At 58.6% G+C, this 133,634-nt stretch overlaps 8 protein-coding genes and 1 non-coding gene across 19 annotated transcripts in view; 3 read left to right on the forward strand and 6 right to left on the reverse strand.

Annotated features, from left to right (window-relative positions):
- Positions 1–678: 678 nt before the first annotated feature.
- ZC3H18 (zinc finger CCCH-type containing 18) lies at positions 679–50,392 on the forward strand. Of its 2 annotated transcripts, XM_060085416.1 has the most exons (19): positions 679–845; positions 6,917–7,506; positions 15,591–15,675; positions 16,593–16,664; positions 24,294–24,442; positions 24,744–24,836; positions 25,604–25,761; positions 28,201–28,318; positions 29,673–29,935; positions 41,312–41,503; positions 42,237–42,362; positions 44,059–44,160; positions 45,155–45,298; positions 45,645–45,704; positions 46,557–46,717; positions 46,847–47,046; positions 47,459–47,555; positions 48,640–48,736; positions 49,556–50,392. In XM_060085416.1, the coding sequence occupies exons 2-19, from the start codon at positions 6,931–6,933 to the stop codon at positions 49,767–49,769; spliced, it is 2,907 nt and encodes a 968-aa protein (XP_059941399.1). In that variant the 5' UTR covers positions 679–845; positions 6,917–6,930; the 3' UTR covers positions 49,770–50,392. The 2 variants fall into 2 exon arrangements, with proteins under 2 accessions (XP_059941399.1, XP_059941398.1); XM_060085415.1 differs by lacking the exon at positions 16,593–16,664.
- On the forward strand, positions 49,941–56,935 carry IL17C (interleukin 17C). Its single transcript, XM_060083191.1, is given in 10 exon segments — positions 49,941–50,018; positions 51,901–51,992; positions 52,080–52,134; positions 52,544–52,686; positions 52,952–53,118; positions 54,735–54,814; positions 54,988–55,038; positions 55,587–56,227; positions 56,673–56,853; positions 56,855–56,935. Coding segments are annotated over 10 exon segments (1,569 nt in total).
- A 2,442-nt stretch (positions 56,936–59,377) lies between these two features.
- LOC132480894 (cytochrome b-245 light chain) lies at positions 59,378–67,180 on the reverse strand. Its single transcript, XM_060085426.1, has 6 exons — positions 67,042–67,180; positions 63,432–63,501; positions 62,868–62,942; positions 62,574–62,657; positions 61,971–62,052; positions 59,378–59,790 (listed from the first exon to the last, which is right to left on the reverse strand). Exons 1-6 carry the CDS (start codon positions 67,097–67,099, stop codon positions 59,581–59,583), a joined length of 579 nt encoding a protein of 192 aa, XP_059941409.1. The 5' UTR covers positions 67,100–67,180; the 3' UTR covers positions 59,378–59,580.
- A 934-nt stretch (positions 67,181–68,114) lies between these two features.
- Positions 68,115–74,896, reverse strand: MVD (mevalonate diphosphate decarboxylase). Its single transcript, XM_060085422.1, has 10 exons — positions 74,793–74,896; positions 72,699–72,769; positions 72,218–72,332; positions 71,804–71,950; positions 70,828–71,027; positions 70,665–70,739; positions 70,349–70,567; positions 70,045–70,160; positions 69,147–69,255; positions 68,115–68,783 (listed from the first exon to the last, which is right to left on the reverse strand). Exons 1-10 carry the CDS (start codon positions 74,860–74,862, stop codon positions 68,703–68,705), a joined length of 1,203 nt encoding a protein of 400 aa, XP_059941405.1. The 5' UTR covers positions 74,863–74,896; the 3' UTR covers positions 68,115–68,702.
- Positions 74,897–94,193: 19,297 nt separating this feature from the next.
- On the reverse strand, positions 94,194–99,783 carry SNAI3 (snail family transcriptional repressor 3). Its single transcript, XM_060085423.1, has 3 exons — positions 99,708–99,783; positions 96,206–96,805; positions 94,194–94,372 (listed from the first exon to the last, which is right to left on the reverse strand). The coding sequence occupies exons 1-3, from the start codon at positions 99,781–99,783 to the stop codon at positions 94,194–94,196; spliced, it is 855 nt and encodes a 284-aa protein (XP_059941406.1).
- A 7,370-nt stretch (positions 99,784–107,153) lies between these two features.
- On the reverse strand, positions 107,154–116,377 carry RNF166 (ring finger protein 166). 2 transcript variants are annotated; one of them, XM_060085425.1, is made up of 6 exons: positions 116,173–116,377; positions 111,012–111,168; positions 109,676–109,788; positions 109,160–109,274; positions 108,961–109,068; positions 107,154–108,154 (listed from the first exon to the last, which is right to left on the reverse strand). In XM_060085425.1, the coding sequence occupies exons 1-6, from the start codon at positions 116,325–116,327 to the stop codon at positions 108,089–108,091; spliced, it is 714 nt and encodes a 237-aa protein (XP_059941408.1). In that variant the 5' UTR covers positions 116,328–116,377; the 3' UTR covers positions 107,154–108,088. The 2 variants fall into 2 exon arrangements, with proteins under 2 accessions (XP_059941408.1, XP_059941407.1); XM_060085424.1 differs by having other exon boundaries at positions 109,676–109,833.
- Positions 116,378–116,557: 180 nt separating this feature from the next.
- Positions 116,558–124,847, forward strand: CTU2 (cytosolic thiouridylase subunit 2). Of its 4 annotated transcripts, none has more exons than XM_060085417.1 (15): positions 116,558–116,702; positions 117,335–117,409; positions 120,863–120,941; positions 121,096–121,155; positions 121,904–121,964; positions 122,357–122,466; positions 122,603–122,859; positions 122,992–123,127; positions 123,314–123,445; positions 123,702–123,793; positions 123,876–123,979; positions 124,081–124,213; positions 124,332–124,407; positions 124,505–124,563; positions 124,649–124,847. In XM_060085417.1, the coding sequence occupies exons 1-15, from the start codon at positions 116,638–116,640 to the stop codon at positions 124,722–124,724; spliced, it is 1,515 nt and encodes a 504-aa protein (XP_059941400.1). In that variant the 5' UTR covers positions 116,558–116,637; the 3' UTR covers positions 124,725–124,847. The 4 variants fall into 4 exon arrangements, with proteins under 4 accessions (XP_059941400.1, XP_059941401.1, XP_059941402.1 ...); XM_060085418.1 differs by having other exon boundaries at positions 122,992–123,037; XM_060085419.1 differs by lacking the exon at positions 124,649–124,847 and having other exon boundaries at positions 124,064–124,213.
- TRNAE-CUC (transfer RNA glutamic acid (anticodon CUC)) lies at positions 120,059–120,130 on the reverse strand. Its single transcript has one exon. It is a non-coding gene; the product is annotated as a tRNA-Glu (tRNA).
- The window catches only part of PIEZO1 (piezo type mechanosensitive ion channel component 1), a 54,859-nt gene continuing 46,040 nt past the window's right edge, over positions 124,816–133,634 (reverse strand). For 2 of the 6 annotated variants that reach the window (XM_060085414.1, XM_060085411.1), the window contains 25 exons: positions 133,583–133,634; positions 133,088–133,177; positions 132,918–133,012; positions 132,579–132,650; positions 131,900–132,000; positions 131,384–131,459; positions 131,258–131,314; positions 130,995–131,167; positions 130,803–130,888; positions 130,398–130,589; positions 130,061–130,319; positions 129,801–129,989; positions 129,365–129,626; positions 129,004–129,127; positions 128,771–128,918; positions 128,476–128,690; positions 128,188–128,346; positions 127,960–128,107; positions 126,431–126,619; positions 126,222–126,314; positions 125,972–126,144; positions 125,774–125,896; positions 125,610–125,689; positions 125,328–125,517; positions 124,816–125,245 (listed from right to left, as the gene is read on the reverse strand). The exon at positions 133,583–133,634 is cut by the window's right edge and continues 120 nt beyond it. In XM_060085414.1, the coding sequence (XP_059941397.1) occupies positions 124,996–125,245; positions 125,328–125,517; positions 125,610–125,689; positions 125,774–125,896; positions 125,972–126,144; positions 126,222–126,314; positions 126,431–126,619; positions 127,960–128,107; positions 128,188–128,346; positions 128,476–128,690; positions 128,771–128,918; positions 129,004–129,127; positions 129,365–129,626; positions 129,801–129,989; positions 130,061–130,319; positions 130,398–130,589; positions 130,803–130,888; positions 130,995–131,167; positions 131,258–131,314; positions 131,384–131,459; positions 131,900–132,000; positions 132,579–132,650; positions 132,918–133,012; positions 133,088–133,177; positions 133,583–133,634 (3,596 nt within the window). In that variant the 3' untranslated portion in view covers positions 124,816–124,995. Of the gene's footprint in view, positions 125,246–125,327; positions 125,518–125,609; positions 125,690–125,773; positions 125,897–125,971; positions 126,145–126,221; positions 126,315–126,430; positions 126,620–127,959; positions 128,108–128,187; positions 128,347–128,475; positions 128,691–128,770; positions 128,919–129,003; positions 129,128–129,364; positions 129,627–129,800; positions 129,990–130,060; positions 130,320–130,397; positions 130,590–130,802; positions 130,889–130,994; positions 131,195–131,257; positions 131,315–131,383; positions 131,460–131,899; positions 132,001–132,578; positions 132,651–132,917; positions 133,013–133,087; positions 133,178–133,582 lie in introns of all 6 variants that reach the window. The other 4 variants (XM_060085412.1, XM_060085409.1, XM_060085408.1 and 1 more) reach the window with 4 other exon arrangements.

Consider the following 133,634-nt stretch of genomic DNA (forward strand, 5'->3'; position numbering starts at 1 on the left):
TAAAATAATCGGTGGGAAGTTGGATGAAACAAAATGATTAATCATCAATAGCATTACATACTTATTTGTATCTCGACATCACATCAACTCTGTTAATTTTATTATGTCATCATTCCTTATAATATTTGTTATACAAATAAAAATATTTTCTTTGTAAAAAAAATGTTTAGTCTTTGACATTTAAACTCCGTTTCTCGAAAACGATTAATTTTGCGTTGCACTGATTATATTTAACAGAGAGGGAGCTATTTAGTCCCCGGGAAGAAGTTTAAAATGTTTAAGGTCTGCTACTTAAACTCATTTCCCGAAAAGGATTAACTGGCTGGGACCTCTTCAGCCGGAACTTAGCAGGTAAGTTCCGAGCCCCGAGGTCGCAGGACCCGCCTCCGCGGGTCCGACACCGCCTGCACAGCGAACTGCCAGGCGCGAACCGGCGCTCGCGGGTCACGAGACCGCGCGGCGCGGGAAGCCCTCCCTGCGTCTAGGCGGGCGGGGCGCCGGCTCGGAGACCCGCCCCAGGGGCGGTGTCCCGGCCGCGCCTGCGCCGTGCTCGCTCGGGCGGGCGCGCGCCGCGGGGGCGCGGCCGCGCGGAGGCGGCGCGCGGAGGCCGGAAGGAAGCGAATAGAGGGCGTGGCAAGCGAGGGAAGCCCGCCGGCCCGCAGACAACCGTCGCGGCCTGATGACGTCGCACAATGGCCGGCCCCCGCGGGTAGTGGATCCCGTTTGTTCCGCCCGCGTCGCGCCTCAAGCCGGAGCCTGTGAGGAGCGGAAGGGCTGAGGGACGTCTTCTCCGCGCCGCCCCGACACCTGCGAAGCCGTGGCCCCCTCTCTGCCCTTGCGCTGAGGTAAGTGGTGGCGACGGCGAGAGGCCGGGCCGGCGGGAGGAGGAGGCCGAGGCGGCCGGGCGGGGAGCGTGGCGGCGGCGCGGAGCCGAGGCCCGGGAGCCCCGCCGCCTCCGCCTCCGCCTCCGCCTCCGGGGAGCGCTCCAGGCTGACCCCGGCCGAAGCGTGGCTCTCGGGCCTCGGGAAGGGGAAGCTGAGCTAGGCACGATCCCACGTTCCGTCCGGGCGAGCCGGCCTGGGGGTCCTGGACCCCCTCAGCTCGAGCGCCCGACAGCAGCTTCCGCTCTCTGCAGTGGGGTTGATCTCCCGAAGCTGTCATTTCTCTTCCGGGATATTCGCGTGGCACTGCTTTCCGCCCACAAAGATGGGGTGGGGGGCGGAAGGAGGCACACAGGTTCGCCCTCCGGATTGGGGACAGGCTCTTCGGGAGCTTTGAGCTCCCCGGAGCCTCCTGGAACTTGCTCCCTCGGCTTCTCGGAGGCACAGGTAGGACCTATTGGCTGTGTCCCAAGACGCGCGCCACTCTTTGAAATAAAATTCCTTGTGCCCCTTTGGTTAAGAGCCCAAAGGATGCCGGCCCCATTGCTGGGAGAACCTAAGACTTAAAGACTTTCAGCCTTCCTCCTGCTAAAACTTCAGTTTTACTGACTACTTCCTGACAGCTGAGTTTGCCGGCCAGAGCGGTTGATCGTCTTAAATGAGCTGTTCAGCTCTGTATCTGTGAGAGCAGGTCAGTTCTTCAGATTAGCTTGGGCAGAATGGACGAAGGGGGCATTTAGAGACATAGCAGTGCTGTCATCTTTTCTCCTTTGATTCTCGTCTCCTTCTTGTTGCCTGTGGAGTGGTCCTGTCCCAGAGCAGAGGTTGGGATTCTCAGGGTGAGCCTGGACCCAGGCTGATTCCCGCTTCCCAGGCAGGGGAGTCTTTGCCTGATGATTTTACAATCTGAGCACATGTGTGGAGCCCAGCCAGCTCTGGAAACCAATCACGTGTGTCCCAGAGGCTGGAACTTGTCTCTGGTTCTGGGTGGGAAACGATCAAACACTGAAGAGGTTTTTTCCTTTTTCACAGATCATCTCAAGGGGAGTGCTTCCTCCCTGACGAGTCGTTTGATGTCAGGTTTAGTCAGTCTGGGGATGGTGTCTGTCACCAACCCTGACATCCTTCCTTTGGAGGTTGTAAATCCATGAAGTTATGCGTCTGAATTTTAACCAGATGTACCAGAACTTGGGCATTCAGATAGGGACTGCTCCATTAAAACTTACTATCCTGGAAGGTTAGGCTTGTATTTCATTGGTGCTCCTTTGCCGAAACCTCTTTGGAACTCCTGTTTTGGTAGTAAACATACAAGCCGTAGTAAATATACAAGCCGTAGGAGAAAAATCAGTTGCATTCAATAGTCACACCCCATGTTGGACCAAAACCCATCTTACCTGGCTTGGGAACTCACCTCACTTACCAGACCAGGCTCTGAACAGCTTCCTGCGGTTTGTCAGAGTGACCCACCGTGAGAGAGGGAAGATTTGCTGCCCCTGAGAGTGCCAGGGCAGTGTTCTGCAGGTTCTACAGGTTGCTGAGAAAGAAGAGTGCCCACACGTTGTGTACTGTACCAGTGTCCTTGCAGTCAGGGCGCAGCCTTCCAGAATGACCGCTGGGAAACGAGGTGGCACCCATTCTGTGTCTCAGTTCTAGAACAGTCTTCTAAAAAGTAGGCAGTTACTTCAAGTTTCTTTCTGGCGTGCAACAGGTAGTTTATCAAGTAATGAGACTTTGTGATTTATTCAGCGAGCGTCTCTCAGTCGCCGTCTGCCTGTGTAGTGTGCTGTGCAGACACAGTGATGGACATTGTTATTCTGTTCTCCAGGCAAGTTCACTGTCTTGTGGGTCAAAGGACTAAAGAGTTCTAAACTTTGCCAAGAACGCTCGATGACAGGGTGATTGTGTGAGAAGAACAGACTGAGGAAGAATAGTGAGCCTGGGGGTTGTGAAGACGTGCAGAGGACCCTCCATTTCATCGTGTGCATTTAACAGACCACATGGTTTTCTTGGCTCCCGACACAGAGCACGTACTCAGATATTTGCCAAATTGAACTAATCTCAAAACAGGACACTGATGCCCAGAGAGCCAGTTAACTCGCCCAGAGCAGGGCCTGGAACACACACTGTCTTCTGATCCCCAGCGACACACCCCTTCTGTGCAGTGGGGTGTGACTCAGGTTGCTTCTGATAAGCAGGAAGATTCTTTGGCATGTTTTCCTCTGCAAGCTGTTCATCTGTGTGTAGCCTCAGATTGGAAAATCCCAGGAGGTTCCACAGGGAGAGAAGAGATGGGACCCCTTTGCTCAGGAGATTGCCAGGGCCTCCTAAGGGTGACTGTGTGTCCCAGTGTGCCTAGGACAGCCAGGCTGTAATGGTTAACAGTGCCCCCTTTCAGTCTCAAACACGCCCCCAAGTTCAGACAATAAGTTATATGGTAGCTCTGCTACCAAGTGCCAGCCATTTGCTGAGCTCGGCGAAGCCAGGTGATTCTGAGCCCTTCCACTCAGGCCCTTCATGGGGCTGGGGGCGGGGGGTCTCCCAACAGGATTTGCAAACAGATAGTTGTGGTATACAGTGTGGCGAGTGTGGGTATGTAGTAGAATAACGTACAGCATACTTAGGGCAGGAGTTCTCAGCGGGTGGACCTCAGGAGGTTTTGAACTCCGAAAGTGGGGGATAAATTGTGTATGTCCAGGTTTTTGTAGGGAGAGGAGCCATCCCCTTCCTCAGATTCTCAGAGCGATCCGTGCTGCCCAGAAGACTGACAGCGCTAGTCCTCCCCCGATAGGAACAGGTGCACAGGGCCTTTCACTCTACCACCTTCTGGTCAGCACTGAAAACTGCCCGTGAGAGGAGGGAAGTTAGCTTTGTGCATGGAAGGTTGAAGTGATTTCCATAATACAAACTTTGGGGAGCATGCAGGCTCTGCTTTTTTTACACGCAGTACAGCCGTCTCAGGATTTTAATTGGAGGCAGCATTTCCTGTGGTGTCGGTGTCGAAGTGTGCACCTTTGTGAGAGCTTCTTTTATGAGATGCACCTTTAGTGTAAGTGCCTAAGGTTCAAACTTTAGACACATATAAAATAAAAGAATAAGTGACTGGTGTCACAAGTTTGATTCCCATATGGTCATCACTGTTCTTTAATAGTCTGTATGGATCATATAGTTACTTTTCCATCTCTGTGAAAATGTGTCTTTTTGGTTCTAGAAGGGCTAAGATAGCAACCTAGATGGATCAGCACAAGACTTTAGAAGGGAGAAAAGAACAACAGACACAATCTACTGCTTCGGTAGAAGTCCCCGATTTACGTGAGGGCTCTGTTCCAAAAAAGAATGTGTAAAGTCAATTAGAGCTCAGGTCCCATTTTCCTGTCGAAACAATGGCGGTAAGTGGGGATTAGTCCCTGGGCAGATAGCAGGAGCTCGTTTCCTGCATCGGGCAGGCACCGGCACTGGGCACCTGCTCCGGCAGCAACTCGGAGATGCAAGCCCCGATTGCGCCCAGTGGCCACGTGGCCTTGGTTTCCTTCTCTGTGAGCGGAGCAGCATTTGTTTGGAGGGTTGATGTGAGGAAGTGGGTCGAGTGCCTGGCGCAGTGGAAGTCCCTCAGCAGGTGGGGGACTTGGTTTTATTGCACACGTGGTCGTGCAGAGTTGATCACCCGGCATGTGTTGGATGGCTGTCTCCTGAGCACCCAGGAGACTGACCGCACTCTGGTGGGAGAGGGATGTGGGTGTAGGAAGCCATCAGGCTCATCTCATTTAGGTGTCGCAACGACTTCTGCAGTGGATGCTGTTTCCCCGTATTTCAGATGAAGAAACTGGGGTCTGGCAAGTTTACGTAATTTGCCCAAGACCCTAAAGCTGGGAAGCAGCAGTGCTGGGATTCAGGTTCTGACTCAGAAGCCCACACTGTGTGCCCTGTTCCATGTGTCCCAGAAAGACATGGCCCACTTGCTTGAGTTCGTATAGTTGAAGTTAGGCATTCTCTCTCCCATTTCTTACCCTAGGATTTAAATCGAAGTTTGCCAGAATATAAGAGCAATTTGGTTGGACCTAATCATGACAGAGACACCTTTTGGCACCTGGGCCCCAAGAAGGGGCTGCTATCAAGTAACTAGTGAGGGAGCCTCTGTGCCATGAACAGGATAATATGTTGCAAAGCTAGAGTGTCAGTTGTGTGGATTTTAAACGAGTGAAGGGGACACTTCATTTTGATCACCAGTTGATTGATTTCAGACGTGACTCGGTTCCCAGGGTTGCCATTAGACTGTATGATGTGAGAATAGAATTTGTCAGGTTTCCAGTAGGGATATGTCTGAGGCTCAGTGACCAGCTGCGCGTGACTGCCTGCCTACAGGGTCCCAGGTGCCAGCCTAAGCATCTGGGGAATGGAAGTCCCTGCCCTTCTGTGGAGAGGTTTTGTTATATACAATGTAATAAAAACTGTACAAGGGTAGGCGTAGGGCATCATACACAGAGGAAAATCTCCCGTTTTTACTGATGTCATCCTGGGCTGCAGGGGTGATGTGTGTGGTGACAGGCTCTGCCCTGCACAGGGAAGCCAGGAAGCCATGGGGCAGCAAAATACACCATTTTAGGGCTAACTTGTTAATAATTCTTTCCAGTAGTCCTACCTCTGGAGAGTGTAGTTAGAAGACTGAAAAGTGAATCATTTTCAAAGCTGTCTACTTTTAAGTGACTTTGAATGGATTGGTTGGTTTGTAAATTTCTTTTACTGCTAACCATTTAGTTTATTTATAAAGTGATGAATTTTAAGTAACTTGTCCTCATGTTTGCTGAATTTTAATAATTTCCATTAACAGCAGAAAAACAAAACAAAACTGTTTTTAACTGTGGGTTCAGATACCAGCTCTTGGTATGTGCATCTTTAAACATAGGTTCTCCTTTTGAAGGTATAAATTTAAAAGATACACTTTAAATTTTTAGTTATGTAAATGCATAAAGTAATTTTATATAACGTATATAAACATACTTGTGCGTTTCCAGATCTCACTGAGGTACCAAGTAGCATGACTGGGGCATACATTATTTTAAATAAAAAATTTTGAAGAATCACCTGAACATTAAACCCTTCGCTGTTCCTGCTATTTCACACCAGTTTAGTGGTTACTCGCACCCGTTGCGTGGTGGATGGTAAATGTTTGCTTGTAGGCTGTTTGCTGTCGATTTCATGCACACATCGTCTCAACCCACGTTCTGCAACCTGCGTTTAGAACCAATGGAACAATGTCCTATCTTTGCGCATTGGGGTGGGAAAACCAGAAAATAGTCACTTTATAATTAAATCTAGTGAGTAAAAATAGAAATGAAATCTTCTAAAATGACACTGTTGGCCTTTTTATATAAGAAACTACTTAAATATGTAAGATTCTCTGCCAGAGTTCTTTCCCGTGACCTGCCTGTCCTGGAACAGTGGTTCTTGAGAATCACAGCGCATGAAGGCCTTCCGGGCGTCCCTTGCTGCTCCAGTAGGGTCTGATGCGGCCATCACGGCTGGACCTGGAGAGACGTGCAGGAACGGGAGATGGCCCACGTCCTGGGGGCTCTCAAAGGCAGGCCGGGTTTCTGTTCCAGACCCTGCGGGGTGACTCTGGAAGAGGCCCGGCGCTGCCTTCAGCGTTGCCCCCTCCTTCCGAATGCACGTTTTCCTGAATTTCACAAGTAATTACTTTACGAACCCAAAAAGCTGTTGCTTGCAATGCCCGTCTTCTTGCCCACTGTCTGATAACCAGTCGGGGTGCCCTGTGTGGAGGTGGGCACGCCGGCTCTCTCGCTAGCTGGTGGCTCCAGACGTGAGGCTCCTGGCGCACAGCTCCGCGCGCTCGGCCCGGCCCCGCGGAGGCCTGGGATGCCGTGCCGGTGGTCTGCGGACTGGGGTCTGGGATGTGGAGGAGCCAGGCAGGGCCAAGCCCTCCTGCAGGTCGGAGGCAAGCCTGGGGCCCAGCAAAGCAGCGCGGGATTGACTGGCCCTTTTGCTGGAAGCTGTGAGTGTGTGTTCTCTTTGTTTTGCAGAACCGTGGGTACCGATGGATGTGGCCGAGAGCCCTGACCTGGACCCTCGCTCCCCAGAGGATGAAGAGGAGGAGCAGCAGGGGCTCTCGGACGATGACATCCTGAGGGAAAGTGGGTCTGAGCAGGATCTGGATGGAGCGGGGGGGCGGGCTTCTGACGTGGAGGACGAGGAGAACGTCGCCCCAGGACTGAGCCAGGAGGAAGAGGAGAGTCGCTCCGACGAGGAGGACCGGGACTCTGAGGCCCAGGAGCTGAGCGGGGGCCCGGCCAGCCCCCCGCGGGCCGAGGGGGACCGGGGGGAGGAAGACCGCACCAGCGACCTGAGGGACGAGGCCTCTTCGGTCACCAGGGACCTGGACGAGCACGAGTTAGACTACGACGAGGAGGTCCCCGAGGAGCCGGCCCCCGCCACGCAGGAGGACGATACTGAGAAGGCCGGGCCCGAGGATGACGAGGAGAGGGGAGAAGGGGCTCCCGGGGAGGACGGGAAGGCGGGCGTCCGCGGCGTGGAGGACAGGGAGCCCGTGGAGGCTGCCAAGGAGAAAAGGAAAGAGGACGACGACGGGGAGATCGACGACGGGGAGATCGATGTGAGTATTTGCCCAGCGGGGCGGCAGCGCCCCCGGAGGAGGGGGCAGGAGGCGTGTGCCGGGAGCCATCGCCGTGGCGATGAGGGAGCGCTGAGATCAGGGGATGGGGGCTACAGTCAGAAAACTGTCTTCCAGTCGGTAGCTGGCAGAAGTCCCATGGACCCTCACTCATCTGGTGCTGTTGGTTGGACTGTGTTAAAATTCTATATATATATATATTTTTTTTTTTTTTTAAAAAACAAGCAGTAATTTTCTGCATTTTTCTTTGCTGTCTTTAAGTAATATTTGAGTTAGTATTCAACTAGAACCATTGTGGATTTTAGTTCCTGTTAGGTTCTTTTTATATATATATATATATATATGTTTATTTATTTATTTATCTATCTATCTATCTATCTATCTATCTATTTATTTATTTATTTATTTTGGCTGCACTGGGTCTTCGTTACTGCATGCGGGCTTTCTCTAGTTGTGGCGAGCGGGGGCTACTCTTGTTGCGGTGCGTGGGCTTCTCATTGTGGTGGCTTCTCTTGCTGTAGAGCACGGGCTCTAGGCCTGTGGGCTTCAGTAGTTGTGGCACGCGGGCTCTAGAGCGCAGTCCTCAGTAGTTGTGCTCCATGGGCTTAGTTGCTCCGTGGCATGTGGGATCTTCCCGAACCAGGGCTCGAACCCGTGTCCCCTGCATTGGCAGGCAGATTCTGAACTGCTGCGCTACCAAGGGAGGTCCCCTGTTAGGTTCTTGAGCCTGAAAACACTTCCTTCCAGCTTTCTCTACTATTTTAGGCATTTTTATCTTTGCCCTTCTTCTCTGCTGAGGGTCACAGCTAGGCCAAGCTTCTTTGGGAGGGTCCCTAAAAAGACCCTCAGGACTGGATAAAATGGGGTTGTGTGTCAGAACGCTTTGGCTTTTGACCAAGCCATCACATTCTTATAACTTATTTAAATTAATCTGGCCTTCAGATTAAGGACAAGGTACCCAGTAATAATCATCTTAGTTGTGCGCAGGTTGGGTTCTTATGACAGATGATTCTGTTGAAAGAATTTCCGTCATGATCTTTTAAGAAGTTGAGTCTGTGGGGGGAAGAGCCTGAAGTCCTGCTGAGAAATGCTTTTACTAAAAGGGGTTGAGAGAGGGACGGAGCAGATTGACAAGATCTGGGGCTTTTAATATCCCGGAAAGGAGATTCTGCTCACTGCAGAGTTGCTGTGGCGAGAGGTGTGAGGAGCGCCTCAGAACCGCTCTGGGGCGCCGAGAGGGGAGGGGCTGGTTAAGTGCACAACCCCGGCTTGCCAGAAGCGCCAGGCTCCTGTGACCGCTCGCACGGACGCTGCGTCACGGTGGCCGTGGCTGCGGCCTGGTTTCCAAAGACCGTGCTTCTCAAACTTTGGCTCACAAGAGCAGAACTTTGTGGGGCGTTACAAGATTGCGTATGTAGTTACAAGCTTAGAATTTTAGATCTTTTATCTTCTCGCAACTAAGTGTGGGAGATGGTATCCTAAATTAGCAGCCGTTACTTATTAATACTGTACTCATTTAAAAGGGTATTGTCGGGACATTATCTATGAACACTCTTAGGTTTCGCCAGCTTTGCTTCCCTTCCCATCTGGAAAGTTCACCTTGGCCACAGGCTTACCAGAAGAAAAGGAGATGCCATGAGACTCCAGTTAGTCAGTTTGGATGACATTTTGGGCAGAAGATGAAATCATTGGTTGAGGTTGCCCGTGAGTTTGGTTTTTCAGTTTACAAAGAGAAAAGCGACGTCTGCATCCTGCCACCAAGGATTGAGGGGCTCCTGATGACTGGGGTGCTATGGCCGGAGGTTCTGGGCAGTCTGTTTCCATTAAGAAAGGACCAGTTGCAAGCTCTTCTTGCTTCAACTGTTGAATAAGCTGCACGGGAAAATTCATCTACTTTCCTGCCTTTCCATGATCATATGTGGACAGGTATGTGTCTCCCTGCAGGTCCCGGGGGGCCTTGCCGTCATCACACCCCCGGGCTTTCCTGCCGCACTTAGATGTGGTGCCGTGGGACATTGGGTTGAACTGAGCTGGCCCAGGAAAGCACCCATCGTCTGGAGGTTTGCTGGCTTCCCCCAGAAACAGCAGGTGAAATAGAAATCCAGTTTGATTTTCTTGCCCACTTGATCCTAGATGGTGGTTTGGTTTGGCTTGTGCCTGCCTGGCACCTCTCACAAGGGCCTCACAGCCCTACTGGACCCGCAGGCTGCTGGGACCAGAGCACAGCTTCGTTCAGCCACGGGGTGGCCCTGCCCTTCCCACACACAGCCCCACGGACCCTGCAGTGTGTCAGGCTCATTGTGACACGCTGGGGGTGTACCTGGGAAGGGCAGAGCCCATCACCCCCCGGGGATAGGTAGGCCTGAACGGGAGCGGGCGCTGTGAGTGGAGACCTGGGCCCTCGCAGGAGCACACCTGCCTTCCGGGAGCCCCTTGGCTCGTTTGCCCTTGCCTGTGCCCGCCTGCCTTCCGGGCTCCTCCCCATCCGTTAACCCTTGGCTTCCTTCCACGTCTCCTCCTTTCTGCAGGCTCTGCCGCCTGCCCCTGACTCTGTTACATCTGGCTCAGTGCCTTTGCTGGGCTTCCACAGTCTGAATTGACTGGGTCATTAGTGTGTTTGTTTCTGTTGTTCTTCCGTACCCACACCTCCAAGAACACAAGTTCCCTAAGTCTGGGACCTGCGTGGCTTTCCCCCTCTATTCCCAGGACCTGGCACTTTGGAGGCAGCCAGTAACTGCCCTCTAAGCAGACGGGCGCACTCCAGCTGCTTTGGGGCGTGTTGAGTGCCGTTGAGATGGGGGTGGCAGTGGGTGGAAGGTCTACACTGGAGAGCCACTCGCATAAAGAGGCGGTTCAAGCACTGCATGTGGGTGACCAGCACCAGCACCAGCCGCTGTTGGGAGAACCCAGTGTCGATACACATTAGCTCCTGTTGACAAACGACTGCTGGTTCGCTGCTCCTGCTCTCTCCATCCCAGGGCCTGTCCGTCCTTCCTTGTCAGAATCTCGGTGAGAGAGTTTGCCCCACGTTCGCGTAAGCACACACTCCTGTATCTTTCTCTCCCAAGATGGAAAGGGAGCCAGAGGTGTGCACTTGGGTCCATGAGCAGCCTGCTTCTGACAGGCCTTTGGCCTGGTCCCCTTTAGTTTAGATCCCTGCCAAGTAGCCTCTCGTCCAAGTGGAAAGTATGCATCCCGGGGGGCCTTTTCCCCATTGCTTTCAAGCACAGTTTCGGTATCAGAAGTGAACTACCTGGATGTTTTTATGCAGCAGAAAAGGGCAGTTTGGCTCACACCTCGCAACTGCGTTCACTGAGGCCCCTGAGCTTTTCCACGTCTGGCAGGGGTCTTGCAGCCCCGCTGACTCTTTGAAGAGGCTCACCGTTCCCAGGGCCCCTCCTGCATTTCGCTGCCTGTCTCCCCTCAGCATCCAGGCCTGGAATTGCTGGGAACGGCCAGATGAGTGGAAGCGTCTAAAAGGCCTTGTCATTTATCCTCCTTTTAACTGAGAAGCACTTTTCTCTCCTGTCGGGGTACACTGTCCCTCTTTTTTCCCTTGTAGATTTTGGGTCACTGGGACAGGTGAATTGACTTGGGGGGAGTCACCCCCACCCTCCCCAGCTTTTCTGCTCTCTTAGTGGTTTCCTTGATAGTGACATCAATTTGTACAATAAACCTTTGACATTCTCTTGTTTGAACCACATAGTTTATAACTCAGGCCTTGAATTACTTTTGTATGTTTTGGTGTGCTACCTTCAGATACAAATGCCCTTCTGGAAGTGCCACTCCCTGCTGCAGTGGGGATGGGATTTTGCAAACAGGACTGTGGGCCAACTATTTATAGCACCCGGCTTATTTGTGGAGGGGGGCCGAGGGTCCCCGACAGCCGACAGCTGAAGCGCGGGTGAGTTCGACTTCGTCAGCGGTCTCACCTGTGCCGGAAGCCACACTTAGGACAGGCAGACAGAGCAAGCGGCCGTGTGAGGCCTGCCTGGCTCACTCCTGCACCCCCGCTGAGTTCCGCACACAGACCCCCCCCTTCCTTCGTGGCCCTGTGATTCACCTTGACAGACTCAAGGCCTTCCATCTTTGGTCCATCCTTTGTCTCCTCCGCTTATGGACTTGGTTCTCTTTTTTTTGTCTTGCTTGTCATCTGGTCGGCAGAACTTCAGCCACCTGGAATGTGCCGTCCCCGTGGGAAAGCGTGGCGTAGTTTGTGCCCTTCCTCCTTTCATCAGTGACTGTCACACTGACAGGGTACGCGCTCAGGGACGGGGCGGGGTGGGCGCGCCCCGAGTGGACGGGCCACATGACTCCTTGGGCGAAAGTGGTAGCTCTGGGCCCAGCCACAGACAGACACACTTGGAGGCGTCTTCTTTGCAGGCAGTCTTTTGTCTTTTCTCCTGTTCACATCTACCTGCTCCTTTCGCATCTGGACACACAGTATCTTCTGCCAAAGGGCTTCCAGGCAGGTGAGCCCTCGGGCTTAGGGATCTGGGGACGTCCACAGCACTGTCCCCTGGTGGGAGCCGGGGAAGCAGCCATGGCGGCCTGGTCGCAAGGGACTAAATAAGGCCTGGCGCCTCCCTCGGGGTGGTTGGGGGGCCCGGGCCACCGTCCCTGCTCAGCTGAGCAGCCCAGAGCTCTGGGGTAGGAAAGCTCTCCTTCTGCCAGTGGCTGACCTGGCCAGAGCCCATGGAGGCCGTTTGTGGTTTTGTATTTACCCGCTGTGGGCTGGTCCCGGGTCCCCTCACAGGGGAATGACTGTCCGTCCCAGGTGCCGCTCCACCCACCCGATCACCTTTCTGAGGCCTGAGCATCACCTCTGGCCCCAAAGGGTGTGAATGCGGGATTATAGACCCGAATTGCTACCCCACTTCGCAGGTGCAGAATGGAGGGTTCGGGGAGCCCCTGGGTGGCCCGGGGGGTGCCTGGGCCTCTGCTCCAGGGCACGTGCCGCATCTTGCTTCCTTGTCTGCCGAGACTGCAGAGATGATGGATGGGAAATGACTTCTTTTTGTTATTTAGGTCATATACAGGCTTTGTGGTTTTGTTTTCGTTTTAAGGAAAATAAAAACCTATGCAAAGGAGAAAGTGAGTCACCCATGCTCCCCTCACTCACGTTTTGACGTGATACCTCTGAGGGGTTTTTCTATCACGATGATACTCGCGCCCCGGCTGGGAGCTCTGGGTGCTCGGAAGGTCGGTGGGGGAGAGCACGGCTGGGGCGGAGGGCCGTGTCCACGGTCATGGCGGCAGGTGTGATCCAGGCTGCCCTGTGCCCCATGCCCTGTGCACACTCACCCCAAGGACACGCTGCTATGGTTCTCCTAGATTTGTAAACTGTGGAGGGCCTGGCACTCACCCCCTGAGTTAGTTGTTGGTGCCATTTTAGCTGTTTATAGACCCACCAGTTTGCTTCTTGCTGGACCTCTGCTCTCTGCTGGCTCTGGGATCAGGGGCTGCCCGTCAGAATTCCCACCTGACGGTTACAGCCCTGACCTGACAGGACGGCCGTCGAGCCGCTGAACGCTGGGAGTCTGGCTTCAGAGACCTCCTTCCTGAGCCGTAATTGCGGGAAACTCTTTATAAGATTTAAGAACTCCTTTTGTTTGTCCAGCACTTGAAAGGCCATTGTACTAAATGAATAGGTTAGTTGACATTTGAGGGTGTTCGATTGCTGAGTGATGTGTTGATGTTTTCGTCTGCTTGGCGTCCGAGAAGCCGCAGCATGCCCCCTCGTGGCCCGTGGCTCAGGGGACGCTGCCCGTCGGGGCTGAGGGGCTGGCTCCTCGTTGCTCCTGTGCATGTGGAGGGTGACATCTTTGCAGAAACACTTTTTTAACCCGATCTAGTGCACTAACTGAATCTTGATTTCTGAAAAGCAGTCACTCTGTGCTCATTTCAACTCCTGTGCATTGATTTCCCAAACAAAGCAGAAGATTTGAATGAGTTCTGACCTCTCAAAAGAGTTTTGTTTTTCTAATGAGAACAAACAGAATCTGCTCTCAACTTAGATGTGAGCTCCTGTGTGATAGATAATAGCACATTGAGGTTATGCCAGGAGGGAAGTAGTCAAAGGAAAACACGGCTGGGAGACCAGAAGGGCGTTTTTTTTTTTTTTTTTTTTTTTTTTTTTTTTTGCACATTTACTAATGTTTATTGAGGGCACTTCCACTAAGAAGTCTGGCTGCTGTGGAGCACTTGGCAGTATTTCGAAGCTCTAGTGTAAATGCACAGGAGCAGATCGTCGTATTCCCACTGTTCCAGCCAAGTCTTCTGCCATACAGCATAAAATCAGCACATTTTCCTCAAACTGAAATCATTTTCGGGGTCGGGAAAATGGGGAGGTGTTGTTCACAGGGTGCAAATTTTCAGTTATAAGATGAATAAATTCTCGGGACCTTTAAAAAAAAAACCTTGAATAACTTATTTAATCTTTCTCTCTAAAAGAAATTCTGCTGACTCTCTCTTTTAAGGGATATAACTGAGGCATCTGTTCTTTTTTGTTATAAAATGCCTTTTAATAACTTGGTATTTTTAAGGCAAAAATTATACAAATATTTAAGCTTTTTTTTTTTTTTTGCACTACACAGGCCTCTCACTGTCGTGGCCTCTCCCATTGCGGAGCACAGGCTCCGGACGTGCAGGCCCAGCGGCTCCGCAGCACGTGGGATCCTCCCAGACCGGGGCACGAACCCGCGTCCCCTGCATCGTCAGGCGGACTCCCAACCACTGCACCACCAGGGAAGCCCCAAATATTTAAGCTTTAAAATAAGTCATCATAAATCTAGGGTTTGCCTTCAGTATTTCTTCATTCGATAAATATCAATACTTGCTGTTTACTGTGAGCCTGACGCTGTGCTTGGAGCGGTGACCCGTGGTGAGCAGAAGGCAGGGTCCAGTTGGGCAGCCACGACGGCTGGGACTCATGCTCCAGGGGCAGGGGGCTGTGGGACCGGTTGTGAAGGGAGATGGGGGGCCCTGAGGAAGGGGACTCGAGCTGCGATCTGGACATGAGATGAGTTACATGCTGGGGAAGAGAGGCAAGAGTATGGTCAGGCTAGACTTGCAGAGGTCACGGCACCGTGGGGAGCCTGTGGAAGGGCTCAGGAGTGTGGACACCATCAGGAAGCAGTCCCCAGGCCAGATGGGACTGGGCAGTAGTTTGGACGAGGGTGGCGCTGCAGGAGATGGGGAGAGAAAGGTCCAGGTGACTCCCAGACCTCTGCCCTGCTTGTGATCCCTTGCTTTAACCACATGAGGGCGCTCTGGAATGCGCTGGGACCCGGGGTGGGGCGGGGTGGGTGGCAGTGAGGAGCTCCATCTTGGACTTACCTCCTTAACTATGTTAGCAGGGCGCTGGATACCCGCCCAAGCTGGGGGCGATCCCGGCGCGGGGTCTCAGGGGCACAGGTGGGGACTGCGGAGGGTGCAGAGCGGGGTCCACGTCGAGGCTGCTCTTTGGAATCCCCGGGGGAGAGGCCCGCCCGGGCTGTGGTCTTTAAACCCTCCTGCGTTCTTCCAAAGCCAAGGTTAGGGTCTCTGGACCAAGCACCAGAAGAGCAGGGCCCCGGTCTAAGCTAAAGGTGGATACGCTCGCTGGCCTGAGTCGCCTAACTTCCCTCCTCCTTGCCCCCAGACTTTTAAATTAGAGAAAGTGTCTAATTTAAAGGACATAAAATATTTTGTCCTGTAAATTTTGTTTAAATGTAAAAAATTTTAAAACCCTGAAGTGTAGCCATTTCCTGCCCAGAATTGCTAATTAAGAGAAACATGATGACACCCTGCTTTTTGTCATGCATCACGTACTTCACAGAATGTTTTTTGTCTTGTGTGATGCTACACTTTGGTGGGTAAGCTTTGAGAGAGCCCCATTGCGTGGATGAGGAGCCTAAGGTTTGGAAAATGTACGTGAACTTGGCCACGTGAGTGGCCAAGACCTGAGTCTTGTGACAATACCCTTTCCGGTTTAGTGAAGGCCGTGCGTGGTGGTAGGTGCCCCTCCTGCCTCTTCCCCTCATGAAGACAAGTCTCTCTTCAAGTCACGTTGTCCTCTGTTTCAGGATGATGACCTGGAGGAGGGTGAAGTGAAGGACCCCAGTGACAGGAAGGTGAGGCCTCGCCCCACCTGCCGATTCTTCATGAAAGGTAATTGTCTGAGTGAGGGGCCTTTGCGCGGCCCGCTTGTGGGGCCTCGGCTTTTCCTGGGGCTGCGGTGGTGGTTCGGCCCTGGGCCTGTGCAGGGCAGTTCTCAGGGCCGGCAGTGACGGTGCATCGACGTCAGCGGTGGGCCTTTCCTGGTCGCTCTAATGCCGCTTTCGGAGGGCAGCCAGCCTGCTCGTGTCACCCTGGGATGCCAGGCCCACCTGCCTAGCACAGACCTGTATCTTCACTGTAGACAATATTCACTCTTTTTCTAAGTGGTCCTTCTTTTTTTTTTTTTTTTGCGGTACGCGGGCCTCTCACTGCTGTGGCCTCTCCCGTTGCGGAGCACAGGCTCTGGACGCGCAGGCCCAGCGGCCGTGGCTCACGGGCCCAGCCGCTCCGCGGCATGTGGGATCCTCCCGGACCGGGGCACGAACCCGTGTCCCCTGCATCGGCAGGCGGACTCTCAACCACTGCGCCACCAGGGAGGCCCTAAGTGGTCCTTCTTATAAGGCCAAATGCCCCAGCCACCAATTGTGACGTTTTCCCACCTCTGTAAGGGGAGTTGCCACTTTCTGCAAGATGTCTCAGAGGCATCTTTCATTTGGAATGGACTTCTGAATAGAGAGGGTCGGCCTCTGAAGGCAGCAAGGCCCCTCCCTCCTGAAAAGTGGACGGAGTGAGTCGCATAGCTGTGACAGTGCCAGTGTGACAGTGCTGACGAGCAGCGGGCACTCGAGCCCGGGAAGACGTGTCACAGCACCGTCTGCTGTGCGTCCGTGACTGACCGTTTCCCTCGCACGGCAGGAAGGTGTCCTCCCCCCGCCCCGGGTTTTGCTCTGACCCTAGACGCCTGGCACAGCGGCCGGCCCGCCCGTGCAGCCTGACATTCACAAGAGCTTCCTGCACTTCTCTTCCAGATGTTGTGACACCATTGTCCACTCCTCCTTCACCAATGTCAGATTCCATACCGCCCAGAGGCCAGGGTAAAGGTACACAACATACGCTCTGCATCTCTGGAGTACCTCACAGTCCCTCTGCTCCGGAGGCCAGACTCCTTTCTCCTGGATCCAGAATACTGCCGTGCAGCCAGGGGAAGGGGGAGACCCTGGGGGCAGAGAGCGGCCATGACAAGGCTCACGGGGGGTGGGGGCATGGGGGCGGTGGAGCCCCGTCCTATGAGTGGCCTCGAACAAGCCTGTCCCTTGTCCCGAGGTGACCCAAGGATGAGGGTGCACAGGAACACTCGGGACCCCAGTCAGCGTGCGCTGGGGGCGTGTCCTCTTGGCCGTGCTAATTCCGTGCTGCTGGTTTCTGCCGAGTGGGGGAGTCCGGCTCGTCTGAGTTAGATGGCCACGCAACGGCTCCGTGTGCGTTGTGCCCGTGGAACGGGAGCGTAGCCGCCCTCGGGATGCACATACGTGTGCAGTACCTTGTAGAAGGTAAATTGTTGCAGGTCTTCAAAGGCTTTGGTGTCTTTTTTTTTTTTTTTTTTGCGGTATGCGGGCCTCTCACTGCTGTGGCCTCCCCCGTTGCGGAGCACAGGCTCCGGACGCACAGGCTCCGGACGCACAGGCTCAGCGGCCATGGCTCACGGGCCCAGCCGCTCCGCGGCATATGGGATCCTCCCAGACCGGGGCACGAACCCGCATCCCCTGCATCGGCAGGCGGACTCTCAACCACTTGCGCCACCAGGGAGGCCCAGGCTTTGGTGTCTTAAGCGTCATTATTTCAGAAAATTTAAACTTAAGCCGAAGACTTCTTTTTCATAATGACGTCAGCCCATCTCTGGAATTTCTGCAGTAAAATGATGGAGACAGACACGCATGCATACACATATATGTACTGCAGTCATTTCCAGTTAGCACTGTCCACAAACCGTGTGGTTCAGAAACCTGGCCATCGATCTAGACCAGCCGGAGGCCCCCGTGGCAGCAAGGGCAGGAGGCAGAAGCATCCACTGTTGAGGCCACAGAGGCTCTGGTCCAGGTGCTTGGGTTCCCACTGCTGAAGCACTTCCCAGAATTTAGCCCCAGAAGCACACCACCATGAAGCGAACTTGGTGGTGGTACTGCAGGTCAGCATCACCGGGAGGCACCTGGACAGGGTGCCCTCTCCAGGGACGTCGGGGGGTCACGTCACAGTAGGAGGGGAGGTGCCTCCAGGTCACACCGAGCGCCCAGTTGGGGTTTCAGGGAGTGAGACCAGTGGGTCAGGCATTTCGCAGTGGAAAAATCTGAAGCTAGTGGTAAGTGGCCTTTTTTGCAGTTTAATTGGGCCTGTTCCGTAACTTGTTTCAGGAATGTATTTTTTTAATATTTAGTCACCTTTCCCCCATACTGTTTGTTTATTCTACAGAATAATGCGATAGAGTACAGAAGGAAATGGGTGTTCTGGAACATATCCTGCTTTTTCTTAGTTATGAGAAAGGTTTTGGATGTAAATGTTTTTGCTTACCTGCAGTTTGTAAGATTGGTGTTGAATTGAGATGAATGCATTTCAGTTCTCTCCAGTAGCAAGAGAGTCACTTTAAAAATGAAATGAGGGCTTCCCTGGTGGAGCAATGGTTGAGAGTCTGCCTGCCGATGCGGGGGACACGGGTTCGTGCCCTGGTCCGGGAAGATCCCACATGCCGCAGAGCGGCTGGGCCCATGAGCCATGGCTGCTGGGCCTGCGCGTCTGGAGCCTGTGCTCCGCAATGGGAGAGGCCGCAGCAGTGAGAGGCCTGCATACCGCAAAAAAAAAGTACTATTTACACAACATCAAAAATATGAAATACCTAGGAAAAAAAAAATGAAATGAAGTTTTTCATGTCTGGGGAGGATGTGGGGAAATGGAACCTCATATCCAGCTGGTGGGAACGTGAACCGGTGTGGCTGCCCTGGGCACAGCCTGCTCAGTGTGATGGACGGAGCTGCTCTCTGAGCTGGCCACTCCCCTCCTGGGTGTCTATCCAAGAGAAATGAAGGCATAAGCCAGGCGAAGACTTGTATTAGCAGCATAGACACAACAGCTATGTGACTATGTGGAAACACCCCCAGTGTCCATCAGCTCATGAACGGATAAACAAAATGTGGTCCATCCTGATGCTACAACACGGTTGAACCTTGAATACACAGCCAAGTAAAAGAAGCCAGTCACGAAAGGCCCCATGTTGTACAGTTGCACTTACAGGAACTGTCCAGAGTGGGCAGATCCATAGAGACTGAAAGTAGGTTAGTCCTTGTCTGGGCCAGAGAGGGATGGGCAGCCCTTGAGTCCAGGGTTTCCTTTTGGGGGATGGAATGTTCTAGAAGTAGGGGGTGGCAGCGGTTGCGCAGCTTTGTGAATGTACTAAAACCCCCTGAACTGTGCGCCTTAAATGGGGGTATTTGGTGGTGTGTAAATGATATCTTGGAAAATGCTTTTTAAAAAATGTTTCTTAGCTACATTTCTGTTGTTATTGTGATCTGCAGGTTTATTGTTAAATTGCCCAAATGGACACATTGATATTTGTGACCATTGACAACAAAATGAACTTAGGAATACAAACTGAAACGTTTTAAAACACCACTACTTTGTTTATGGTGTATTTTTACCTGTCTTATATTTAGGTTAAGTCATCAAGACAGGAAGTTCTATCCACAAAGGCATAAATAGCATTTTCTCTAAACTGTCTTCTGCTTTGGGTCTCTGGTTACCTAGCTGTCAGTAGCACCCAGCCCGTTCTGTGGGCCAGGCCTCCTGTGTCCTCTCCTTCCCGCTCTCTTTTTTCTCTCCCTCCCTCTTTCTTTCCCTTTTTAAAATTGTGGTAAAACACACAATATAAAATTTACCATCTTAGCCGTTTTAAAGTGTACATTTCATTGGCATTCAGTACATTCACGTTGTGGCCATCACCACCATCCGTCTTCAGAACCCCTTTCATCGTGTAAAACTGAAACTGTCTCCGTTAAACACTAGCTCCCCGGCCCTTGGCATCTGCCCTTCTCCTTTCTGTCTCTGTGAATTTGACAGCGCCATGTGCCTAATAGAAGTACAGTCTCACAGGATTTGTGCATTTGTGACTGGCTTATTTCACTCAGCACAGTGTCCTCAGGGTTAATCCAGGCTGTAGCAGGTGTCAGGATTTACTTCCTTTTCAAGATTGAATAATATTCTACTGTGTGGATGAACCACAGTTTGCTTACCCATCATCCATCAGTGGATATTTGGGTTGCTTCCATTTTTTAGCTATTATGAATAACGCTGCTGTGAACATGGGTGTGCAAACATCTCTTTGATGCCCTGCTTTCAAATCTTCTGAGTATATACTCGGAAGTGGGATGGCTGGGTTAGGTGGTAGTTGTGTTTTTAACATTTTGAAGAACCACCCTGCTGTTGTCCACAATGGCAGCATCGCTTTGCATCCCACCACTGAGCGCAGGGTTCCGGTTCTTCTCGTCAGCGCTTGTTTTCCGATTTTGTGATAGTATCATTGTGGGTGTGAGGTGGGGTTCTGATTTACGTTTCACCACGATTAGTGCTGTGGAGCATCTTTTCATGTGCTTTTTGTTCATTTGTGTATCTTCTAAGAAATGTTTACTGCCCTTTTTTTGTTGTTAATTTATTCTTGGCTGCGTTGGGTCTTCGTTGCTGCGCGCGGGCTTTCTCTAGTTATGGCGAGCGGGGGCTACCCTTCGTTGCAGTGTGCAGCCTTCTTATTGCGCTGGCTCCTCTTGTTGCAGGACACGGGCTCTAGGCGCACGGGCTTCAATAGTTGTGGCTCGCGGGCTCAGTAGTTGTGGCTCGTGGGCTCCAGAGTGCAGACTCAGTAGTTGTAGCGCACGGGCTTAGCTGCTCTGCGGCATGTGGGATCTTCCTAGACCAGGGCTCGAGCCCGTGTCCCCTGCATTGGCAGGTGGATTCTTAACCACTGCAGCGCCAGGGAAGTCCCTACTGCCCATTTTTTAATCCCTGCATCCTCCTGTGTTTAAAGCAGCAGGTCCCAAGGTGTGTTCTTGAGACCCAGGGGCGCCCTGAGGTCAGTGCTCTAATGACACTAACAGTGCGCCAGGCGGCAGGCGTCGCCCACTGTATGTGCACCGAGAAATGACACCGGGATAGAGCAGGAAGATTCATAGTTAGACTTTATTTTGGGGTCTAGGTCTTCCTTTTTTTTTTTTTAATAACTTTATCGAAGTATAATTTAAATGCCATAAAATTTGCCTGTTTTAAATGTCCAATGATTTTTATTAATTTACCAAGTTGTGCACCCAGCACCACAGTCCAGATGTAGAATATTTCCATCACCCCACCACAGCCCCTCCGTGTGTGTCTCTTCACTCTTCCATCTGACGAGACTACAGGTGCTCACGGAGCTCCTCTGCTGATACTGAGGCATGAGGGTCGCCTCCAGGGAGGGCGTGCCAGGTGTGGCTGTGAGCCCAGATGGCCAAATCTCCTCCAGGATACCCAGGAGACCAAGACAGTGACTGTGCTAATGATAAGGTTCAGGCTCTCAAGTGAAAATCAGAATTTAATTATTTGATTTTTATATATTCTGCCTTCCTTTTAGGAAGTAATTTTTAAAAACCATGAAGCACTTTAAACTTCTTTATTTTATTTTGACAATCCCTATATTTGTTACTTATTCTGAGTTGTTGAGACTAACAAGAAATGGGACCAAGGAATATTTAGGTAAGACCACTGTGTCTTATTTAGAAATAAGAAAGTCTTTGTTTAAAATTCTAGTGTGAAGCAAGCATTTTGTATGGAAACTAGAGAGAGATTGTAAAATTATCTCCGCTGTTGCGGTGGGACGCGTTGCAAATGCAGTGACGTGCGGCTTATAAATGCCATCTGGAGGCACCACACTGATGCCAGTCAGACCAGCAGTCAGAATTTTAAGGTCTGTAGTGTTTCTGGACCCACCGGCAGCCACACTCACACATGCTCCCCTTACACCACGAGCGAGATGGGCTCCTTGGGCTGCTGTGTGTGGTGTGTTTTCCTTTCCTGTCGTCTCTGTGTTCAGGTCCTTGGTTTCTGCTGAGACTCAGGTAGGCTTTCTCTGTATGTGTCTGTTTCACTGGTAGAGTTCGGGTTTGTTACTTTTGAGCTTGCAGGTTCCTTTTTTGTAGGTATATTTATTGTGTAGTGAAGAAAAGCAGGGCTCAACACAGAGCGTATCATACAACCAGGAAAAAAATGGGGATGGATATACTGATTGACTGATGAATCGATCCCCCACAAATGGATCACTGCCTTTGGTGCAGGGCCCTGGAGATGGGGAAACATCACTGAGTACCTTTCTGAGTACTTGGATGCCTTTGTTGACCTGCATTCCCGTGCCTCACCACGCCCCACACCACACTGCCACGCTGCATCCTTTTCTTGTTTTTTTGGTTTTTTGGCCGTGCCACAAGGCTTGCAGGATCTTAGTTCCCGGACCAGGGATTGAACCTGAGCCCCGGCATTGAGAGCGCTGAGTCCTTAACCACTGGACCACCAGGGAACTCCCAGATCCTTTCTCCTTGTTCCCTTTGGGCTCATATCCCTGTCCACGCAGAGTCCTTACAGAATAGTAAGACTATTTAGTCATCCAGTCACAATCGCGATCCACATAAATTTTGTGTTCGTGAAGTTTCATTTAGAAGCAGAAAACTATACAATTTCTAAACCAGTAGATCTATTTTTGCTTCAATTTCCTGGAGAAATTTTTTTCCAAACAAATTGCTTTTTTAAATTATGAAGGTAATATGTGCTGACAGAGTCAAAACAATAACAGTTTGGGGTGTACCCTTCCAGACTTTTTTCTACACAATTAAAAACTCACTTTCCAAAAGGCTGGTGGGATTACACTATTCTTGCTGCTCTTCCTCCCTGCAGGTGTGGGACGTCTGTCCTTGGCCGTGTGTAGACGGCCCACACTTCTTCCTGGAGTAGTCTCCTCCTTCTCTTTGGAGGCCAGGGGCCCAGACACATGCAGTGTGGACCTTAGCACTCTGGGAGCGGGGCCCCGGGGGCGGGCGTCTCGGGGGCGATGCCCCTGCCCTTGCCTCTCACCCTCCTCTCTCAGCTCTACTCATCCACCTGCGCCTCCTCCCTCCCCTGCCAGCATGAGGAACGAAAGCTTTTTTTGTCAGTGGGCTCAGGGGTGATGTTTTTGTTTTGTTTTGTTTTGTTTTGTTTTGAAAATTTTTTAAATGTAAGAAGAACAGAGAATCACAAATACTCATTTATCTGCTACCCACATATTTATTTTAGATTTTTAAAAATTATAGAAATGCTGTGGTTTATATTGTTAATACTTTTCTGTGCTTACAGTTTTCTACAATGAGCTTTTGTTACTTTTAACTACATAAGCAGTGTGGACTATGACATGAGTTTATAGGAGTCAAGCATTGAAGAAGTACATGACGTTTTGGAATTCTTTATTTAGAGATATGACTGCATAGTCTTTTTTCTTTGAAACTCTCTGAGTCTCTGGGGTTTTGAACCCCCTGTAGTATATATGTCCCAGCCTCATACTTATATGTGATCTCTCCAACACTTTTAGAAATTAAAAAGTTAATTGGTTATTTTTGCATTCTCAGAGAAGCAATTTTTTAAAGCATACTTTATTTCATATTTAATTTGGAGCATTGTATTATTAAGTTGGTTTTAATACAAGTTTAAATATTTATAATGTTTAAAAGGTAAACTTTAGTGTTTCTTTAAATATCAAATGATTATTTCTCTTTAATTTACATGGTACAAGAAAAAACGTATTTTGTTGACAGAAACATTCAAATGGAATATCATGTTTAGAAGTGAATATACATTAAAAGATGGCTTACAATTTAACTACATGCTAACCAATTGAAAATGTTTTTTAAAACCACTTAGATATTGTATGCCATATTTGTTTTTTAAGCCTATGTACGTATTACCTATTCAAAAAATTAAATTTTAAAAAAGTGATTCACTCACTAATTAATTTTAAAATGTAGACTTCTTGTCTCCTGTGCTGAAAAGTCAAGTGGTTTTCTTGAATAATCTTGGTGTTCTGTTGCTGAATAATGCTAAAAGTTGACCTTCTTAATTCTTTGTTGTAAAGTATAAACACCCAATTTATCATTGCTGTCTATGTGTTTTCTCTCTAACGCATTTTTTTAAGTACCAGAAATAGCCTGAAGTGGTTAGGTAGGAGAAACGCAAATGTACAGAGCTGGTAAAGACCACCCTGGCGTGAACGTGCAAAATTCTGATCATTTTTGTGCTTCTGGTTGATTTCTGTTTCAGTACGGGCAGTCTTTTGAGTCAGAATAACCACCCTGTCGGTGCACATGCAGGCTCCCCAGGGTGCGTGTGTCCTGAGCAGCAAACCCTAAGGCAGGGCCGTCCCGGTGATCGGGGCGCTCTCGGGCTTCTCTGTTTCAGGGGAAATGAAGTGTTCCTATGGTGACTGTGGGACAGGGGCCCTGCGGGAGCCCTTTAGAAGGTGCCGCGCGCAGGACAGTCCCAGACCTTCCAGGCCTGCCTGCTGTGGCCTCATGGGGTGGCCAGGACCGCGCTCGGCCCGCTGCCTGGCTGCCTGGCCCGGCACTGGGGGAGCAGGGGGAAGCTGACCTGTGCGCTTGGACCGGGCGCCCCTTCTGACCTGGCTTTTATTTCCATAGGGAACTGTACCTGGGGCATGAACTGCAGGTTTATACACCCTGGAGTCAATGACAAGGGCAACTACTCCCTCATCACCAAAGCCGAACCTTTCCCGCCCAACGGTGCCCCGCCTCTCGGACCTCACCCTCTGATGCCTGCCAACCCGTGGGTGCGTGAACACCTCTTTCATTGCTAGCAAATCACACCTAAGCTCTGTTTGTGACTCTCCGACTCAAAGCATGCTAATACACCTTGTATGGCAGGCGTTTCCGCCTTCTAGCTGCTCTGGTGTCTCCAGGTAGAGGCCCCCCAGGCTCAGGGCAGCTGGGTTGGGCGGCGGGAGGCCTGGGGGAGAGAGCAGGCAGTAGCCGGCTGGTGTTCTGCTTGGTGTTTTTGCCCCCCACCCCCGTTTCTGTGTAGATTTTAAGGTTCGCTTGCTCTCTTAGCTGTTCCCTCTCGTTGTGTAACAGGGTGGGCCAGGAGCGGATGAAATTCTGCCTCCACCCCCTCCAGAGCCCCCTACAGAGAGCGCTTGGGAACGAGGACTCCGGCATGCAAAGGAGGTAACGGAATCAGCAGAAAACCCGGGAAGAAAACTAGTGGCGGTCCTTGCACACAACTAGCATTTCTGTCTCTCCGAGGCCTGCTAGGGCATGACAGAGCCCAGGCAGCCAGGGAGGCCCCACCAGGAACAGGGCTGCAGCCCCTGGCCCCTTGGAGGCACTCCCCAGAGAGCTAGTGCTCCCGCTCCCCCTGCGGCCTCTGCGTCTGGAGAAGCCATCCTGTCCCTGGGGGAGTGGTGCTACGCCGGCCTCCCCTCTCCCCCCACACTCTAGGCCGCAGCCGGCCCTGGTGCCCGGGCTTGCCCTTCTTGGCTCTGGGGCTGCCTTCCCTTCAGGGAGATGGCAGACTGCAGCAAAGCTGTTCCTGCCCTCGGCACACGCTCCCCGCCCCCAGCCCTGACCCGCTCCAGGTGCCTCTCCTGTCCGGAGCACACCTACCTGCCTCCCCAGTGAGGGCACGTCTAGAGCCCCCTGGTTCAGTGCCAGCACTGGGAACAGGGAGTCACCACTCCGTCACCTCTTCCCAGACCTGGGTGAGCTCGAGTGCAGGGTTCACTGTGTCTGCAGGGACGGGGCACTCCCGTTCCCCAGAAGGGTGTGCGGGGTCCCGTGTCCACCCCCAGTGCGGAGCTTAGGCATGTCCCCAGTGAGTGCTCGGTCGCGCTCTCCTGCCACTGCAGCCCAGGCTTCTGGGGTCGGTCGGGACAGAATCCCCTTTGTTTTCCTAACAGTAACTGGTGTTGGCTTCTCTCTTCTTAAAATGGTAGGTTTTAAAAAAAGCAACCATTCGGAAAGAGCAAGAGCCTGACTTTGAAGAGAAAAGGTTTACGGTGACCATTGGTGAAGATGAACGGGAGTTTGACAAAGAAAACGAAGTTTTCCGAGATTGGAACTATCGGATCACGAGAGATGTCAGAGACACAGCGTAAGGAACGGTTCTGCCTCTTCCTTCCCCGTTGAGAGAGAATTCGGTGTCCCCAGCCGCGTGGGGCTTGGACTCTGGAGAGCAGCAGCGCCGAGGTTACCCGGGGCGCGTCGGGGCCTGTCCACCGCCAGCCTGAGGATGGCCTCCCCAGGAGCGTTTCAGGCAGTTTGCTGCTGACTTGCCTTGTTATTTTGCTTCTGGGGAGGACACATTTTAGCTCCGTGCCGGGGCCTTGTGACTTCAGGGGGCCTCATGACTTCAGGGGGCCTCATGCCCGTGTGGGTTCCTACGAGAGCTCGGAGAGGTTTTACAGTTGCTCCTAAAGCCCCTGGGGCCCCATGAGTGTCCTCCCCACTTTCCCCCAAGTTCCCAGGAACCAGGAAAAGCTGTGAAATTTGTCACTAAAATCCAGGAGTATGGCAGGTTTCTTCATTGTTTCCTCCAGACATTTTATCACTGGGCTTTTAAAACAAATGCAGAAGTACATGGGGTTGAAACACCTGTCACCTCTTGAGGAGCTGTGTAGCGTCCCAAGTACAGCCCTCGGCTCCCAGCACGTCGGCTCCGGGGCAGGTGCCGCTTCGTTGCGCTCACCTCTCAGGACCGAGCGGGCCAGGCCTCTCCTGAGCAGGCCGGCTCCAGCATCGTCTTATGTCACAGTGATACCGTGCGTGGAGATTTGCTGCTACAAAGCACAACCCCTGATTTCTGACCGAAACGACAGGCAGAGGCTGAGAAAAAGGCTGTAGGGTTGGCTCTGTGTTTCCAAGATCACCAGTGCTTGCCTGAGCAGTGTGAGGGTTGGAGCGTTAGGAAGGCCTCTGGCTGTTGGGAATGAGAAACAGCTGTGTCACTTGGTAGAGCAGCCCAGGTCACCCCGCCAGCACCCCGCAAGTGCTGGGGGAGAGATTTCCTAGAAAGCAGCCAGTGCAGGCCACACAGATGCAGCGCGGCCTGGCCGGGGCCTCAGCCCTCTGCAAGCTCTGGGCATCTGTTTCCCCCGCCAGTTTACCCAACCGGAAGGGTCAGACTGGAGCCAAGAAGTCCCTGAAACAGCCTCCAGGGCCATCTGCTGCCGGGTGTACACTTCCCTTCCCTGCACCCCACCCAGGGTTTGAGTCAGGGACCTGTGCAGGTCCTCTGGGTCTGTGTGTGTAGGAGCTGGGGCCTCCTCTTGCTTCTTCCGAGGGCTTAGTTAGCTGTCCTGTCCTTGTGATTAAAGGCCCACCTTTATCACCCGCACAGGGGTCTGCTCCCAGACCTCCTGTTTTATTCATCGGGTCTGTTTCTTCACGGGCCAGGCCGTCTGTGATGTTGTGAGGTCGCGGAGGGTGTGTTTTTTTTTTCTGTTTTTCCTTTTCTATTATTTGGCCGCGCCGTGCAGCATGCAGGATTTTAGTTCCCCGACCAGGGATCGAACCCGTGCCCCCTACAGTGGAAGCGCGGCGTCTAACAACTGTTCTGCCAGAGAAGTCCCTCGGAGGGTGTATCTTGTTTTTCCCATGGTTTCTTGGCTGGTCTCACGTGTTTTGGTGTCCATGTGAACCTGAGGATCAGTTGTCTAGCTGCATAAAGAAATCTCATCATCATTTTTACAGGGATTGCCCTAAATTTGTAAATTAACAAAGGGCTTTGTAAACTAACTGGCTTCTTGGTGATGTTCAGTTGTCCTTTCCAAAGACAAAGGACGTGGTCTCATTTATTCACAGGTGCTTTTGTGTCTTTCAAGAGTGCTAAAGTTTTCTGCAAAGAGCTTCTGCACGTTTCTGATTAAATGAATTTTGTTCCTAAATAAGTTTCCTTCTTTTTTGCTAGGGTAAGAGGGGTTTTCTGTACCCTCTGTCTCCTGACTGGTTATTACCTGTGTACACAAGGTTGTTGGTTTCTGTATGTTAAGTTCTCTGCATCTGCCTTACTGGGCTCCTCTTGCCACTTGAATTGGCTTCCCCATCGTGTCTTGGCTTTTCGTGTACAGCATCATTTGATGTGCAGATTGAGGTGGTTCTGGGGTCTCCTGTAGTCTGACCACTGCGGTGCCTGCAGCACACGGGTGGGCTGCCTGAGAGGCACTGGGCTTCCTCAGCCCGTCCGGATCTTAACGGGAATGCCTCCCGATAAGTAAGGTGCTGGCTTTAGTTCTAAAGTCTATAAAAACATGTTATCACGTTAAGAAAGGATCACTTCCTATTTTCATTGAGAAAGGGGTATTGGATTTTTGTCACAAACATTTTCATCATCTGTAGGTGTAATCCTGTGACTTTTCTCTGTAGGTTTGTGATTTTCTTTAGTATATTCATTTTCTAATATTGACTCAGCCTTGCAATAGTGGTGTGTTATATTTTTTAATGTGGTGTCTGAATCTTTGCAAATATTTTATGTGATGTTTTTGCATTAATATTCCTAAGCAATAAGCTTGACTTTTACTTGCTCGTTTTCCAGACTTGAGCCTTACGCAGACCCTTATTACGACTATGAGATAGAGCGGTTCTGGCGTGGCGGGCAGTACGAGAATTTCCGGGTGCAGTACACAGAAGCGGAGCCGTACCATAACTACCGGGTATGTGGGGCTTACGTGTGTAGGTCAGAACTTCACTGATAGACCCATTAAAATCATCCCTTTTTTATTTATAGGACTTTATATGAGCTTAATTGTGTGGGCGTGGTGTACTTATTTCAAGCCCTGGTTGGCTGTTCGTGGAGAACTAATTCGGGTCCATGGACTAACTTTGTGGTGATTTGAACAGATCCTTCCTTGGGTTAGTCTGTGCTCTTGCTCTGTTTCTCACTGGAGCTGCTGGTTGGGTGACTGATGCCAGCGGCAAAGGGTGTGTCCCACCCTCTTGAGCACATCACCCTTTCAGGCTCCTTAAGACCACCCTTTACGGGTCGTGCCGCCTCATGTGCTGGCTGCCTGGGCCACTTCCAGCCATTGCTGTTGGTGCTTCTCTGAGATGTAGTAGATTTGTGAATATATACGCTTCAGTCTCTGAGTCCCTGACTCTATGCTTTTGGCGTGAAGCTGCCACTTGGAAGAGACGTTAAAAGCAGGTTAGCAGGGCTTCCCTGGTGGCACGGTGGTTAAGAATCCGCCTGCCAATGCAGGGGACACGGGTTCGAGCCCTGGTCCGGGAAGGTCCCACATGCCACGGAGCAGCTAAGCCCGTGCGCCACAACTACTGAGCCTGCGCTCTAGAGCCTGCGCTCCGCAACAAGAGAAGCTACCGCAATGAGAAGCCCGCGCACCACAATGAAGAGTAGCCCCCATTCGCCGCAACTAGAGAAAGCCCGTGCACAGCAACAAAGACCCAGTGCAGCCAAAAATAAATAAATTAAATAAATAAATTTATTTAAAAAAAAAAAAAAAGCAGGTTAGCAGTTTTTGTGCCACGACTTAAGTCACATTCGTGAGTTTTTTGGAGCAAAGGGAGCTGACTGTCCAGGAACCCATCAGATGGCGAGCTTGTGGTGAGAAGGGACCCCTGGTTGACCACGCTGTGCCCTCTCCCCGGCAGGCAAAGCAGACTCCTCGCTGGGGCCGGCCTGCGGTTCCAGGTGCCTCTTGACAGCCGGGGCAGCCTCGAAGGGAGCAGGACCTGCTGGGGTCCCTGCCACCATGTACCCCTGTGCCCCAGGGCCAGGCTGCCTGTGCAGAGCTCAGTCATCTCCATCCCTCGACAAGAGCTAAGGCCAGAGAGGTCTGCCCAGCTCACAGCGGCCTGGGTGTTGATGTTGGAAGGGCAGGCTCTGCAGGGCACCCCCCGCCATGTGGCCTCAAGTCCGTTTCTAGCGCTGAAACAAGACCCCCACCCCGGCGGTTCTGTCTCCTCCTCCTGCTCTCGTGTGTCCTCCCCGCGCCTCCCCTTCCGAGTGGCTAATCGCGGCATGTGCGTGTGTTTGGCTTTTCCACGAAGGAAAGGGAGCGGGAACGAGAGCGAGAGAACAGACAGCGGGAGCGGGAGCGCGAACGGGAGCGGGATCGGGAGCGGGAGCGGCGGCAGCGGGAGCGCGAGCGGGAGCGGGAGCGCGAGCGGGACAAGGAGCGGCAGCGGCGGAAGGAGGAGTGGGAGCGCGAGCGCGCCAAGCGGGACGAGAAGGACAGACAGCACCGCGAGCGCGACAAGGAGCGCGAGAAGGAGAAGGAGAAGCCCAAGGCCCGCTCCCCGCAGCCACCAAGGTGAGGCGCGCCCCTTCGCTGTCCCCGGGCCTGGAGGCAGGGGCGGGGGCTGCGGGGCGGGGGGCGGCCACTGTGTGGCGCTCCAGGAGCTGGGATGCCGGAGCTGGAGGCCCAGGTGGAGGGGCTGGTCCTCCCCATTGGCTCCGCCGGCAGGAGGCCCTGGGCCCAGGGCCTGAGAAGGGGGCCCGGCTCTGGGGCTTCGGGCAGCCTTTTGGCAACAAAAGCGCAAACACGTATTTGAGTACCAGACCAGGACACGTGGTCCTCACCAGAAGATCAGAGCACTGGCTGAAGTGTGTACGTCCTGTGTGTCTTACAACTTTGTTGAGATGTAAGTCACATATCATGCAGTGCACCCATTCAAAGTGTCTAGTTTCAGTGGGTTATACCAGAGTCACAGAGTCGTGGTGCCGTCACCACAGTCTTAGGACACTTTTTTTTTTTTTTTTTTTTTTGTGGTACGCAGGCCTCTCACTGCCGTGGCCTCTCCCGTTGCGGAGCACAGGCTCCGGACGCACAGGCTCAGCGGCCATGGCTCACGGGCCCAGCCGCTCCGCGGTATGTGGGATCTTCCTGGACCGGGGCACGAACCTGTGTCCCCTGCATCGGCAGGCGGACTCTCAACCACTGCACCACCAGGGAAGCCCCTTAGGACACTTTTGTCCCCCAGAAGGAAATTAGCTGTCATTCCTCATTTTCCAGCCCCTGGCAGCCGCTCATCCACTTCTGTCTCTGTGGGTTGTTTCATATAAATGGGGACATACAATGTGTGGCGTTTTGTGATTGGCTCCTTTCACTTAGCATGATGTTTTCCAGGGTCGGCCGCTTTGGGGCGTTTATCAGTACCTTGTTCCTCGTCATAGCCGAATACAGTCCCGTTATGTGGATGGACCACATTTTGTCTATCCATTCGTCCGTCGATGGACACTTGGACTGTCCCGACGTTTTGGCGACGGGGAATGTGGACATTTATGTACAGGTCTTTGTGTGGACATAGTTTTCATTCCTCTTAGATATCTATATATCTAGGAGTAGAATTCCTGGGTCACGTGCTAAATATGCCTAACCTTTTGAGGAGCTGTTAAATTTCCACAGCAGCTGCACTATTTCACATTCCCACCAGATATATGTGAGGGTTTGGATTTCTTCCTCACCCTTGTCAACACTTACTATTACCCATTTTTTAGGTCCTAGCCATCCTGGAGGTTGTGGAACAGTATCTCATTGTGGTTTGATTTGCATTTCCCTAATGACTAACAACGTGGAGTATCTTTTCATGTGCTTGTTGCCTGTTTGTGTATCTTCTTTGGAGAAATGTCTATTTAGGTACTTTGCCTGGTTTTTAATTTGAGTTGTAAGAGTTCTTTATATTTTCTAGGGACAAGTCCTTTATCAGATATCTACTTTACAGCTATATTCTCCCATTCTGTAGGTTGTCATTTCACTTTCTTGATGATGTCCCTTTTCTTCTTCTTCTTTTTTTTCTTTTTTAAAGGAAGGCCTCTTATTTTTTCCAGCTTTATTGAGATACAGCTGACATATAACATTGTGTGAGTTACAGGTGTGTGATGTGGTGATTTGATATACTTACACATTGCAGGACAATTCCCACAATATGGCTTGTTATCACCAGCCTCACATAATTGCCTTTTCTTTGTCAAATATTAATTGACCAGGTATGCAGGGGTTTGTTTCTGGGCTCTGTATTCCAGTCATTGGTCTATGTATCTGTTTTTATGCCAATACCATACTGGTTTGATTACTATGGCTTTATAGTACAGCTTAAAATCAGGAAGTGCGGTGCCTCCAGCTTTGTTCTTCTTTCTCAGGATTGCTTTGGCTATTTGGGGTCTTTTGTGGTTCCATACAAATTTTTTTTTTTTTTAATGGACTGACACCAAGCATTGTAAACGGATGACCACAACAAAAGCAACAATGATTGCAATTATCAAACATGAAAGACACTCACACTATGTCATAATATTGACATTCAGTCCAGTAATCCTCCACTGTAACAGCTCCTTTACTTTGCAGTGAAAATTGATTTGTATATGTTTTGCCTCTGAGTCCCTGTGGGATTTTTTTTTTTATTATTCAAACAGAAAGTCACAAAAATTATAATCATCATCATCAGTTCACTCAGTCCCATGTAATTAATTTTTTTTCATCTTGATCTTTTGTTAGCACTTTTATGAGTTCATCAGTTTTCCATTAGAGTTCTGAAAATGCTTATTCATTCAGTTCAGCAGTATAGTCAGTTACCAGAAACCTGTACTTGTCAGAGTCTTTTCCATGAATTCCTCGAAGATGAAACCCTTTTATAGGAACATATTTGCAAAAGCATCAGAGTACACCCAGAACTGTCTGTAAATGACAAAAGACTTAAAAATGACCACGGTTAAAGATTTGATGAAAGTTCATAATAATGCAATTGACAAGGAAATTTAGTTATTTCTGAGATATACATTTTAAAGTAATAACTAGAATAACTAAATCCTAAATTTTAGGATTGTTTTTTCTATTTCTATGAAAAATGCCATTGGAATTTTGGTAACGTTTGCATTGAATCTGTAGATTGGTTTGGGTGTTACAAACATTTTAACAGTATTAATTCTTCCAATCCATGAGTGTGGAACATCTTTCAGTATTTTGTGTCTTCTTCAGTTTCTTTCATCAGTGTTACAATTTTCAGTGTACAGATCTTTCACCACATTCATTAGATTTATTCCTAGGTATTTTATTATTTTCGATTATCAATAGGATTATTTCTCTTTCAGATAGTTTGTTGTTTAGTGTATAAAAACACAACCGATTTTTGTATGTTGATTTTGTATCCTGCAGTTGTACTGAATACGTTTATTAGTTCTAACAGTTTTTTGGTGGATGAAACAAGGCTCTCATCCCTCATTCTTGTCCTTTCGTTTGGACAAACTTCCGTCCTGTGTGCAGTTCTGTTTCTGAAAGAAAATGTCAGGACTGTAATCTTTCATTTTCGTTTGTGGTCAGTGTCAGATCTGACTGTTTCCATCCTCTAGATTACAATGAGCTGACCTCCTTGAATTTCCTGTATTTTTTCCTAGAGTGAGGTTTTACAGAACACTCAGAGTGGATCATAGTTTAGACACATTGAGAGAGTTCTTTCTTTCTTTTCATTAATTAATTTAGTTTTGGCTGCGTTGGGTCTTCGTTGCTGCACACGAGCTTTCTCTAGTTGCGGTGTGCGGGAGCTACTCTTTGTTGCCGTGCACGGGCTTCTCATTGCGGTGGCTTCTCTTGTTGCAGAGCACAGGATCTAGGCACGCGGGCTTCAGTAGTTGTGGCACGTAGGCTTCAGTAGTTGTGGCTCGCGGGCCCTAGAGCGCAGGCTCAGTAGTTGTGGCACACGGGCTTAGTTGCTCCGTGGCATGTGGGATCTTCCCGGACCAGGGCTCGAACCCATGTCCCTGGCATTGGCAGGCGGATTCTTAACCACTGCACCACCAGGGAAACCCAGAGAGAGTTCTTTCTTTAAAAGGCTACTTTGATGAATCTTTTTACGTTACAGTAATCGCTCTTTAAGTTATCTGAAATTTATATATCCATTTGAGTGTTTGAAGAGCTTCATTTTGATCTTTCTGTTGTTGGTCCCTTTGAAGCCCCTCTTTGGTAGAAGCCCTTTGCCCTTCAGTTCGCACCCGCCAGCTGTTCCACCTCCGCCCCGGTCTTTGCTCTGCCATCGCCCCCGACTCCAGGGCTTCACCCCCTGCTCAGAGGGGTTGCCCCACTCATTCCTGTCTTCTCACCCTGCTTTATTGTCCTCACAGCTCTTATCACCCCCTGACCTCATATTACTCGCTTATTTATCTGTTGTCATCTGTGGCCCTCGTAGAATGGAACCCCCAGAGGGCACTGCAGTCTCCGGGCCCGGCACAGAGGGGGCGCTCATGAGCACTTGACAGATGCCGTCGTGAGTTTTGGGTTAATGTGACACAAGAGAGCGTTCTGCTTTCTAGATTCAAAAGGTGGCTCTGTTTTCACGCGTACCCAGATGCCTGGTCTTGGAAGCAGGGACCCAAGGAAGAAGGGCAGGTGATAGCTTGGGCGTCACTGCATGTAACTCTGTGGACTCCTGAATCACGGTAGCAAGTCCACTCTTGTGGTTTCACGGTTTCTGAGCATATTTCCTCCGGCTACAGGCCGCCTTCCCCAGCCCTACTAGGATGTCCTGCTTGTTTCCAAGGAGCCAGCTGACTCTTCCCGGGTAGATGTCTGTATTTCCAGCTCAGGGGCGTCTCTACGCGGGTGTAGCGTTGGGGACCCTGGGGAAGGGCAGGCCAGCTGTGTCTGTGTGTGACCACAGATCCACCCAACTTACGAGGGGTCACGTCTCGATGGACCCGTTGTACATTGAAAATGCATCTAACCTGCCAGACGTTGTAAAGTGTGGAATAGCTCATGTAATTTATTGAGCACTGTATTGAAGGTGAAGCAGAATGGCTGTCTAGGTCCAGAAGGGTTGTTTGGTGTAGTGGTTGTCTGCCCTTGTGGTCACGTGGCTGATGGAGACTCTGTGGCTGGTTGCCCGGGAAGAGATCCAAATGCAAAATTCAAAGGACAACTCCTACCGAAGGCATGACGCTGTCGCACCATTGAAAGTCAAAAAATTGTAGTCAAGCCATCGGAAGTCAGGGACCATCTGTAGCTCATGGGACAGATGCCTGTGTTCACATTCCAGGGCTGCCTGGCCTCTCCACAGGGAAGTACAAGCAGATCCAAAAGGAGGGTTTTTTTTTAAAGGCAGTAGCATGTCTTGGCCTGGCCCCCAAGCAGCAGAACACGGTGAGAACAGCCTCCAGATCTGACATTTACACAACCACAGGGTCTCCCATGAGGAAGGGCTCAGTGAGAAAGTGGCTGAACTATCGGGTCAGGGTTCAGGAAACTTCATGAATTCTTCCTAAAATCAGATGCAGCTTTTCTCATGGGCCGATCTGCTCTGCTGCCGGCCTCTGACCTGGTTTGCTTCCTTCTGTTGGGCTCAGTTCTGCTCCCGTGGGTCTCCACCCCCAGCACCTACTACCCTCGCGGTGGGTGCGGGGGGGCGCTCCATCACTCGGGTTAGGCTGGCTCACTGGTCTCTGGAGTCTTAAATTCCATCTTTGATCACCCTGGCTGGGGCCCCGCCAGCCCTGCAACCAGTCTGGAGGGTGGGGTTTCACCAGAGCAGAATTTCCAACATGGCCTCCTGTTTCCTTTCCCTTGATCAGCCAGAGCTGGAGTGACCACTTCTTTAGGAGGTGGCCAAATTCCCTGCCGTGATTCCTTTATATGACTTCCCTTTTATAGAAGAGCTTGTTTATTTAGCCTTCGACAGGTTGGGAATTTTTCTTTTTCATAATAGATTTATTTATTTATTTTTGGCTGCATTGGGTCTTCGTTGCTGCACACGGGCTTTCTCTAGTTGCGGCGAGCAGGGGCTACTCTTCGTTGCGGTGCGCGGGCTTCTCATTGCAGTGTCTTCTCTCGTTGTGGAGCATGGGCTCTAGGAGCGTGGGCTTCGGTAGTTGTGGCACGTGGGCTCAGTAGTTGTGGCTCGCAGGCTCTAGAGCACAGGCTCAGTAGTTGTGGCGCACGGGCTTAGTTGCTCTGCAGCACGTGGGATCTTCCCGGACCAGGGATCGAACCCGGTCCCCTGCATTGGCAGGTGGATTCTCAGCCACTGCACCATCAGGGAAGCCCCGGGAATTTTTCATCAACAGCTGAATAGAAAGAACTTTTCTCACCTGAGACAAGAGACTGACAAAGCTTCATCCAGAAAGACCACTTGGGAAGCTCTTGTCTCCAGCCTCTGTGTGAGGGGCTCTGGACAGTGGGGCATAGTCTGTGCCGGGATCTCACTTGTGGTTCCTGCGGATGTACGTGGGGGGAGATGATGACAGAGTGAGCGTGGTGCTGGGTCTTCCATTTCATCTGCAACAGCACGAGCTCCCGAAACCCACCTTGCGGCCAGGAGGGGGAGGGAGGCGGGTGCACAGCGGGGTGGGCACTGCCTCTGCCCGGCGCCGGCAGGACCCGGGGCTCCCTTCTTACACCACCTCTGACCCCTGCGCCTCACCTGCCCGAGCTGTCGCCCTGAGACAGGTGGTTGGAGAGCTGCCTACTTCCTTTTGGCTCTTCTCCAGACCCCCGGGCCGGACGCCGTGTCGCTGTGTTTGGAGATGGCACCACTCTTTTTGTCCAGGTTTGCCGTTGTAATGGAGACATTTTGCCCACTCTGTAGCTGGGCTATTTCTAGACCAGAGCAGAGCCTTTCAGCCAGCTCTGTGGAGCTCATCTCTGTGATGGGGAAGTCCCTTCTGTGCAGTGCCCTCCTGATCTTTACAGCCAGGCCAGGGGGTGTGCTCTGCCGGGTGGGGCGCCGGCGGTAATTAGGATGTTCTCGGCACAGGCAGAGGAGTTTCATTCCAGACAGAAACAGTAACCAGGACCTTCCTGCGGGGATTGCCCAGACTGCCTGTTAGCTTTAAAGCTGTTTACTGAATGTTTGGGTGTAGTGTGAGGTTTGGTGCCTCTTGGTTGCAATGGCCCGCTTCTCATTTCCTAGGAGACCAGTAGTCCTCGTGAGGGAGCGCTGTCCCCGCTTCCTCACACTCTCTGGAGCCTGTCAGTCTGTCACTTCAAAAGCAGGGAGGTGCCCTGCCCAAGCGTGCCCACCTGGGGGTCTGGGGTCAGGCGAGGAGCCACTGTTCTCGAAGGTCCTGGGGGCGGGGAGGTTACTGTGCGTGTGCGGTTGACCAAGCAGCGGCTGGACCCCTGCCCGTGCGTCTCTGTTCGGCTCACGCTGGCCCCTGGGCTGAGGCTGCCTGGCCTTTTGCTGCCCTGGAGACAAGGGTTATGGTCGCTGAGGTCTGCTGTGACTGGTCCATGGGACTCTGTTGTCTTTGCCAAAAAGTGCATGTTCGGTTTCCCTCTGCTCTGGGTGCTTTTTCCCTCCCTGTGTCCCTGAGTGCTGCGCCTCCTCCGGCCTCAGCTCCTGCCACCGTGGCTCCACCTTCAGCACCATCCGTCTTATATGTGGAATTCATGGGTTTCATGAATTTGAACACCACAAGTTGTGATCTGTGTAGACCCCCATGGTGGTGTCGCCTACCTTTGCTAACCTTGAGGGTGTCAGACGCTCGCACTGCACACCTGCCGCGCTGTCCCTGGGCCACGGGCACCTCCCACTCCACTCTGTCTCGGTCCTCGCGCTTAAGGAGTTAGATCCCCAGCACTGACCTTTCTGTTAGCAAGAAAGACGCTCCCTGAGAGCTCTGGAAACCTTTCTTTATCTTTCTCATCTCATCCCAATCTATCCTGGTCATGGCTTACCTGCTGACTTGCTCTGAGAAAGTCACTGTGCCCGGGGTGTTTTCGAGGAAAGGTGTACCTGTGTTTCAACTTCTTGCCCAACGCACTGAGTTACAGAGGCTGCCCGACTGAGAAGATGGAAAGCCTCGTGGTCTCTCACGTGTTCTGACCTAACTACACACGTGCGGGTTGCTGGGAACTGGGTAATGCAGGTGAATATGAAAGCAGTCAGGCCGTGGCTGCGCTTCACAGTGGGAACGGCGTGGGGCCTGGGGTCAGCACAGAACGGAAGGCACTTTGGGAGTGGGCTTGGGAGTGACAGGGCCTCACCTTGGAAACAAAGTTTTCACGACCCCGCCCAGAAATTGAAGTCCAACCTCGCGTTGGAGTTGAAATATGTTTTCAGAATCTGAGGATTAAAGCAACAGGTCTGTGGTCCCAGGTGCCACTCACTGGGCACTGCCCTCACCTTCCCAGGCCCCCTGGGGAAAGTGAGTAGGAGTGAGGGGGTGGGACCTGTTCCACCCCTGCTCATCTGCGTGCGGGACCCTGGGTGCCGCCAGCCTGGCGGAGGCTGGAGGAGGGCTGCTCATAGCCGGGCAGGTCGTGCAGGCTGATGGCCATCCTGGCCGGGGCCCTGGGAGCCGGCTCCACGTCCACCGGGCCCCGGGGTGACCTCGTCCAGTGCTTGGGAGGCCAGCAGTTTCGAGGGGAAGGGCTGAGAGAAGGCCCTTGGGAGGCGTGAGCGAGTCCAGTCGGGAAAAAGCCACCTGGCTGCTGCCCGTTCCTTCTCCCTGTGTCTCTCCTGCTCTTTAACCCTTCCATCTTAGAAGAGAACCTTCCTCCTTTTTATCTTTTCTTATCTTTGACCCAAAACTGGGCTTGCTGCTCAGGCTGGAGTCTGCAGACACCCTCGCTGTGGCCTGCCGTGCCTCTCACCTCCGCCCTGGTATCGCAAGGGGCCTCGGGGGCCCTTTCTCCTCAGAGTCCCTCTCTTGTGGCCTTGAACAAAGGATCAGGTGCCTGGAAGATAAGATTGTTGTGTGGCCATGCTGTCTAGAGGGTGTTTCCCCCTCTCTGTTCAGAAGGGTTTGTGCAAATTCCAGATCCGTTCGATGCCAGCATGGCTGGCAGTCGTCCCCCTCCCAGCTGTCCCCACTCCCTCGGGTTTCCTCCCGTGCATCCCCAGCTTCCCGTCGTGGAGCCGCCCGTGTGCCGGCCTTCGGTGGCTGGCCCGTGGGGAGAGCCTGGCACACCTGCTCTTACTGCAGTCCAGTATAGTTGCTTGTCTGGCTGCCAGGCTTTCCAGGTCTCTTTCGGCTCTCCTCTGGGGTGTTGTCAGAAAGCAGAGGGACAGGCTGCGTGTCAGGGGTACCGACCTAGGCCCCATCCTCCGTCACGGCTGCCCCGAAGCCTGAGTTGGGAGCAGACCCGCTCTGCCCCTTCCCCGCCGTTCCGCAGTCGTACAGGAACAGTTTCCCAAAACGGTATTGTGAATGAACTCTGTTGACACCCCGTACTGACACGGCTGCATCGTGAATCACGCCCTTGGGATCCGTCTGTGTTTCCCTGAGTTAGAAGAGCCACGGGTTGACAGAGCTGGGACATTCTGATGACTTATGAAAAACCTAGTGACCAAGGTGTTCCATTTCCTGTCGCATTTTTAGAATGAGAACAACACAGGAAGTGTAAAGGTGAAAGCAGCTTGGGATGGCCCGGGCCAGGCCAGGGTCATCAGGCGGGTTTCACTCCCTTCCTGGACACTTCCAGGAGGACTCACTGAGGAGCTGATGGGGCAGTGGCCCTCAGCATTTGCGGCTGAGATTACGGGGATTTTACGCCTCAGTTTAGTGTGCCCTTGGGGCGACTTTAAATGTTGGGTGGTGTTCCTGGTGTGGGACTCTTAGCAAATAGTAGGCATGGAACTTGCTCGTTGGTGGATTGATTGAAAAGTCCTGAAAATATCAACAGGTGTTGGTTGTTGTACGTTATGATGTAATGTAAGTAGACGCTGGTGATAGAAAACGTATGTAATTCCAAAAATCTAGTCCCAAAAGGCAGGACCATTTTTGAATAAAACTGTGATGTTTTGCTGGCACCCATGGAAGGTGGGAATCAAAGGCAAGACACAGTTCTTAAGTCTGACAGTGCTCTAACCCGAAGCCCAGCAGGTTGGGGGCAGGGCTACCACTGTTCTCTAGGTCAACGGACAGGACACGCCCAGAACCCTCTGAAAATTCAGAGTATCTGGAATTGTGACAACACTGTGGTTCTGTGTGCAGACAAGATTCTAGAATAGGGGAAGACAGATTAATGGGAGAGCACAGCCCCTCGGAGTAAGAATTTATATGCCCCAGAGACGGTATCGCCCACAAGCCATTCTGGAATGGAAGTGGGTCCACTGGCCTGCGGGTTAGTGGGCAGGAACGTGCACCAGAGAGGGGGAGGGGGTTAAAAGAGCAGGTCTAGAGCATCTAGAAGCGAGTGTGGCTTAGAGTGGAGAAGGCTCTGTGAGCCTGGAAGAAGCTGTTACACTTGAAACAAGGGTTAGCACCACCCGTGCAAGTGAAAGCCAATGGCCTGGGAGAAATACAGGACGCAAAAGCGTTCCCAGGAAACGGGCCAAGACCAAGGCACAGCCAGAGCTCAGGCGGCCTCCCCGCCGCCAGGTGCTGCTGCACAGATGGGAGCCCATTGCTGTGCGTGGAGCTGCCAGGACTCAGGTTTACTTTGGCGTGGGCTGTGCTGTGGCGCCCCCCGCCGGTTACACGGGGGCCCAGAATTGATGAGAGGGAGGGAAAACAGGCACCCCCGCCGTGCTGAGTGCAAGCTGCTTCAACTGCAGGGAACACGTGACGGTTTACCAAGCACCTGTTAAACGCTCACCTCCTTTGGGCCACTGATTCCCCATCTTGGGAATTTGCCCTTGGAAAAGCATGGTGTCCATAAAGATTTATGTAAAGGGTGATTTTATTGTTCTTTGTGTTTTTTAAACACAGAGACAGCTAACCGTAGAGAAATGTCTAAATTATGTAACACCTGACAGTGAACTCCTGCACCGTCAGAGAGGCCATCTCCGGGTGGAGCAGTCCCCAGGCGGTCTCAGCTGTGCCTCCAGGGTTCATCGTGGGGAATGAAATAAAGGCAGAGAGGAAATTCAGAGCTGCTAAATGGTGGCTGACCCCAGAGAGTGAGATACGGGGATTTTTATTTCTCTGTTTTTACTTTCTGTGTGATTTTTTAATTAATAAATATCACAAGGCCAGCAGATACCTTCATACTGAACTGCTGCCAATTGTTGTGGGACCCTGTGCTCTGGCCACTGTAAAGCAGGGGTGCTTTGGTGTGGGGTGCGGGGCGCCCTGGCGTGGTGCTGCGCTGCCGAGCTGCTGCCGGCCCCCTGCCCCCACTCTCCTGCACGGTTTGGCCTTGTTGCATTCGCAGTTGGTGGTGACCACGTGGGGAGCCCGCCGTGGCGGTGGCTTGCTCACGGGGCCCAGCAGGCCCTGCTCTCGCTGACCCGCTGGCCCTCAGTCTTGATGCTTCGTCACGGCGTTGACTTGTCCCGCTCTCGTCCCTCTCGCTGGGAGATGATGTTCTTTCAGTGAATTAAACCTAAGAGAACAAAGGAAATGTGTAAGGCTTGGGTTTAGCTCATTTGCAGACAAGGAGTTCCTCAACCCCTTGAGCTTCCTAAGTGCTGGTGTGCGGCCACTGTGCGCCAGCTCTAGAGAGAACATGCCAGGCCCCTTCCTCCCTGTGCTCCCGGAGCCCATGCAGCGGGGAAGGCGGGGGTTCTGGGGGAGGATGGCGCCGGATGGCCAGCTGCCCTGCTGCCCTGGAAGGCACCGCGCGTGGAGAGAGCCCCACGTGTCTGGCTCCAGGTGAGGTCTCCCGTAGACAGAGCGCCTGCTGCCCTGTGTGTCCGGCGTTCCTGGAGTGAGCCGTCAGGTCACAGTCTCTCCTCTGACTCAGTTTCTTTCACCAAACGGCATTGCTGTCTGCTGGGAGGTGGCCCTAGACCTGCTAACCCCTCTGTGATTTCAGCCGTCAAGCTGAGCCACCAAAGAAGGAGACGGCCTCTGCCGGGCCCCAGGTTAAGAGAGCTGACGAGTGGAAGGACCCCTGGCGCCGGTCCAAGTCTCCCAAGAAGAAACTTGGGGTGTCGGTCTCCCCTAGCCGGGCACGACGGCGTCGAAAAACATCAGCCTCATCGGCCTCTGCCTCTAATTCCTCCAGGTAAGGAGGCAGGGAGGTCAGCGGGACTGAGCGGCATCTGTGTGCTCAGTGGGGCTGTGGCGTGGCTGGGTTCCAGAGCATTGCTGGGTAACAGAACTGACACTTCACACCTGGTGAGGCTTCACATACCCCCGGAACAAGGTCAGCCGGGGTGCAGGCCACCCAGAGTGGAGCACAGACCTGGGCAGGGGTCAGTGTGGGGAGAGACACTGCTTGGCGGAAGACCAGAAGAGCAGCCTGGCCCCAGTGTCTAGTCGGTCCACCTGTCACCTGTGAGTTTGGGTCGACAGCTGTGAAATCTGTGTGTGTACTAGATCTGCACAAACAAGTGAGGATGCTGTGGGCGGTGAGAGCGGGGGCTCTCCCTGAAGAGGGCCAGGAGGGGCCTGCGGAGGTGGACGGGGACTGGACGTGTCTATGGACTCAGGGTTTCCACTGCCTGCACTGGTGGACACATAGATGCACACACGTGTGTCTGCCCGGGTCAGACACACTCACCTACACACACGGGCACACGTATTCTGGCTCTGTCCCCCGAGGGCCTGGGAGCTGTGTCACCAGCGACAGTGAGCACACCCAGCACCCAGGCCTGGGTTTCTAAGCACCATTCCCACGAGAAGGGGGACTGGAGTGCAGCGTGTCCGCAAGGCAGCCAGAGAGCGGGCGTGTGTGTGTGAGCCGGGGGCGGGCGGGCAGAAGGAGACTCCGCCTTCTCTTCTCTCCTGGGCTCCAGGTCGTCATCGAGGTCATCCTCCTACTCTGGCTCCGGCTCCTCCCGGTCCCGGTCCCGGTCCTCGTCCTACAGCTCCTACTCCAGCCGCTCTTCCAGACACAGCTCGTTCTCAGGCAGCCGGTCCAGGTACGTCCCTGAGGCCCAGCAGGTGTGGAGAACGCCAGCTCCGCCGGGTTCCTGCGTGACGGCGGCTTTCTGTGTTGCCGGGCGCCTTCCAGGTCCTCACTGGTTGAGGAGGAGTCTCGCTAAGTTAGGTGTCTGGTGAATTCTGAAGAATACACAGCGAGGGGCCAAGGAACCAACACAGGGGTGCACGTCAGGGCTCACAAGCCACACCGATGTTTGTCTGATTGGGGGCCGTGCTCATATCATGAACGAGGCAGCCACAGGGTCAGCGCCAGCTCGGGTGACCTCCTGGGGACCTGCACTGGCCACACGTGGTGGGTCAGGTCACGTTCCAGCACACTAGAATTTTGGAGTGGGTGCAACCCCTGTTTGGGGCGCTCAGATACAGAATGTTTCCATCTTCACAGAAGGTGCTACTGCCCTATTCCAGAAAGATCGGGAGTATTTCCCCACTGCAAATAGGCAAACTGCTTGGAATGTTAGAGAATTTCTGGTCATCGTCTGGGTGGGAGGAGTCACCGGTTCTCATGAGGAATAGGAAGCGGCTCACACCGTTTTTGCCTCTTCAGCCTTTTCAACCAGTGCGGGCTGCTGCGTGCGCCTCTGCCCCCGGTGCTACCTGCACACAGACCCAGAGTCACTCCCCGGCCCTCTCTGCCTCCTGCCAGCCTGAGACGCGCAGGTGGGGCCCCACCCAGGACAGGTCTGGGACCAGAGGGAGGCTGCGAGTGGAGGGGGCCGCCCGTGTGGCTCTGTCCCCGCAGTCGCAGACAGGCGCAGCTCTCCCAGAGGGCCGCAGCGGGGCGTGGACTCACCCCTATGCGCTCACACTCACACCACACACACCCCCACACAGACACACGTGCCCACCGCTTCCCTGGAGAGCACGTCACAAAGTGTTCTTGGGGTAAACTGATGGGTCCTCCTGCGGGGTCTGTGGCCCCCAGTGGTGCCCCTTCCTGGCAGGCTGTCTCACCCTAGGACAGCGTAGAGCGGGTGGGAGCGGCACAAAGAGATCATTGAAGCTGTTGTATCTGAAGGCCACGTTCCTGTGTTTGTGGACTTAGATGACAGCTGGACCTGCTTTTCCTGAATGTCATCTTGTGCTGAGTGACAGCTGTGAGAAAGGAAAGCCAGCCTTTTGCTAAGGGTATCCAGAGGGCCAGCTGTGGGCACTGTGGCCTCACGGCCTTCCTGCCAGAAGTGTAGGCAGTGCCTGGGTGTCCAGGGGAAGGCTGCTGTCATGGGACAGTCGGGGAAGGCTGCTTGTAGGAGGCTGAGAGGAAGACAGCAAAGGTACCGATCATCAACGGCAGGAGAAGCCTGGGGTTTCACGTGAAAAATAAGGCTGGTGAGCTGTGGGGAAGAAGCCTGGAACCAGCTGATAAATTTGGGGGTTCTGGAAACCCCAGGGTGTGGGGGCTTACCTGCAGTCTCCCCTCTGTGAGCACTGGATGACACGGGGACAGACGGAAGAAGGCCCTGTCTGTGAGCTGTTCTCACAAAGTCGGGGACGCTTACTTCGCTACTTAACCTTCCCCTTGGGTTGTGTTTGAGAGCCCCACTGACTGTTCCAGGGCCTCCCCTCTGGCGTGCATTTCAGGAGACGACCAAGACCCGTCCGAGGCCGATCGGTAGCCCCTGCGGGGGTGCGGGCTGGGTGGAGCGCCTCCTCTCACCTCTGTTCACTCCCTAGGTCCCGGTCCTTCTCCTCGTCCCCGTCCCCATCCCCGACGCCCTCGCCGCACAGACCTGTCAGAACCAAGGGGGAGCCGGCTCCGCCTCCCGCAAAAGCAGGGTGAGTCCTGCGACGGCCGCGGCAAGTGGGCAGGGGCGCGGGGCACAGGCCTGGCCTCGCGCTTCCTGGGTGTGGGCCTCGGGGCCACTGGCCACATCCATGCATTGATCCTTCTCAACAGATGTGATGATGGGAGGGGTTAGAAGCATCTAGGACTTAGCACACAAACCTCACAATACCTGGTGTGCAGGGTTGGGGTGCACGGTCCACCGGGTGAGAGTGGGCTCCGCTCCTGCAGCTCTGCCGAGTGCGAGGCCCGTCCTGACGTTGGCCGTCCCCACGTGCGTCTGGCCCCAGCCCCCATGGCAGGTTTTCCTCCTGAACGGGGTCGGCTCCCGGGCCTCAGGCTTAGGGAGTCCTGGGCGGCTCACTGTTAGAAAGAGAGCGGTGTGTTGGCGTATAACTTAGGTCCCAGGCACCGCATCCACCTAAACTGTACTGTTGGGTGGGGACCCCGACCACAGTGCAGGCGCTTCGGGCCCCCAGGCTTCACGCAGACGGCGTCGGGCGGGGGTAAGTGCGGGTCTGCCTCCTGGTCGGCACAGGCTTGGACTCAGCCCTGCTGCTGTGCTGAGCAGCTTCCTTTAACCCAGACTCTGCTTCCTGCTGGTGTCAGCGTTCCTGGCAGGGTCTGCTCTGTGGCCCATCTGCGCCGTGCGTGTTCAGGGCGCTTAACAAACTGGCAGGGTATCTTCCCCACGCAACAGTGAAGAACAGCTTGGGGGCCGTTTTCCCGACTGCAGTGGGGTCCCCAATTACTGAGGGAGCACAGCCCAGCTCTGGGCACTGCTCCGGAGCTCTTCAGACGGCCCCGTCTTCCTCCCTCTCCTTTCTTGGAGGGGGAGGCTGAGGGATGCTCACTGTGGGGTGGGGTCTGCGGGAGACAGCTCCTCACGGGAGTGTGTGCGTGCACTGCACGCGCCCCGAGGTCGGCCGGCAGGGCCGCCTCCGCCTGCCCAGCCAGGTCTGACCCTCCCTCTGTCCCACGTCACAGAGAGAAGCTGCTGAAGAAGCCAGCCCCACCTCCAGCCCCACCGCAGGCCCCCAAAACCACCGCTCCTGCCCCCGAGCCCGCCAAGCCTGGAGACCTTCGGGAAGCCAGGAGGAGGGAGCGGCAGGCCAGGAGCCCGCCCAGGAGGTGAGCGCACCGGCCTCCAGGGCTGGCGGAGGGGTGCTCCCAGGCAGCGGGGGCCGGGGACCGCAGCACGTCACCGAGCCTCGGTGTCACCAGGAGCTCGATGGTTGCGAGGGGCCCAGGTGCTCCCTCGGTGCCAAGTTCCCCCCCGCTGGAGGCACAGTGTCAGGGGAGCTGGCCAGGGCTATGGTTGGTTCACTTTGAGGGAATCAGAGCCCCGCCCGCTGCCCGGTCGGTGGCGAATCACTGGGGGCGCGTTGGTCTCAGGCCAGCGAGCCCCGGCTTAGAGGAGCACCCGCACGTCAAGGCCACAGAAACGTGAGCAGCCGGACTCTTGGTTGTGTTGTAGGCGGACTGTCAGCGGCAGCGGCAGCGGCAGCAGCTACAGCGGCTCTAGTTCCAGATCCAGGTCATTATCACGTCTCTCTGGCCCCAGTCCCATCAGCACCTGCCTCTGTCCCCCAGTCAGGGTCCAGGGAACCCCGGGAGAGGCCACCTCAGGTGTGAGCACCCTCCTCCCTCGGGTAGCGACACCGTGGGTCCGAGGAGCTGTTCCCGAGCCGCTCCGGCGAGGAGGTGGTAACGGGCTGAGGCAGCTGGGGGCGGCCGATCGAAAAGGTCTGAGGAAAGGGCAGGCAGAAGAGAATGCTGCTGTTTAGTTTAGAAGGCAGACAGTATCGGATCAGTCCTTAGATTCCTCGAATCCGGTTTTCTCTTTCATTTGCGGGCAGCAGGTGGTGTATACATTTGCCCAAAGCTGTCTGAGTGGGTCTGGGCTGTGTTAAAGACCTAACCTTTCAAAAAGGCTGGGCTCTTCCCTTCCCTGTTGCAGCATCCACACACCTTAGGACGCAGTGCTGCCGGTTTTCTCAGAGGGCGGGAGTCCCTGTGGAGCCTGGGCTGTGAGGGGACCAGGGCCTAGGATATCGGCCATGTTCAGCGCCTCCTGAGTGGGCCCGTTGGGTTGTCTGGCACAGCGTCTGCTCACGCTGCGGCCCATGTCCACCCTCTGTTGTGCACCGTTGCCAGGGTGGGTGTCCAGCTCTTGGTCACACTCAGCCGTATGTCCCTGCCCAGCTAACAGCACAGTCACCTGGGAGCACGAGGGCCTGGCCACAGCCACGTGGGCATCCCCTCCCTGGGTGGCACCTATAGAGTGCCCAGAGCCCCCCAGATCTCGGGCTGGGTGGGTTCCCCTTCCCTGGGAACAGGTATCGGGTCTCAGGCTGGGGCCGCGGTGCAGACGTGCTTGTGCGTGCAGGTCCCTGAGCGTGAGCAGCGTCTCCTCCGTGTCCAGCGCCACGTCGAGCAGCAGCTCAGCGCACAGCGTGGACTCGGACGACATGTATGCGGACCTGGCAAGCCCCGTGTCCTCGGCTAGCTCGCGGTCCCCCACCCCAGCCCAGACCAAGAAGGAGAAAGGTAGAGCCTGTGTGCAGGGGAGGGGGCGTGCAGCGGCCCCACGCTGCCAGTGATGACGCCTCCCCCAGACGGCACGCGGGCGGCCGCCTCAGCGGAACAGAGGCTCTGATGGGCGTTTCTCACGGGCAGGAAAGTCTAAGAAAGAAGACGGTGTGAAAGCAGATAAGCGGAAGCGGGATCCGTCCACGCAGCCGCCCAAACCCTCGAGAACCCCCGCGGGCGGCAGGTCCTCCCAGCAGCCCACGACCCCCCAGCAGGCGCCACCCGGCCAGCCCCCACCGGCCGCGTTCATCGCCCACAAGGAGATCAAGTTGACTCTGCTGAATAAGGTGAGGCCGTGTGCAGTGCTGCTGGGGCTCCAGGGCCCAGGGCCGGGCCGGCGGGCAGCTCTCCACGTCACCCGGCTCGTCCTGCCCTCGTGGCCAGCCCTGTGGGCAGTGCCTGTGGGCATAGGGTAGATGGGAGACGGGCCGGTTCCCACACGGCAGCCCTGGGACCTGGGGCAGGGAGCAAAGCAGACTTGGCCTCTGAGTGACATCCGCGATGCCCTGAGAGACCGGAAGGCCTGAGTCCCTCCCCTGGCGTGGAGGCCTCGAGACTGTGGGCCCTGCCCCCCTTGGTGCCACGTGGCGCAGGAGCCCCAGAGGAGTGCCTGCAGCGGCGGAGAGCAGGTGGCCGCCTGCTCCAGGGCCTGTGTTCGTTCAGGCCCTGGTCCTCCTCACACACACCCTGTTGTTCCAGGCTGCTGATAAAGGGGGCAGGAAGCGCTACGAGCCCTCAGACAAGGACAGGCAGAGCCCACCTCCAGCCAAGCGGGCCAACCTCTCCCCGGACCGAGGTGAGCCTCCCATGTCTGGAGCCGGCACCCCATTCACCCTTAAAAAGTCTTGAGGGCCTCAGGTACTTCTGATTGGGTGGGTCGTGTCTATCGACATTTACAGTTTTAGAAGTTAAAACTATATTTAATACTTACCTTTAAATAACACAGGTAAGATTTTTTATAGAAAATAACTGTATCTTCCAAAACAGACGTTAGTAGGAGTGGCATTGGTCTTTGGTTTTTTACAACCCTCTTACGGCTGGGATCCCATCTCTTCTGGTCACACAAATCACTCGGCCTCTGGAAAACCCCACCCGGGCTTGTGAGGCCGTGAGCGCGAGCGTGCGGAGGGCGGGCAGCACCTCAGTGTCGCAGGACGCACCTGACTGCGGCCCCGGCGGTGCTCGACCGCACCTAGAGAACCACTGGCCCAGGCAGAGCCTCTTCCTGACTGGCTCTAACTAGTAAAGCAAAAGCCTGAGTGTTTCCAAGCCGTCTTTCCCCCTTAAAATGGAGAGGTCCCGCGAACCCCACCAGGAGCAGGAGGTGGACACCGCCCGCCCCTGAAGCACACCCCCCGGGGCTGCCTGCATGCCTCTGCGGGGCGGGACCCCCTCCGTCTGCCCTCGGCTCGGGGCCCCCACACTCGCACGACAGCAAGCACTCCTTCCCGTTCTTGGTTTTGCTTATAGTTTTTAAGCCGCCGTGCCTTTTTGTTCCCCATTTGAAGACCCTCACCGTGAGTTTCTTCAAGGCACGGAAGGAGGGTTTTGTCTGCTTGGAGTTGGACGCTCAGAGCTCGGTGGCCTGTTTGGATGCCGGCTCAGGAAACCAGAACCGGAATTAGACCTCGGCTTCCGTGTTTCTCTGGGGCTTCATTTTCCGGTGTCATCCATCCTCCCCTTTCCCTTTTTCTCACTGGCCCTGCTCCTCACGTCTTTCTGTGAAAATGAGGAAGCCGAACTGAGCGGCCACCGCTTTGTGGCATGGGGTCACCAGTGGTCAGAGGGGCCACCCCATCCCTGTCTGAGCACACCAGCCCCTGCGCAGCTGGCCCCGTGTGGAACTGGGACCCTTGTCTTACCTGTCCTCTGTCACCCAGGTTCTCGGGACCGAAAGTCAGGTGGGAGACTCAGCTCCCCGAAGCCAGAGCGGCAGAGGGGCCAGAATTCCAAGGCACCCGCGGCCCCGGCAGACAGGTGAGTGTCTCCCCCGGCCCCCGTGCCCTGGGCACAGCACGCTGGCTCCTTTCCCACATAGAGGGCTGGCGCAGCTTCCCTCGCCAGGTGGAGGCCAGCAGGACTAGCCAGGGGCAGGCTCAGAGGCAGCAGGGGTGTGGCGCTTGGCTCAGATCCAGAGGCAAGAGGGCGGTCCGGCCCGTGTCTTAACTCTGCCCCACCAGTGGGTCCTAGAATGAGGAACGGCCCAGAGCGCGCAGCTCCCGGCCAGGGGACCAGGACCCAGATGGTGGCACCCCTTCCCCTCCCTCCCACGTCAGGCACAGGAAGTAGGGGCATGGATCCGCTTTTCCCAGGAAGTGGGCTGAGTCTCTGCACACCTGCACCCCTGGCTTTGGGTCGAGGGCCAGGTGGGAGGGGCTGCGGGGAGGGTGGGCACAGCCCCCGGCCCTCGGCCCACAGCACGGCTTGAAGCCGGGGTCAGCAGCGTGGGGTTTCACGTCAGCACAGAGCGGGGCACGTACGAGGACCAGAGTAGGAGGGCGGGATAGCGTGGCTCCAGGCAAGCCCTGACGCTGTGCCCCTTCGCCCGCGCAGTCTCTGCTCCACGATTGGGGGGCGTGGGAGCGGCGTGGGGAGGCCACCTCGACTGTGGCCAGAACCCGGGCTGGGGGCAGGAGGCTGGGCTGGGCCCCGCACGCTTACCCATCGTGGGGGGCCTCGTCCAGTGGGGAGGGGTGCCTTCCACCTGGCAGGTACAGCTCCTGGGGTCTAGGCCCCCGGCAGGAGGCTCAGAGAGAGAGGCTCTCCGCCCCTCTGACTGCCTCCCCACCCCCACAGGAAGCGCCCGTTGTCCCCCCAGTCCAAGAGCTCCAGCAAGGTCACCAGTGTGCCCGGCAAAGCCTCGGACACCAGTGCTGCCGCCGGCGCGTCCGCGGGCACCAAGTCAGGGAAGGCCAGCACGCTGTCCCGGCGGGAGGAGCTGCTGAAGCAGCTGAAGGCCGTGGAGGACGCCATTGCCCGCAAGCGGGCCAAGATCCCCGGGAAGGTGTAGCCCGGGCTCTGCTCTGCGAGGCAGAGACTCACTTGTTTTTATAAATAGGGTAAGCGCAGCCATTTTGGATTTTGCAGTTAATGTCTTATTTTGGCTGTGATTCTTTTTAAAAATTAAAAAAAAAAAAAAAAAAGTTTCTCAGCTGGAAAAGAAGCCACACACATAACGAAGATGACGCTGAATCCCAGACTGAAGCAGCCCCTTCCCAGAGCAGAAGTCCGGCGAGCCGGCTGGGCGGGCGGCAGCGCGGTGAGGACCGGCTCGATTTTATGTAAATGATGAGTCCTCCCTCTGCTCGTCAGTCAGGCGCCCTCACCACCCGGTCGGTCGCGCCCTCGGCACCCGCCCTCCTACTGTCGCCAGGAACACCAAGAGTGCCGAGCGTCCTCCCCGCCCCTGCCGTCCCCAGGATCAAAAAGTATATATATATTCTTGACTAAAGTCTGATTGGGAAATACTCCTGTCTTTTATTTTAAGCATCAAATTGTTTTAGTTGATTTAAAAAGAAAAAAAAAATACAGAAAAGACCAAAAAAAAAAAGGCCGAGGGTATTGTTGGGCATCTGTCAGATGTGGAGGGTCTTTTTTTGAGGGGTCTCCTAAAATAAAATATTTTGATAAACAGCTGTCTTGCCCTGGTGGTGATGTTTGCCTGTGCCTGGGCCCCCGCCTCGGCCCTCCGCTTGGCAATGCCCACTGGGCTGCTGGCTGAAGGAGGCCCCACCCTGTGGAGCGCTCACCTTGGTTTCCTCGCGGGGGCTGGGCTGGCAGGTCTTCCTGAACACCGAGATCTCCGCCTGAGCGAGAGCCCAGCTTCCCCAGCAGCGGGCCCTGAGCCAGAGAGGTGACCCCGGCCCGAAAGCCAGCTCTCCATTCAGTGCCTCAACGCGCAGTTGGACCCCACCCGGACACGCAGGAGTCTGAGCATGAGACGCCCCGGCCAGGATCATGGTGCCGTCTCACTCACTGCAGGCTGGGAAAGGCTGTCGTCGAGTCTGAGAGCCACCGCCCGCAGTGCCCTCCTCAGCCCCTGCTCTCCTCCCAGCGGGACCAAGACCACTGCGGGGGGGGACCCTTTCTTGTGGGTTGAACTTGCAGAGTGGTGCCAGGGCCTGGGAGTGCCCCCGCCCAGTCCCCCCATCGGCACCTCTGCTCTCGGGTGACTTACTTTAAAGCAAGTTCCATGAGCCCTTGCAGACGATATGCCTCCCAGAGCCCTGTTCTGGGCCGTCAGGAGGCCACAGCGTGGGGCTCTGGCCTGGGGTCATGACCCTGAGGCCTGTGTTCAGTTACCTCAGTTACCACGTGCTCTGTCCCCAGGCGGCATAGCCACTGACCTGTGGGACAGGAAAGCCGGCTGGGAGCCAGTGCCACGCCGCGGGGCCTCCTGCGTGGACTGTTTGCAGTGCAGTCCACGCCCGCCCCACAGCACAGCACACACGCGATGCTTCTTGAGTCACCGGCCTCAGTACTGTGTCCGGGCAATTTCTCAAGACTTACCTGATTTGCCCTCGGGTCAAAGCCAGGTGCAGAGGGAACTCCCAGTCTCCGAAGGGCGGCCTTCAAGGACACAGAGCCAGAATCCAGGACACCTTGGGTGACAGCCTGTCCCTGCATTCTGCACCCCAGCCGCTGGGCCCCACGAGCCAGGCAAGCAGTGATGGCCTCTGAAGCCAGGAGCCGGCAGGTGAGCAAGTCCCCCACGCAGGTGTCAGCACGCTGCCCCCCTGGCCCAGCTGACCAGCCAGCTCCTGTGCCAAAGGGCTGGGCTGACCTGGCTTCCCACGCCTGGGTTGGACCTATGGCCCTGGGTCCCCTGGACCGGAGCTGGGTTTAAACTAGCAGCTTGCCATTTGCCATCTGGGGGCAGGGGTGTGTCCTGGGAGGAGTGAGAGTCACACCCTGAACTCTCCCCCAGGTCTAGTGGAAAGAACATTCCAGGCCAGGCATGTGGGAAAAGGGAGGCTCTGTGGTATAATGGGTTCTCAGCATCTTTGCCCCCCAGGGGACGTGAGGGCTAAGGCCCTGCCAGGCAGTTAACATGCAAAGGTGGGAGTGATTCCCTGTTCCTCAAGCTTCTTTTCTGCCTACTGACCCCTGCCCCTCCCTCCAGCCCTCCTCCTCCTCCACAGCTGCAGACCCCGCCGGAGCCCCTCCCCTGCCTGTTTGCATTCCTCCTTCCCACCCCCGGCCTCGGCACACACTGCTTCCTGTTCCTGGAACTGTGACCCAGCTGCATCTCACCCTTCTTCTCCCAGCTCAGGCCAGGCCTGCCCCGGCCCCTCAGGCCTTCCCCTGTCTGCTGCTCCAGTGCTGTCCTGGAGCTGGCCTCCTCCGGGGGAAACTTTGGTGTGCTTTCCCCGAGTGTAAAGCAGAGGCAGAAAGCCCAGCCTCGGCCCTTCTGAGTTTTCTCATACTGACCCTCCTCGTCTCGAGGGAAGGGGCCGGGGCTTAGCTCCACGGAAGGGGAGCCGCACCCCTGGGGCCGCCCTCCCCAGGCCAAGGCACTCTCCAGGTTCTAGTGTGCCCGTCTCTCCTCCTCTCGCTCTGGAACGGGTGAAAAGAAAAGAAAGATTTCATTTTTTCAGTTTATAACTTTCCTAACTCAAATGTGAAGTAGCATCTCCAACGTCATGGGTGAATACATCGAGCTAGTGGGGCAACTCAGCCCAGTGAAAATTAAGTTCCTGCGGGTTTCTTACGCCTGCTGGTGATTTATAGCCGCTGCCAGTCCCCTTCCCACAGCGCCAGCCCTGTGCCCCCTGTTCCCTCAAGGCCTGGGCCTCCACCGTCCTCTCACTCTCTGCCAACCGTCCAGCTCCCCCCGTGACGGTTCAGCCAGCGCCTCAGCCCCTGCGGGCCCGTCCGCCCCTGAGGACAGCAGTCAGCCTCCACTGGGAAGAGGAGCTGGGCAGGAGGTGGCTCAGGCCTTGGGTCAATGGGCAGGGACCCCTGCCCCGGGCAGCCGCCCTTGAGGGGCTGTGGACAAGCATGCGGCGAAGGGGTCGTTCCTGATGGTGCAAAGTTTTGGGAGCACGAGAAAACTGGGCTGTGTCCTAGGTTGACTGTGGGCTGCCTGGGGCCCCATGGTCGGAGAGGCCATGCCACAGGAGGGAAGGGGGAGACGGTACTGCCACCCCCACTTCAGGCGGGACTGAAGCCTGCCACTGGGCTTCCCTCTAGGAGCGGGGAGAACTCCGAGCCTGGAGCTGGCAGGGCCTGGAGCAAACCCCTCCTGCAGGCCACGTCCCCAGCCCAGGCCCACTGGGCTGCTCCTGTCCAGCCAAGGCTGCAAGGGCTCCGAGCCACAGGCAGGGCCACCCCAGAGGCGCCCCGAGGGACTGGCCCTGGTGCGTGTCCCTGCGGGTCCTGTGTTTCTGCCTTCCTGCCCTGGCTCTGCCCTTTCCTCTCTGCCCCGCCTTCCATCTGTGGTCTCTGCATTTATCTGAGTCTCCCTGGATCTCTGTGCCTGTCTCCGTCCATCCCTCCTCCCCTACCTCCATCCCCCCCTCTCTGTGCCCCTCCATCCCCTCTCTGCATCTCTCCAGGCAGGGGGGACGTGGGAGCTTGGTCGAATGGGTGTGGTCCGGGGGCAGAGATGTGGTGGGTGTGGTTTGAGGGGCGGAGCCATCCAGGGCACCTCCTCCAGGACGCCCTCCAGCCTTCCTCCTGCAGCTGCCTTTCCAGTATTGCCTAACCCTGTAAGGTGTGCTTGCCTCAGCTACCCGCAGGAATGAGGCACTGCTGGGCTCCGCCCTGTCCTTCCGTGGGTGCCTGGGACCCTGACCCCAGGCAGGCCACCGGTGCACACAAAACAGCTCGGGGTGGTAGTGAGGGAGGAGGCGCGTGGCCCAGCCCCGAGGTTCGTCCCCGACTTGCCCACCCAGAGACACAGAAAATGCTGAAGCTCAGCCCCTTGGCGTAGGGACCCCGAGCCTTGCACTTCCGAAGATCCTTTGCGGGGGACCCCAGCCCCACGAAGGCAAGGCCATTTCCCCTTGGATTCCCCCCCCAGGGGCCAGTGCCAGGCACGGGTGCCCCCTCCCCTCACTCTGCGAGGGCAGCTCCACGCCTGGGGACAGGGCAGGTCCACTGTACGGTGTCCCTGCCCTGGAGGGGCTCGCACTACCTTTGGGGCCGAGGCAGGGGCACTGGGGTTTCTGAGGTCCTGGGTGCCCTGCACTAAGGCGGGCCTCACCTCAGCCTCAGAAGGGTCTTTCTCTGGACCTGAGCATCTGTCCCAGTGGAAGGTGGAAGGGGCTCAATTGTGTCCCCCAAAACTATGTTGAGGGCCTAGCCCCAGTGCCTGGGAAGAAGGTGCCTCTATCTGGGAAAAGGGTCTCTGCAGCTGTGCTTAAGGTCAGGCTCTTGATGAGATCACCCTGGGTAGGTGAATGTCTGTAGAAGGTACAGAGATGAGAGACACACATGGGGAGAGGCCACGTGGGGGTGAGGCAGAGGCCGCGCCGGTGCGTTTACAGCCCGGGGCCCCAAGGGTTGCCAGGAGCCGCCAGAGGCTGGGAGAGGCAGCAGGGATTCCCTCTCAGAGGCCCCAGAAGGAACCAGCCCTGCTGACACTTTGACTTGGGGCTTCCAGCCTCCAGACCGTGAGAGAATAAACTTCTGTTGTTTTAAGCCTCCCGTTGTTTGGGCACTTGGTTATGGCCACGCCAGGAGATGAATACAGGTGGTGAGCTCCCTGCAGCAGGAGGTGTGCAAGCAGAGGGTGGATGGCCACGGGCAGGGGTGTGGTAGGCAGGAGCAGCCCTGGGGCCTCAACGTGTCTGTCCATCCATCGGTCAGAAAGAAGCTGGGAGAACAGCCATGACGCGATACCCGCTGTGGGAACATTTCCTCCAGACCGAGGCTGGGAGGGCGGGCGGACTCGGGGCCCAGAGTCACACACTGCCCACTGGAGGTCCTGGAGGGCCCCGGCGTCCCACTGCCTTCTCCATCCTCCTCTCAGGGGTCTTCCTGTCCACCGAGTCTGCGCCTCCAGAGTCAGACTGGCCCCTTCGTGGTGTACATTCTGGCTCCAGCCAGCAGGTGAGGAAACCCAGAAGGCAGGTTGACTCCATCCTCCATGCCCAGGCCCTCCTCAGCGGGACATTTTATACTGATTCGAGAGGACCAGGGCACATGGGCCCTCGCCAGCATGGCATCCGAACCTCAGCATTCAAAACTTGGCAGGATCTGGCCCTAAACCGTCTCCCTTTTAGGGTAATGAAGGCACCCCCAGCACCCTCACCAGCAGCACGGAGTTGGTGCAGGTAGGCTCCGGGGGCCTCCTTAGAAAGCTTCTTAGGGCACCCTGCCCTTTAAAGGTTCCAGGGCATTGTCACCCCCTCCACCTCAGAGTTGCACTTTTCTTGACTGAAACCACAGAAGCCCAGCAGAGAATCCTGAAGAGGCTCACTGGCCCCCAGCCGCCCCGGTCCCTCCTGGAACCTCCCCCCGTGACAGTAGGAGGGGATGGGAGAATCGGCCCTGGTGGAGGACTGGGCAGTGGCGCAAAATGAGCAAAGCTCTCGCCTCAGGTCACCAGGTCCAAACGGCAAAAACGTACAAGGGGTTAGGACTTGGCACTTGGAGAAGGTTCGACAGTTCCTGTCACACAGGGAAGACCGTTCTGAGCCCCATTTGTAAATGCTTGGCCTGGGGTAGGGTCCCTGGAGGTGGGGGAGAGGAGGGAGGAGTGGGTCCAGCTGTCCTGGATGGGAGGAGACAGCTGCAGGGAGGGGAGGAGGAAGCATGGCCAGGCCCTTCCCGAGGAGGGAGGGTGCTGGATTTTCCGCAGGCGTGGCCCGAGGTATAAAAGGCGCCGCAAGCCGGCTGCAGCCAGGGCAGCCACGGGTACGCCAGGACCGCCAGGTCCGCCGCCTCGGAGCCCGGAACCCAGCCGCCCAACACCCAGGCTGAGGACGTTGCGGCAGAGTCCAGGAAGCCGCCCAAATCTGGGGGCAAAAGGGAGCCAGGAGCCCAGATAACCCTGGGCCTCCGTTTCCGCACCTGTAGAGGGAGGCTACGTCCCCCCGCCCGCTTCCCACAGGGAACAGAGCCAGCGGCGGGCAGGGTGGGGCCACTCCCCGGGGCGCCGCTGACCCCCCACCGCCTGGTCCACCAGCCCTTCCCTGTCCTCCTGCTCCTGCTCTGGCCACCCACCAGCCTGGCTCTCCACAGCCCCCCACTCCGGCCGGGGGCCCGCACCCACGCAGCCGGGACCCCGCGCTGCTACTCGGCGGCGGAGCTACCCCTGGGCCACGACCCTCCCCACCTGCTGGCTCGAGCGGCCAAGTGGGAGCAGGCGTTGCCGGTGGCGCTGGTGTCCAGCCTGGAGGCGGCGGGCCGCAGGGGCCGGCACGCGGGGCTGCCGGCCGGGAACCAGTGCCCTGTGCTGCAGCCCGAGGAGGTGCTGGAAGCTGACGTCCACCAGCGCTCCATCTCGCCCTGGAGATACCGGTGAGAGCGGGCCTCCCCGGGCACGGGCCGCTGGGCCCCCCGAGCCTCAGCGCTCTCACCTGCTGACCTCCGGTGGGCCCGCCCCACCACTGGGAGGTCAAGGCTCCCCCGCGAGCTGGTCCTCGCCCAGTGTCTCATCAGACCACAGCCCAGACCTCAGACACCAGGGTCCCCTTGGGAAAATTTGGGGGGCCCCCATTTGAGTCCTTGCAGGGGTGGGGCTGGGACTGGCAGGGAGAGAGGGGGGCTTCTGGGCTCTGGGAGGGCCTTGGGGCACATACACAGTCTCACTTCCTGGGCACCAGCTGCGTGCCAAGCCCTCCCAGCGCCCCACACCTCCCGCCCTGCGGCCCGGAGCCGCCCTGAGCGCGTGGGGCAGCCGTGGGGCCGCGGGCAGGGAAGGGGGCGCCCGCCCGGGCTCTCTGACACCCCGCCTGTCCTGCAGCGTGGACACGGACGAGAGCCGCTACCCCCAGAAGCTGGCCTTCGCCGAGTGCCTGTGCAGGGGCTGCATCAGCACCAGGACAGGCCGCGAGACGGCTGCGCTCAACTCCGTGCCGCTGGTCCGGAGCCTCCTGGTGCTGCGCCGTCGGCCCTGCTCCCGGGATGCGGCGGGGGCGCCCACGCCCGGGGGCCTTCACCTTCCACACCGAGTTCATCCGAGTGCCCGTGGGCTGCACCTGTGTGCTGCCCAGGTCGTCCCGGTGATCGCCGGCTCGGCTCCTGGACTGGCCTCCAGGGACGCCCCTCCTATTTATGTGTATTTATCGGGTATTTATGTGCCCCCCCTGGGGCCCTGGGCAGGTACTGAGGCTCCAGGCCTCTGCTTTGAGACCTGGCCTGGGAAGGGCCCAGTCCCCGGTGCCTGGGGGATGATCCTGTGCTGGGCAGCCCCCAGCTCGAGATGCAGTTTATCCTTTGACAAAAACAGCTGGGCTAGAAGGAACATTCTCACTCTTCCAGAACTTGCTAAAACACCTACAGAAAAGGGAAAAGGTGTTCTGATGGCCACCTCCACTTCCTGGCCACCTGGGCTCCCCTCACCCCAGCCCCCTGGGAGGAACAAGCACCCCTGTGTTTCTAAAACAGCTATTTATTTTACACGTGAATACGCGTTGTCTCACTGGTAAACAGTATCTCAGAGCACAGCACTGGCTGGCCCAGAGGACAGCGGGTGAAGCCACTCTCTCACCCTCTACCCTGCCTGGTCGTTAACACTCAGCTGGTCCCCCAGGGGCAGCCACTGGCCCAGATCATGGGGTGTCCTTCTAGGAAGGTCTATGCATGGACCCAGGTGCACCCAGTGCGGGCTTATGTTTTAACGCAGAGTGGAGCCCAGGTGTGCCCTGCTGGCCATGCAGTAGCTCCTGGGTCTGGCGATGGGACTCGTTCCCAAAGCCCAGCCCTCTACCCACGGACGTGGGTGTGGCCCCTGGGGACTACCTCCCTACCCCATGGACAGGTGTCCTGGGGTGACTTCCCAGGGGGTCCACTCAGGGGGACATGTCTTTGTAGCCTGGCTGAGTCATGCTCCCCCAACCCCAGCAGAGGCCCAGGCAGCTCTGGACACCTCCTTGGGCTTCTGTCCACCACGGGTGACCTGCCAGACGAGGGGCAGCCAAGCTAACGGGCACCCCCCAGCTCAGGCACCCAGCCAGCCACCTGAGAACCACCTGACCTATCACGACAGAAGGTCCTGGCTCAGAGCACGTTTTGGGGCAATGAGTTTAGGGGCCCAGGAGTGCGTGGCCTCAGCAGTTCTGGATCAGCTACGATGCCCGCTTTGGAGCCTCGGTCCCCACGCCTGTGACGCACGTCAGCTCTAAGGGCTGTAGGGCTGCAGGGCAGTTGTCTGCACCCCCCGCCACTTCCACGTGCTGATGGACACCTACTGTGTGTAAGGCCCAGGAAGAGGGGGGGTCTCAGAAGGCTACCTGGAGGAGGTACCCTTTATCTTGAGCTTGGAAGGAGTCTTCAATCAGCACTTACTGAGTTTCTGTGAGCTGAAGCCCAGGACTGGGATCAGAGCAGTGAACAAAACGGAGAGCTCCCCACCTGCCCCGTGGGTGACCAACAACCACGGCACCAGCAGCGAAGCCCTGGGCCGGTTGGTGGTGAAGGGATCAGGGAAGGGAGAGGGGCTGCAGTGGAGGCCACCTGAGAACCACCTGAGTGGCCATCCAGGGCCCGGTGCTCCAGGCAGAGGGGATGGCCTGTGCAGAGGCTGAGAAGGTGGCCTGCCTGTGCCCAGGGGTCAGTGTGGCTGGAGCCCAGTGGGCGGGGTGACAAGGGTCAGAGCAGATGGGGCCGGGGGCCGGAGACAGTGTCCGTCCTGGGCTATGGGAGCCTGTGGGCTCTCAGCTGGGCACCGGGCGGGACAGGGCAGCGCTGGGAGTGGCCTGGGAGTGGGGGCAGAGGAATGGTGGGCCAACTGGATTTATGCTGAAGACGAAGAGTGTAGGCTGACAGGCAGTGTGCCCTCCAGGCCAGAGGTCCCTAGAGACCCCCAGCTCTGAAAGTGTGGGAGCAGGAGGCGAGCAATTTAAGGGCTTTTCCAGACTTCGGGGGAGTGGGTGCCAGGGAAGGAAGGGGCTTCCCAGGCTGGGGTGTGAGCTGAAGCCAGGCAAAGCTTTGGGGGCCACAGGAGCTCCTGGCCCCACCATGGCTACTGTGGTGTGTATGGGGTGTGTGCAAAGGGGGCATGTATGGTGTGTGGGTGTGTATGTGTTACCGAACCCACTTTGGGTTCACTCACCCACTGAGTACTCCCCCACCCTCCCTCCCTCCCTCTGTCTTTAAAAACCTTTCCCTGAAAGCCACCAGGGAGTTGGGGGTCTTTTGAGCACGAGCTGCCTGGACTCCTTGCTTGGTGCCTGCAATAAACCCTGCACCTGCCTTCACCACAACGCGTGTCAGCAGACTGGCTTAGCTGTGCGTGGGTGAGCAGACCCGAGTTTGGTTTGGTAACAATTTTGGCGACCTGGCTAGAGCGGAAGTCCCAAGTGGGCACCTTGCCCACGGCACATTGGCCCCAGGGTGGTCCGAGGGGTGCTCCAGCAGGTGAGTCCTAGCAGGTCAGGGAGCTGGGGGGACACATACGCCCTCCCCCCAGACCTGAGACGTTCTTTTCCAGAGTAGAAACACAAACACTTGGAATTCCAGATACGTGTTTCATGGAATAGGCGATGCATTGAGATCCCAGTGCCAGTGAGGAAGATGATCGCCCTGTTGCTGGTGAACCTGAAGGAGTCTGCAGAAAAGGGGGGGCCCCAGGCTGGGGGCTGCCCACCCCCACCCGTCTGCAGGAGAAGCCCTCGAAGCTTTGGCGGGACGGGAGTGGCTCAAGGCCCTGGTCACACGACCTCATCAGTCACTGGCATGGGGTTTTCCTGGGGGCCACCCACAGGGACCCCTGCCACCTCCTCCTCACTCGGCTTCTTGCGGGCCTCGGCCGGGGGCCGGGGCGGGGGGTTGCTGGGTGGCTGCTTGATGGTGCCCCCCACCTGCGGCCGCTCCTTGGGCTTGGTCTCGATGGGGGTCCAGTGCTCCCCGTGGATAGCCGCCTGCGGGACATGGAGGGGCTGGGCTGGGGGTCCTTCCAGGCCGCCCCTGCCCCGCCATACCACCTCCCTGCGCCTGTGCTCCCCCACCCCCGCCAGAAGCCAGGACACAACCGAATTCAGTGAGACCTGAGGGGATTGGAGCTCAGAGAGGTTATTTGATGGGCCTGAGGCCACACAATCAGAACCCAGCTATTTCACCACAATACAAGGGGCCCCGCAAGGGCGAGGGGTGCTGAAGCCCGGGGCTCCTGAAAGATCCCCTGGAGGCAGCTTCCAGGCGCATAGCCCAAGACCAGCCTTCCTCCCAGGGACTAAGGGCCAGGAGCAGGACAGAAGCCCAGGCCCGAGTGGCCATGATGCTGAACTGAGGCTGGCAGCTCTGGGTGAGGGGGCTGGGGAGAGGCCCAGGAGGGTGGCCAGGGAGGCCAGGGGCCCAGGTGTGTTGAGGAGGAAGAGTGCACAGCCCAGGGAATTTGCTGAAATGCAGACTCCAGGGCCAGAGGCCAGTGGACCTAAGAACGTGTATCTTTCATTTTGTATCCCCTAATACATTAGTTGATAAAAAGAATATGTGACAGCATATACTTTATGGAGCATAAGAAGAAAGTGAATTTCTATAATCATACTCCTAAAGTAAAAACTAGAGCACTGGGGGTTCCCTGGTGGCACAGTGGTTAAGAATCTGCCTGCCAGTGCAGGGGACACGGATTGGAGCCCTGGTCCGGGAAGATCCCACATGCCGCGGAGCAACTAAGCCCGTGGGCCACAACTACTGAGCCCACACGCCTAGAGCCTGTGCTCCACAACAAGACAAGCCACCGCAATGAGAAGCCCGCGCACCGCAATGAGGAGTAGCCTCAGCTCACTGCAACTACAGAAAGCCCGTGTGCAGCAACGAAGACCCAACGCAGCCAAAAAATAAATTAATAAATTAATTAAGAGAAAAAAAAAAATCAAACAAACTAGAACAGTCTATCCCAGAAGGTAAAACTAGAAAGTTGAAGGAAGAGAATGCAGGAAAATATGGCATACGGGCAGGGAAATCCTTTTTCTTTCTTTCTTTTTTTTTTTTGCTGTACGCGGGCCTCTCACTGTTGGGGCCCCTCCCGTTGCAGAGCACAGGCTCCGGACGCGCAGGCTCAGCGGCCATGGCTCACGGGCCCAGCCGCTCCGCGGCATGTGGGATCCTCCTGGACCGGGGCACGAACCCATGTCCCCTGCATCAGCAGGCGGACTCTCAACCACTGCGCCACCAGGGAAGCCCCGGGAAAGCCATTTTTAAAAAGCACAATCTATAAAGCAAATAAATATATTAGACAGACAGACTTCTGCTCAGTGAAGAATTCATGGACAAAGTTAGATCTTAATAGAGAAGGAGGAAGTATCCACAATGGCTAAAACTTACAAAAGATTCACAATTAAAATACACGTGACATTCCTGCAAACTAACAGGAAAAAGACAAAACCCCAATAGAAAAATGGGCAAAAGATCTGAAGAGGCAGCGTAGAAGCACTCAGACAGCTGAAGCGAATGAGGAGGCAGCCAGCTCGTAATCAGTGGAGCAATCAAGTCAAAATCATCAGGCCCTGTTGGCCTGACTGAAGCTGGTGGCCGTGGCGGGGCTGGAACCACGGCTCAGCAGGTCAGGGGCACCACGCGTAGGAGAACAGCGAGCGTCCAGCAGCCTGTGCCCCGTGGGGCCCCCGCGCCATCCCTACCGCCCCGCCCTGCTGTAAAGGTGGCTTCGTGCAGCCTCACTGACAAGGGGCCCTTGGCGTAACCTGGACTCCAGGCAAACGCAGCCCCAAGGGTTTTGCACGTGGCATCTGCCCTGCTCACGAGCTCCTGACAGCATCCCGAACTGGATGAGAAACGCTTGAGCAGTGGGTCCCAACCCAGGCCGGGCCTGCCGGCCGTGTGACCTGGGCCAGCCACGTCCCCTCTCTGAGCTTCCACCGCTTGTCTGTGAAGTGGAGGCCCCACCTCCCACCTCGCAGGGCTGCAGCGCAGGTTACAGAGGACGTAGGGGAACGGCTAGCACGTTAGATGAGCCAAAATGGAGGCTACGTTGTAACTGTCCCCACGGTGTGAGCAAGGACACGGGCTTGGCCTGCAGGGCCAGCCATGGGGCCAAGGCTGTCAAGGACCAGCGGGGCTGACCACGGAGGACACTACTCACCATCAAGTAGATGCTGCTTGCGATGGCCAGGCAGGCTGTGCCCAGGATGGTGGCGAGCAGGAAGCCGGCAGGTACCGACAGCCTGGGGCGGGGGTGGAGGACGGAAGACAGTCAGAAGCGGGGTCTGCAGCCCCAGGCCTTGGTCAGAGACCACAGGATCTCAGGACAAAGCCTCCAGGACCTTGAGCAGAGGGGATGCCCAGTGCTGCCCAGGCTGGGCTTCTAACTTTGGCCCCGGAGCTGTTCTCTGTCTGGTTTGCACAGGGCAAACCGGGCAGACATAGGGGCAGGGCGCTGGGCCCCCAGCCACCACCCAGGGAGGAGGCCCAAGCAGCTGCAGAGGCGCTGTGTGTGGCGGTCTCCCCGGCAGCGACCACCAGACTCATTGTGGGACGGCTGAGCAGAACCGCCCAGCTGAGCCCAGTCAACCCCAGAACACTGATTATTCCTGACTTAAGCTACCAGGTTGAGGTGAATCGTTACCCAGTAAGTAATGACGGATACAGGTTTAGGGAACCTCTGGCAGAGCCCGGGAGGGGCCTGACTGGACCCCAGCAGTCCTCTGCCGGCGGCGCTGGTGGTCCCAAGGGGGCAGAGACTCACCCCAGGTGCAGGAAGGCCCGGATGTAGTAATTGCTGGTGAGAGGCCCGAACACCTTCACCACTCTGGTCAGGTACTTCTGTCCGCTAGGCAGAGGGAGGGAGGGGAGACAGACCACAACCAGCTCAGCCCACCCCACCGCCCACCCCGGCCCAGAGCGCCCGGCTCTTCCTCCCAGGGGCCCGGGGACTCAGCGGCTGAGCAGACACCGAGTGGGCTGGTGCTGGGGACAGGACCAGGTTCCTCCGGGTTACAGCTCCTGGGGAGGCCCCCAGAGCAGGGGAGGGGAGACTCACCACCTCTCCATGGTGGAGCCCTTGCTCCTCTCCCCCCGGGGGTACTCTAGCAGGCAGATCAACACACCTGCCGCACTGAAGCTGCGGTTAAGGAACAGCCCAGCTCAGCCTGAGGGGCCGCAGTGAGCCCCCTCTGCTGATGAGAAAAGAGAGAGGTGCGGCCGCTGCCCGAGGTCACACAGCTGGGAAACAGCTGGGCGGAATTCCCGTAGCTCTGGCCACTTTGCTGCCTTCTTTGCTGTCCTGTGCCCTCCCTCCCCCGACGTCTGCCTTGGCCTCCAGAGAGCCTGTAACAGCCGGGCTGGCGGGGGGAAGGGGGGACCCGGTCCACTCGTGGATAGGCCCAGCCGGCTAGGGAGGGTGGCTGATAGACGGGGTTGTGGAGGGGGTCCCGAGCATTCCCGAGGCCTCAGTGCCACCCTCAGGGGGCACTGACACCTCCCACCCCGCCAGGGCCCGGCCTGGTGGTCTGTCACCTCCCTGCTCTGAGCCCCTCCTGCCTTCCAGGGGCAGCGGCATCTCTACCACCCCCGCCCCGACCTGGGGTGTGCAGCGGGAGGATACATGGAGTATGCGCCCAGGTACCACTGGGCAAACTGGCCGGCCGTGGCCACAACGCCCCCGGTGATGAGGACTGTGGACAGAGGAGAAGCAGGTTAGTAGGTGCTCCACCCCGTGCCTGCAGGGGCTCTGGCCACCTCCCTGTGCTCCCACCCCACAAAGGGGCCACCAGTCCACCACAGAGCTGCCCTCTGTCCGCCACCGTGTTAGCCCAGGAAGGGGACCCAGGGGGGTGCAGCCCCTGGCCGGTGATGGGGAATGGCCGTAGGCATGGGGGTCGGGACGCCTTCCCCTGGGAAGCAGCATTCGAGCCAGGGAGGGGCCTGAGGGGCTGCTGAGGGATGTGTGGGAGAGGAAAGGCCTGGGCTCCAGCCTGGACACACTCCCCAGGCCCCTGACCCTCAACACGTTGAGCGTTTGCTCGATGCATTTAAAGACTGCACTGTTGGTTGCTGATTTTGTACCGGCTGCGTGGACGTTCTCTCCTGGCTGGGGGTGTCCTGGATGACCCCATTCGTGTGTTTTGTGTGATGCTGCTCCTCCCACCAGTTCTGAGTGGACTTGGTCTCTCCAGCCCTTTACCTGCAGCTCTGTGTGCGCCTGCCGTGAGCAAGCGTATTTGTCTTTCCTCCCCAGTAGTTTTTTTCTTTTCTATTGCGGTAAAATCAGTGAACAGCTCAGTGGCGTCGCGAAGCACATTCACATTGTTGTGGCACCGTCACCACCAACCATCCCCCGGATTTCCAGTCATTTATTGAGGTATAATTATTACATAAAGTGCACAGAGTTTTTACATGTGTGACCCCCTACGTGATCTCCACCCGAATCAAGATTCCCGCCACCCGGAAAGTTCTCTGAGGCCCTTTTTTGCTGAACCGAACGTTTGTCCAGGCCCTCCCTGCGGTGGTTTGCGTGGAGCTCCAGCTCACCCTTTGTCGTGCTGGGTAGTTTCCTACTGTGTGAATCCACCACGATTTATTTATCCATTCTCCTGTCTTTGGGACATGTCAGTTGCTTCTGGTCTTGGGCTATAATGAATAAGCTGATAGAGCTAAATTCTGTATAGTTTAAGCAATCTGATAGTGAATTTAACACCTTTTATTGACTGTGATTGCAGATAACTTACTTTGCTATTTTATTTGTGTTCTCTTGAACTAGCTTTTTTTTGTTGCTTCTCCTGCCTTCTGCTGACTTGATCAAACTTTAATTTTAAAATTCCTCTTTCTGGGACTTCCCCTGGCAGTCCAGTGGTCAAGATTCTGCATTTCCAATGCAGGGGGCACGGGTTCAATCCCTGGTTGGGGAACTAAGATCCCAATGCCACATGGCGCAGCCCCAAAAAAAAAAATTCCTCTTCCTGAACCACATGTGGACTTTAGAAGGTTTAACTTCAGTCTCACCCCAAATTACCCACGATTATTAATTATTTACGGTCAGTGTCTTCACGCTGCTGTGGCCGTCCTTCTCTCTGGATCCAGCTTCACTCTCGCTGTAGCACATCCTTCAGTAGTTCTTTCCGGTGACCTGAACTTCCTGGTCAGTGGGCCCTGTGGCACAGGGTGTGGGAGGGCAGCCCGCCCCCATGCGCAGTACAGGCCTGAGTTTCCAGCGGTTTTGTCTTGTTCGAGTCTTTCTTCATCCGGGCTCCAGTGGCAAATGGCACAATTCCTTGGCGGGGATGATCTTTTGGTCTGTTGCTTCCCGGCTCTGGCCTCAGGATCTCAGCGGGTAAAAGCCCTGACTCCTGGCGCCCCTCCCTTCGGCCCCTGGACCCTCGTCATTTCCGCTGGTGTCAGGCTCAGCGACGTTCAGGTTCACGCTTGCTGTGCTGTCAGCACCTCCCTGAGCTGGAGGAGGGAAGGGACGTTTCCCCTGCATTCAGGCAGCACCATGTCCACTCGACCTGGGGGTGTAATTTCCTTGGCCTGAGCCTCCATCATTAGCAAGAGCCTCAGCTCCCATGGGGCTGTGGTCTCACGATGGGGATGGAAACTTCAGCTCGTGGTGAACCAGGTGAACGTGGGCAGAGGTGCTGGCTACGCCAGGCTGTGTGCTCTGGAAAGACTTCTCTGAGCAGGTGGATGTGAGCTGAGAGGTCGGCTTCAGGAGGAAGCCGCTTCCTCAAAGGCCAGGGTGGGTGGGCCCCAGAGGACTAGAGGGCCAGGGGTGGAGCGGTCGGAATCGGAAGGGACACGGTCTGATTAGATGGGACTTTCTACAATAAAAAGGGCCCAGGGGCTGCGATGCTCGTGGGGCCTGGCCTGGTCAGCCCGGAGGGCTGTAGTTAGTACTGAATCAGGAGGAAAAGTCAGCAAAAGGAGGAATTTGGAGCCAGAAGGGGGACCTTCTGACAAACCGCCCCCTTTGATGGTGGAGGAAGCTGAGCCGTAGTCATTGCGGGGCGGGGTGGGGGGATGGTGGGGGGAGAGGACAGCTCTGGGCAGAAGCGAGGAGAACCAGGTACTGACCCACTGGGTTCTCAGCCATTTAGATGCCAGAAGGGGGCCTGTCTGCCTGGACCCAGATCTTGGGGCTGGTGCCCCAAAGCTGCCCACCTCCCAAAACGCAACCTTACAGTGCTCCCCTCTCCACCCAGCTTCGCTGGCTCCTCCAGTCCCCAGGATGGGGGTGGGGGCCTCAGGGTGGGTCCCAGGTAAGCGGTGGTGGGCTGAGACCCTCCTCATCACCATATCCCCCAGTCCTCCCACCCGCCCACTCGGACTGGGTGTGGGGCCTTCCTGGCAGGGGCAGGGCCGTGAGCGGCTTCTTCTTGCTTCAGGCCCCGCCGCCTCCTGAGAGGTTCCGGAGTCTGTACAGCACGGGCTTCCGCCCGCCCCCGTGAGCGCAGGGGCCCGCCCCCGTGAGCATAGGGCGGCAGGGTGACGGCGCCTTCCCTCCCCAGAAGCAGCCCCAGGGGGCTGGGTGGGAGGAGGTCACATGGGCTGTTTCTAGCCGCCTTGTGCAATGGCCTTCGGAGCCAGCCGACTCAGGGCTGGGCCCCAGAGACAGAGCGGTCGCCCCCCATGGGCCAAGTCCAAGGCCGGGAGGCAGGAGGCGCCCACCTCCACACCCCAGGACCCCCGGGGCAGGAGGGGCCAGTCCAGGCAGGGGTGGGTCAGGCCAGGTTTTCCCAACCCTGCTGGCTGGTGACTCTCCGGAAACCCCCGGGGGCAAACGCTTCTTCCCCCGACTGTAACTTCCTCTTTTGACGGGGGGGGGGGCGGGTGGAGGAGTGAAAGGACAGAGCATGGGGTGTGGGTGTGCAGGGTCTGCAGGGGCAGGAGGGCCCCGGATCCCCCTCCCCAGCCCCAAGGCTCCGCTCGGAGGCTGCTGCCTGCTCCCAACACAGGCCCCCAGACTCCTTCCCGCTGGAGTCTCCAGTCTCGGGGCCCCCACCCCCAGGCTTCAGTTCCCACTTCCTGGCCTGCAGCCCAGGGCCTCTGGCTCCTCAGGACCCTCTCCCGCCCCCCACCCCTTTCCTCGGCCATAGCCTGGGGCCTCCAGGCCCCCACTTCCCCAGCCCGGGCTCCAGCCTGGACTGCCGCGGCACCCCTCACCCCAGGCGCAGCCGCCCTCTGCAGCCCCGCCCCCAGTGCGGCAGCCCCCCACTCACTCAGGCCGGACGCCAGCGCCTGCTCGTTGGCCCACATGGCCCACTCGATCTTCCCCATGGTGGCGACCCGGCTCGGACACAGCTTAGGCCCTTCGGATCCCGCGTCCCCAGAGCTCCGCCTGCCTCCCGCCCCGAGTCCCCCCGAGTTCCGGCGCCGCCCGGCCCGCCCCGCCGCTGGCCCCGCCCCAACCCCGGTTCCCCAGGTGGCAGGCAGGCCTGGCGGCAGGTGGGGTCGCAGTGCTCCCAGGAGCCTCATCCCCCACCCCCGCCCCGAGAGCCTGGGACCTGGAGCTCAGGAAGGGGCCCTGCTCAGCCGGCCCAGGCCTTCCTCCATGCAGACCCAGCCAGCTCGGCCGCGGTGGACTCGAGTGGGGGCGGGGCTTCAAGCCAGGACCCCTGAGCCTCGTGGGGATCCCTCCCCGGAGGTCAGCGCAGGCCCAGCCTCCACCTCATCTGGCCCTGGGCTAGTGCAGGTGTGGACAGGTGTGGCCTCTACAGGCAACCCTTTGCTCAGAGACTAATTTGGGAGGGGTGGTGCTGAGAGTGTGGGAAGCTTCTGGGAAAATCCAGAATGCAGGGGTGCTGGGCCCTGTCCTCTGTCACCTCCCTCCTCTGACCCCCCCCCTTCAGGGTCAAGGTCAGAGTGCTCAGATGCCCTCCCCCTCCTCCCCCCAGCTGGGTTAGGACAATGGGGAGGGATGCGAAAGGTGAGGTCGCTCAGGTCAGAGGAACGGAGAAACTCACTTGGAGGGAGGGCTCTGGTTGCAGACCCACAGCTTCGGGCTGAGTAGGGGCTCCTGCCCGCAAAGCCACTTCCCACCTCCCTTCCTGGACGGAGCTTAGAGCCAGGCCCAAACCGCGTCCGCAGCCTGTCAGCCTGAGCGACCACGTCCACCACGGTGGTGGCCATGGCCATGGGGCAGGGTCAGCTGAGCACCCCATATGTGGCTGGGCAACAGAGGGCGAGCTGGGGGCAGAAGTCCGAGTCCCCGGCCCCATCTCCCGCCGTGCCCTCCCAGCCCCGTCGGTGAGCTCTGCCTGGAGAGAAAGGAGAAAGCACGCCAGGCAGAGTCCTTGAACTGCCTTTACTGCGGCCTTGGTGCTGCTCCCCCGTCCCCACAGACACAACACTGGTCTTTTTGTGAAGACACCCTGTGCCCACTCGGGGGCCTGGGCTCAGGGTCAGGCGGGGCACTTCACGGGGGTGTCCTGAGGTCGCACCCTGTGCTGTGGTCCGTGCTCCAGCTCCGAGGGGGGACCCCGACACGCCGTCGTCTCCAGTGGTAAAGCTGCTGTTGGGGGCAGTGGGAGTGACCCCCGAGTTCAGGGCCAGAGCCCTTTATTGGCAATGCACCGGCAGCTCCCCACTGGCTGGTTCGGTCCCCCAGTGCTTGGATCCGGAACCAGGCTCCCACCTCAGCAAGGTGCTGGGCGCAGGTCGAGGAAAGGTGAGGCACCTGGGGGCCCCGCTCCTGACCACCTGGGCACCTGCAGGCGTCATCCCACTGTCCAACTCGGCCACAGCACACTGCCCAGTCTGGAGCCAGGCGGCCACCCACAAATCCCAACAAGCGCGGCCAGGCAGCCGCCACACCCGGTTCCCAGTCCCAGCAAAGCGGGCCCTTCTCCCAGCGGTGGCCAGGGCTCCGTCGAGGAGGCGGTCAGGCAGCTGCCTTCGGCAAACCATCGGGACCCAGGAGGTGAGCGCCAGGGTCATCCAGGACTTGAGGCCCGGGTCCCACCTAGGGGGTTGAGGAATCAATGTCAGGGCAGGTGACAGGGAGCGACTTCCTTCCAGGAAGTGCCAGTCAGATGACACCCTCTTGGTGACACCGGGCCCAGGGCCCAGTTCTCCAGCACAGCCTCAGTCCCTCCGGGCAGACCTGGGGTGGACAGCAAGTCCTGGGGTGGACGGTAGAGGCCAAGGCCTGGGTGCACAGGTCACGGGTCTGGGAATTGGATGGATGTGGCGGAAATCCTGGCCCTGCCACTCGAGCGGGGACCCTGATCTGTTCAGGGGGTCTCCACGCTCCAGCCCCACCCTCCCCTCCCCTCAGCCTGGGGCTGAGCCCGCAGGGCACGTGCGGTGTGCAGCCAGGACTCACCTGAGTGGCAATGATGTATTTGATGCCGCCGGGGGTGGTGTCCGCACCCAGCGCAGCCTTAAGCTTATCGGAGAGCGGGACAGGCTCCACGGGCAGCCCCTTCAGAAACCTAGGAGACAAGGCAGGACTGGACGGGGAGTGCAGGGACGGGGCATGTGCAGAACAGGCAGACCCAGGACGGAACACGAAGCAGCGGCCGGGGGCTCGTGACTGCCAACGGGGTCGGGGCCTTGGGGGCTGACGGACAAGGGTGCCCAGCATGTTCTTAATGCTCCGGGCTGTACACCTCAAAGCGGGTCAATGGGGGGTTTACGTTACGAGCATTCACCAGGAGCACAGACGCTGAGCGGGAAGGCCGAGGGCCTGGCGCCGTCACCGAGGGGCGGGTTTCGGTAAACCTCCACGAGGCTTGGGTGCCGCCTCTCACCCTGGCCCACGGCTGCTGCTGCGCCCGTTGGGGGACACAGCTTAAGAAGAAAAGGCCTCAGCTGACGCTTGGGTTGGTGCTTAAACCTACAAACTACCCCCAGGGTGACCAGGGCGATGAGTCCTCGGTCGTGGGGCCGGTCCCACGTGGTGTGGAAGGGAGCATCCGGCTCTTCCCACCAGAAGGGGCACCGCCCCCCCTGGGTGACAGATCAAAGGGCCCCACCCACGCTTCCCGCGCCCCTAGCGGGCAGCCATCCCCTCACTGAGTACTGGGTCCCTTAACCAGCGGCGAGGGAGAAATCCAGACGCCGTGCCATCACAGGAGCTGCAGGCGGCACGTGCGTGCCCCCGGGGCTGGGCCGAGCGGAGTAGCATCCGCGGTCACACAGAGGCACACGTGGGACACACCGCCTGCGGCCCCACGGGTCCCCGCCTGCCGTGGCCTCCCGGGAGGGGGCCCACAACTCACTTGTCTCCGTTCAACTCGGGGGGGAAGCTGTGCCTCACGGCAGCCACGAACTCAGCCACAGTGTCGTCCAGGGTGAAGATCACGGCGTTGGCACCCGCGTCAAATGTGTACGCCACCTGGGACCGCGAGGTCAGACCGGCTCAGACCGGCTCCCAGTGCCTGCAGGCCACCCGCTCACAACGAGGGTGGGGGGCCGCGCAACCAAAACGAGAGCGAGAGGGAGATGCAGCCCCCAGAGAAGGGGGCTCCCTGAAGCCCTGGCACGACCGGCTCACGGCCCGGGGCGCCCCAGCCCCGCACCTGCCTTGGTCCGCCCGTGGTGCGCGTTGAAGCAGTGCACCAGGTGGATGATACGCCGGGACGTGTCGTTGAGGTAGGAGATGGGCGGGAAGGTGTCCAGGCAGGTGGCGTGGAACTGGTTGCTGTCCTTCATGGTCAACTGGCCGAAGGCCTGGAAGTCGCGCTCCCTGATGCAGCGGGTCATCTCGGCCACGCGTGCCGGCACCAGCGCCTCGGCCCGGAACTGCAAGGCAGGCGGCCACTCCGTGAGCCGAGCAGAGCCATGGGGCCCGGCTTCCGAGCGCCCCGGGAGCCACCCGCCCAGCCGGCCGCGGCCTCACCCTGAGCAGGGCGCTGGTCTCCACGCTGGTCTGCATGCCCACCGTGCTGCCCATCGGCTTCCTCTCGGTGCTCACCTGCGGCGAGAGAGGGAGGTCTGCGCCACGCCCGCAGCCCCGGGAGCTGGGGAGGCCCTCCCGCCCCCAGCTCGGCCCTCCTGCTCACCACGAGGATGAGGACACGGAGTTCCGGCCAGTGTGACTCGGGGGCCACCTGACGGGCGATGCTGTCCTTCCCGTCGGCCCGCTCTCCCATCTGCCACTCCACGAAGCCGCCGTACAGGCTGCGGCAAGCGCTGCCCGAGCCCCTGCGGGCCACTTCCGACAGGTCGCTCTCCACGCCATAGACCCGGGCCAGGGTGTAGGCTGCAGGCAGTGATGGGGGCGGGGAGGCTCAGACAGACTGGAGGGTCCCTGGCCTGTGCTCAGTGCCACGGGAGGGGGGCACCCGGGGGACGGAGGCTCAGCCCCCAGCTCCACGGCTGGCATCCAGCACCCACGTGCTCATGCACTCAGCCTCCGCAGAGGGCTCTGGCGGGACGGGAAGCCTCCTGGGGACTGGGAGGCCTGTGTGCCGAGGGGCCGGAGAAAGCTTCTCTGAGAAGCTCTGAGGGGTGCTGTTTGGGGCACGGCCCAAGGCACAGAGGGCAAAAAGTGTGCACGCCTGGGGCTGCTGGCAGCGCTGGGCACAGGGCCAGAACTGGTCAAGGGTCTGATGCCAGGATGCGGACCTGCGGGTCCACGAGGCAGGCCGTCTGCCCCCGATGCAGCCTGGCTCAATGGTCTCAGGCTACATGGAGGACGTGACTCAGCTGCCCACCCCTGTGGTAAGTGCCTTTGCCCCCAGCTCGGGGGTGGGGGTCCCCGCTGGAGGGTGAGCCAGCAAAGGGGAGGGCAGAGCAGAGATTCAGAGGGAGGGATGGGCTCCCAGCAGGCCGTCCGAGAGCCTGGGGCTGGCCACAGCCCTTGGGATTCTGCTACATAAGCCAAGAAATCGTCCCCGCTTAGTTTAAGCCAGTTTGAGGGGCGTTCTGTCACGCACAGGGTCCTATACACGGAGCTCAGCGTTCAGACATGTGACACAGCCGAGGCCACGGTCCTATGCCCGGGGCACAGCACTGGGGCCCATCCCGGGCACCCACCTAGGCAGGCGTAGCCCGCCGCTGAGGAGGCCAGGCCCGCAGCCGTGGGGAAGTTGTTCACCGAGGCCACGTGCACCTTGTAGCTGAGGCTGAGGGGCAGCGGGTCCTCGTGGCCGTCGCTCCTCCGCTTGCGAGCCAGGCGACGGACTGCAAGGATAGGAGACAGCGCCATGGGTAAGCACGGCGGGGACCGGCCTCTGTCCAAGCTCCGCATGCAGACTTCCTTCTCGGGAGGCCCCAGGCCCCAGGCCCAGCTGTGCTGATGGGCGTCTGTGGCCCCTGGGGCGTGGGAGGTACGGGGGGGGTGGCGGCGGCAGCGCCTTCTGTGCACTCGGACCCGCCCAGCGCGAGGAAGGGGCACAGGGGAAGGAGCGGGCCTGGCCTGACCCCAGCATCCCCGGGGCCCCCACTCACTCTCCCTCAGGCAGGCCTGGAGGCGCGGCTGCCCCACGTCCTCCTCCCGGCCGTTTAGCCAAATCCGGTCCTCTGTGAAGTCCCTGCTGATGGCGGCCGTTGTGGTGGTTTTTAACTGGGAAAGAAAGTGCAGGGCCTCCTGAGTGGCGGGCATCGGCCAAGCACCCCTCTCTGCGGGGGCCTTTCCGGCCCTGGTCCCTCCTGGGCGCCCACTCAGGGCAGGTGGGCCGGGCTCAGGCGGTGAGAACACCCCATGGGCGTCCACTACCCAAGGCGCGGCCCATGCTCCCATCTCCTGGCAGAGAATGCAGGGCAGGGACCGCCAAGGAGGGGGCCAGGCGTGTGCATGCGTGTGCGCTGAGCACTCCTCACAGCGGGTGATGGCACGCACAGCATTCATTGGCTGGGGATTCGCTGCCACCATCTGTAAACAAAGGTTTTGTAAATATCTTTTCGGGGTGTATCACCAGCCCAGGCTCACCTGATCCTGGTGCAACGTGACACTCAGAGAGGAGTTGATGGGCAGGATCAGCTCCTCGTCTCGCTTTCCCCCTGGAACACATGGCCCACGGCAAAGCCGGTCAGTGTCCCAGCCCAGCAGACTGGCGCACTGTTGCTCCCGCCCACCAACACCCCACCCCTCCCCACCCCCACTGCCACCCCACAGCTCCCCAGTTGCCTGGACCCTGCTCTCTCACTGCACAATCTAAGTCCTCTTCCTGCTGTGCCCCCGCCTTCAGGAAGCCCTCCTGGATTGCTCCCCCACTTCACTTAGCTCCCGAGAGCAGGGCTGGACCCCTTGCTTCACTGCTTCTGTTTTGTCTTTCACTCACTCAACAAATAGCCTCGGAGCGCCTACCAGGTGCTGAGTGCTCTGATTATAAGGCCCTTGCCTTTTCCTCCCAAACAGAAGGAGCCCCAGTTACTGAAAACTCTTCAAATCTCCCTGTTCGTATCCCTTGGAGACAGCATTCCCCCCACTTCCGCTGAGCACTTCCCCTCCTGTCATATCACAGCAAACACAGGAGACCTTCCAGAAAGTCCAAAATTTCAAATCCATTGTTAGGCACAGGTGCTGCACTTTTGTGCAGGGTCTTTGGGGTGGCAGACAGTTACGGGACACAAGAAAGACGAATCCTGGTAGGTAATACAGGAAAGTCCAGAAGGATCCCCCATAAACACGCCCAACTGGTTTCTGACAAAAGTGCAAAAGCAGTTCCTCGGAGGAGGCGCAGCCTCTTCTGAAAAGACTGCTGGGTCACTGGACATCCACCACTGAGCAGAGCTGAGCCCCACATCTCAGACCTTGGACAAAAAAAATCACTCAGAATGAATCACAGACTTAGATTTAAAACGTAAAACCCTAAAACTTTTAGGAAAAAACATAAACACTCTTCAGGACGTAGGACTAGGAAAGACGGCTCTGACTTGGTAGGAAGGATGGAGAAGGTGACCCACTGGAGCCCTTTTAACAACCTCAGCCCTTTGAAAGACCCTGTTAGGGGGATGGAGAGAGAAGCTACACGGTGGGAGAAAATATCTGCAAACCACACATCCAGCAAGAATTAGTATCTAAAATACAAAGCGAACTTTCAAAACTCAACGGTAAAAAGCAGACAATTCAGTTAGAATGTGGACGAAAGTCCTAAAGAGACATTTTACATAAGACTCTCAGAGGGCAAGCAAATGAGCACTGGGAAAGCTGTTCAACAACACTGAGCGGCAGGAGAACACAAACTAAAGCCACAGTGAGATGTCACCACCCACCCATCAGAATGGCTAAAATAACAGCTGGTGACAACACCGCATGCGGAAAAGCTGGATCACACCTACACTATATGTTGTTGGTAGGGATGAAAAATGGTACAGCCACGCGGGAAAAGTGTGTTTCTTTAAAAAACCAAACATGCAACCACCCTATGGCCTAGCAACTGTACTCCGGGCCATTTATCCAGAAGAATGAAAACTTATGTTCACACAAAAACCTGTACAGGAAAGTTTACGGCAGCTTTATTCATAATTGACCCAAACTGGAAACAGCCCAGCTGCCTTGAAAGGGCATATGGCCAAGCAAACTGTGGCCCCTCTACGCTGGGAACGGAACAGAAGAGAATAACTGACTCCAAGATTCACCCGGGCGACTCTCCAGAAACTAGTGAGCAAGAAGAGCGAATCCCAGGGGCATTCCTGAGACCAGAACAAGACAGACACGGAGAGCAGGTGGAGGTGGCAGAGTGGGCGTGACCATGGGAGCCAAGCCCCCGCGGGGACGGGCGACCTGTATGGACTGTGTCTCCCGGTGTCTAGCCCCGCGGGGACGGACGTCCCTTAAGGACAGTGCCCCCAGGTGTCCCGGCTGCAGGTGGTGCCAGCTCCGCGATCGCACTGCCCTGCCGGGTGGAGGGCGCGGCGGGTCCTCACACGTGCACGCGGACACACAATCTCATCCAGACGAGGGCCCAGCCCACCTGCCGCGGCCGGAGGACCCGGTCCACCGCCCAAACCGGCCCCTCCGAGCCTCAGTTTCCCCGTCCGCAGGGCCCCCACATCCCGCGCCCCGAGGCCCGCCACTCACAGTACTTGATGACCGCGATGTTGACCGGCGCGGTGCAGGTCACCACCTCGAGCCGCTTCTCCGAGGCCATGGCCGAAAAACAGCGCGACCCCAGCTCCCGGCAAAAGGCCTTTCCTACCCGCGCCGCAGCCAGCCCCGCGATTGGTCCGCGTCGCCCCACCTGCTCGCGTGCTGCCCAATCAGCGGCGGGCCCTGTCCACGCTCCACCTCTCAGCCAATGAGCGGGATCGGACGATGGACTGCAGACGCTGAGCCCGCCCCCGCTGGCCAGCGGACGCGCTCCGGCTCTGCGCAGGCGTGGGGGTCTGTCCCAACGCGGTGTCCGCGCAGGCGCCGGCTCTGCGCAGGCGCGTGGCGGCGGCCTTACCGGTAGCGCGGGGGTCCCTGAGGTCGAAGACTCGGGGTGAAAGCTGCTCTCAGCTCGGCAGGATGCGGGCCCCGCCGCCCGGGGTTCCCATAGACTCCCCGCCCCTTGGGCGACCTGTTCCTGGTTGGCGGGCTGCTCAGGGAGGAGCTCCTTCGGAGATAGGTGCTTTCAAACCCCGCTCCCCTTTTTTTAAGCTCCATATAAGCAAGGATTCTTTTTTCCTGGTTGAAGTGGGTTGCCACATTTATATTGACTCTTTTATTGCTGTAAAATGTACCATTTTAACCACTTTTAAGCGTGCAGTTCTGTGGCATTAAGTATCTTTATATCGCTGGGCAGCAATCCCCACCCTCCATCTCCGGAGCGTTTTTTCTTAAACTGGAACTCTATTCCTTACACAGTAACTCCCAATTTCCCCCTTCCCTTTGTAAAAATTTATTTTTAGCTTTAAAATGATTCAGGTGTCAGTGAAGATAGGAGTATGTGATATAAATTCTCTCACTCTGGGGGCTGCCGCCCCAAGTTCTGTTCCTGAAAGTATCAACAAATAGCTTTCTTCCCCTTCGGTGTTTCTTAGAGATCATCCCCGATGATCTAGACTTGCCATAACTTGTCCACCGTGTCCCCTGTTGGTTGACAGTCGGGTTGTTAACCAATTTTTGGACACAAGCTGCTTTTTTGAGCAAGTGTGAGTTCTGTAGGAGAAATCCCTGGAATTGGCGTTGCTGGGCCCAGCAGGATGTGCCTAAAGTAATGTGGATAGCTTTTGGCAGGTTCCTTCTGGAAGTCCATTGATCATTGAAGCCCAGCCACCAAGTAAGGGAGCCCGAACCTTCCCCAGCACGGCGGCTCCCCCTCTGCCTGACACATGAAAAATGGTATCTCACTGCCGTTCACAGCTGTGTTTCTGATGGTTGTTATTTTAAGTTTTTCTTGGAATCACTTTTCGGTTTCATGCAAAGCCACTGAAACTTCTTTGAAGAGTTGCTGGTGGATTGCTCTGGACAGCGGTCGCGGTGTGTTCTCTGAGCCACAGAAGAAAGGTCACCCGTGAACCTCAGTGATTTATGCTCTGCCATGGTAGTGACGTAAGGGACGGCACAGACGTTCGTGGCACATCTGTTTTGTGCCAGGTACTGCGCTAGGCGCTCCATCCCACATCACCTGGGTAACTTCAGTTTTATGGTTTATAATTTTAAGTATTTACTCTAGAGTGAACGTGTCACCCCAGATTTGTTATGTTGAGACCTAACCCCCCAGTGTGATGGCGGTAGGAGGGGGGCCTCTGGGGGTGATGAGGTCATGGGGAGGGGGCCCTCATAAAAGAGACCCCACAGAGTTCCTCACCCCTTCTTCCAGGTGAGGAAACAGCAGGAAGACACCACGCGTGAACCTGGAAGGGGCTCTCACCAGACACTGAATCTGCCAGCACTTTGATCTTGGACTTCCAGCCTCCAGAACTGTGAGAGCTCAGTGGTAGTTGTTTAAGCTGCCGGCCTGTGGTGGTGTTTGGCATAGCATCCGGAACAGACGAAGACAGCACTACATGTACGTGATTTAGAGAGTGAGTTACCAGATCCCCTTGTGTACCCGCCGCCCAGGTTCCAGCTCACCAAAGGCAGCCACTTGTAACTCTCTTATATTTCTCTGTGTTTCTAAATAATCTGCTTATTTCCCCTCTTTCTTTCTCTCTTTCCTTTATTTCCGTTTTCGATGGTGTCTGTTGATTACCACCAAGCAGGAATGAGGAATTCTCTTCCAACCCCACCACAGTCCTTCCTCCCCGACACAGTTAAATGTTCTCAGTGTTACGATCGTGTAAACCGTCTTCACGGTTGAACATGTAGGCATAAATGCCTGACTGTGTGCATGTGGGCAAAGGCTCCCTTATGTAATGGGGAACCCTGAACAAACAAGCCCCCTGAAAGAGGGCTGGACGTAGACCCCCAGGCTGACACAGTGAGCCCCAGGTCTCCTGAATGGTCAGTCTACATGCACGTATAAGATAAACTCATCATAGGGCCTCTATTTTCTGTTTGTTTGTTTTTTTTTTTGTCAAAGAGGCGTGGGTTAATGCCTGTTGGGTCATGGTGAGGGTGATAAACCAGACGGAGAAACTTTAAGACACGTCCACACGTTCTGATTTGCTCCACTAACACGTGTTTCACAGGCATGGTGGTAGGTGCAGGGAAGACGGAGTCAGCTAGAATTGTCAAGGTCGAGGGGCAACAGCGAAGCCTGGAGCATCTCCCCCAGTCCTCAGATTTCCTGTCTTGTTTCTGAGCATGTTTTTTAATGTGGTAAAATATACGTAACGTAAACGTCACCATCTTAACCATTTTCCAGTGTGCAGTTCGGTGGCAGTGAGGGCCCTCACGCTGTTGTGCAGCCATCACCACGGTCACCTCCAGAGCTCTCTGATCTTCCCCAACTGAGGCTCTGTCCCCACTAAATACTGACTGCCCAGCCCTCCGCCAGCCCCTGGCAGCCACCCTTCTACTCTCTGTGTCTGCATTTGTCCGCTCCAGGGGCCTCCTGTAAGTGGACTCCTATAGGATTGGTCCCTGTGTGTCTGGCTCATTTCCCTGAGCATAATGTCCTCAGGGTCCGTCCATGTGGGAGCAGGCGCCAGCATTTCCCTCCTTTCTCAGGCTGAGTGATCGTGTCCCGCTGTGTGGACGGACCGCGTCTTGCTTGTGTCCATTTGCCCGTCAGTGGATGTTGGTGGTGCTGCCGCCCCTTGGCTGTTGTGAGCGATGCTGCTGTGAACGCGGGCGTCACACATCCCTTAAAGTTCCTGCTTTCAGTTCTTTGGGGCAGAATGGCCCAGTGGGAGGATCGCTGGCTCATGTGGTAGTTCTGTGTTTAAGTGTTTGAGGAACCTACAGACCGTTGGCCACGCGCCGGCACCATTTTACATCTCCAGCAACGGTCACAAGCTTTCCGTTTCTCTGTGTCCCCACTGACTCTCGTGCTGTTCTGTCCTTTTGTGCGGTGGCCGTCCTAAGGGCCGTGAAGTGTGAACTGGTGTCTCGTTGTGGTTTGATGTGCGTTCCCAGGTTTCCTTTTATGTGTGGTGATTTCTCATCGTTGGTGGGAGAGCACGTGGGATGGCGTTTCTCAAACGTTGGCACGTGGACCCGTCACCCAGGGAGTGCGTTGCGACGCGGGTTCTGAGCCCGGAGGCCTGGGCGTCTGCCTGTGCAGCCAGCGCCCAAGGTGTCGACGGCAGAAGCTGCTGGGTGAGGGCCACACCGTGAGTAGCAAAGATAGATAACACAGTGCACAGGGGCCCTGCAGGCAGGCCAGCCCAGCGTGTGGGTAGCTTTCGTAGCCGCAGAGAGCACATTTCCTACAGCAGAGCAGGGCTCCCTGAAGGGACTTAATGGATGGGAGGTGGCTTGAAGAGATGATATATGTTTGTACGTAGATGTTTCTTTATTGCCCTTTCGTTTCAATTTAGTCCACTCTGGAGATCCTCAGCGGCGAGGTTATTCTGGAACCTGGGACGTGTGAAACACCAGGGGGTGAGGCAGTGGGAGATGGAAAGGGAGCGAGTCTCCTCTCCCGGGGGAGATGACCTTGGTGGGGAAGGACTCGCTACTTACAGAAAACGTGACGTTGCAGAGGTGATGAGGTGCAGGTAGACTCCACCGCGAGGTGGTACACGTGGGTGATGCGGACCGTGTGGTCCAGGGCAAGTGTACGGAAGAGGAGTTGGGGGGCGGAGCTGGGGGGGCGGGGGCACCGAGGAGTGATGCTGGTGGGGGGGACATTCTGGCAGTGGAGGCAGTGGGAGCGACTGAGCGGGAGCACGTTGTCCCTCCAGGAGGAAGTTCCTCTCTCCTCCAGGCCAACCCAGCAGCCAGGCGGCAGCCAGACCCCCGTGTGTGCTGGCGGGAGCACCCATTCAGAGCGAGAAGGGCCCAGGGCCTCAGATTTCACTCCCCACCTCGTTTCTCACTGTCCTCTTCGTCATCTTCTGAAGTCCCGTGGGACTTCTCATCTTGGCCCTGGAAATGAAGGGCTTGAACTCGGCGACCTCTAAAGGCCCAGGACTCTGACCCTGTGCCCGCACAGCGAGCCCGTCTCCGTGGGTCCCGGCGCTGGCTCGAGGCTTTTCTGCAAAGGACTGGGTGGCAAACACCATTGGCTTCCTGCATCTTCCAGCTCGGCTGCCACGACCTGCCTTTGCCGTGGCAGATCCAGAGCAGCCCTAGAAAACGAGCAAGTGACACGGACACGGACACGGAGGTGTGAATCTCATAGAATTTTCAGGCCACAAAATCTTCTCTTGATTTTTTTCATATTTTTTTTACAGTGGTAAAATATACATAACACAAAATTTCCGTTTTAACCGTGTTTAAGTATTTAGTTTTAAGAGCATTCACGTTGTGGTGCAGCCGTCACCACCACCCGCCTCCAGAACTTTCTCACCGTCTTAAACTGAGACTCTGTCCCCATTAAACACTGGCTCCCCGGCCCTCACAGCCAGCATCTACTTTCTGTCAGTCTGACTCTGACTCCTTTAGGTCCCCACGTCAGTGGAATCACACAGGACATGCCTCTTTGTGTCTAGTTTATTTCACTGTGCATCGTGTCCTCAGGGTCACCTGTGTGGCGAGCATCACAGTTTCTTTCCTTTTTATTGCTGAGCAAAGTTCCGTTGTACAGATGGACCACACTCTATTCATCCATCAGTGGACACTGGGCTGCTTCCACCTCTTGACCATTGTGAATAATGCTGCTATGCCTTTTTAAAAAAAATATTGATTGATTGATTTGGCTGCGCCGGGTCTTAGTTGCGGCATGTGGGCTCCTTAGTTGCAGCACACGGGCTCCTTAGTTGTGGCATGCGGACTCTTCGTTGCGGCACGCATGCGGGATCTAGTTCCCTGACCAGGGTTCGAACCTGGGCCCCCTGCATTGGGAGCACGGAGTCTTAGCCACTGGACCACCAGGGAAGTCCCTGCTATGTCTTTTGCTTTTCTTTGAAATAAGCATCCTCAGCTCTTGGGCTGTCCAAAACAGGTCAGGAGGGCTTGGTTTGGCCCCTGGCCGTGGCTCACTGACCCTGCTCTCAAACAAAACGGTCCCAAATCACATTCTGTGCTCCGCTTTGCATTGCCCTGTAAGTATCCAGGAACTGCCCAGGCTCACCAGCCATCCCCATCTAGAGAAAACGGATCTCGGTGGAGTGGCCCAGGCTGAGGGCTGTCTGGGTCTGCAGGGAGGACAGTCCAGCCCCTGCATCGGCTGTCCCGGTAACCACTGCAGGGGACACCCGCCCTCCCCTTTTCTTCTTGATAACTTTTCCCCCCCAGGGCCATTGTTTCTGGGTAAAAGTTTTCCTGTTTATTAAGGAATGTTTGATGCACATGAAAGAATACAGGTCATGTGGTCATTTAAAGCATCAAAAAATGAAGCCCTAGCCTCTACCACTTACTTGGAGAACTCCGACCAGTTTTCCCAAGTACCTGGTGCATCTCCCATCCTGGTCCACTCGCAGATGCAAGGAGGTGGGTGGCCCTGCTTTCTGTGAGGTCTTGTCTCTACACAAGACTTCCCGTGTCTGAGCCTAGCTCTTCTCATAGTTACGTCTCTAAGGACCCCTGACTCTTCCTTATAGGATGAATTGAGTGTCAAGAGGACCCAGCTGCAGAGGACCTGCTGGCATCCTGGGAAGGTGAGGATGACAGAGTAGTGGGGTTGGTAGCAGAAGTGGAGAAACAGAGCTCAGTTCACGCTCCACGCGAAGACTCGGGGGAGGTCACCCCGGCCTTCAGGCTTTCAAGATTACCTTCCATTGTCTCCCTCTTGAGGGAAAAGCTGTGTAACTTTCTAATAATCACAGAACGGAAGGTTCTAAAGGCTTCAGAGTCCTTCTAAACTTTGCTAAGTTGTGCGTGCTCCTCTGATCATTCACAAACTTTCGTTGGCGTCCTCCTCCAGCAGGTGCTGTATCGGGTGAGGGGGGAGGTCAGCAGCCTCCTTGTGGAGGTGAGACAGCTTCTAAAAATTGAACAAAGGGGACTTCCCTGGTGGTCCAGCGGTTAAGACTCCGCACTCCCAACGCAGGGGGCCCAGGTTCGATCCCTAGTCAGGGAGCTAGATCCCACATGCCGCAACTAAAGATCCCGCGTGCCACAGCTAAGGCTTGGTGCAGTCAAATAAATAAATAAATAAGTATTAAAAAAAAAAAAAAAGACTGAACAAAAACACAGCAGAGAGAGTGGCACGGGAGGCCACAGGTGACAGCGGTGGGTCGCTGGGAGATGCAAATATAAGCTGTGGTCCCGCGGGCGTGGCGACAGCCTGGAGAATGAGTGATTGTAACTGAGTCTTGAGAGCAAAGCCAGTTGGTGACGTGGATGCACTGGAGCGAGGACTGTCTGTGGCCAGGGAGACCTCTAGAAGGTCACCGCGGAGGTCTCTGACACTGTCCTCTTCTGTGACGTAGGCTAAGGAGATAAACTGTCACAGACAGTGACAGTCTGGAATGGAAGGTCTGGACCAGCAGGGGAGCGGCAGCGAACAGAGTCTGAGGCCTGGAGGAGTGAGATGGGAAGAAAGCACAGGGTGCGTCGAGGGCCCAGGGCTGGAGACGGAGGGCAATCATGGCAAATTCCACCCATGAAAATTCTAGAAAGTGCCATCGAATCTGTAGTGACAGCAAGCAGATCAGTGGTTCCCGAGGGGGTGGGGTGGATGGCTTAGGAAGGGGCAGGAGACAGCTTCCTGGGGGTGGATGTGTCTCTTCCGTCAATGGGGGCGAGGGGGTCACGGGTGCTCATCACACGTGGATGCCAGCGTACGTGCAAGTGACCGTATGCCAGCTCCATCTCAGTGAAGCAGGTTTGATTGTGCAGGCTTTTCTGTGAGGCCCAGTGGATGATTTTGAACTGAAGGGCTCAGAGAGGGTAGGAGAGGGTTCCCGCTGTCGTCTGAGGATAACACACTCATGGTGTCAGAGGCGTTGTCTTTGCCCAGCTGCTCATCTAAAAGTACCTGCCTTCAGTATTGGAACCGAGAGGGCAGCGCGGGAAGAAGTTCCACAAGTGGGGAATGAAGCTGAATCTGGAGGAGGGCGGGGTGTGGGTGATGAGCCCCCTCCGCTCCGCCTGCTCGCGTCTCTTTTTTCTTTTAATGTATGGATTTTAAATTAATTGATTTATTTGGGTGCGTCCGGTCTTAGTGGCAGCACGCAGGATCTTTGTTGCGGCACGCGGGACCTTTCATTGCAGTGCGTGGGCCCATCTTTGCAACGTGCGGGCTTCTCTCTAGTTTTGGTGTGCAGGCTCCAGAGCACGCAGCCTCAGTAGTTGTGGCGTGCGGACCCTCTAGGCTCTCTAGTTGTGGCGCGTGAGCTCTAGAGCGCGCCGGTTTAGTTACTCTGTGGCATGTGGGATCTTAGTTCTCCGACCAGGGATCGAACCCACGTCCCCTGCGTTGGAAGGCAGATTCTTAACCACTGGACCGCCAGCTAAGTTCCTCGCGTCTGACATTTGTGTCCCCGTCCTCGAGTATAGACCCAGCACACGCGTGCACATGTTCAAGAAGCATGAGTTTCAGGAGCGTCTCCTGAGTGCAGGGCCTCCTGCACGGCCTGATGCCATCGTGAAGAGACTCAGAGGCACTGTATCCGCCAGCACCATGGCCTGAGCCCTAACCTCGTCCGTCTGTGTGGCCCCTGGTCCCCCCGTATTGAAATGACTGACGTTTTCCCAGGAGCAGCTCACTCTACCCTGGATCCCATTCCCAGCTGCCGTGTCTGACCCGAGTTTGGGTCTCTGCTCTGCCATTGGCCAGTGGGCCTCTCACAGTCCCAGCCTGTGTGCGCTCCCACTCCCTACAGAATCCTTTCTCTTTTGTTTGGACGTGGGATCTTTACAGAGGGCATGAAACGGAAACGAAGCCAGTAGGTAGCCCTGATGACTCGGGAGATAAGAAAATAGGACCCAGGGCTTCCCTGGTGGCGCAGTGGTTGAGAGTCCGCCTGCCGATGCAGGGGACACGGGTTCGTGCCCCGGTCCGGGAAGATCCCACATGCCGCGGAGCGGCTGGGCCCGTGAGCCATGGCCGCTGAGCCTGCGCGTCCGGAGCCTGTGCCCCGCAACGGGAGAGGCCACAACGGTGAGAGGCCCCCGCGTACTGCAAAAAAAAAAAAGGAAAGAAAATAGGACCCAGACACATAGGGGAACGACCACGTGAGGAACTGGGGAGAAGCCGGCCTTGGGAGGAGCCACCCTGCCAACCCCTGGATCTGGGACGTCCGGTCTCCAGGATGCTGAGACAGGAAAGGTGTGTGTTAAGCCGCCGGGCTTGTGGTACTTTGTCATGGGTTATAACACACCAGTTCCCCAGATCTTAGGAACAAAGGCACAGAGCAGGCTGCTGTGCATATGTAACTGTAGCCGTTAACAGGGACCTTCTGTGGGCTCTTCATTGGCCCCAGGGTTATCCCCGCTCTTGCAGGTATTTGGCGATCTTGAGAGGTGCCTTCCGGCCGCATCTGCCAGTGTCTTGTTGCTGAGCTTCCTGTGAGAGGTTTACGGTTCCAACAGAAACGCTTAAGGTCTCACTGAGACCCAGGGCGCTGGGCTCCCGGAGGCAGAGTGCGGAGGGCTGTTCACCAGGGGCTGCGGGCTGCCTACCTGCCTTCAGCCCCCAAGCCCGGCTCGCAGCAGCCCGTGTCAGCCCTCCTGTGGACCACTCGCTCCAACCTCCCTTTCCTCTTTCTCCTCAGCTCTTCTGTCTTGTTGCCCAAAGCCCGGTCAGCTCTGAGAAGGTGAGTGTCTCCTGTTCTCCTTCCTTCCAGCCCATCTCCCTCTGCCTGCCCTCCTCCTCCCCCCACCAGGCGTGGGAGGGGACCCGCTTCCCGTGTGGATTCCAGAGCTCCTCTTCCTGCACGTCTGGCCGCCCTCTGACCATCTCACCCCACGCCCTGGCCCTGGGTCAGAAACGTATCTGCTCTCCTGATCTGGCGCCTTATTTCTGGTTTCCAAGTGAAAGGAAAGCCCAGAATTGCTTACTCAGCAGCAATGTGGTGGTTTAGGAGCCAAGACTACAGACTCCGGAGCCAGAAACCCCAGCCCTGCCATGGACCCGCCGTGTGGCTTTGGACGAGCTGCTTGGGCCTCTGTGCCAGTGTCCTCCCTCACGGGATAAAGCCACGAGAGGGGTCGTGTCAGCGCCACACCATGTCCATCCGCAGTAACGGTTGATTATTGTTGGTCCCCAAAGAAGCTCTCAGGTGAGTGCAGTCGCCCTTCAGAAGAAACTGTTCATTAAATCAGGAGTAAATAACGCAGCCCCTATAGCTTCCAGCTTTCTGAAACGAGGGCTCCAGGCATGGCGTCGTTTACTGTGTGCACGAGGCTGGGGTGGACAGCTGGCGTCCCGCCCGCACTACTTGGCCTCCCTGTTCGAGCCAACCACTGTGGAAAGTATTTCCCTCATCAGGGGACACGTGCACCCAGCTTACCTGCTTTCAGACACCCGCACATGTGGTACTGCAGCCCAGCTGCCCCTGTAAATAGATCTGGGGCTTGATTCATGCAGCCTGGATGAGCCCAGGAGGCTGCTTGTCAGACCTCCTGGGGCTGATGATGGTTATTACGTTTGTGCTAAGCAGAGCAGACCCCTATCCAAGGGCGGGAAAAAGCTGTGATCGTGAGATAAGCCCCAGAGCTGGATCGAAGCGGGAAGAAGGTCTGGTTTAGACCAAGGCTTGCCCCGTTCCCTCTTTATTTGCCCATTCCCTTGGTGTTTGTCCAGGGTCCGTCCCGGGTCAGATAGAGGTTAGGCACGTGGGATACAGAGGCTGCCACCATATCGGGGGTTTGTGGGAGAAAGTGGCCTCGTGTGCGATGCTAAGGATGACAGGCTTGAACTTGAGACTGTGGGGCAGACAGCCTGTCTTGAGGCCGGAATGGCGCTAGCTGAGCAGGTAGTGGAGCCGCCCTTGGGGTGCAGGATGGAGGCTGAATGGGAGATGGCAGTGGGGGCCGGGAGGATCCTTCCACTGTCGGCCTGGGAGATGGCCATGAAGGTCGAGGTGAAGATGCTGGTCTGAGAAGGCCTGAGAGGTGGAACTGGCTGACTGTGGGGAAGGTGAGTACAGGGCCCGTCTCTCGTGATGCCCGTGTGAGGAAACCACGTGGCCTCGGAGAGTCATTTCCGGAGTCAGTGGATCAAGCAGGAAACACGTCAGGGCAGAGCTCCCCCGAGTGACCGGTGGATGGCTCCCTGGAGCGGCGGACCCACCTCCCAGCTCCTCCCCGGGCGGCCCACCTGCCACTCGGGCCCTGAGGGCTCACGTTCACACTCGAGAGTCCCGTGTAGGGTCGGGGGTTCCCACACCCACCCAGACGATTAAGGGCCCCAAAGAGCTAGTTCGTGTGGAGGCTTCCATCTGTTTTTACCCATTTCGGGAGTTAAATTTGCTGAATTCGTTTACTAAGTTCATTTAAAATTATCAATGATAAACCCATCATGTGGTAACGTTTTGTGAACAATAGCTATTTTCTTTTTTTTTTTTTTACATCTTTTTTGGAGTGTAATTGCTTTACAATGGTGTGTTAGTTTCTGTTTCATAACAAAGTGAATCAGTTATGCATATACATATGTTCCCATATCTCCTCCCTCTTGCGTCTCCCTCCCTCCCACCGTCCCTATCCCACCCCTCTAGGTGGTCACAAAGCACCGAGCTGACCTCCCTGTGCTCTGCGGCTGCTTCCCGCTAGCTATCTATTTTACGTTTGGTAGTGTATCTATGTCCATGCCTCTCTCTCGCTTTGTCACAGCTTATCCTTCCCCCTCCCCATATCCTCAAGTCCATTCTCAAGCAGGTCTGTGTCTTTATTCCTGTTTTACCCCTAGGTTCTTCATGACATTTTTTTTCTTACATTCCATATATATGTGTCAGCATACGGTATTTGTTTTTCTCTTTCTGACTTACTTCACTCTGTATGACAGACTCTAGGTCCATCCACCTCACTACAACTAACTCAATTTCATTTCTTTTTATGGCTGAGTAATAGTCCATTGTATATATGTACCACATATTCTTTATCCATTCATCTGTCGATGGACACTTAGGTTGCTTCCATGTCCTGGCTATTGTAAATAGAGCTGCAGTGAACACTGTGGTACATGACTCTTTTTGAATTATGGTTTTCTCAGGGTATATGCCCAGTAGTGGGATTGCTGGGTCGTATGGTAGTTCGGTTTTTAGTTTTTTCAGGAACCTCCATACCGTTCTCCATAGTGGCTGTACCAGTTCACATTCCCACCAGCAGTGCAAGAGTGTTCATTTTTCTCCACACCCTCTCCAGCATTTATTCTTTCTAGATTTTTTGATGATGGCCATTCTGACTGGTGTGAGATGATATCTCATTGTAGTTTTGATTTGCATTTCTCTAATGATTAATGATGTTTAGCATTCTTTCATGTGTTTGTTGACAGTCTGTATATCTTCTTTGGAGAAATGTCTATTTAGGTCTTCTGCCCATTTTTGGATTGGGTTGTTTGTTTTTTTGTTACTGAGCTGCATGATCTGCTTATAAATTTTGGAGATTAATCCTTTGTCAGTTGCTTCATTTGCAAATATTTTCTCCCATTCTAAGGGTTGTCTTTTGGTCTTGTTTATGGTTTCCTTTGCTGTGCAAAAGCTTTTAAGTTTCATTAGGTCCCATGTGTTTATTTTTGTCTTTATTTCCATTTCTCTAGGAGGTGGGTCAAAAAGGATCTTGCTGTGACTTAGGTCATAGAGTGTTCTGCCTATGTTTTTCTCTAAGAGTTTGATAGTTTCTGGCCTTACATTTAGGTCTTTAATCCATTTTGAGCTTATTTTTGTGTATGGTGTTAGGGAGTGATCTAATCTCATACTTTTACATGTCCCTGTCCAGTTTTCCCAGCACCACTTATTGAAGAGGCTGTCCTTTCTCCACTGTACTTTCCTGCCTCCTTTATCAAAGATAAGGTGACCATATGTGCGTGGGTTTATCTCTGGGCTTTCTATCCTGTTCCATTGATCTATCTTTCTGTTTTTGTGCCAGTACCATACTGTCTTGATTACTGTAGCTTTGTAGTGTAGTCTGAAGTCAGGGAGCCTGATTCCTCCAGCTCCGTTTTTTGTTCTCAAGATTGCTTTGGCTATTCAGGGTCTTTTGTGTTTCCATATAAATTGTGATAATTTTTGTTCTAGTTCTGTGAAAAATGCCAGTGGTAGTTTGATAGGGATTGCATTGAATCTGTAGATTGCTTTGGGTAGTAGAGTCATTTTCACAGTGTTGATTCTTCCAATCCAAGAATGTGGTTTATCTCTCCATCTATTTGTATCATCTTTAATTTTTTTCATCAGTGTCTTATAATTTTCTGCATACAGGTCTTTTGTCTCCTTAGGTAGGTTTATTCCTAGATATTTTATTCTTTTTGTTGTAATAGTAAATGGGAGTGTTTTCTTGATTTCACTTTCAGATTTTTCATCTTTAGTGTATAGGAATGCCAGAGATTTCTGTGCATTAATTCTGTATCCTGCTACTTTACCAAATTCATTGATTAGCTCTAGTAGTTTTCTGGTAGCATCTTTAGGATTCTCTATGTATAGTATCATGTCGTCTGCAAACTGTGACAGCTTTACTTCTTCTTTTCCGATTTGGATTCCTTTTATTTCCTTTTCTTCTCTGATTGCTGTGGCTAAAACTTCCAAAACTATGTTGAATAAGAGTGGTGAGAGTGGGCAACCTTGTCTTGTTCCTGATCTTAGTGGAAATGCTTTCAGTTTTTCACCATTGAGGAGGATGTTGGCTGTGGGTTTGTCATATATGGCCTTTATCATGTTGAGGCAAGTTCCCTCTATGCCTACTTCTGCAGGGTTTTTATCATAAATGGGTGTTGAATTTTGTCGAAAGCTTTCTCTGCATCTATTGAGATGATCATATGGTTTTTCTCCTTCAATTTGTTAATATGGTGTATCACAACAATAGCTATTTTCTGAAGCAAAGTTGTAGTGCGGAGAGTGGTGGTGTTTTGCATCTTTGCGAGTGTCCACGTGCAGCCCCGTGGACGTCTGTGGCCAGGCTGTCCTCTCAGCTTCCTCCTTGTGACGCTTTGGCTGATGTGTGGGAAGGAAACCTAGCCGTGTGGCGGGGACTCGCTGGAACCACTTTCAGATGATGTGGCTCTGGTTTGAAAGCACCAGAACTCTGCCAGGTCTGCTGTGATCCCGGCACCGGCAGTGAGCTTCCCGCAATCCGCTCTGCTGGCTTCCCTGGTCTGTCTGGTGCTTTGCGTCTTTGGTCCAGGTGGGGATTTGTGACATCCGCATCGGTCATTTGGAAAATAGTGCTTCACTGACTGTGTACAGAGCTTCCAAATGCTGACATTTCTTTTTTTTAAAAATATAAATTTATTTATTTATTTTTGGCTGCGTTGCGTCTTTGTTGCTGTACGCGGGCTTTCTCTGGTTGCGGGGAGTGGGGGCTCCTCTTCGTTGTGGTGCCCGGGCTTCTCATTGCGGTGGCTTCTCTTGTTGCAGAGCACGGGCTCTAGGCACGTGGGCTTCGGTCGTTGTGGCACGCAGGCTCAGTCGTTGTGGCGCACGGGCTTCGTTGCTCTGCGGCATGTGGGATCTTCCTGGACCAGGGCTCGAACCCGTGCCCCCTGCACTGGCAGGCGGATTCTTAACCACTGGGCCACCAGGGACGTCCCTGACATGTTTCACTTTACAGTATGAGAAACCCAGTTCCTCATCCGAAAAGTCTTTAAGATTGGGAAATTGCCGAGCTTTTACGGAAGACAGACGTCTCCAAAATGGCCATTTTCTCTTGAAAGCACAGGTGCTGTCATTGGCAGTCAGTACTGTCTGTCCATCCTCCCTGAAGTGGCAGAGGCTCACTGGTCCTTTTCTGAGAAGCCGTCTGCGAGGGCAGTGGTCGAGCTGACCCTGAACACCTCACACGGCAGGTCCCCCTCCAGTGGCCGTGGGGGGCCGCGCACACTCCCCGCATCTCCACTCAGAACATCACAGGGACCAGGGCTCAGGATGGAGGCCGTCCCGGAGCTGCACTGCTCTGCGTGCGCGCGTGGCGGTGAGCTTTGGTGCCTCGGTCCGTGCGGAGCTGCCAGCGGTGCAGCCCCCTGCTTGTGCACCATCGATGTTGTGAGGAATGTAACGAGCCTCCCTTAGTGTGGCCCCCCGGACAGGGGTCTGCAGGCCACCTGTGAGAACTACTCTGCTGGAGGAGGAGGGAGACGACCCCTGAGGTGATCGGAGCCGCTGGGACGGCGGGCCACCCCGACTGCCCTCAGTCTCAGCCTCTTTCTGGCCGGTTCAGAGCAGCTGCATGTCAGAGGTCACGCTGCAGCGTTCACAGAGCCCCCTGTGACTCCATGACCTGCCTTCCCTACAGAAGTACAGGTGTCACCGCGTCCTAGGCCCCAGGCCCGTTCCCGGGGGAAGGAGAGGGGGCAGGTGTTTGAGCTGGGAGCGAGACTGAGGTGATTCCGCCTCGTCCTGAGGACCAGTTACAGGCGATCCTTATAGGGGACAAAAGCAGCCCTGAGGGGCAGAGGTGTGGGGAGGGGGAGGCCTGGGCAGAGCTGGCTGTGAAACCCTGGGTGGTGGGGAGCCTGATGCCTGGGAGGACGGTCTCTATCCCACATGATACCCAAGGATGGCCCGTGCTCAGCCAGCAGGACGGACCCTGGTGGGAGCCCCGCCCTCACACCTTCTGCCCTCCTGTCCTCCAGCTCTCCCCAGCGCTCTGCTGACACCTGAGGACACCCTGGGCAGCTTCCAGACCATCTCTTGGGCAGCGTGGCTTGGGCTGGGGGGTGGGCAGCTGGGAGGAGAGCTTTCCTGGAGCCAGAACTTGGTGGCCAAGAAATGGACGTAGAGTCTAGGAGGGGTTAAAGGTCGAGGGTCTCCCTAGAGGTAGCGATCATATTTTACGTTTGGTGTGCTAAGTGTCTTCTTTTGCTGCTGTGTCTCCCGGGCCCCTCCTGAATTCTGGAACAGAGGGTAGCCCACTTCCCTTTGCTCAGAAGCAGAAACCAAGGCTTCAGAGTGGAATCCAGCCACCGTAAAGGCTGGAGCGAGAACGCCTCACTGCTGGATCTGGTGGAGGCTCTGTGTTTGCAGCAGACGCCCACAGACCCCGGCTTGGGGAGCGGGTGCCGCCACGCCCCACAGCCGTTCCAGCCTCTCACGACGCCTCTGAGTCTTGGCAGCCGGGGTGCTCTCCCTGGAATCCTCCGCCATCTGCAGGGTGATGGCGGCTGGAAACTTTTGTTCCACTGAACTTTGCCAGGGAGCTATACTTAGCCACCCAGTGGAGGCCAGGAGTGGGCTCGCTGAGTATAGATAGTAACCAGTGGACTATTTTAGAACTCCCAGAGAACCCCCAACATGGTATTTATAGAAGCCTCTGGGCTTCTGGAAGGGAAGCCATAACCTTAGCACGCCTGGGGCTTCAGGAGAGAGGTCTCTCCACGGGGAGCGGGGCGGGGCGCTGGGCCCCCGAGAGGCTGGGTGTCCCTCTCGCACCTGTTCCGGGACCTGAGCCATGGGGCCAGGCGCTCGCGTCCCAGGCAGGAGGCAGTGCCGCCGCCCGTCACGTGCTTCCTGGGAGCGATTTCATGTGATGCTGATGCCGCCCCACCCGCGTCTCGTTCCCAGATTCTCCTCTTGTCCAGAATCCTGGCGATTTCTCAGGCTCCTGCTTTTGCCCAGACGTAGCCGGGCCGCCTCTGAAACACCTGCCTCCAGCTCCTCTGGTCCTGGGGCTCCCGTTCCCCGGCCTGGGCTCCTTCCCTGGAGAGAGGCGCTAACGACGTGCCTGAAGCTGTGTGGCCGGAAGGCCTTCTTTAGGGAGAAAAGTGGGAATGTGATGCGTAAAATTTGGGTAGAGAGAGCCTGTAGCTGGGGGGGACCCAGGTAGCAGTCCTGCGAGGAAAGAGGTGGCTGTGCCCTCCTCACCCGGGACGGTGTGGGGGACGGTTGTACGCCTTCCTGATTCCCATCTGTGGGTGTTGGGGGAGGGGGCTCCAAAACCCAAATCTTAAGTGAGCACCCCGGGTCCATGCAGCTGATGAGGCAAAGTCGCGAGGAATGAGGAACGGAGAGTGGGAAGCTGTGAGGCCTGAGTGGCCGGTGGGGATACGGCCCCATGGCGGGGACGAGGCATGCTGACTGCAGCCGGGGCGGAGGGGAACATCTCCCCCATTCACTCCACGTCGACTCCCTGGCAGGTGCCCGGGCCTCTCTTCACCCCGCCTGCCAACCCACCCTCTGCCACCCCTGCCCTCCGCCAGCCCAGATATAAATATAAGAGCATTTTCCATGGGCCGGCACAGAAGGGCAAACATGGACTTTATTTAGGCCTGTGAAATTCCCTTCCTCCATCCCCAACAGGTGCCTCGCTTCATTTAGATATTGGTGCTCAGAAATAGAACACAATTTACAATATAGCTTCCTTCAGGCATCTGGATGCCGTTAAAAAAAAAAGCCATCCAGTGAGATGCGCACAAACATGGGCGCGGTGGGAGCTTAGCCTTTGCCAGGGATCAGGAGAGGCTCCCCAGCCCCGGCTGCCCACCCTGCTCAGCAGAGGCCCCCGCATTCGGGAGACAGTGGAGGGATGTCCCTGGAGGGCAGAGGCCTGTTCCCACCCGCTGTGGGCCCCTGACCAGGGTAGCGGAGAGGAGGAGGGGTCAGGCACCTGCGCACTCGAGGGGGGGCCGTCCAGGTGGGTCACAGTGCGTTTGGAGGATGGGTTTCTAGTAAGTCGGTCGTGGACTCACTGCTCCCTTGATCCTTTGTGGCCTGGGGGGAACAGCATTCCACTCTCCGTAAGTCCAAGCACAGGGACCCGCCAGGTTTCTTTAGGCAAACTGCGTGCTCATCGGCTGTTACAGGGTGAAAGGTGCCCCCCATTCATATACTGAAGTCCTAACCCCCAAGTACCTCAGAATGCGGCCTTATTTGGAAACAGGGTCTTTGCGGACGTTGTCAAGATGTCAGGGTGGGTCCTCACCCAGTACGACTGGTGCCCTTATAAAAAGGGGAAATTTGGACACGGACACAGACACGCACACGTGAAGATGGAAGCAGAGATGGCGGTGACGCTTCCGCGAGCCACAGAACATCAGAGGCGCCAGCAAATGCAGCAGCTGGGAGAGGCCTGGGGCAGATTCTCCCTCGGCCCCGGCAGGGACCAGCCCGGCCGGCACCTCGGTCTCGGACTTCTGGCCTCCGGGGCTGTGGGGGAGTCTGTCTCTGTGGTCTGAGGCCCCCGCTCTGTGGGTTTGTTACGGCCGCCCCAGCAAACTGACACGTTAGCTAAGCCTCCTGGTCCCGCCATGTGTCCCTCGGGGGAGGCTGATCCCTGTGGGGGGGGGGCAGTGGGACTGGGAGTGCAAGCGTGGCTTCCTTGGAGAGGTTCTCTGTTCTGTGGGCGGGTATATCAGTCTGCTTTAGGCTAGAGCAGGGGCTCTCCTGGGTGGTCAGGGCCGCCCTTGATCCAGGGAAGCCCAGTGTCAAGGTCAGGTTTCCTCTGGGATGACCCCAGGCCCCCTCTGATTGCCGTTATCAGACCAGCCACCCAGGGACCCTCAGCCCCCGACTTGGGCATCAGGAGGGATCTACGGGTGGGGACCCGGGGTTGGGGCTGCAGAGCTGGTAGCTGTGTGGGCCTGATGAGCGCTCCCAGCATCCTGTCACACGGGGAGGAGGTCAGCAGGTCTGGTGGCTCAGGGCCGAGACGGGGCCTCTGCCACTTGCCGTGTGGCGCCATCCCGGGAGCAGGACCAAGGTGCTGAGCCCTGTCCCTTGGCTGGGGCCAGCCCTCCTGCAGAGAGGAGCAGGTGTCCTCTCCTGCATCAAGGATTTGGCCAGTCTCCGTTAGACCCAGGCCTCCTTCCTCCTTCCTCCATGCCACCCTCCGGGGTCTGGTGCAGACGACGCACACACACTGCCAAGAGGCAGGGCCAGCCCAGCGCGGGGCCGCCCGGGGCCTGGGGGTGAGGGGAGGCCACCTATGAGAAGGAAGCCGGGTCTCAGCATCTGAGTCGGTTTGGGATGGTGTGTCTCGGGTGGGGTCGGAGGCGGTGCAGCCGCAGGAGAGGGCGTGCAGCAAGGAGGCGGGCGCCGGGCGAGGGGCTTGGTGCCTCGGGGAGGTGGCTGCAGCGACGATGCGTCTGTGGCGTTCAGTAGAGCTGCTGCAGGCGCAGGAGGGACCCGCCTCTGAGTTAGACTTCGGGGGGCATGAACGCCTGCCACAGACACGCACCCTCACCCCGCTGCCGGTCCTCGCTGTACGGTCCCACGTCCGCTCCCTTCCTTCCAAGGGAAGGCGCCCTGCTCCCCTGGTGCTCCCACCCGGTGAGGACCGCTCAGCTCGAGGCCCTTCCCCCTCAGCTCCCCGCTCTGGCCACAGGGTCCCGTTGTCCAGGAGCCTTGCTGCCTCAGCAGAGGTTGTCCGAGCTCGGCCTCCTCCGCGGACCCAGGGGACCGGGTGAGCCTCGGCGCCTCAGAGGACACTGCAGCAGGAGTGCGGGCTCTTTACCGCCCCAGATCCACCCGCCGCGGGGCCTCCCTCGCTGCTCCATCCTCAGGACGGCCTTGTGAGGAGGAGAGGGTGTGTGCGTGTCGCGTGTGTGCGCCTGTGCACGTGTGACATGAGACAGCTTGGCCCAGATGCCATCAAAGGCAGGTGGAGGGGAGCCTCCAGGTAGCTCTGCCCACGCAGGTGGCCCACACGGATGTGCTCGGCCCAAGTCAAACTGCCGGTCCGAGGTGGAGGGCATCCAGGGCGGCCCCGCCGTCTGCCTCACGTGGGGATCTTCCGTGCTGACGACCGGCTCCCGACCGGCTGTCACTGGGAGGAACAAAACCGGAACCAGAGCTCGCTGGAAACGGCATGGAGGAGGCTCTCAACCGGACGAGAGTCATCCCCGGAGAGCAGTCCCTCCCGTCGGCAGGGACGGGCTACGCCCTCTCAGGACGCCCAGCTCCGCGGCCCCTCCGCCTCTCAGGGGGCGCAGCAGCCGGACTCCTCGTGCCGCGCCAGGAGCGCCACGCGGGAGAAGGTCTTGGCGCAGCGCTTGCACTGGTATTTCTTGGTGTCCGAGTGCGTCTGCAGGTGGGCCCGCAGGTTGGAGCGGTCGGCGAAGGCCCTGCTGCAGTGAGGGCAGGTGTAGGGCTTCTCACCTGGGGGAGGGGAGGGCGACAGGTGAGCGACCGGCGGCAGCGGCCAGAACAGCCCTGCGGAGGGTGGCCCCAGGCTCGCAAGTGCATAAGCCGTCCCCCACCCAGAGGCTCCTCAGCCCTCACAGTAAGGCTGATGCCTTCACCTCCATCGCCCGCTCCCTCGGGGTCAGTGACGGGGGCCTGAGCACCTGCCCTCTGCTGAGGGGGTCGTGTGCTTGATAACCTGGGCAAGGCCGCAGCAGCTAAAACACAGATCTTGGCTAGATGGCTCTTTGCTTCTGCTTGAGCTTCGCTAGGGCCCTCTGTCACCAGCCCTGGACGGGAGAGGTGCTGCAGGCCTCCTGGCAGCTGTACCCGCCCCCCGAAAGCCATGGTGGGAACCTTGAAGGCGGCTGTACGAGGGCAGGCGCTCAGGACCAGTGAGGATTCCCGTGTCCTCCAGGCCACCTCCAATCAGGGCGACCAGAGATTTGGACAAAGTCCTTCTGTTGGGGCCTTGCCCTCCAGGCTGACCCCCCAAGTGTCAAAGGAGGGACCAGTGAGAGTCATGTGTTCAGCTCTGCGTGTGTGGAGAGCGCGGCAGCCCTAGGGGCCCTGGGAGGCAACAGCCTGTAGTCCCGCAGGCCCCGGGCATTGCATCCTGGCCGCCTGACCCTGCGCTGTGACGGGGCGCTCGGGACATCCTCAGCGAGCGGTCGGGCAAAACCAGGTGGATTTCCAGCCTGGAAAAAGGCTCCTTCAAAACCCCTCTTTCGTGTGAGTCACAGAGCCGTGACTGAGGGGAGGGAGGGTCTGGTTCCGGAGAGTGTTTGTTGTAAGTGCCCGGCCTGTTCCTGTCTCCCTTTCACCGCATGCTTGACAAAGTTCTGGACTCAAGAGGAAGGCCTGAGGTGGGGTCCAGCTCAGCCCCTGGCTGCCCTTGGGCAGCCGGCCCTTGCACTCTTTCTGGGCCGTAGTTTGTAATCTGCAAAGTGAAAGACCGCGAGCTCCCTGCCCCATATCCCCGCTCCTGTCCCTGTCTCCTGTCCCTGTCTCCATCTCCTGTCCACAACTGCTCCTCTCTCCTGCACCGCCTGTGCTCTGTGACCACCCTCTCACCCAGGGACGGGACTGCTCCTGGGTAAACCCCAGCCCGTCAGGCTGTGTGAGCCCCGGGGTCCTCACTCCCAAGCCAGGCCTTTCTGGCTCCCCTCCTCCCCCGCTGCTTCAGAATTCAGGACGGCCACGGACTGTTTGAGAAGTCAGGCCCCGTGGAAGCCCTGTGCAGCCCGCGCTTTGCCAGGTGTTACGAGTTGAATTGTGTCCCCCCGCGAAAGGATACATCCGTGTCCTAAACCTGGGTACCTGTGAGTATGACCTGATTTGGAGAGAGTCCTTGCAGACGTGATCAAGTTCAATTTAAGTCATACCGGAGCATGCGGGCCCTGAACCCAGTGGGACTGGTGTCCTTATAACTAGAGGGAGATCTGGACACAGACACGGGGAGAGGCCGTGTAAGGACAGACGCAGAGACTGGAATGACATGGCCACAAGGAACACCTGGGGCCCCAGGAGCCGGCCGAGGTGGGAAGGATCCCCCTCTCCAGATGTGGAGGGAGCCTGGCCCCATGACACCCTGATTTCAGACTTCTGGCTCTAGACTGGGAGAGAGCCTTTCTGATGTTTTGAGCCCCCCGGGGTGTGGCTTTTTGTGGCACAGCCTCGGGACACCAGGAAGAAGAAGACGTGCGTGCCCATCCATCCTCTTGTTTATAAACCCAACCTCTCCCCTCCTTTGAGGCCCAGACCCCACCCTGCCCCGCAGCCAGACCCCTCGTGGGCCCTGGCGCCTACCTGTGTGGGTCCGGATGTGGCCCTGCAGCAGCCAGGGCCTGGAGAAGGCCTTGCCGCACAGGGTGCAGAGGCAGGGTAGCGTGTGTGTGCGGATGTGCATCTTGAGGGCGCCCAGGCTGCCGTACTCCTTGTCGCAGAACTTGCAGGTGAAGCAGCGTTGAGCCTGCAGGTGGCAGTGCAGCTGCTGGTGCCTGACCAGTGCGGCCGGTGTGCAGAAGCCCCCTGGGGTGCGGGGGGCCCGCTCGGCCCCTGGCAGGTGGCCCGGAGCCTGGGCCCCATCTGCGGCCAGGCCCGGGGGCCAGCGCGTGGGCAGAGCCAGCAGCGGGGGCAGGCTGAGGTGCTTCAGGCTGTCTCTGAGAGGTGCGCCGGGGGCCCGGCCGGCCCGAGGGTCCGCCAGGCTGACTTCCAGGGGGTCTGGCCCCGAGGCCCCCCGAGCTTCCTCGTTACACAGGAAGGTGGGGAGGGGCAGGGAGACGTGGGCGACGACGGAGGTGAAGTCCCAGGGCCGGGGAAGGTCGCCAGGCGTGGACGGGGCTGCCTTGTCTGGGAGGACGAGGGGCACCACCAGCCCCCCGCAGGCAGAACAGGCGCCATTGGTTTCTAGAAGCGGGGAGGGGAGACAATGCACGGTGAAGCCGGAGTCCCAGCGCTGTGAGTTCGCCAACCCGCATCCCTGGCCGAATCCCACCACTAGGCCATCCATAGCCCCGCGGCAAGGAGAAGAAGGTCCGACAAGACAGAGGCGTGGCCTGCGGAAGTGGCGGCTGCAGCCGGAGACCGCAGCGTCCGAGCAGGAATCTCCTCTTTACAAACAAGGGAAGAGCAGCATCTCACAGGATCCCAGAGAAGCCCTCAGGGGCCAAGGAAGGGTCCCTAGCCGCCCTCTCTCTGAGCCCCACCCGCCGCAGGGCCAGCTCGGAGCTGCATCCCGCGGACTCCCACGCAGCTTTAATTCACAACTCTTGGCGCGTGTAAAATAACTCATCAGCCTCCGGTCACCTCCCCATCACCCCTCGCCCACCATGGCGTGCGTGCGCACAGCCTCCTGCAGACGCTCCCAGCTCAGGAGGGACTGTTTTCGGTGGTGTCCACTGCCTCCTGGCTTGGCCTGCCCTCAGGCTATTGCTCCCGTATGTGTGGGCCACCATGCCTCATGCTTGACCCTGACAGCAGAAGCCCCCAAAGTAAACATGTTAGCAAGTAAGAGTGAAGTTCTTCATTTCCCCAAAGACCAAATTTCCAGCCCTCAACCCATTTCTTATTTCATATGTGTTGAGATAAATCTCTGGCCCCATTTCTATGTCCATGCCAAGGCTTAGGGTTGAGAAAGACAACCCACAGAATGGGGGAAATGTTTGCAAATTAGGTATCTGATGAGGAACTGGTGTCCAGAATATATAAAGAACCCTTGCAACTCAACAATAAAAAGACAAATAGTCCACTTTTTAAATGGGCAAAGACTCTGAATAGACGTTTCTGCAAAGAAGATGTACACACAGCCCATAAGCACAGGAAAAGATGCTCAACGTCATGAGCCATCAGGGAGATGCAGATTAAAGCCATAATGAGGTACCACGTCATACCCACTAGGATGGCTAGAATTAAAAATAGGCAAATTACAAGTGTTGATGAGGATGCAAAGGAATGGGGAAGCTCCCACACTCCACTGTCTCCTGACTTCACCGTTTTCCACTCCAGTTTTCCCAATTATAAAATCGGCTTGCCAGGTTTCTGTCCTCCCAGAAATGGAGGCTGGACAGTGACTATCTAAGAGATGAAGTCCAAGGAATTTCTGGAGACAGCACTGGGGTGCCCGGAGAGTCTAGGACCCCCCACTCCACACAGAAGCTCCAGTAGGGGCCCTTGTATGGGAAAAAAGTCACCTTAAGGCTTTGAGGCTCAGCCACTACCCTGACCCCAGGCATCACCTCGGAGCCTAACCCTGTCTAGGGGGCCAGTGCCGACTCCAGTGGGAGGGCAGGGGAGAGGCAACCATATGCCGGGTGCTACTGACCATGTGCTTCTGCTAATAACTTTAAATGCTTCCCCATATCCCCTGGGTTAGCTAGATTTTTTAATTCATTCTGCAGCTCAGATTCCTGGGAGAAGAGACTTAAGTTCCTTTCTGGCTTCAGGGGTTCCCTGGGGAGGCCTAAAAAGGCACTTATTTAAAAGTGACGAGTGGGGGACCCCAAATCCAGCATCTCGGGTCTATCTTGAGGTAACTGCCTGGCAGAAAGAGGCTCACCGTGGCCATTTGGCCCCCAGAAAGCTGGTGCTACAAGGAGGGGGGAGCAGCGCACTGACAGCCCCGAGGCTGTTCCCTGACGGTCACCGGCCTTGCTTGGCTGCCAGGATTTGCACGCTCAAAGGGGTACGCTGTGTGACTGGAGTCTAAACAATAGTTTTTAAACGTTTAAAGCCACAACCCATGTGAATTACATGTTCTACCATACATGTATATCTGAAACAAAGGTTTCCTTTACCGCGAGCACTGCACTCTGATGGCTTCTGTTCTTTTTTATTTTATAAAATTGCTGGTGGTGAGTCATTAACTGGATTTCAAAATGTGGAGCTGAGGATCCCAGTCCTAGAAGGTGCCCCCTGGTGGCAGCCCAGCCCCGGGGGACCCACCAGCCTGGACTCCCTCCCCGCTCCCAGTCCTGAGAGGGCTAAAGGGCTCTGGATGGGCACCGACTGTGTGCCCTGGTCTCCGCAGTCTCTCCCTATCCCCCTGTCCCCCTCTAAGTCACTGAGCCATCCCCCACAGGGTGTCCCCCCCAAGAAGCTGTGGAGCTGGGGGCGCCTCTGACCACTCGAGAGAGGCCTTTGCTGTGGGACCTCTGCGTGTCCCTGACTGTGACAGGGAGTGGGAATGAGTGCACAGTCCTGGTTCCTGGGCACCTGTCTCCCCACCTGGGTAAGAACTGCAGCCCCGTAGCCCAGCCTGCCCTGGGCAACCTCCTCTGGGGTGAGGGAGGCGGGAGGGAAGGAAACCCCAGGAGGGCTGAGGAGGCATTGGAGGGGGCAGAGCGGAACGCTGTGCGAGCTGGGCCCTGGCACCACAGGGCCCCTGGGTCACTCTTCCTGGCCTCTCAACCCAGGATGTTGTTCTGGTGGGCCCTTGGAGAACAGCCTGGGCTCACGTCGTCTCTCTCTGCAATATCCGTGGGGCTCTCTCAAACGTCCTGCACGAGGAAGATGGCCCTGGGGTGCCCTTTGCTGGGATGGGCATGCCGGGCCATAGCGGGAGAGCCCCAGAGTGACTGGGGGCCTGGAAACTTCTCTAAGTGGAGAGAAAATCCCCACCCAATCTGCCCGACGCGAGGCTGGGGTCCCTGAAGTGGATAAGACGCCCGGGGGCCCACCTTTCTATCTCCAGCCTCGTGGTCTGGGGCCCCTCCTCCCACCTGGGACAGGTGTTCCCGTTCCCGGGGTTCTCGCCCCTCCTACCCCGCGGGAGTCGAGCCCTGGGCAGGTCAGGGGAGCCCGCAGCCCCTACCTCTCTGCCTCTCCAGCTGCCCGTAGTTGGGGACCCTGTGGCTGGAGTGCGTCTTCACCAGGAAGGAGCGCGGCATGGTGCCCTCGCGCGGGTCGCACTGTGCGTACGCCGGCGCCCGCGGGCAGCGCGGCCCACAGGTGCCGGGAGGGTCAGGTCATTAGCACAGCGCGCCGCCTCGGCCAACCAGCGCGCGGCGCGGCCGGGGCGAGGCGGGGCCGCGGGGCGGGGCATCGGGCCACGCCCAGGACAGGTGCGCGGGCCGTTGGGGAGGGAGCGCGTGGCTGCGTGTGCAACCCACGGGACTTCCCTGGCGCGCACTGCGAGTCACGCCGACCCCGGGGCCTGGCGCGCCCACTCGACGTGGACTGAAGGGCGGAGGTCAGGGCTGGGCGGAAGCCGAGCCGGGCTCAGTCCGCCCCGGGGTGGGAGCGTGCGCCGAGCCGAGCCTTGGAGAACCCTGCTCCAGCCTGCTACACCCGCCCCGCCTCCTGCGCAAACCCGCAGCGGTACGTTTGATGAGCCCCAGCCCTGAACCGGCCGACTGGCCAGAGTGGTGGCCAGGGGGTCGGCCGGCCTGGCGGAGGAGACCGTGCTTTAGGAGTTGGACCCAGGCCTCCAGAAAGCTCATTTGTGGGAGAAAGGACACCGCTTGGCGTTCCGGAATTACCAGGGGTTCAGAGAGGTGGTGTGGGAAGTGTAATCACAGAGGGCGGCGCACGTGCCCGCCGCTGCGGCCTGGGCTATGACCCGGGCAGCCTCACCTCCTTCAGTATCCTGTGGAGTCCTCGGTGCCACCAAGAGCCAGCCATGCCTGGGTGTCTGGTCCCCCCCCCTTTTTTTTGCGGTACGCGGGTCTCTCACTGCCGCGGCCTCTCCCGTTGCGGAGCACAGGCTCCGGACGCGCAGGCTCAGCGGCCATGGCTCACGGGCCCAGCCGCCCCACAGCATGTGGCATCTTCCCGGACCGGGGCACGAACCTGTGTGCCCTGCATCGGCAGGCGGACTCTCAACCATTGGGCCACCAGGGAAGCCCCCCAAAAACAGGCCAATTTTTTTTTCTTTTCTGATTCTTTTTGATGTGGACGTTTCATGAGTTCAGGGGTCAGTCTCTGGTGGGGGGGGGGACAGACTGCCAGGCCCCGGAGAGCCGCCAGGCGCTTCCATGGCTGTGCAGGTGCCACGTGCAGCCTGGTGCTCTTTGCCAGTTGTGGGCCTGGAGACAAGGTGGAGGTGGTGGGGAGTCTGAGAGGAACCGCGGAGAGACGTGAGGAGGGAGGCCCGCCTCACACAGGGTCTTATGTGCCTTCAGTTTCGCAGGAGAGAAAACAGACTCTGAGAAGTTACAAAGCTGTGGGATTGGGACCCGGGCAGGCACTTCCAGCCTCACAAGGGGCGTCTGCTGCTTGGTTAGGGCGTGTGGAAGGATAGACAGGTGGTGCGCAGGCGGGAGAAGGTGCGCGTCTCTCCCGCAGGCCTGGCCTGGCAACGTGTTGCCGTGCATGTGGCTGCCTTCTGCTTGTTCACCTATTCCGTGGCCTCCCAAGCTTAACATGTGTACCTTCCCTTCCTTCTCCCCGTCCCAGACGTAGACGACACTTGCAGATACCTGGGCCAGCCCTGCACTCACGCTGTCCTTCCTCGCCCAGCCACCCACGGTGTGGCCACTGGCCAGGATGACCTCCTTAACCCCCAGAGGGACGCTCATGTTCTCGAGGGGCGCTCATGCACTCCCGTGGAGAACCTGCTGATCTCATCCTGGAAACGCCCCAGGGATCCCAAGGGGCCTTAGAGCACCTCTGCGGTGGGGTGCTCCTTTCCGAGGGCTGCCATAACAAGTGACCCTAAGGGAAGTTTGAGGTCCTTGCCGACTGCTCAGAACTGCCCTCCTGTGGTCATACAGACTCACTGTTTGGCTGTGACTCACAGGGTTGTGTTTGGGCCAGACCAGAGTACCACTCACGGAGGAAAATCCGAGTGTCTGCCCTGTTCTCACCTGTGCAGCCCCAGGGAGGCGGGGGGCTGTCCCCACCTGCTCTGCGCCCCTCTGTCCTCAATACGATCTCCTTGCCTTGCAGCTAAGCCCCGCGCCCCGCTGTTGAAAGCCAGCTCCCCACCGGCCTCCTGGAACCGGGCTCTCCACCAGAGCAGGACTTGCAGGGACCAAAGTCCACGCTTCCTGCAGAAACCCCAGGGTCTCCCCTTGACACTTGGCGATGTCGGCTTGTGGCCACCCGCCCGCCTGCCTCTATCAGACGCTGAACAAGCGGAGCCCAGGTAAGATTGTTACAATTCCTCTTATGTTGAAGTTTTCTTTCTTTCTTTAATTAATTAATTAATTATTTTGGGGGGCTGCGTTGGGTCTTTGTTGCTGCGTGCGGTCTTTTCTCTAGTTGTGGCAAGCGGGGGCTCCTCTTCGTTGCGGTGTGCAGACTTCTCATTGCGGTGGTTTCTCTCGTTGCGGAGCACGGGCTCTAGGCACGTGGGCTTCAGTAGTTGTGGCACGTGGGCTCAGTAGTTGTGGCTCGCGGGCTCTAGAGTGCAGGCTCAGTAATTGTGGCGCATGGGCTTTGTTGCTCCGTGGCTTGTGGGATCTTCCCGGACCAGGGCTCGAACCCATGTGCCCTGCATTGGCAGGCGAATTCTTAACCACTGTGCCACCAGGGAAGTCCCTCTTTCTTTTTATGGGTGTGTTTTTGTGCTCTTTTTCTGTGCTTTATATGGCGATGGTGCTTGGCTGTCTGCATAGTGTGTACTTGTGCACCTGTATCCCATTGGGTCTGGTATTTTTGTTTGTTTTTATACTGCAGGTTCTTATTAGTCATCAATTTTATACACATCAGTGTATTCATGTTTTTTTTACTAATTGGGTTTCATGGCCCAGCGAGGACGCCCCCTCCCTGTTAGATGCAGCTGGAGGGCCTGCCGGGTGGGAATCGCCTTCCCTCTCTCACAGCACCTGCACGAGGTTAGGTCCGTGGTGGAGGCTCAGCAATGCCTGTCGGACCAGATGGAAAAGCGTCAGGAGCCCCCATACAGCGCGGTCTGGGCACACTCCTCCCTCGGGGGTCTCTCGAATATAGACACGTGGGTGAAGGTACAAAGGCCCCGCGGTGGGCCTGGCTCTGGGACTCGGAATAGCGCTCAGAGCTGGGCCTTGAAGCTGGGGCTCGGCCGTCCCAGGACTCAGGGGCCCCCGCCGCGGTGACAGTGGCCCCCGGTGTTAGTGTGTGGCGTGTTTGTTGTGGGAGGGTGGGTGTGGCTGGACATCCTGCGTTGGAGCATCCCCGTTGCTGTCCACGGTCATGGACCCAGTGCTCCAGCTGCCAGCACGTGGTCAGATTGGTGGCCAGTGTGCATTTGGTCACCCCCAGAAGGGGGACTCACAACTGCTCACAGCTGCCTGTTCCCTCTTGGGTCCTGGTTGTTAGAGGTGATTTTGGTTCTTTTTTTGCAGTACGCGGGCCTCTCACTGTTGTGGCCTCTCCCGTTGCGGAGCACAGGCTCCGGACGCGCAGGCTCAGCAGCCATGGCTCACGGGCCCAGCCACTCCGCGGCATGTGGGATCCTCCCTGACTGGGGCACGAACCCGTGTCCCCTGCATCGGCAGGCGGACTCTCAACCACTGTGCCACCAGGGAAGCCCTGATTTTGGTTCTTAAATGGGGGTTCAGGGAGGGGACGCTGACCCTTCCCACACAGCTGTGACACACAGTAGAGTCCCAGACGCTGAGCCCGGGAAGGTGATCTGGGGGCTGAGGAGGGATGTACGTGTGTGCGTGTGTGTCAGTCTCGGGTATGTGCGTGTGTGCAGGTCTGAGCCCTGATGTGCACACGCACATGGGTGTGCACACACGTCTGTGTGTGTGTGTGAGATCGCAGGAGCTGTTCCGTGCGACACAGTGGTCAGGCTTCAGCGGGTGAGCCCAGGGCCCAGAGGGGAGAGTCTGTTGCTGCACAGCTCGGTTCCCAGCTCCGAACTCCACAGCATCCTCTCAGAGCTTCTTCCCCGTCCACATGTGGCGCTGGGCACTCGTTCCCAGAAACTTGTTGGAGAGACTGGAGGGTCACGGGCTGCGTGGCTCTCTTCTCCGGGACCGGAAGGGGCCTGACGTCCCCGGAGCTCCCGCCGGCACCTCCAGGTCAAGTCCCGGCCCCTGGCGGCGGGGTGGGAGCAGCACAGACACAGACCACGAACGCTGGGCGCAGAAGCTTTGCTGGCAGGGGTTGATTGTGCGCCGCTGGGGACGTGGCCTCAGGCTTACTTGTGTGTGGCGCCTTTGGGCCTGTCGGTCCCTGCTGCCTTGTGGTGAGTGAGTTCAAGGATCCTTCCTGGGAGTGTGTTTCGCAGGTAGATGCGGGGAGCCCCAGTGTGTGAGAGTCCAGAAGGAGGTGCCACGGCCTGGGCGTCAGCAGCTGGGGACTGCCGCCCGACCGCCCGCTGTGTCCCAAGGGTGCGCCCTCCCTGCTGGGCCACAGGCCTCAGGCCCCATGGCTGCTTGGGGGCTTGTCGAGGTGCGGCCCTGGGGCCCTCCACTGGTCCGAAGGGCTCAGAACCTCTTTCTTCCCCTGTGGAATGGGGGCAGCGAGCTGGCAGGAGGTGGCCCCACGCCAGAGGGAACCCGAGGCCCCACCCGAGGGGTGAGGGGTGGGCCTGGCCCTCTGCGGCAGGTGGGCTCCCCATGCCTCCCTGGGCGAGGTAAATGGGGTAGACGCGCGTGTTCGCAGTTTGCTACCAAGCCCCGGGCACACTTGTATTTCCTGAAGGCGTGGCTGCTTTGCAACCCCCGTGAGGGGCCGGGCCTTTCGGGAGGCCCCTCCGCTGGGGGCTGCATGGCCGCGCCTGGCCTCTCCGTCCACCCTTCTTCACTCAGCGCCCAGAGCTCGGAGGGGCGGCTTCTGCAAGACCCAGAGGTGACACCTGTAGCCAGTCCTCGGGGGCCTTGGGGCTGGTGAAGAGAGCGGCCTGGGGCAGGCGCTCGTGCTCTGGGCACCCTGCCTTCAGGAGTGCTGGCTGCCTGCCCCCCTCCTGATGGCCGAGGTCACAGGTTCCCAGGGACCCAGCAGCGCCGTCTAGGCGGCAGGGTGTGTGCGGACCCCCCAGGCTGTGTGTGACTGGGGAGGAGAGGGTGTGTGGCCTCCCGTCAGGGACGCCCTGGAGTTGGTCGGGGTCCGGGCCTCCCACCTCCACCTCACTTTTCATCCAGACTCAGGGCGGTGTCCCGCGGGCTTCAGCCTGAGGCGTCCTCACCGGACACTGCGGCGTCTGCCGTGATCCAGCTCCCACGCAGCCCCACACCGCGTTGGGGCTCGCTCCAGAGCTCCGCCCTGGCATCCGTCCTGGACGCCGGGTCACCGAGCAGCCACGTGCCCACGCGCCCAGGGCCTCATGCGTCCTGGGCCCAGGGTGGAAGGGACGAGATCAAGGCCACATGTGGATGCTGCCCTGTGGCTCTTGGCCTCCGTGGCCTCTGGGGGGGGCCTGGAGGGGGCTGAGCTTGGCAGGCGTCCTCGGGTGGGGGAAGGGACTCGCCGCCGGGCTGTGCTGGTGCCCAGCAACGTGACGGTGCTCCGGGCTCTGCCCCTCCCGGGGCCCCACTGTGGCCAGGAGCCCTCGGGGATGTGGTGACGTGGTGAGTGCTGAGGCCTCCACAGGGTGAGACGTGGGGACAGTCACCGGGCGTCACCTCCTCGAGGGCACCGGTGAGGTCAGGACCTGCCGAGACAGCCCTGAAGCTGCCCCCAGGACTCCGTGGGCGCTGAGGGTCATGACGGGCGTGTGAGAGCAGCACCATCCTCCCCCAGGCGGTGGACGGGCAGCGGACAGGCCTGGCTGGTGTCCAGGTGGTGAACAGACAGCTGGTGCCAGCTGTGCTCTGAGGGCTGGAGGGTTAGCTGGGGATGGGATATGGGCCCGAGTGACAGCCCAGAACCACAGCCGCTGCATGTCCCAGATGGGATGTGCTGGCAGCGCTGGGGGAAGAAGCAACATGTCCTGGACAAGGGGAGGGCAGCCGGGTACAGGGGAGGGTCATGGGGCAGTGAGGTGCTGAGCTGGGGGTGGGGGAAAGGAGACGGGGCAGCATCCGCACTTGGCGTCTGGAACCTGGCTGTCCCAGCGCTGCCACCACCGGCTCCAGGCCCCAGGGGACTGGCCAAGGCCACCCTGAAGCTCCCCTGGGTGCTGACGGACCCTCATCCCTCTCCCCGCTCAGTGAGGCCTGGGAATGTGGCCTTGAGTTTGCACTTGGGGGCCGTGTGCCTGGCAGGCTGGTCGGCAGGGCAGGGCAGGAGGTGCATGTCCCTGGCGGCTGAGGTCCCAGCTCCCCCATCCTCCTGCAGGAGGGGGACTTCAGCCACATCCTTCCTTTCCCGTCAGCTCTGGGGGAGGCTGAGGCTGGGCCCGGGTGGCCCCCCAGGGACCATGTCACAGGCCTCCTTCTGGAAGGTGGCAGAAAGGACAGGCTGGCAGGTGGCATCCTCGGCCGGTGGGGTCAAAGAGTGGTCAGAGGGGAGGGTGGGCCAGTGGCTCCTACGAAGGGTTCTAAAGGAGGGTAATGCACCCCAGGTCACAACTCTTCTCTCGTGGAGACTTTTGCTTGCCCAGCCCTGCCACGGTCGAGCTCAGGAGATCCACCTTCTCCATAGAGGAAGGGTCCAGAACACTGCGTGGGGAGGCAGACAGGGAGAGCAAGGCAGGGGCTTGGCCTTGCTCTGGTGACCAGCCACCTGGGCACAGCCCGGCAGGTGATTCTTGTCAGCTTTTAAAGGCTTGTGGTGACTGGGAACAGCAGGGGCCCATGGCACTGATAGTGGCCTGAGACCACCGTCCCTGGGTGGATGTTTCAGAGGGCCAGGTGCCGGCCTGGGGGCTGAGGGCACACGCTGGGGCACCATGCAGGCTGCCCGGGGGGGCAGAGGCACACCTCGAGCCAGCAGTGGGGACAGCGGCTGCAGTACGGGGACCGGGGTGGGGACAGTGGGGCTTCACCCCAATGGCATCCCAAAGGCCACCTGTAGGCCACCACGGCCATCTCTGGGCCCCAGTACCAGCCCCATTCAGACCACCCCGGCCCGGGGAGCTCAGGACGGTGCCCAGCCTGCCGGCCTCAGGTGGACCCCGTCTCAGGACGAGGAGGTGAGCGCCGCTGCCCAGCAAACCTTGGCCTGGGCTTCTCGCAGGGAGAGGTGGCCAGGCTGGCAAGTGAGGGCATAGGTTGAGGGGAACAGGGTCCGGGGGGCGGGCAGGACCAGCAGGGGCCGCAGCCCAGCTCATCCCAGACGCGGAAACGGCCTCCGCGGGGCCCCGAGGCCAGCTGCTCTCTGAGCTGGAGCTGCCTGGGGACAGACACGCGCCCGCGGACCTCGAGCGGAGGACGGTCTGGTGACCGCGCTCCGGCCCTCTGCCTTTAGTATTCACTGAAGGAAACGCACCAGCCAGGCCGCTAGAGATGCTTTGAGACATTTTATTTAAAATTTTTTTAAAGACAGCAATAATTTATGCCATGAACCAAACGAGGGTGCCCGTGAGGACCTTCTGAACTGCCTGGTCACTGCCCCGGCCCCTGCGCTCTGCCACTGCTGGGGGTGGCCCTGCCGGGGGCGGGAGGTGGTCAGCTTTGGAACAGTGACAGCAGGGCCGAGGCCGGGACCCAGGCGGGAGGCCGGGAGCAGACACAGCGCCACTGCTCGTGGCCGGGCGTTGCGATTTCCTCCCGTTATTATCACAGTGACCCTGGGGAACGGCGAGGTGACCTGGGGACGTGGCCACCTCGGTCCCAGCACACAGCGATTGCCCCGTCTCTCCTCTCCTCCCCCTACCGATCCCACAACCGTTCGTTTTTTTTGTTTTTTTTTAAAAATATAATTTTGTAAATGTTCCATAAAAATACTATTATTCCTAGTCAAACACAGATATTGCAATATGAAGGGTAACTGCTCTCTGTCTTTGCTCTAGAAAATGTGAAAAGGTCATCACACTGGATAATATAGAAAAGTGTGGAACCTCTAGGTATCACAAAAGCCAGTACCGAGCACGCGAGGGGGAAGCGTTGCCAGGTGCTGGGCCGGGGCCCCCTCCGCGCTTCCCTGCTCAGTGCCGGGGCCTGTGGACGCGGCAGGGCCTGAAGGGTCCTCTCTGCAGGGAGGACATCATGGCTTTGAGACACAGACAGTGGCCACATTCCGTCCCAGTGGCCGGCCCCCCGAGGCCACCTGCTCAGCCCGAAGCACCGAAGAGCCGGTGACGACGGGGGACGCGGCCTCTCCTCCTGCAGCAGTGAGGCTCCACCTGGCCCTCAAGGCGCCTTCCCAGGCAGGCCTGGGCCACAGGAGCTGGCAGGGCCTATCCCTTGAGGCGGGAGGGCTGGGCCAGTGGCTGCGCCTTCAGTTCTCGGAGAGAGAGAGGGCCAGGGCGGCCTGGAAGGCGGCCTCCTCATCGATGCTGTAGTCCTGGAAGACAGGGAGCGGAGCTGGGCCGGGGACGCCAGGGCCTCTCAGGGAGACCTCCCCACCCTGGTCCCGTCACCTCAAACGGACCGGCTCTGCCGTGTCCAGCCTCCCCGCCCCCCTTTGGTCCCGCACGGTCATGGGGTCCCGGGTGCTGTGTGGCGACTGCGCTGCGGGGATGGTCTGGCTGCCTGGAGGCCACCACGCCCAGTGACTGAGGCCTGGGCGGACTGCACGGGCTGGACGCCCGGAATCGAAGCCGTCCTTTCCCCTCAGACTCAAGAACGGGGCTTGAGATGAGCAGAGAAGCCAGGGATCCCCGTGGCATCCACCCATCGGGACCAGGCACAGGCGGAGGGAGCGGAGGGGTCGACTCCACAGGGTCTGGCGCCTGGAGGCTGGAGGCTGGCGGGGGACGAGAATAGCAGGGCTGCGGGGCGCACAGGAGGGAAGGCCTGCAGGAGGGTCTGCAGGTGGGGACCGCAGGTGGGAGAGGGAGAGGAAGAACTGGAGGTTTTCTCGGCGACAAAAGTCCCCGTGGCTCTTCCCCGTGGGAGGGGCCTGTCCCCCGTGGAGGGGTCTGTGTGCTGAGGCCCCGGTGCAGAGCTGGGGAGATGGTGGCCCTGCGACGGCGCCCCCCCGAGAGGAGGCCCCGCGTGAGGAGAGCTCGCTGGTCCAGCGGTGAGGGACCCGCAGGACAGGGGGCCGCTGTGGGCCTGGTCTGCACAGCCCCAGAGCCCCCGGGCCTCTAGTGGCCACGTGGACCTGCCCACCACCGGCACCGGGGGAGGGGAGGGGAGGGCACCCACCACGAAGGTGTCGTAGGAGAACTTGTGCCGGTGCAGCAGGTGCTGCAGGAAGTTGGCGCTCTTGTAGCTTGGGTCGCCCCAGGGCATGGCCGAGCAGATGGGACACACCTGGGACAGAGCGGGCCGGTGAGCCTACAGGGCCCGGGAGGGCCGGGCGTGCGGGCGCCAGGGTCCCGGCGGGGCGGGCGGGCGGGCTCACCACGCGGTTGGGGTCGCTGCGGTGGTTGTCCACGCAGTGCTTCACCAGCTCCTGCTGGTCCAGGTTGCGGGCACCACAGTAAGGGCAGGCGAAGGTGGACCTGTTGGGGACGGCGCTGGGGCGGGGGTGGGGTGAGTGGCGCTGCCCACCTTCCTACAGCCCGGCCGGCTTGCCCTCCCCCGCCCTGTGGGCCGTAGCAGCCGCGGGGCCCTGCTCCCCTCTGCACACCCCACCGCAACCTCCCGCCGCCTAACCCCGGGCCCCCTGCTTCCCCAACGCGGCTGCCCACCCTGAGAGGAGGTGTCTGTCTAGCCCCAGCCTGTCTGGGGACCGTGCGTCCCTGCTGGGAGGTGAGCCGTGGGGGCCTGGCTTGGGCCCTCCTGGCGTCCCCTACCCGCAGGGGGTGAGGCCCTCCCCGGGCAGCCCTCCCACCTCCTCAGGGTGGGGCCCCACCGCCCACCCCGCGAGGTCGGCCCGGAGCTGCCCCACGGAGGGGGCCCCGGCGAGGCGGCCTACCTGGGGATGGGCTGGGACGTGGGCACCACAGGGACGAACTTGGGACAGTGGGCCATCTGCTCCTGGACCCTCACACAGGAGGCGACGTGCACCCTCATCTTGGCCAGCGTCACCTGGGGAGGAGAGGAGGGGCGGGGCCAGGCAGCGGGGCTGGGCCTCTGGCTCCCGACGCCCCGGCCCAGCAGCGCTGAGGAGGTGGGGCCTGGAGGCCGAGTGAGGGAGACACAGACTCAGGACCCCGAAGGCTGCTGAGCCGCACCCAGAAGCAGGCGCTCACGGCTTCATGCTGGGGCCTTGCGGGGGGCAGTGGGCCTCCGGTCCCTGGGGAGCTGCAGGTGAGGGGCGGCCCACGAGGGGACAGGGAGGGTGTCTATTTGGGAAAGAACACATCTTGTAACGGGAGCCAGCAGGCAAAATTCTGGACAGTCGACCGTCCAGCAAACTCTTTACCAAGAGGTAGGAAACGGAACAAGATACAACCTTCTCGGCTGCCGAAGGCGGGAACCGGCTCCGCACAGGGCAGGGGAGGGGCGCGCCGGCCGCAGAGAGCAGGCGGAACGACCCGGCGGAGGAGGGGGCCCGGCAGCCCGCCGGGTGGCGCGCAGGAACCTAACTCCCAGAACCGCGGAGGCGGAGAGGGAGCAGGCGGGGAGGGAGCAGGCGGGGCAACTGCCGCCACGACGGGCCCTCCCGATGCCGGCCCGGCCCCCGGCTCTGCCCAGGGCTGGGGACACTGAGCAAGCCTGCCTCCCGGGCCCACATGTGTGGACGGAACCATGACCATGGCGGAACCGAGGCCAAGGGTGGGGGCCGCCTCACACAAGAGCCAACCGCCTGCTCCGCTCTCGTGCCGGGAGGGAGGGGCACGTGCGCCTGAAGGAGGCCGCGGAAGCCCCTCGGCGAGCTCAGGGACAGGCTGACCTTCGACGCTGAGGACAGAGCAACAGGGCTGCTGCCCACTGTGACCGCTCGGAAGAACGCGTCAACCCGAGCGATGGCACAGCCTGAAAGCCCAGGTTCACACTCCGTCGCCGGCTGGGCCCCCACAGGCGGCGTGCCCGCCCGAGCGGGCAGCGGGTGCTGGGACAGGGCGGGCGGGCTGGGCCCACTGCAGTCGCCGCGTGCAGTGCGAGGGTCACTGGGGTGTCGAGGCTGCATCAGGGTGGGCTCAGCTCAGCCTGTGTCCCTGCGCCAGCCACAGCCCGGAGCCCAGGCCACACGCAGGGCCCGCAGGAAGCGAGTGGAGCAGTGGGCTGCCCGGTAGGGAAGGGAGGTGGCCCGTGCCCAGCCCCCCTGCGAGCCCGTCGGAGCCCCCGGGCCGGGGGGGCCGCGGTACCTTCTTAGTGCAGCCCCGGCAGGGCGCCTTGTAGGATGAAAGCTGCTTCTCCACGTGGGCGGCCTTGTCCACTTTCTTGGGGTCAAAGGGCAGGCGGCACAGTGGGCACAGGGGGGACGGCACCTGCAGGCACGGCTGGAGGCATTCCCCACAGAACCTGCAGGGCAGACGTGGGCCTGAGGGCTGCGCTCCCCTCTATCAGCAGTAGCTTCTGGGCCAGGGTCCTACGGGCTGAATGGGCACCGTCTGTCCAGAAGATGACCCAGGTCCCTGCCCAGCTGTGGGCTTCTGGGACACTCCTGCTGATCCTGCGACGAGGGCTGAGCTGCAGCTGTGACCCCCCCGCCCCCCCAGGTCCCATGCTGGCCCCGCAGCCCTGGTCCCAGCAAGAGCTCTGGCTGCAGGAGGCCCAGGGCCCAACCTGTCCGTCTCACTGCCAAGCGGTGATGACGCCACCTCAGGGGACTCCAGGACAGCATGGGGGACCCTGGAGACCCTCTACCCCGAAACTCTGGGGAGTAAAATCACTAACAGTGGTGAGAGGAAACCGCAGGGCCCCAGGGCCCAGGACTCATCGGATGGAGCAGGGCCAAAGCTGGCCAGGGAGTGTCACTAGCCTTGGGACAGTGCCCTCTCCCCGGGCAGGAAGGCTCTGGCTCGGCCTGAGCAGAGGCGTAGTGGCAGAAGGGCTGTGCCCCCCTCGGCCCTGAGCTCTTGGCCGTGTCCCTGGAGACGCCATGTCGTGAGGTACGAGTCCTGGCGCCCCGTGTGTGCTTGGCCCCGGCAGCTGGTGTTTACAAACACCCCACGGCTGCAGAAGAGCGTGCACTGCCCGGTGGGCAGTGGGGCAGCGGGTCGAACACTCTCAGTGGGGGCAAGAAAGGCCGGGAGCCTGACTGCAGGACCAGCCGGTCCACCTTTGCAGGAAGCGCCAAGGGGACCGCTTAGCAGATGGGAGCCGTGGAGTGGAGGCTCCACGGCCCAGAAGAGCAAGCGCTCGGCCCCACGAGAAAGGCGGCAACTTGGCGGCCTGCAAGAAGCCCACAAGGTGTCGGGGTGTGCACAGCTCTGCGTGCGTCTAGCAGGCTGGGCCTGCGGGACGTGAGGACGTTCCCTGAGCACACAGGTGGCTCAGCTGAGCTCAGGGGTCCCTGTTCTTTTGCCTCAGACTTTCACCTCTTTTTAGGAAGAGGCAGCCGCAGGTGATCCCGAGGCCCTCCTCCTACACGCTGGCTTCCGTACAGCCACCACTGGGTCGTCACCATGGGTGTCACTGTTTGCACACAAGAAAGGCCAGGCTGGGCCTGAGGCCCATCAGAAAGTGCAGGTTCCTGACACCCTGTTCCTGAGCACCTGTCACTTTCCGCAGCTGTCGAGGGCCCACCCCTTAGTGCTCCAGCAAGTCCTCCAGGGCCGTCCCTCTCACTGGTCTTAGGAGCCAACTGGCCTAACAGCCGGGGCAGGCTTCGCGTGTCACCCTGTCACTGGAAGAACGTGCTGGCTCCACGGTCACCACGGCGAGGCCGGGGGAGAATCCGCACAGGAGCGCTCACGGCAGCACTGGTCACGAGAGCTGTGGAGACAGCCCAGTGTCCACGGGCCAGGAACACAGAGAAGGTGGCTGATCCTTATGATGGGACACCACTCAGCCCACAGGGAGCACAGCGCAGTTGGATGCTGGTGCTCAGATGACCCCGAAGACGTGCTCCATGAAATAAGCTGGTCACAAGGGCCACGTGGTCTGTGAGAAACGTCCTGAATGGGCAGGTCCACAGAGCCAGGAAGCACACCAGTGGTCACTGGGGTGGGGGCGGGCCTGGGGTCTGAGTGCTAATGGGGACGAGGTTTCTTTCTGGGGTGACGAGAACGTTCTGAGACAGGCTGTGGTGAGGGCTGCTCGAGGCCGTGGCTGCCCCAGGAACCAGCATACTGTGCGCTGTAAGTGAGGGGCGGTGTGCCCTGGAGCTGTGGCCCAGGGGCACGCTCAGGACGAGTCGGCCTCAGGTCGAGGCGAAGGGTGCCTCCAGCAGGGGAGGCAGGGAAGCTGCGGCTCGGGAAGCAGGACGGACCCTGCCTGAGCAGCCCGCCCCACTGCTGGCCTCGTCTGGGCCCCTAAGGAGCCCGACGCAGAACCAAGTGCCCCGAGGCCCCTCCCCCTGCAGTCACTCCGTCCTGTCCCAGCTCTGCGCTCCCAGCACAGGTGCAGGGGAGCCGCCTGGGACCCAGGTCTCGGGCCATGAGCTGGAGGGACAGAGGCCTTGAGAACCCTGAGCAGAGAAGCCCGCTCCTGGCCTGGCAAAGCTCAGCGTCCCGGGTCTCTGTGGGCACTGGTGCAGGACCGCTAGGTGCTGTGGCCTCTGAAGGTGCCACAGGGAGATGGGCTGAGAGGCTGGCCTGGTCTGGCAGCCTGAGCTCCAACCTTGGCTTTGCCACGACACTTAGGAACTGCACCCGGCCGCTCTGCTTTCCTTTTCCTTGTACAGAAAGAGTAACAGCACCTGCCTCCCAGGGCTGTGCAAGCGGGGAGGACTCAGAAAGCGTGTCAGCACCGTTCCCTGCGAGGCTCCTTAAATGCAAGTATTTCACTTTTTTTACAACTTTTTTTCGTTAACAAATTGCATGTGGGGACACTTCAGCGCAGGGACAGTGTGACAACACGGACCAGAGGAAGTGACAGAAGAGGTACAGAGGCTGGAGGCAGCCCCGGCAGAACCAAACACTGGCCCTCAGGGAGGCCTCATCGGAGGGTCAGAAACAGCTGGACAGGGCTTCCCTGGTGGCGCTATGGTTAAGAATCGCCTGCCAATGCAGGGGATGTGCGTTTGAGCCCTGGTCCGGGAAGATGCTGCAGAGCAACTACGCCTGTGCGCCACAACTACCGAGCCCGCGTGCCACAACTACTGAAGCTCGTGAGCCACAACTACTGAGCCTGCGCTTCTCGAGCCCGCGAGCCACAACTACTGAGCCCATGTGCCACAACTACTGAAGCCCACGTGCCTAGAGCCCGTGCTCCGCAACAAGAGAAGCCACTGCAATGAGTAGCCCCCGCTCGCCGCAACTAGAGAAAGCCCGCGCACAGCAACGAAGACCCAACGCAGCCAAAAATGAATAAAATAAAATAAAAAAAAAAAAAGAGAGGAAGCCATACAGGGCTGAATTCCTTTATAAAAAGAAAAAAAGAAACAGCCGGGCAGCTTCTGGTTCCGGATGTGGCTCGCCGCCCAGGCCGTCCCCTGAGTATGACAGATCACTGGCTCTGTCTGGGGCCCCTGGGGACTTCACGGGAGCGCTTCCACACTCTCTCCCAAGGCACCTCCTGCCTCTGGGCTCCTGCTCAAAAGCCCTCCCTACGACCTGTCCCCTTCTGCCTCGGGCTGGAGCAGGAGTCCTGGCCCCTGGCAGGGCTGCTGTCACCTCCAGAAAACCTACTTTGTGAAAGGAGACTCTGCTCCAGTCAGGGAGCGGGGGGTGGGGGTGAGGGGCGGAGGACCAGACCACCGACAAACTGTTTAGAAGGAGAGCTGTGAGTCTTTAAATCGTTCACGTTCGTTTGCACACATGCCTTCAAAACACCGGAAAAGAAACTTATGGAAAGTAAGAGGCAGAGGTGGAACAGCCAGGAGGTTAGTTTACACCAGCAGGTAGAGCCAGGGAGAAAGTGTTTTTAAGACAGAAGCTGAAGAAGAGGCTCTTGCAGGAGCAGCCTCAAGACACAGAGGAGGGGACAGAGTCTGCCAAGAAGAGCCCGGGGGAGGGGGGTTTACAGAAGAATGCGCTGGCACAGCAGTGTGTGTATTTCTGTATTCTGAAAACCACCTTTTAAGCAAAGACTGATTTGGAAAACTAGAAAACAGATTTGTGCTGACCAGGGGCCCGAATCACCACAGCCCAGGGCTGGGTGAGTGTTGATAGCAACCCGAAGCCCAGGAAAGGCTTTCTAAAATTGGGCCTGGGACAAGCACTACAGCTCTCTCAGTGAGGGGCTGGAAGACGCTGAACACACTTGACAACACCCACTGCTGTGTGCTGACAAGAGAAGTGCTGTGCAGGGGCTGCCCCTGCCGGAACGCCACACACAGCATGAAAAGGGAGGCACGGCGCCTTCAGGACAAATCAGCAGTGTTCTCCCAGTGTGGGCAGGTAGGTCCCTGTGCTGCCTGCCAGTGTGTGTGTGAAGGCTTGCTGGCTCCTGACACGGTTCCTGCCACCTCCCAGGGTGACAAGCAGCACACACACCCAGCGGTTGCAACTCCCTCTTTGTATCAGGAACCTTCCAGGTCATCTGCCTTTGTTTGCAAAACATTCAAAGACCTGAGCCTGGGTGAATCTCGGCCCCACCTCCTCAGCAACTCTGCTGGCAGCCAAGCCCTCCTGCCGCCTCTCCCCACCCTGCTATTTTCACTCAAGAGCTGTATTATGCAGCCACTCCAGAGAGTTGGAGAGCCGACACCCTGATCTCAGCCCCCTCTCAAACAGGCTGGCAGCTCCCAGAAGCCTTGAGTGCAGCACTTGGCTGGGAGGAGAGCCACATCCTCAGGTTTCTGTTCCTGAAACAACCCGGCCCTGACACAGCCGGAAACCCTAGCAAGATGTGTGGTGTCTGGTCCCCCGAGGGCCAGCCTGCCTGGCTGCTCAGTGATCGACGTGACCCAGGTTCTCCAACAGAACAAAACAGCACCAGACTCCAAACAAGCCCTTGCCCAAACTTTACGGAACTCCTCTCCTCTGCAGTCAAGACAAGCAGACAGCGGGTCCAAAAAAGAGTTGACGGCAAAAGGCACAAGGCATTTATTTACAACTGCCCACCCCAGTCTCCACGGGACCAGATGGAAGGCGACCGGCGCAGAGGTCGTGCCCGCTGCCCTGTGAGTCCTCGGGGAGGCTCATCTATGCCGTCAGCGGCCCCGGGCACTGCCCGTTAGAGACCGCGCAGGGCTACAGGTCGGTCCTGTCTGCCGACGGGGTGATCGGATCGAGAGCCCGGGGCGGGCGGACGGGCGGGCAGGAGGCTGGGCTGAGGCGGATGGACGCGCCCAGAGGGCAGAAACGGCCCTGCGCGGGGAGACCCGCGCCCCACGAGTCCTCGCGCGCCGAGGCCGCTGCAGAGCCCTCCCCGCGGCGGCGTCCGATCCCGCGGCCTCCCGGAGGCCGGCGCACTCACGTGTGTCCGCAGCTGCCGATGGCTACGGGCCGATGGTAGACTTCCAGGCAGATGGGGCAGCTGTACTGCGCCTCCAGGCCGCTGTCGCCGCCCGCGGGCCCGCTCGGCGGCTGCCGCTGCTGAGCCGAGGCCACCAGGCTGCGGAACATCGCCATCCCCGGGGCCCGGCCCGCCGCCGCCGCCGCCCCTGTCCCGGCCAGGCCCGGCCCGGCCCGGCCTGCGCGTCACGGCCGCGCCGGCTCCGAGCTGGCGTCATAGGGAGCGCCCGCCCCCTGCCGTGCGTCATGGCCGCGCCTGCGCCTAGATGACGTCACAGGGAGCGCCCGCCCCTCGCCGCGCGTCACGGCCGCGCCGGCGCCTTGATGATGTAGTCAGGGCGCGCCGCCTCTGCCGCCACAGCTGCCGCTGCCGCCGCCGCCTCTGCCTCTGTCGCCGACGCCGCGTGCAACGCGACACGGAGCAGCCATGTGCGAGGTGGGCGAGGACTATCGGGAGCCCGCGCCCGCGGGGCAGCCGCCGCCACGGCCCGGGTAAGAGTTGGACGGCCGCACCCGCCGCTTTCTTTCCGGCGCTCCCGCCCACGGCGAGCCCTGCCCTGAGGAGCCGGCCCGCGCTTTGCGCTCAGGGCCCCGGGAAGCCAGGAGACCGCCGAGGGCGGGGCCCAGGAGCCCCGGAATCTCAGGTCGGGGGTGGACCTCGCTCCGCAGCACCCGGGCCTGGCAAGCCCGTGGTGAACACTGCGCTCTCGCACCTCTTTAATTCTTGCAGCCGGTGGGACGGCTTCGCCGCTGACCAAGCTGTCCTTACAGGGAGGCGAGGAAAGTCGGCCTCCCTGTCTATTCTACTCACTGGCTCCACTTCTCCCTTCCAGGGCCGCAGAGAGCGACTTGGCTCTCTTCTTGTGCCAGCCTCTGAGAGATTGAGCCCACTGAGCTGGCTTTAACAGAGTGAAATCTCCCTAGGGCCCTGGTCTTTCCCCAGAGTGGTAGTTTGGATAAGATACAAGCTGTGGTTTGTGTGGTGCGCCCCCCCCCCCGCCCCCAGTGACCTCTCGTACAACAGTTTGGGGTGAGACACAGGCTACGGTCTCCCTGAAGCCGCCGGGAGAGGGGTGTAACCTGTTTTCCTGTTCTCTTCCCCCACCCACCCTCCACGTCTCAAGCCGTGAGCAGAAGTGTGTGAAGTGCAAGGAAGGCCTGCCTGTCGTGGTGATCCGAGCCGGAGATGCTTTCTGCAGGTGAGGCATGGAGGTGACAGGCGACCTGGTACACACGGTCTCACTCAGTAACCAGGACTGCCCCCATATCTGTGGCTTTGTTTCTTTTTTTTAAAAATTATTTTATTTTTTATTTATTTTTTTGCTGTGTTGGGTCTTCGTTGCTGTGCGCGGGCTTTCTCTAGTTGCGGCAAGTGGGGGCTACTCTTCGTTGCGGTGTGCAGGCTTCTCATTGTGGTGGCTTCTCTTGTTGCAGAGCACGGGCTCTAGGTGCGCGGGCTTCGGTAGTTGTGGCACGTGGGCTCAGTAGTTGTGGCTCACGGGCTCTAGAGCGCAGGCTCAGTAGTTGTGGCACACGGGCTTAGCTGCTCCACTGCATGTGTGATCTTCCCGGACCAGGGCTCGAACCTGTGTCCCCTGCATTAGCAGGCGGATTCTTAACTACTGCGTCATCAGGGAAGCCCTGTGGCTTTGTTTTTTGTTTTTGAAAGCATCTTACCACTTTACTCCTGCTTCTAACGTCCTGCTGGCGTATCTGTGTGTGTGCAGGTTTCTCGTGTGAGTGCCATTCTCCCATCATCCAGCCGTTGGTCAGGTGGCAGGAAGGTATTGATGGAGCTTACGGGGAGAGTTGGGAGTGAAAGTGGAGCGTGGTGTGCGGGAAGAGCTCTTTGGAGCAGCTGGAACGCATATATCGGGGCAGATTGGAGCATCCTGGGGTCTCTGGCAGGTGCTCTTCATGATGCTGTTTGCCTTGTGGGAGAGAGAGAGGGATGGACGGCGGGCTGCGGTCTCGTCCCAGCTCTGGGAGGACCTCTGGACAGCAGGGGCTTATTCCCAGAGAGGCCTGTGCATATCCCATGTTATCTGAAGCTCTCTGTGGCCCTGTCACATCGCCCTTGAATCAGAGCTTCCAGTGTCTCATCATGTTCACTGGATCCATAGCTCCACAAGGGCAGGGCCTGTCTCCCGTTTTATACCTATGAGTTCCTGGTGACATTGCTTGCTGTGTATAGCGAACGAACGCACGTTGAATGAGTGATGGGCTCACATTTTTATTTATTTACTTAAAAAAATTTTTTTTTTTTGCGGTACGCGGGCCTCTCACTGTTGTGGCCTCTCCCGTTGCGGAGCACAGGCTCCGGACGCACAGGCTCAGCGGCCATGGCTCACGGGCCCAGCCGCTCCGCGGCATGTGGGATCTTCCCGGACCGGGGCACAAACCCGTGTCCCCTGCATCGGCAGGCGGACTCTCAACCACTGCGCCACCAGGGAAGCCCACGGGCTCACATTTTTAAATCGGTCTTCCAGAGCACTGGACCCTGCTTTCTAAAAGTTTCCGAAAGAGAAACGGAAGGGATGGAACAAGTTGTTTTCCCCAGGCTTTCTCACACCTGCCCGTCTTTGGGGGGCCTGGTAGACTTGGTGTGTGCCGTCAGGAAATACGTTTTAGGCGAAGAAGTCACTGCTTTAAGCACGTAAGAGCATCTAGAGACGATGATCTGTCCTGTCTGCTTGGAGAACTCACAGATAAGGAGAGGCCGCAGTGACCCCTTCTGGGCCCAAAGCTCCCCCTCCCCCGCTCGCTTAGTCCCGGGAAGAGATGGGAGGCTGATTTTCCAGGTTGCAGGTTCTGGTAATCTAGGTTTTGAGCAAGTTTCCTCAGTGACGGAGAAGTTCAGCATGTCGGAAACCCTGGCCTTGCCTGACCCCTGGCCTTGCGTGTGTGGTTTCAGGAGCCTAGTGGTGCTGGGGAGACATGGTGCAGCAGCCACGGGGTCCTCTCTGCCACCGTGAGCGTCTGTGTCTGCTTGAGGAGCCTCCCTGGGCCCTGACCTTCCAGGAGTCACTCCCATGGCTGGTCTCCTGGGGTCCCTGGAGCCCCAGTGATTTGCTGCTAAAACCGAGTTGAGTTACCATCCACAGAGGTGCCTCGGGGTGTTTGGTCGGCAGTTCGTAAGTGGCGTGTGCTCGGCGTTGGGGGGACTGCTGTGATGCCAGCACATCCGTACGGGAAGAAGGAAATAGATACGGTGGCAGAGCCCCAGGCGTGGGGCCGCTCCGCTGGGGCCGTGCTGCTCCCTGCTGCTCCGGGCACTGTTCTCCACCTTGGCTGCCTGCTGGGGAGCAAGCTTGCTTTCGCTCTCTCTTTCTTCCTTCCTTTCCCTCCTTCCCTTTCTTCCCTTTTTTCCTTTCCTTCCTTCTTTTCTGTCTCTCTGTCTTTCTCCCTCTCTTTTTTTTCTCTCTCCCTTCCGTTTCTCCTTTCCTTCCTTCCCATCTTTCTGTCTTTTTGTCTCTCTCTCCTTTCTTCTTCCTTCTTTTTCTTTCTTACACTTCTTTTTTTATATACAGCAGTTGTTTATTTATCTTGGCCGTGCTGGGTCTTAGTTGCGGCATGCGGGATCTTTGTTGCAGCATGCAGACTTCCTGGTTGTGGCATGTGGACTTCTTAGTTGCAACATGTGGACTCTTAGTTGCGGCATGTGGGATCTACTTCCCCGACCAGGGATTGAACCTAGGCCCCCGGCATTGGGAGCGTGGAGTCTTACCCACTGGACTACCAGGGAAGTCCTCGTTTCTTTGTTTCTTTTTTCCCTCCCTCCCTCTTCTCCCTTCCCTTCCCTTTCTTCCTTCCCTTCTTCTCATCCCGTGCGGCTTCCGGGATCTTAGTTCCCCAACCGGGGGTTGAACCCGGGCCACGGCAGTGAGAGTGCCGAGTCCTAACCACTGGACTGCCAGGGAGCTAGCTGCCCTGGGGAGCTTTTAAACGTGGGTGCCTGGGTCTCACCTGATACACCCTGACGTGGTCGGCCTGAGTGATTCTCATGTGCGGCCAAGGCTAAGAACCTCTGACCTGGTGAGCTCCAGGCTCAGCTGGAAGGCTGACCAAGAATGCAGAGTCCCAGGCCCTGTCGAAGTTACGGTTCTCCGCGTTTGTGGGAGCCTCCTGGGCATTTCTAGAGGCCAGTGTGGGGCTTTAGGATGCGAGTCCTCTGACCCCACAGCCTGCTCAGTGCCTCCCCATGGGGGTCTTGGAAGGGGTCAGTTACCCTGCCTAGGGAAGGGTCAGGGTGGCCTTGCCCTGTGCATGTCCTTCCATCCCTTCCGCCAGCTGGGCCTGCCTGAGTGGCTGCAGGTACAGGTGCCGCCTGGGCTCTGGGCCCCTCAGGCGTTGGTTCACAGTGGTGAGAATTGGGGGGTGACCCAAGCGGGCCTTCCTGTGTGATGTGAGGCCCATCCTGGGGCAGCCACAGTTGGCGAGAACCCCTCAACCCTGGCTCCCGTTGCCAGTCTTTGGGCGCAGCCTTGACGTCAAGACACTGCTTTTAAGGGTGGGAGTTGCTAAAAGAGAACGTAACCCGGCGGAGCGTCAGGCTGTCCTCCTACAAGGCAGGGGTGGACAGCTTCCCCATCCTCACCGCGGGCGGGTGGCCTGGGCGGTGTTGCCGCAACTGCTGGTGGTCTGTGTTGCAGGGACTGTTTCAAGGCGTTTTACGTCCACAAGTTCAGAGCCGTGCTTGGAAAGAACCGGCTGATCTTCCCGGGGGAGAAGGTAGGGTGTGGCGCCCCCTCCCGCAGGCGGCCTGTCCTGGCCGCATCCCGCACACATGGACTCGGGGGGTGTCCTCACATCCAGGGACGTCCGTGGGCAGGGGGTGGGGCATGTTGGGGGCGCAGTGCCTCCGGTGATGTTCCTTCTCCCCCAGGTGCTCCTGGCGTGGTCCGGGGGGCCTTCGTCCAGCTCCATGCTCTGGCAGGTCCTTGAGGTACGTCTGCACACCGTCCTCCTGCGCCCAGGCTGTGCCCGGCCGAGCTCCAGGGTTGGGGGCTGGCACCAAGGGGCTCTTGCTTGGGGCTGGGGAGAAAGGCCCACTCCCCAGCTAGGACACCTGAGGGCTCTGGGACGTGTGCACAAGGGGCACAGGCCCCCGAAGCGGTGTCCGGAGTGCCAGCCATGTTCTGGTTTAGCACCCCATCCCTTTGCTGGACTGCGTTAGAAACACGTTGCTGGGAAGCTGTGTGTGCCACGCCCCTCAGAGTGCCCCGGGGCCCAGGGCCCTCCCCGCAGTCCTGGTGGTGTGTCAGGACGGTGAAACGAGCAGGCATTTCGGGGGCCTAGAGGGCCTGGTTCTGGCGGGGGGCAGGGTGGCTTTCCTGAGAAGTTTGAGGGGAGACCCAGAGGAGCCTGTGCGTGGCCGGGTGGCAGAGGGGCACGGGGCGGAGAGACTGGCAGGGGGCATGGGGGCGGCGCCCGGCAGGCCCAGCTTGGGCGTCGGAGGCCTTGGCCCGCGTGGGACACGCACGGATTCCCTGGGCTCTCTGAGGGGCTGTGGGGCAGTCCGTACCAGGGCTAATGGGAGGCGGCCCAGGGCTTCGGCACAGCGCTTCTGTGCTTGGCCTTCTGTGCTCGCCTCTTGGTCCCCAGCCCTGGCCGGAGGGTGTGAGGGCAGCGGCCCGCCCCGGCTCTGTCCAGCGCCTGGCTGTGGACCTGAGGCCCTTTCATGTCCACCCCAGGGCCTGAGTCGAGATTCTGCCAAGAGACTGCGTTTCGTGCCTGGGGTTGTCTACGCCGACGGTACGTGTGGCTGCTTCTCCTCCCGGGCCCTGGTGCTCGGTTGGGCCCACTGACGGCTGGCGCTGTGCCCACACAAAGCCCTGGCGGGGGCGTTTCTCTTGAGATGATGCCTGTGTTGGACAGGCAGCACCGCTGCTGTCTTAAATCTCAGACCGTCCAGGATTGGGCAGGAGCATCTGCCTGGCGTCTGTCACAGGGTCCAGGGCGCTGAGTGACAAGGGCGCGTTCTCTGCTCTCCTCTGCCCTTTTCTCCCCACAACCAAAATAGAGACCCCAGCAGCCACGCTGAAAACGCCCTCCAAGGAGACAGGTCAGCGTCCAGAGACTGCTGCCCGCCAGGGTGCCATGGCCTGGGCCCTGACCTTACTCTCCTTTCTGCCCACGGTTCTCAGAGGGAGCAGCCTGTGGCCAGAGCCCAGAGGACAGAGCAAAAACCCTGGCCGAGGCGAAGCTGGTCCTGCAGACCGTCGGCTTCCCGTGGCACGTCGTTGCCTTGGAAGAGGTGGGCAGGCTGTCCCCGTTAGAGCGCCTGGGGGTGACTGCTGGGTGTCCACGAGGGGCGCCGGCCTGCTTCCCCCATGTGGGGTGGGCTGGCCCTCACACTCCCCGCACCCTTCTCCACCAAATACACACACAAGGTGTTCAGCCTGCCGCCGTCTGTGCTGCGCTGCTCTGCCCGGGAGCCGGTGGGGACCGAGGGAGCCTACAAGGCGGCCGTGGACAGTTTCCTGCAGCAGCAGCATGCCGTGGGGGAGGGGCAGCAGAGCCAGCCCTGCCCCCAGCACCCCCAGAGCTGGGCTGGGCCACCCACAGCCGGCCAGACTGAGGCTCTGTCCAGACTGTTCAACTCAGTGAAGACACTGACGGCCAAGGAGGAGCTTCTGCAGACACTGCGGTGAGTTCCTTGCCACCCCAGGGTGCCAGCCCCGGCCCTCCCACCCGGTTCCTGAGGCCCTCTCTCCCCTGCCCCCCGGAGTTCCGGGCCTACCCTACCTGGGCCCCTGAGACCCCCTGCCCTGCCCTGCAGGACCCACTTGATCCTGCATGTGGCCCGGACCCACGGCTACTCCAAGGTGATGATGGGGGACAGCTGCACCCGCCTGGCCATCAAGCTCATGACCAGCCTGGCACTGGGCAGAGGGGCCTTTCTCGCCTGGGACACGGTGCGCCTGCAGGCTGCCCAGGGCCCCGTCCCCACCCTCCTGGCCCCTTCCTCTTGACGCGGTGTCTCCCGAGTCCGGTTGCCCGCGAGGCGGTGGGAGCCCATGACCCCCCAGCTGGCAGGGAAAGGGGATGCTGTGAGCCGGTCAGCTGTGGGCGGCAGGGAACGCTGTGGCCCCCACCCCCAGGGCTTCTCAGACGAGCGACACGGCGATGTGGTGGTGGTGCGGCCCATGCGCGAGCACACGCTGAAGGAGGTCGCCTTCTACAACCGCCTGTTCGCCGTCCCCTCCATCTTCACGCCGGCCGTCGACACCAAGGTCAGCGGTGCCTGCGCCGCGTGTCGTGCTCTCCGGGAAGGGGGGGCTCTCGAGGGAGGAGGGTGCCCAGCTGGGGGTCACGCACGTGGGGGAGGGACAGTGGGGCAGCATGCCCTTTGTCAGGGATGCGTTGTCTAATGACAGGGACGCTTTAGAGCAGGGGCCCTGGCTGGCTCCACCGCAGACTCTCAGGCTGGTGTTGTAGAGAAGCCCGTGCTCCCTGCTCTGACCGGTCCCCTTGTCTCATTGCTCCTAGGCCCCCGAAAAGGCCAGCATCCACCGGCTAATGGAGGCCTTCATTCTCAGGTTGCAGGCCCAGTTCCCCTCCACGGTCAGCACCGTGTACAGGTGGGTGTGTGCGCGTACTGGGAGGGGGGCCTGGGAGGGAGTGGAGCCCCCTAGCCGACGGTGCCCTGTCCCCCATCCCCAGGACGAGCGAGAAGCTGGTCAAGGCGCCCAGGGACGGCTGTGCCCCCGGCGCCCCCGGCCCCCGCTGCCTGCTGTGCCTGTGCGCGCTGGACGTCGACACGGCTGGTGTGTCCTCGCTTTCACGGGGTGCCGGGGGAGAGGCAGCGGCGAGCGGGTGTTGGGGTTCCACGGCCCCCGAGGTCCCCTCAGCTCCTCTTTGCTTGCAGACAGTGCCACAGCTTTTGGGGCCCAGACCTCCTCGCAGCTCCCCCAGACGCAGCACCCTGTTGCAGAGGCTGAGGCGCCCACCGCATCCTGCTGCTGCACTGGGATGGGCGGGGCCCGGCAGTGCTGCAGGATGTGAGTCCCTGCCTTGTCCTGTCAGCACCACCTGCACCTCACGGGCGGCACGGGCGGGGGGTGCCCTCGGGCCCTTGCTGAGGACAGGACTGGCTCTCAGCGCATCCCGCTCACGCAGGGAGGAGGACCAAGGCCCCCGGGCCCGTGTGATTGAGCAGCTGTGCTACGGCTGCCGTGTGAACATGAAGGACTTGGTGAGTGGAAGCCTCTCTCCCGGGCGAGGGGGCAGGCGGGCACCGGCCTGGGTTTGTGCCGTGCAGCCCTGGCACCAACCTCAGCTCTTTGTTGCAGCCCTCCCTGGACCCCCTGCCACCCTACATCCTGGCCGAGGCCCAGCTCCGCAGCCAGAGGTACTGCCCGCTCTGCTGGGGTGGGGGGTGGGGTGGCTAGGAGGAGTCCTTCTGGGTCTCGGTTCCCACCGTGTGGCTTCCCCAGGGCCGAGGCTGAGCCGCAGATCCAGGAGTATCTACTGGAGGACCACGAGGATGAGGCACGGCCTGGCGAGAGCTGAGCCGGAGGACCAGCGCCTGGGCCAGGAGGCCCGGGCCTCACCCTAGGCAGAGCAGGAAGGCAGGGATGGGCGGGTGGCCTGTCATCACCCGTTTGTATAAATAAAAAGGTTTTAATTAGAAAACTCTACGAGTGGGGAGGGGCCGCCGGGCCCAGCAGGGAGGACGGGAAGAGACAGCGGTCCTGTGCCGGGCCGGGGGGCCGCAGCTTCCTGTGACAGGAGCATCAGGGCTGGGGGCCGGGACGAGGCTCCACCCCTGCTGCAAGCGGCCCTAGTCCTTGTCGCGCGTCCACTTGATCATCGTCTCTGGTGAGCGGTACAGGAAGATGAGCTTGGCGTACAGCTCCTCCTCCAGCTCCAGCTCCCGCGTCTCCCGCACCAGAAAGATGTCCTGGCAGAGCTTGAGGATGCGGTCCACGCACGGCAGCTCCTCAAACATGATGGAGTGCGAGATCTCGCTGAAGAAGCCGCGCACAAACTTGCCGATGACCAGCACGATGGACACGTACAGCCCCATGATGCTGCAGGTGGGCGGGTGAGTGAGCGTCGGGGATACGGCCTGGCCTGCACCCCAGCCCCACATCACGGCCCCGCCGCACTCACCCGTAGCCGGCCAGGAAGCCCAGGCTGGGCGGGCTGACCTTGTCGCTGAAGATGACCATGGGCAGCAGGTTGCAGTCAGCCTGGCAGTCCTGCAGCTCGATGACCCACCACTCGAGGAAGCCAGCTGCCCCCGTGCCCACGCGCTCCCTGCGCAGCTGGATACGCACGCCAAGATAGTCGTCCTCCTCGTCTGGGTTGGAACCAGGAGGCGTCAGGCCACTGCCCTGTCTGGGGCCGAGGCCACGGCCTGCACCCCCGCCCTGGCCCCCCTGCTCCACTCACTGGGCTGCAGCTGCTTCACGGGGTTGGCTTCAGGCCCGTTGGGGGCACGGATGTACTTGGGGAAGAGGTGGGGGATGACCCTGTGGGGAGGAGGCCGGCAGGTCAGGCCCAGCCCAGCCCTCCCGCAGCCCCCCGGCCCCCCCGGCCCCCCCGGCCCCACTCACACGGACTGGTCTGAGGTGCCCTCCAGCAGGCTGGCCAGCTGCCTCCGGGCGGTGCTGTTGGGGGCCAGGCCCAGGGTGTGCTTCTCGTTGGTGTACTCCACTGTGCCGCCCTTGGCCAGGTCCCTAGACAGCACGAGGTGTGACCCCCCCCACAGGCGTGCTCCCCGCCAGCCCGGCCCCTCCCGTCCCGGGACGCACCTCTGGAAGTTCCAGGTGAAGCGCAGGGTGATCTCAGCGGTGCCGTTGTACAGCTCCCGCTTCATCTGCGCCCGGCTGGGCGGGCTGATGCGCCAAAGCGCCCCAGAGCTCCCCTCGATCTGCGCCGTGACGATATCCTCGGGGCCGTACTGACTGATGAACTGCATGGCCAGCTGGGTGGAGGGTGGCACCTCAGCGGGGCACAGCCAGGCCCCCTCCCGTCCCGGCGCCTGCGTTTGGGGGCACTCACCGGGTGGGGGTCAAACTGCTTGGACAGCTCCTCGTAGGCCTGGTGCGTGAAGGGCACGATGGACGGCTGCTGGGCGCTCATGGTGAACAGGGGCTGGCGGGGGGGACACGGTGGAGACACGGTGACGCGACGCTATGGGAGCACCCCCGCCCCAGTCCACCAGCAGCCACGGGAGGGCGAGCGTGCCTCCCAGGCAGGGGGCTGCTCACCTCGTAGCCACCCAGCTTGAGGGTGACGGTGACGTCAGTGGGCTGGTTGACGACGCCGACCACGGAGCGCACGAGAGACATGAAGAGCAGCGGGAACCAGATGATGGCCACGAGGAACAGGATGATGAGGCCGCCCATGCCGTACTTGACGATCTTCTTCTTCTTCTGCCCCTTGGGCTGTGGGTATTTCTGGGGGTGGGGGACGCAGGGCAGCACAGGTCACCCGGCGCGGCTCTGTGCCGGGCCGAGCAGCCTGCCTCCCTGCTCTGTGGCAGCGGGCGCCGCGGTCTCGGGCTCCGCTGTGGCCCCATGAAGTCGAGCCCTGACTGAGCACTGAAACTGAAGCTGTGGCGTTGAAGATAGTGGGGGCTGGGGAGTGAGCCCAGAGCCAGAAACAGCCCCTTCCCGTGCGACCCTGCAGAGAGGCAGCTGGACGCCCACGTGCTGAAGAGTCATGTTGGGCCCTTAAACCCTCGGCAAAAGTGAACTCGAACCTAAGACCTAAAACGGTAAAAGCCTTTGGCAAAGCTCTCTGAGGATCTGGTGTTCGGAATACACACAGAACTCTCACAACGCTAGAAAACCACCCAAGTAAAAGCCGGCAAAAAATGTGAGTGGACGTCTCTCCAAAGGTGATGCACGAGTGACCGACAAGCACAGGAAAAGATGCTCGACATTATTAGTCACCAGGAAATGAAAGCAGAACCACGGTGAGACACCGCCTCACCCCTACCAGGACCGGCGAGATCAGACAGTAAGTAACACACGGGCAGGCAGGATGGCGCCCCGCCAGGCAACACCCACGTGGCTCCTCGGAAGGGGAGCCTGGAGCCCCCAGAGGCAGAGTTCCACGCTTAGGTGTGCACCCAGGAGAAAAGGGGGCCTGTGGCCACAGTTCTGGATGTGAATGGCCATGGGCGTTTTTTAGGACACCCAAAAGGCTTATTACGGTGGAATACTACTCAGCCCCGAAATGAAATGAAACCGTGATATGGCTGCGTGTCATTGCTGACAGAAGCCAGTCACGGAAGGCCATGTGTCCCGTGATTCCACGTAAATGGCACCACAGGAACAGGCACATCCGTGTAGAAGACAAATGGGCCAGGGAATGGGGCTTCTCTCTGGATGGTGGGCACTATCTTAAATTGACTTTGCTGACGGCTGCATAAGTCTGAATAGACTAGAAACCACCGAACTGGAGGTGTGTGAATTTTATCAATAAAACTGCTTAAAAAAAGTGCACAAAAACCCAATTAACATTTTAGTGCCCACACCATGACCTGTGCTAGTGAACCAGGGCCCAAGAAGCCAGGCCTCTCCTGCCCGGTGTCTGCTCAGGCCCCTCTGTGGTTGGCCACCCTGACACGGCCACATCACTACTGTCCCCTCGAGGAAGCCCCTTCTGGCCTCCAGGAAGTTTTTAGGACGATGCTCTCTGGACTCATGTTTCGTGGGCTGGGAACCCCAGGGGGAACCCCAGTGGGCAGTGACCAGTGTCCCCTGCTACCCCCGCCTCGGGGCCCGGGCACCTTTTCTGTCTCTCGGCTACACTTGATGATGAAGATGTTGGCGTAGACGTCCTCCACGCACATCCAGCTGGACAGGGACAGCGTGGTGTCCGTCCACACCCAGTCCATCACAGCCCGCAGCTCCACCAGGAATGGCACCAGCCGGAACCTGCCGAAGGCCGGGGCGCTGTCAGGAGGGCTGGTGGGGAGGGCAGCTCTGCCGTAGGCACCCAGGCCCGCCACACTCACCCCTGGAAGAGGAAGAGGTTCAGGTGGTTGTACTTCTTGGTAAGGAAGTTGCCGAGGATGCGGGTGGGGTAGCCGCAGCGGATCTGGTAGGCGGACAGGGCGAAGTAGATGCACTTGACGAAGTACCACAGCTGGGCCACTGCGTTCTGGCTGAACATCCTGGATGGGGCAGGCAGCGGGTCAGGGTGCCTGTTGAGGCCGGAGCTCCAAGGTCCCCGCCCCAAACCTGCTTCTGCCAGGCGCCAGAAGGAATGTGTGTCCAGGCAGGGCCCAAGCCCCGGCACCTACCGCTCGGTGACAGCGGGCAGGATGAAGAACATCCAGAGGTGCACGGCCAGCACCAGCGCAACCTGGAAGGCCAGCTTGCCCAGCACCGTCTTGCGCAGGTAGAGGGCGCGGTCCACGACCATGGTGCCGAACTGGATCAGCAGCATGACCAGGAAGGCCTCCGGCACCTGGTCATCCGACAGGGAGGACGCGATGTCCGTGGCCGCCGAGTGCTTCTGTGGCCGGGGGAGCAGAGGTCAGGGGTGTGGCGGCAGCTGCAGGGCTCTCCTCGCGGGGGCCCTGAGACCCAACTCACCCCGAAGGCCCAGAATCCGAAGATGATGATGATGAAGTCGACGACATCGGCCAGGAACATGAGGGCGTAGACGTCGGTGGCCGCGCGGTACTTAGTGTGCAGGATGTCGTGGAAGAAGCGCCGCACAGGCCGGTACATGCTCCGGGCCCTGCAGGCGAGCGGCCTCAGTCCGGGCCCCACTCCTCCCACCCACCCTGGCCTGGGCGCTCCCGGCTCCCGGCCGGGTCACTCACAGGGACAAGCAGAAGCTCTGCAGCCGGAGCCCCAGGGCCCTCACTCTTTCGCAGGGACGGCTCCGCCTCTTCTCGCTCTCTGTAGCCGCCGCCTCCGCTCCCACCTCCTTGTCGTCCTCGCCTTCTGTGGGGGAGCGGCCGCTGCTGACGGAGCCCACGGCACGGGGCTGGGTCCAGCTCAGACTCCTGACCATCCCGAGACCCCCCCAGGGGCTGCTACTGCCCCGCCTCACAGACCAGACTGAGTGCAGGGACCACCCCCGCTCCACTGAGGGTCACCAGCAGTAGCCGTCAGGGACGCGGCTGGGGCAGTGGCTCCACGGGTGGGCTGCAACGGCTGTGTGTGGCCGGGCCCTCGTACCGGTGGCTGCCCGTCCTCTGGGTTCTGTGCTCTCCTTCCTCCGCTTCCTGAGACGCAGGCTGACGCGCCTCTCATCCTGGGGCTCTGGGGGCCCGTCCTTTGCTTCCACCGGGATGTCGTCCTCAGTGAGGGCCCTGGCCGCCCCTGGCTCCCCCTGGGGTCCCAGCACGGCCGGCTCCTCCTCAGCCCCCTCGTCCTTCCCACTATCCCTGTCATGCTCCTTCGAGAGAGGGTCCTCGTCGTGGTCCCAGAGGCCGTAGCACTGTGGAGGGAAGTGCGGGGCTGGTGAGGAGGCTGGCGTGGCCGCACTGGGCAGCACACGGAGCGGGCGAGGGGGCCAGGCCCACGCTGGGCCTCGCGGCATCCGGCCCTGCCTCTTGGAGCAAGGTGGCCGGGCGTGCAGGTGGCTGCCCTGCAGTGGGGCGCGGGCGCTCACCAGCAGCTGGGCGCGGTGGAAGAAGAGTACCATGAGCTGCAGGAGGTCGTACTTGACGTAGCTGTCGCTCTTCTCCAGGCCCAGAATGCGCGGCGGGAAGTAGGGCTTGTTTTCATAGCGCCGCAGCACGGCGTGGCTGTTCCACGGGAAGAAGCCAAACTGGAACAGGTACTTGGCGACCACCGTGACCTACAGGCAAGAAAGCTCAGTGGGGCGCCAGCCCCCGACCCCCACCCCCACTGCCAGCAGGCGATGCCCACCTCGGTGAAGACGATGGCCGTCATCCAGAAGCGCTTGCTGGGCCGTGGGATGGACAGCATGGCCCACAGGAAGACCAGCACGGGCAGCACCAGGGAGGCGGCCGAGGCGGTGACCATGTGGTTGAGGGTGATGACAAAGTAGCAGAGCAGCTCTGAGTGGGCGGCCACACACTGGTACATGGCCTCCAACAGCCGCAGTGCACGGCCCTGTCCCGCTGCGAACAGTTCAGCCTCCTCCAGCTCCGGGATGTGCAGGCACCTGCGGGGGGACCAGGCTTAGAGCCTCTAGGGCCACCAGGTGGGCCTGGGCCCCGCCGTACACCCCCTCCCCGCGCACCTGTCCAGGAGCAGCTCGCTGGCTGTGCGTGTTCTGGTGCGGCCGCCAGCGGGAAGCTCCCGGGAGCCGTGCAGGGAAGCCCCGGGCTCGGTGACCATCTCCTCGCTGCTGCTGTGGGCGTTGTAGCTGGTGCTCAGGGGGCTGCTGATGTCCTCGGTCACACTGCTCAGTGGCTCTTCCGCCCCCAGCCCGCTGCAGGAGGGGCGGGTCACAAGGTGGCCTGTGCACCCCTCAGGCTGTGGGGTGGGCCTGGAGGGCTTCGGGGTCTCGGTGGATGAGGGCCCAGCCGGCTGCCTGCCCCTGTGCGGCAGCCCAGGTGCCGGGGCTGGACCTCACTCTGGGCCAAAGACAGGCCAGGCGGGGTGGGTCCCCGCTCCGGCCTGAGGCCCCAGACCCCTCTCCTACCTCGATGGTGTGCTCAGTGCATCATGGATCATCTCAGCCTCGCTGGCATACAGCTGGTCCAGCACGTCCCGGCGCACCTCTCCGCCCTGCAGAGCAGCGAGGGGCTCAGGGCAGCCACGGTGGGCGAGAAGGCGTGGGGGGTGCCCTCAGTGGGCACAGTGTGGAGTGCAGGGGGCGGGGCGGCCCACTCACCCGGAGCAGCTCCTGCGTGAGCAGGTAGCGCTCAGCGCGCAGCACGTCGCTCATGGCGCGGTGGTGCCGCGTGAAGTCGTGCAGCCAGCGCGTCAGCCCGTCCACCAGCGCCTGGCCCAGCACCCACAGGAACTGCACGGTGCTCAGCACTCGCTGCATCACGTGGCTGCGGCCTGCGGCGAGGACGAGACATGCGGGCGCTGGAGGGACGGCTAGCGGGAGACCCCCAGCCCCCCAGCCCCCCAGCCCTCAGGCCAACTCACCGGCCACCTCATCCTCCAGGCCCTCCGCCAGCTCTGCCTCCTGGCTTAGGTCACCGCCTGGGCACAGGGGTGCTGGTCAGCGCCTCGCAGCCCCACCTCCCTGCAACCCGCCAGCACCGGACTCACCCGTGGGCTCTGCCCGCCCCTGTCGCCGCTGGTGTAGCACGGTCTGGGCGTTAGTCACCCACGCCTGGTACGCCATCTGCAGGCCAGGGCCCTGGGTTAGCACGCGGCCTCCCCTGACCTTCTGATCCCATTAGCCGAGGAGGCCCAGCTGGGGGCCGTCAGCTCCCTGCGCCTGGGCAGGAAATGTGCCACGGAGCTCTGCGGGCAGGACAGGGCGGTGCGTGCAGCCCACCCAGCACATCGTGCTCGTCAGCACCAGGCCCCATGCTGAGAGCCAGGGGCCCAAAGATGGACAGGAGAATGTGTGTCCAGCACACACAGAGCCCGTCTGCAGGGCACAGTGGCCACCACAGGCCTGGGTGATCGGAGGGACACACAGCTGCCTGTGACCTGCACCCCCAGAGCCCGCTCTCCCACTCGACTGTGGGCGCAGGAGATCGGGGTGGGGCCGGCTAGGCGCCCTAGGCCTTGGGGGCGGCGTCCTGCTCATGCGGCCCTGCCGGCCCAGGTGCTCACCTGGAAGGCGCTCTGTGCTGTCGGCCGGGCGTCCTCAGGCTGCAGCTCCTCCTCCTCCTCACTATCAGACTCAAACAGGAAGTAGTCCCCGGAGTGGATGACTGTGGGCGGGGGTCACTGAGAGCCGGCCGCCCCCACGGCTGGGTTCCGCACCTCCCTCCTTCTCCCCCGGACCCTCAAGTCCGTCTCCTTGGTTCAGGGTGGGTCCGGTAACAGCCTGGCCACGCTAGGTTCCCTCAGCAGCCTGTGACCCTGGGCCCAGGCCTGCACGCCACCCTCCCCCCAGGGATGGCCACAGGGGCAGCGGGCAGTGAGCGGCAGGCTGGGGGACTGTGGCACGTGCACGGGATGGGACACGGGCGGGAGCGGTGGGATGGGACTAGGCTGGGTGAGAGGAATGCGTGTGGGCAGGGCGGGGCGGCAGCCAGGATCCAGGCTTCGGAGCCCGAGCGTTAGGAGGCAGGAGACAAACAGAGCCTGTTGTCGGGGACGTGGCCCGACGGCGGCGAGGCTCAGCACGAGGCCCGAGAGCCCGCACACAGGGCTCCTGGGGGTGCCGGCCAGGTCAGCACGGGCACGCTCCACCTGTCCCAGGGGAGACAGCGGCCAAGGTGGCAGGGGCCTGCCTGGCACATAGCAGCTCTGAGGGCAGCCCAGGCAGGCCAGGTGAGGGCAGTACCTGTGGCGTGGTCCAGCCAGGGCCGCCACCACTGTGGCCGTGGCGAGGAGGAGCCCCCTGGACTGCCGGGCCCTGTGGAGGGGCGGGGTGAGCGTGAGCCAGCGGGGAGCCCCCAGGGCAACAAAGGGGCCGGCCACGTGCGCGGTGCCACGGGTGGGGGACAGGACAGACCGCACGTGCAGACAGTCACGGGCCGGCCACGTGGCCTGTGCGGACAGAGAGTGACCAGACAGCACAGGGTGGTCGGGCCGGAAGCCCCGTGGGATGTCACACGGCACAGATGCAGGAAGGCTCCACCAGGCGTGGACACACAGGGACGCAGGACCCGTCCACACTCACCTGGCTCCTGGCTGGGGTCCAGGGAGCCCTGAAGGTGGCTGCGGCTGGCCCGGCCCTGCCTGTGCTTCTCCTGCTTGGCCCGGATGCGCTCCATCCTGCAGGGCGGAGGCGGCTCAGCCCAAGGTGGGGCGGGGCCAGAGAGCCCGCGGCCCCACCCACACGGCACCTACTGTCTTTTCAGCTGGGCCAGCGACTTCTCCTCCGCCCTGCGGTGGAGCTCGATGGTCTTGAGGTTGGCAGCGTTGTAGAGGGCAAAGCCCCTGTGGGGCAGTGAGGGGGGTGGGGCATTAGTTCCGGCTCAGCCTAGTGTCCCAGGTCCTGCCCACTCACAGCAGCAGGGGCCCAGCCCACGGAGCTCAACACCTGCTTGTCGCGTGCTGCTTCTGTGAGAGGGAGACCCTCCCGCAGCCTCCAGGGTTACGGGGTAGAAGATGGGGTGGGGGGATGGGAGAGCCGCTGGCCCATCAGCCAAAGCGCAGGGATGCGCCCTCAGGCCAGCGCGGTGGCCACAACCGGCCCGAAGTGCCAGCTGGTGGCAGAGCCGGGGCTGAGGCCACATACCACCGGGGTATTGAGAAGGTCCCAGCGGGTTGTCTCCTTGGTTCTCCCTCTAGGGGACGGGTCACAGCATGGAGGGACAGCCCAGGGCGCAGCGGGGGGCCCACCTGGAGGCCTGCAGGGCAGTGGCGCGGAGCTCAGCCCGGACGTGCAAGAAGT

Source organism: Mesoplodon densirostris, chromosome 19 (assembly GCF_025265405.1).
Source record: "Mesoplodon densirostris isolate mMesDen1 chromosome 19, mMesDen1 primary haplotype, whole genome shotgun sequence".
NCBI classification, from domain to species: Eukaryota; Metazoa; Chordata; class Mammalia; order Artiodactyla; family Ziphiidae; genus Mesoplodon; species Mesoplodon densirostris.

Coding starts and splice junctions, on each gene's coding strand:
- ZC3H18 (XM_060085416.1), top strand. CDS start 6,931: ATGGATGTGGCCGAGAGCCCTGACCTGGACCCTCGCTCCCCAGAGGAT. Junction 42,363..44,058: donor TTCTCAGGCAGCCGGTCCAG/GTACGTCCCTGA, acceptor TTCACTCCCTAG/GTCCCGGTCCTTCTCCTCGT. Junction 47,047..47,458: donor AGTTGACTCTGCTGAATAAG/GTGAGGCCGTGT, acceptor CTGTTGTTCCAG/GCTGCTGATAAAGGGGGCAG.
- LOC132480894 (XM_060085426.1), bottom strand. CDS start 67,099: ATGGGGAAGATCGAGTGGGCCATGTGGGCCAACGAGCAGGCGCTGGCG. Junction 63,502..67,041: donor GGCGCTGGCGTCCGGCCTGA/GTGAGTGGGGGG, acceptor CTCTGTCCACAG/TCCTCATCACCGGGGGCGTT. Junction 59,791..61,970: donor CAAGCAGCATCTACTTGATG/GTGAGTAGTGTC, acceptor CATGTCCCGCAG/GCGGCTATCCACGGGGAGCA.
- MVD (XM_060085422.1), bottom strand. CDS start 74,862: ATGGCCTCGGAGAAGCGGCTCGAGGTGGTGACCTGCACCGCGCCGGTC. Junction 72,333..72,698: donor TCACGTTGCACCAGGATCAG/GTGAGCCTGGGC, acceptor TTTCTTTCCCAG/TTAAAAACCACCACAACGGC. Junction 69,256..70,044: donor CCCGAGTTGAACGGAGACAA/GTGAGTTGTGGG, acceptor CTTGTCTCCTAG/GTTTCTGAAGGGGCTGCCCG.
- SNAI3 (XM_060085423.1), bottom strand. CDS start 99,783: ATGCCGCGCTCCTTCCTGGTGAAGACGCACTCCAGCCACAGGGTCCCC. Junction 96,806..99,707: donor GCAGCTGGAGAGGCAGAGAG/GTAGGGGCTGCG, acceptor CCCCGCTTCTAG/AAACCAATGGCGCCTGTTCT. Junction 94,373..96,205: donor CCACATCCGGACCCACACAG/GTAGGCGCCAGG, acceptor CCCCTCCCCCAG/GTGAGAAGCCCTACACCTGC.
- RNF166 (XM_060085424.1), bottom strand. CDS start 116,327: ATGGCGATGTTCCGCAGCCTGGTGGCCTCGGCTCAGCAGCGGCAGCCG. Junction 111,169..116,172: donor ATCGGCAGCTGCGGACACAC/GTGAGTGCGCCG, acceptor TCTGCCCTGCAG/GTTCTGTGGGGAATGCCTCC. Junction 109,834..111,011: donor GCCGGGGCTGCACTAAGAAG/GTACCGCGGCCC, acceptor GTCGGGAGCCAG/AGGCCCAGCCCCGCTGCCTG.
- CTU2 (XM_060085417.1), top strand. CDS start 116,638: ATGTGCGAGGTGGGCGAGGACTATCGGGAGCCCGCGCCCGCGGGGCAG. Junction 117,410..120,862: donor GCCGGAGATGCTTTCTGCAG/GTGAGGCATGGA, acceptor TCTGTGTTGCAG/GGACTGTTTCAAGGCGTTTT. Junction 123,446..123,701: donor CGCCGGCCGTCGACACCAAG/GTCAGCGGTGCC, acceptor CATTGCTCCTAG/GCCCCCGAAAAGGCCAGCAT.